The 143,774-nt window shown below is 44.3% G+C and overlaps 3 protein-coding genes and 2 long non-coding RNA genes across 7 annotated transcripts; 2 read left to right on the forward strand and 3 right to left on the reverse strand.

Annotated features, from left to right (window-relative positions):
- Positions 1-16,867: 16,867 nt before the first annotated feature.
- Positions 16,868-44,938, reverse strand: HSD17B3 (hydroxysteroid 17-beta dehydrogenase 3). Of its 3 annotated transcripts, none has more exons than XM_083403526.1 (12): positions 44,805-44,938; positions 40,039-40,264; positions 35,913-35,959; positions 30,097-30,172; positions 28,190-28,297; positions 26,998-27,065; positions 24,218-24,253; positions 23,262-23,296; positions 22,831-22,912; positions 19,879-19,944; positions 19,113-19,262; positions 16,868-17,970 (listed from the first exon to the last, which is right to left on the reverse strand). In XM_083403526.1, exons 2-12 carry the CDS (start codon positions 40,190-40,192, stop codon positions 17,860-17,862), a joined length of 933 nt encoding a protein of 310 aa, XP_083259652.1. In that variant the 5' UTR covers positions 40,193-40,264; positions 44,805-44,938; the 3' UTR covers positions 16,868-17,859. The 3 variants fall into 3 exon arrangements, with proteins under 3 accessions (XP_083259652.1, XP_083259654.1, XP_083259653.1); XM_083403528.1 differs by lacking the exon at positions 44,805-44,938 and adding an exon at positions 44,450-44,581; XM_083403527.1 differs by lacking the exon at positions 44,805-44,938 and adding an exon at positions 40,584-41,266.
- On the forward strand, positions 37,435-40,646 carry LOC310659798. The gene is made up of 2 exons (XR_014503016.1): positions 37,435-39,504; positions 39,614-40,646. It is a non-coding gene; the product is annotated as an uncharacterized lncRNA (long non-coding RNA).
- On the forward strand, positions 41,752-48,196 carry LOC310659762. Its single transcript, XR_014502976.1, has 3 exons — positions 41,752-42,011; positions 44,504-44,701; positions 48,057-48,196. It is a non-coding gene; the product is annotated as an uncharacterized lncRNA (long non-coding RNA).
- A 92-nt stretch (positions 48,197-48,288) lies between these two features.
- On the reverse strand, positions 48,289-84,878 carry SLC35D2 (solute carrier family 35 member D2). The gene is made up of 12 exons (XM_083403524.1): positions 84,602-84,878; positions 80,922-80,955; positions 78,078-78,164; positions 75,889-75,956; positions 63,638-63,709; positions 61,140-61,208; positions 58,650-58,752; positions 56,386-56,478; positions 55,356-55,423; positions 53,143-53,221; positions 50,875-50,957; positions 48,289-50,775 (listed from the first exon to the last, which is right to left on the reverse strand). The coding sequence occupies exons 1-12, from the start codon at positions 84,745-84,747 to the stop codon at positions 50,673-50,675; spliced, it is 1,005 nt and encodes a 334-aa protein (XP_083259650.1). The 5' UTR covers positions 84,748-84,878; the 3' UTR covers positions 48,289-50,672.
- A 5,024-nt stretch (positions 84,879-89,902) lies between these two features.
- ZNF367 (zinc finger protein 367) lies at positions 89,903-99,627 on the reverse strand. The gene is made up of 5 exons (XM_083403523.1): positions 98,548-99,627; positions 95,595-95,745; positions 93,568-93,687; positions 92,651-92,789; positions 89,903-92,301 (listed from the first exon to the last, which is right to left on the reverse strand). The coding sequence occupies exons 1-5, from the start codon at positions 98,911-98,913 to the stop codon at positions 92,064-92,066; spliced, it is 1,014 nt and encodes a 337-aa protein (XP_083259649.1). The 5' UTR covers positions 98,914-99,627; the 3' UTR covers positions 89,903-92,063.
- Between the last annotated feature and the right edge of the window lie 44,147 nt (positions 99,628-143,774).

The raw sequence follows: 143,774 nt of genomic DNA on the forward strand, positions 1-143,774 counted from the left end.
TTTGGGGAGGCTACTTGTGTCTCCTTGCTGCCCAGTGCTCCACCCCTGACAGCCCAGCATTGCCCTAGCTGGCCTAACCCAACTGGAGATCTGAGGTGGTCTGGACCTAAGTTGGTTGAACCTCATATCCACCCAAGTTAGCCTGATTTGGTTTGGGATTTGCCTGGATCCATGCCATTTTTTTGCTAAAATCATTACAGTTTTGAAAGGTTCAGCTGGCCATTGTAATTCAAAATGGCAGCCAGTGGTATCCAGACATAAACTAAAACCTGCTGCTCCATCTCAGAAATTGTTGTGCTAAATTGTGGACATTATCTTCAGAGTTTGGAACGGTGTGGTCTACCATATTGCTTCAAAATGGCATCTAACAGTATCCAAATATAGACCAAAATGTACTCCTTGAATTCAGGAACCATCACACCGAATTGGCATGACAATATAATCTGAGGCATCCAGGTCAGTGCAGTTTGGAGTGGTTTGGCCGGCCACCTTTCTTCACAATCATGTTGAATTGTTTTAAAATAAAACCAGAAACCACTCTTCAATTTCAGGAACTGTTGTGGCAAATTGGGCAATGATATCTTCCGTAGCATCCAAATCAGCCCAATATGGAACTGCCTTGCTAAACTGGTCAACAATATATTCAGAGACTTTCAAGTTGTTTGGTCCACCATCTTGCTTTAAAAGATGGTCCACCATCTTGCTTTAAAATGGCGTCCATCTGTTTTCAAACATAGGCCAAAACCTGCTGTTTGATCTTGGGAGCTATCACACCAATTTGGAATAGTGGTATCTTCAGTTGTATCCAAATTGGTGCAGTTTGGAACCAGCACACCAAATTAGGTGATGTTCACCATCCTGATTCAAAATGCCGTCCAATGGCTTGCACTCCAAAACCCACTCCTTGATCTCAGGAACCATCACACCAGATTGATGGACAATATCTTCAGGGGCATCCTGATTGGTGCAGCTTGGAACTGACTTTATTCCGACAACTTACCCCCTGCCCCACCCCCACCCTCTGCCTGCTGCTGTCATGTGCACAAATCTTTCAGATAATAGAGAGGTGAAGTACCATATTCCTTTGAAAATGAGCACCAGAGGATTTTATATTGGGGCAATTTTAGTCAGACTGATTTCATAGATGTGAACAGTGCAAAGTACATTGAAGTACAACAGCTTCCACACCGTCCCTATTCAATTGCATATCAGCCAAAGTGTGTTCTCCTTCAGGGAGAGCACGTGTTGCGGTGGGGTCTGCTGAGCCACCCCTCTGTTACCAGGCAGGGTCTCTAAAGATGGCCTGGGGCAGTGATTGGTTCACTGGGTTGCTGGGGCAAAAGTTATGTTGCAATTTTGGTGGGAGGGGTAAAATGTTTAAATACTCTGCACGCAGCCTGGAGCTTTCTCTTTGCTGCGTGCAACGGATCACCCACCCACCCGCCCTTGAGTAAGGGGTTGTTGCATTGACCTTGCTATGCCTGTCATGGGGTCGTCTGCCTTTGAGCAGGGGCCTGGTAGGAATTTTGTCCATCTGGCTGATTGGCTGGGCCATTTGGTTTTTGCCTACTGCGTAGCAAATCGTCACAACTTGTAAGGTTGCGGTTAGGCATTGGTTATAAATTGGTGGAGGAGGGGTTAGGATAGGCTGTGCCTGCCCCTCCATGGTTGCTGCGGAAAGGGAATTCTGTTAAAGGAATCCTGGGGCTTGCGATCTTTTCGTCCAATCCCTGGAATGGGACTAGGGCCGGCAAGCCTTTGGGGAGCATGCGGGTGAGAATTGAGGGTCTGTGTCTCAGCTCCAATTCCTCCCCGACTTGCTTTCCCCCGCACTGTCTTTCGGTGGTGCCCGGAAGTCAGTTCTGTCCCCAGGCGGGGGGACAGATAGTCTTAACCAATGCCTAAACAACCACTCACGGTTTTGTACGAAAACCTTAAACAAAAATTAAGTGTGCGTTGTGAGTTATTTGGGGGGTGGCTTGGGGACCTCGACATGCAATTCAGGTTGCACAACGAAAGTGGATTTGGTGCTTTTGCATCACAAACCTTCCTCCCCCCCGCACGCCCCCCCCCATAAAAAGAAGATTAAAATGTGATGGGCAACGCGGAGAGAAGTGTTGCATAATAATTGCCTGAGATGGTATCGTATAACTTTCCACATATGAAGGAGAATGAATGTTCAGTAAACAAGGAGACGCCTTGAAATCTCCCTGCCAGCTTAGTACAAACAAATCAGGATGAACGCTCAAGAAAACAGGTTCTCTGGAAGCGGCCTCAGTCCCGCTGGGTCCAGCGGGACCTACCCCTGCATGAACACCCACAAAACTGCAGCTGTAGTTAAAGCATGAGACGCTCTCCCCTTCCCTCCTCCCTCCAGCTTCAGAAGCATTTACAGGAATAGCAGAGCTTCCCAAAAGCTGCAGATTTCCAGGGCCGTCTTTGAAGTAGAACAGCAGGCATAGTTTGGGGACACTTTTGAGCAGGCACTAATTGCCTACAGCTGTGCTCTGCCTCCCCCTTGGGGGACCTCGGCCTGCAAGGAGGAGGAACCGCAGAATGGCGAACTGTGGCACATCTCGGGTGTGAAGAAGATGCTGTGGCCCTGACAATTTAACTCTGGGCTGCCTGACTCTGGATGACGGCAGATGTGAAGCCCTTGCCGTTAAAAGCACCTCTCCATTGCTACTGCACAGTTGCTAGCCTGGCTTTGTTCCTGGTGATATAACACAGCTGCAGGCATTAATTAACACCCCTCTTTTATTTTATTTCACTCTAAAGGAAGTCATTCAGACCTTGGTGATGGAAGACTTCTGAAGGCATTCTAAACCTATCGCTTGCAATCGCCGGCTCCCAAAATCCACGATATGATCTTTTCCAAATGGGCGGGCAGAGCCTCCTATTTAATTTCCAAGGAAGTGACAACAGCCTTGGCAAAGAAGGAGCCTTAATGACACATCCAGCACAAAGAAGCAGCGGAGAAGCCTTGGAGCCTCGGATTAACTGTTCACAGGGCAGCCCTTAAGCATCTTCATATGTTTATTATACTGGGGGTGGAGAAGAGATTGCTTTCTTCCTGAAAGCTCCCCGTGCTCATAAATCACATCAAAAAGAATACACGAACATGTACCTTCCATGCTAGTGCAGTGGCGTAGCGTGGGGGGTGCGGGGGGGGGGGGCCCGTCCGCACCGGGCGCAACATCTGGGGGGGTGCGCTCGCACTCGCAGCTCTCTGCCGCTACCTGGCTCACTCACTCTCTCTCACTGCAGTGCTGGCTGTGCGAATCCGATCCGAGCCGCCGGGTCACCGCCCACTGTGGAGGGGAGGGTGCCAGGCGTGCGGTGCGGTGCGGTGCAGAGAGAGAGCGAGGGACTATCTGGGGGAGGGACAGTGCAGTGGGGGGGGCGCAAATTACTTGCCTTGCCCCGGGTTAGGGGGCGCAAATTACTTGCCTTGCCCCGGGTGCTGACAACCCATGCTACGCCACTGTGCTAGTGTACCAGGACCAGCCCAATGTAGTCAGGTCTGTGCCAGAAAGGAAGGTGGCAAAAAAAGCAGGATTTGGGGAGCTACGATTTTAATTCAGTCTCCCCCTGTCCCTTGGAACAAGGTTGTCTCTAAGCTGTAGGATCAGCTGCCCATTTCACTGCCGCCCCTTTCTGCTCGCTCCATAAAAACAAATGGAATGAAAGCCCCTTCACTCCACTTGCTTGCGTGAAGGTGGAGGTGCCACGAGGGTAGGACTTCAGGGCAGAGCTCCAGGTCCTTGCACGATGAGCAGGACTGCTCCCAATTGCAGCCGTGCTGGTGTGGCACGTTTGGAAGTACAGTGGTACCTCAGGTTACAAACACCTCAGGTTACAGACTCCACTAACCCAGAAGTAGTACATCGGGTTAAGAACTTTACCTCAGGGTGAGAACAGAAATTGCACGGCAGCAGTGGGAGGCCCCATTAGCTAAAGTGGTACCAGGGACGTCTTACCCATAGAGTCTAGTGGAGCAGGGTGCCAGGGTGCCAAGTTCTGGAGGGTGCCAGGGAAGAGGCAGAGGCTGGATACAGTGCCTGCCGGCATCAGCTCGCTGTCCTCACCCACCTTTGCCATGCCACACCAAAGCAGCGCCGCGCCCGGAGCCTCTGCTTGCCGTGGCCACCACAGCACGAAGCGTCCAGCTGAGCCGGGAGCCGCCGCGTCCAGCCTCCACCTCTTCCCTGCCAGAGGAGCTGCCCTCCAGCCGCTGTCCGCCTCCTCCAGCTCCACCGGCAGCGCCGTACTCCCTAAAAAAGGTTGGCAACTCTGGGAAAGGGGGGAGGCCACCGGCGGGATCTTCGCACCACGGCGCCGGATTTGCTTAAGATGGCCCTGAGTGGTTGTTGTTGTTTAGTCGTTTAGTCATGTCTGACTCTTTGTGACCCCATGGACCAGAGCACGCCAGGCACTTCTGTCCTCCACTGCCTCCCGCAGTTTGGTCAAACTCATGCTGGTAGCTTCGAGAACACCGTCCAACCATCTCGTCCTCTGTTGTCCCCTTCTCCTTGTGCCCTCCATCTTTCCCAGCATCAGGGTCTTTTCCAGGGAGTCTTCTCTTCTCATGAGGTGGCCAAAGTCTTGGAGCCTCAGCTTCACAATCTGTCCTTCCTGGGTGGTACCTCAGGTTCAGAATGGTTTCAGGTTAAGAACGGACCTCCAGAACGAATTAAGTTCGTAAACAGAGGTACCACTGTACGCAAAGTGGTACACATCAGTCTTGTCTTCCACTGCCTCCCGCAGCTTGGTCAAACTCATGTTCGTAGCTTTGAGAACACTGTCCAACCATCTCGTCCTCTGTCGTCCCCTTCTCCTTGTGCCCTCCATCTTTCCCAGCACCAGGGTCTTTTCCAGGGAGTCTTCTCTTCTCATGAGGTGGCCAAAGTATTGGAGCCTCAGCTTCATGATCTGTCCTTCCTGGGTGGTACCTCAGGTTAAGAATGGTTTCAGGTTAAGAACGGACCTCCGGAACGAATTAAGTTCGTGAACAGAGGTACCACTGTACGCAAAGTGGTACACATTGCTGCCTAAAGCGGGGGGCTCATGGAAGAGCAGTAAGGCCAGAATCTGAAGCTACCTGACTGTACTTCTGCCTGGATCAGAGAAAAGAAACTCTTGAGCACACACGCACTACATAAGACGAGATGCTGGGGGTCCCATAAATTACACTCTGCCTCGGGCAGCAAACTAGCCTGAGCCACCTCAGCAACGCACAGCAGATGCCAATTTGTCTTTCTCTCCCGTTATAGAAAGCCAATCCCCTGACACGATCAGGGTGGCCTCCAGGCCTGATGATAATCACCTTGCTTCCCAGAATTGCTTCACTCCGTAAACGGTGCCGTCCACCCGCATCTGGGTTGCGAGCTAACTGTTTTGAGGCAACCACGGAGGATGTCAGTAAAATGTTGAATAATATTCTTTTAATGGGGAATAATCATGTCGACCTGGCAGCACTCACGCAGCATCTCCATATGGCAGGCACATGATCCGCATTCCACACTCTGCACCAGTCCTCTCTCCGTCGGGTTTCAAAACTGCTTCAGTCTGGGCGATGATTCGACAGCCAGCACGTGATTTGCGATAGCTTGCTGGAAGAATGACTGAGAGAGACAGAGAGGGAAACACAGGGAGATGAGAGCGGGACAGTATCATACACTGTTTGAGCCATGGGAATGCGCTGGACTCCTGGAGCTGTCACTGAAAATGGCCTCCCCACAGCAAGGGCTGTCCATCTCACTCGTAGTGCTGGCGAGTTCTTTCCATGGGTGGGATTCTGCTAATGAGTCCCATCAGTGGAAGCCCTGCACAATGACTTCTGCTTGCATGACAGGGTTTGTCTCATTGGCTCGGTGTGTGTGTGTATCAGAATCCATGTTGTGATTGCGGCATGTCATGCGAACTTTGCTGGTTGGGTAGGGTTATCCGACTTGTGGAGTGCATTTCCCCTATGACAACCAGTGGTACAGTTAGGTAATCACCCCCCTGGTTTACATGTCAGTGCCGGATTTACGTATAAGCTAAAAAAGCTATAGCTTAGGGCTATAGGACTCTCTTGGGGTCGCCCCAAAAAATTTAAAGGAAAAAAAACCTGGATGTACATTTCCAAAATACAGTGGTACCTCAGGTTTAGGTTAAATACGCTTCAGGTTACAGACTCCGCTAACCCGGAAATAGTACCTCGGGTTAAGAACTTTGCTTCAGGATGAGAACAGAAATCATGCTCCGGCGGCGCGGCAGCAGCAGGAGGCCCCATTAGCTAAAGTGGTGTTTCAGGTTAAGAACGGTTTCAGGTTAAGTACGGACCTCCTGAACAAATTAAGTACTTAACCTGAGGTACCACTGTATAAGATAAAAAAAACAAATAAATTAAAACCTACATACGGCAACAGTGTTTTGTGTTGTGCAGGCTCCTATGATGTAAGTAATGGGCCTCGCCTGCTCCCTAAAATATCACTGGTTTGCTCCTTTCTATATACAGGGTGCCTACATTCTGCATGGACTGGTCGCATGGCAACATGTGCCAATGGCTTTAGATACCTGTTAGATCCATAAATTACCATATAGCATATATTCAACACAAAAAACAGTGACAATTTGTTGTTGACGAAGGGCAGCTGGACATATAAAGGGCCCCATTACCTTCAGCAGCTTAGGGCCTCACCAAAGCTAAATCTGGCCCTGTCTATATTATTGCACTGACTTCAAAATGCAGTAAGCCAGCATTGCTGTATTTGGGTGCCTTCCTGAGCATTAAGCCAAGTGGGTCCTTGGCTTCGGCCTAAATGGTAACCACCTGAGGTTGCTCAAGCCCAGCTTTTCTTCCTTCTCATCTGAAGAATGACTGTAGATCCTACTTTGCATTTGGGTGGGTGTTGTGGTGTCGTTTTGGGGTGAATTAATAGAAGCAATCACTCACTTGCTTGGGTGGGTGGTGTTTTTGTGCACATGTATTCTGCAGCACATCATTGACACCACAAGAATGAATTAGCGGTGGATCAATACTGGACTGGCCACAAATCGTTCTGCTTTATTTCGTTGTTATGTTTTTGCCCCAGTGTTACTGCATTGTTGCTGTCGGAGGGGGCGAACTCTTGTACAACCAAACAGGACAAAGAAAACCCTGAAAAGTTATTGGTATTCAGCAGGAACCTTCAGCAGGAAGCTACAGGACTTGCATGGATTGAAAATGAAGGAGGATACTTCCCATGAAACCTCTGCAGGTGTCAATAGTATTGAAAGTGGGATTTCTGCCCTGATACCATCATGAGGGGTGATATGATAGCCATGTTCAAATATATGAAGGGATGTCACATGGAGGAGGGAGAAAGGTTGTTTTCTGCTGCTCCAGAGAAGCGGACACGGAGCAATGGAGCCAAACTACAAGAAAGAAGATTCCACCTAAACATTAGGAAGAACTTCCTGACAGTAAGAGCTGTTTGACAGTGGAATTTGCTGCCAAGGAGTGTGGTGGAGTCTCCTTCTTTGGAGGTCTTTAAGCAGAGGCTTGACAACCATATGTCAGGAGTGCTCTGATGGTGTTTCCTGCTTGGCAGGGGGTTGGACTCGATGGCCCTTGTGGTCTCTTCCAACTCTATGATTCTATGATTCTATGATTCTATGAGCACACATTCTCAGGAACGCACAATAAAAAGGACTTTTGGAGGGACAGCTTGGAAATAATATAGGAATCTGCTGCTCTAATTCTATCTACATTTAATCATATATGTCAGGATAAATATGAAGGAAAGAGTGTGTCAGAGTGTGTGTGTGTGTGTGTGTGTGTGTGTGTGTGTATGTGTGTGTGTGTGTGTGTGTGTTTGTGTGTGTGTGTGAGAGAGAGAGAGGGAGAGAGAGAGAATGAGTTGTAACCTTTCCCTCAAGGCCATCATGATAAAATGTAAAAATATTATCCCACCTTAAAAGTTAAGTCCTAACAAATTACAGTACGTAATGCGCATGCAATGGGAGGTTAATGGGAGGTTGCCTGTTTTTTAAAGCAACAACCACAGAGGAAGTCAGGTCCAAAGTAAGTAGTTGGATTATTTTTTAATAGGTCATAGGATGAAATGCAACTCCAGCGAGAATTATCCACAGCTCATTGCCATCCGATAGCTCTTTGGTATTTCCCCCTCCCCTTTTTTTAAACTGAAGGATCACAACATTGTCAACCAAAGCTTAGGCAACAAATCCATCGCTGATTGACTATTGTAATGTGAGAAGCAGGGGGGGGGGGACTTCATGGCTGTAATCCAACAGAGGAAGCGCAGAGCAATTGCAGGGTACCTTGCTAAAGAAAGCTGAAACCCCACCAAGCAACCGACAGGAGGGGAAGGGGGAGGCTATTGGACTAAAGTCCACCCCCTCCTCTAGTCCCTTTCCTGAACAGACTGGCAGCATATGAGCTTCTAAAAAAAAAAAAAAAAGATGCTAAATATGCACAGCATTGCTATTGGAACAGGCAGGAAAATTGTGCTGTTCGTGTGTCTTCCAGTCCAACAATGTGTGTGCAAGTCTGATTTCGCATGTATCTTGTCCCTAGCAGAGTGGGGCACATCCATGACTCCAGACCAGCATAAAACTAGGGTATTGTCATCCCTTTCATACATTATTTTTAATATGCATTCATGACTGTTTGTGTTCATGATGGTTGTTGTTATTTAGTCGTTTAGTTGTGTCTGACTCTTCGTGACCCCCTGGACCAGAGCATGCCAGGCACTTCTGTCTTCCACTGCCTCCTGCAGTTTGGTCAAACTCATGCTAGTAGCTTCGAGAACACTATCCAACCATCTCGTCCTCTGTTGTCCCCTTCTCCTTGTGCCCTCCATCTTTCCAACATCAGGGTCTTTTCCAGGGAGTCTTCTCTTCTCATGAGGTGGCCAAAGTATTGGAGCCTCAGCTTCAGGATCTGTCCTTCCAGTGAGTGCTCAGGGCTGATTTCCTTAAGAATGGATAGGTTTGTTCTTCTTGCAGTCCATGGGACTCTCAAGAGTCTCCTCCAGCACCATAATTCAAAAGCATCAATTCTTCGGCGATCAGCTTTCTTTATGGTCAAGCTCTCACTTCCATACATCACTACTGGGAAAACCATAGCTTTTACTATACGGACCTTTGTTGGCAGTTCATGATGGTATCAAGCCATTTATACACAATCACACTCTGAATACTGTTCGTGACTGCCGAAGTTTCAGAGTGGCATACGGCTTTGTTTCCATTTAGTAGGTACCTGCTGAAGACTTTTTTTTCGGCCACCAATGTTCTGTTGTGCGTGTGTTTTGTCCTGCATTTGTTGTGCCCCTTCAGACAACAATAGTGCCCCAGCGGAAGCCTGCACAATAAACTCCCAGGCTTAGCATTGCAGTGTGCTTCCTGCTTTGTGTGTGTGAGTGTCACACACACACACACACACAGAGAGAGAGAGAGAGAGAGAGAGAGAGAGAGAGAGAGAGAGTGTTTACAAGTACAACAATCCTACACCCAATTTCTTGCCTGAGCTCAATAGACTTCTGAGTATGCATGCATGCATAGAATTGCATTGTAATCATACTAGGCTCAGCATTCCTCTCCTCAGTTTCACCTGTCTGGACTCAGACCCTCCAAGTGTCCCTATTTTCCAGGGACAGTACCGGATTTACAGACGTCATCCCAGTTTCAGATATGATCCTGGAATGTCCCACTTTTCCTTAGGATGTCCCTATTTTCATCGGAGAAAGGTTGAAGGGTTTGGAGTTATGTGACCCCCTGAGCCAAGGAGATAAGTAACTTTACAACCTTTAGAAGGTATCTGAAGGCAGCCCTGTATAGGGAAGGTTTTTTAAAAAATGTTTAATGTTTTATGATGTTTTTATATATGCTGGAAGCTGCCCAGAGTGGCTGGGGAAACCCAGTCAGGTAGGGTTGAAGAAGAAGAAGAAGAAGAAGAAGAAGAAGAAGAAGAAGAAGAAGAAGAAGGGGGGAATAGGATGTCCCTATTTTCATTGGAGAAATGTTGGACGGTATGTGGACAGTCCCACTTTTGATGTAGTTTTGCACTCAAGCAAATTCCCACCACATGGAGAACGGACTCTCAGGGAGATCTAGCTTATCTTTCCCCCTGAACTGCTCCTTTTCTATATTTTGGAAACTGTTTTTGCATGCGGGTGGCTGGGGGAAGCTTTTGTTGTATAAGCCCTCACATGTTCATCGTCTCCTCTATAGCTGCAAGAACAAGGCCACAGAAGAAAGGGAGCGAGAGGCCGGTGGGTGGAAGTTGCCTGCTTGGAACTAGTAACATAAAACAACATTGCCCTCTAGTGGGTTCATGACAAGTTACTTGTCAGGCCATTCAAGAGAAATGGGATGCAGCAGCAGCAGCAGTCAACTAAATGTGTTTCGGATCAGGATGGTAGAGAGAGAGAGAGAATAGGTTATCTCTTTTATAGAACCAATGTTTATTTGTTAGGAAAAACAAGCATGCTTTCCATTAATGTTTCATCATGCTCTTCTGTACCACAAAGAGCATGTGTGTTTTGCTTAAGCCTGGAGACAGGTCTGCAGAACTGCTTACGTTGTGGAAAAATATTGTGTTTCTTTATCCCCGAGTGTCATTCCAGCATTCCTAGGTGTAACTTGAAACCTGCACAGCACCCAGAAGATTATTCATCTATTAAGGCTGCTATCTCTTCCTCCAATGGATGGGGAAGAAATTTAATTTTTGTTTGCATTTTTAAACCAAGATATGAATGGAAACACAATCGCCCTTTGAAATTCATACTAAACGATTGAGTTCCTACAAATGCAGAACCGGTATTATGTGGCACCTGTAATTCCACTGACTGAAGCAGTCAAAGAGGCATCTGTGGAGCAAGGTGATCTCATAGGTAAACTGGTCTCAAGGGCTTTATACGCAAATAGCAACACCTTGTAGTGTAGTATGCTCACTGGAAGGACAGATTGTGAAGCTGAGGCTCCAATACTTTGGCCACCTCGTGAGAAGAGAAGACTCACTGGAAAAGACCCTGATGTTGGGAAAGATGGAGGGCACAAAGAGAAGGGGACGACAGAGGACGAGATGGTTAGACAGTGTTCTCGAAGCTACAAACATGAATCTGACCAAACTGCGGGTGGCAGTGGAAGACAGGAGTGCCTGGCGTGCTCTGGTCCATGGGGTCACGAAGAGTCGGACACGACTGAACGACTAAACAACAACAACAACAGCAACACCTTGAACTTGGCCCAGTAGCAAACTGGCAACCAACGAAGATCTTTGAGCACAGGTCTTCTCAGTGTTATATGCTGACAAAGCCTCACTCCTGGCAGCAGTTGTGCTCCAGCATTTTCACACTAACTGCAGCTTATGGATCAAGCGTGACGGAAGCCCCACGTAGAGCGTATTGCAGTAATTTGGTCTTGAAGTAACCAGCGCATTAACTACTGCGGCAAGGAATGCATGCCGTCCAACATTTCTCTGATGAAAACAGAGACGTCCCCTCCAACATTTCTCCAATGAAAATAGCGGGTGGCGCTGTGGCTAAACCACAGAGCCTAGGATCTGCCGATCAGAAGGTCAGCGGTTTGAATCCCTGCAACAGGGTGAGCTCCTGTTGCAAATAGCGGGTGGCGCTGTGGCTAAACCACAGAGCCTAGGATTTGCCGATCAGAAGGTCAGCGGTTCAAATCCCCGCGACGGGACGAGCTCCCATTGCTCGGTCCCTGCTCCTGCCAACCTAGCAGTTCGAAAGCACGTCAAAATGCAAGTAGATAAATAGGTACCACTCTGGTGGGAAGGTAAACAGTGTTTCTGTGCAGTGCTCTGGTTTTGCCAGAAGCGGCTTAGTCATGCTGGCCATGTGACCTGGAAGCTGTCTGTGGACAAAACGCCGGCTCCCTTGGCCAGTAAAGCAAGATGAGCGCTGCAACCCCAGAGTCGTCCGTGACTGGACTTAACAGTCAGGGGTCCCTTTACCTTTAAGGAAAAGTGGGGCATTCTGGGATCAAATCAGAAACCAGGACAGTTTCTGTAAATCCAAGACTACCCCTGGAAAATAGGGACACTTGGAGGGTCTGGAATGGCTGTAGCTGTGAAACCAGGCACAGTTTGTAAAAGGCTCTTCTAGCTGCTGGTGTGTTTATTGCAATTTCAGTCTCTGGGCAATCCCTCAAATGTGTGGGAATGTTAAGGACCGTAGGAAAGGATATATTGAATAAGTATTATCCTTCCTTCACTCACGCTAGTGAAGTGATGTAGCAAAGCAAAAACTAGCTGGAAGCTAGTTTGCAGATTCGTTTGAATCTCTTATTTAAGATTATTTCCTGGTGTCCCCTTTAATCCTTCTTAAAAGAATAAAGACACAGAAGTCTTTCTGAGTAAAGTAACAAAAAGTTTACTCACTTTATTTCAGTTCACGATATGATCCCTGAGAGGCAGACTTTACTTGGTAGTTACACAAAGAAACTGAGTTTATCTCCTATGGAGACCGAACTCATGTGCTGCCGGCTAAGAGCCAGCAGACAGCAAAAATTACATTAAGAGAATACAAAATGGCTGCAGGAGAGCAGCATGGCAGCAAGAGATAGGACAAGACAACAGACAAGAAGACAAGAAGACAGACAAGAAGATAAGAAGACAACAGACAAGAAGACAAAACAGACTGATCAAGACTCAGAAAATAGCTGCATGACTGGGCTCTTTTATGGAGTCATCCACGGGCCACAATCAGCAGCACTGATTCCACATTTAACCACCACCACCCTGGTCTGGAAGCACCCTCAGATAATCTGTCTGGAATTTACTCCATTAAATGTTGGTTTAGGTTCTCGGTTGATGTTGCCTTGAGATTAATGCAGCCTGTCTGTGTGCTTGCTGCTGCTGCTCGTCTCATAATGCCTGTTCATGCAGGTCATTTGCGAATAAGTAGATCACTACAGAGGCAATATATATTTCTGGTGTAAACCATCCCAGGCAGATTGAGCTGTGTAAAGGCTGACATGAATTCACAGGGTTTGGGGAAAGGAAGAAGCCAAAATACTGTTCTTCAGGATCAGATTAGATGTGATTTTAATTGCATTTTTGTATCCTGAGCTTGTCATCAGCTACATATTTCTTCACAAATAGCATCAGCAGGGGACAATGTGTTCCAGGACAGAAGCAGGGTATAGGGAGAGTTGCTATTTGCCCATTTTTATTTTTTAAAACAATTTCTTGCCAGAAATACCATCTAACCTTAAGCATACAATGCATTGAGAAGGCAACCAGCTTTCGCAACCAGCGACTCGTTTCAAGGCAACAAAGTATTACTGTTTTTCAGATTCTCTAAATAGCCCAAAATGATAAGTTCACTATCAGCCCTTCTTGCATTTTTTGCGAAAACAACTGTGTTACTGTTGAAAGTATTTTTATGGAATGGGGGAAACAACAGACTAGCACTACAGAAATTTCTGTACCAGTCAATCTCATTAAACAGAAGTGACATTGTATCTGTGCCACACAGTTTTGACAAATTAAGCAGAAATAAGATTTCTGCCGCCACCCTCCCCTTATAGGAAAATTAATGCCATAGTGATTCCTATTCTCATTGCTCCTCTCCCTGATCAGAACTATGGTGAAGTTACATGGAACCCCTCTCACAAGGTTGTTGTGTGGATAAAATAAGAGGATGAATAACCCTGAGTAACTGGGAGGAAGTATGGCATATATATATTTTGAAGTGTAATCAAAATAGTGTAATATTCATGTGGTAAAGGTAAAGGTAAAGGTAAAGGTACCCCTGCCCGTACGGGCCAGTCTTGACAGACTCTAGGGTTGTGCGCCCATCTCACTCAAGAGGCCGGGGGCCAGCGCTGTCCGGAGACACTTTCGGGTCAGGTGGCCAGCGTGACATCGCTGCTCTGGCGAGCCAGAGCCGCACACAGAAACACCGTTTACCTTCCCGCTCGTAAGCGGTCCCTATTTATCTACTTTGCACCCGGGAGTGCTTTCGAACTGCTAGGTTGGCAGGCGCTGGGACCGAACAACGGGAGCGCACCCCGCCGCGGGGATTCGAACCGCCAACCTTTCGATCGGCAAGCCCTAGGCGCTGAGGCTTTAACCCACAGCGCCACCCGCGTCCCTTATTCATGTGGTTACTTTACCACAAAGTGGTCAGCAGTTGTTTGAATTATCGTGGCACTATAAACGTGGCTTTTGTTGTATGTTGTGTGTTTCGAAGAGCAAGATGCTGAATTCTTTACGGACTCTCAGCATGCGGAACTGGTCATGAGGAAAAATGGGCCAATGGCTGATTTTGCCATAAGAGAAATACCGGTAATTTCCTTGAAGGAAGAGCTGCTCCGTGGCTCAAGAATCTTTGCTTTCCGAAGCAGGAAATCCAAGAGTGCTCACCTCAGCAAGTGAAAAACATAGGAATTTATTTATTTATTCAATTTATATCCCCTCTTTCTTCCTAAAAGCTGGTTCTAACCCACTTCTCCATTTATCCTCAAAACAACTCTATAAAGTAGATTAGACAGAGAGACTGTGGCTGGCATAAGGGCACCGAGTTGGCTGCACAGCTGAGTGGAGATGTGAATCCTAGCCTCAGAGATCCTAGTCCAGCACTCTAACCGCTACCCCACACTGCGGTTTTAAAAATGGGGTTTTGTGTGTGTGTGTGCCCATCATACTCTGTGGTCCTCTGAAACTGAGTAGGCCATACTAAGGTAAATTCCAACCTGTTTTTACTTCCTTATTGACATTTGCGGCAAGCACTTCTCATGGGAAGGAGACAACTCCTGATATAAACGCAGTGTAATGTAGCGGTTATAATATTGAACAGAGAGTGGAAAAATCTGAATTCAAATCTTCACAAACTCGGTGAATTCACTGGGTGTACCCGCCTCCCAGCCTAAACTGCCTCACAGGATTATCATTAAGGATAAATGTGATCGGAGAACAATGTGCAAAACCCTGAGCTCCTTGGAGTAAAGGTGGAATAGGTAAAGGTAAAGGGACCCCTGACCATTGGGTCCAGTCGTGGCCGACTCTGGGGTTGCAGCGCTCATCTTGCTTTATTGGCCGAGGGAGCCGGCGTACAGCTTCCGAGTCATGTGGCCAGCATGACTAAGCCAGAGCAGCGCACGGAAACACTGTTTACCTTCCTGCTGGAGCGGTACCTATTTATCTACTTGCACATTGATGTGCTTTCAAACTGCTAGGTTGGCAGGAGCAGGGACCGAGCAATGGGAGCTCACTCCGTCACAGGGATTCAAACCGCTGACCTTCTGATTGGCAAGTCCTAGGCTCTGTGGTTTAACCCACAGTGCCACCCGCGTCCCAAAGGTGGAATACAAAGGTGATAAATAAAAGTATAACTTGCAGCAGAAGCCATCCATTTTCCAGCAATAGCTGACCTATCTTAGAATAGTTGTTGTATGAAACAGTAGATTAATAACCCCCGTGTCATTTTCAATAGTTCAGAGAGCTGTAATAGACAGATTCCTGGCTTTATCATTTCAACAAGGTCAAGCGATGGGAGGATTTAAGACAAGTGTGAGAAAATGTCTCTGTGTATTTCATTATCTTGTCATTGCTTTTGCAGTTGCATTTGGCACAGAAACCCAGCTGAATTTTTCCAAGTAGCTAGTTTTGAAAAAGGCATGTATCCTGAAAATATGTGCCGCCATTCCAGCTCCAAGGCCCAATCTACCCTAGATCGCCCCAGAAGTTCCTTCAGGCTATGCTGCGACACCACAATAAAGTATTTCAGGCAAATGGCACATCAAATTCTTTCTCTTGCGGGTGGTCTTTTGAGAACAGTAGGGCCCTGTCTGTCCTGCAAGAGTGTTTACAACACTGGAGATCAATGGTTCACTTAAGCAAAAAGATTTACTGCACTGTAAATTGCTTGTCTAGACAGATTTGCTGCTCTGATCTCTGTAAAAGTAAATCTTTGACTCTCGTAAGGCTGCAATCCTCAAGCCACTTACCCCTGAAAAGTCCTACTAACTAGGGTGGGATTACACCACAGCAAGTGACTGCAGACCTGAAGCTTTAGAGCTACAGGGCAGATGTAATCTGCTAGGCTGGGAGCACATTATACATGGTCATGGGTTAAAAGCAGTTTCCCATCCTCCTAATCTGCTTTTCTTTGTGACTGACAAAGTGCAAATATTCTGCACGAAGTCATGTCCCCTTGAGGCAAGCTCAGCGACTGGAAAGTCTCAAAACGTAGTACACCTGACTGAGCAGAACCAGTTGACCTTTTTCTTGCAATTTCCTAGGGAAATACTGGCACCCTGTTTCCTGTGAGAGCTCATTCAAGATGCCACCAACATCGTCTTATGAGTCTAAGGCAGGCATAGGCAAACTCCGGCCCTCCAGATGTTTGGGACTACAATTCCCATCATCCCTAGCTCACAGGACCAGTGGTCAGGAATGATGGGAATTGTAGTCCCAAACATCCCAAACATCTGGAGGGCTGGAATTTGCCCATGCCTGGTCTAAGGTCTTGAAAGCTACTGACATCATGCTCTCCTGGCTTGTCTTTTTTTGAAAGTAAAAAGCCCCTTACAGGAGTGTCAACTTGGTCCTGTGATTGTGGGTGCCCAGGGCTATGGGTGCCATCCAGCATGGCCCTGGCACCAAAATTTTGTGGGCACTCAGGCACTCAGGGCCCCATATGTCTCTAGAATATCACAACAGTTCAGGCAAAAGGATCCAACAGCGAGCTCATTACAAGTGATGGACTGAACCACACCCAAATAAATGTTGAGAAATTAACTATAAACTAGTCCACATTTCACTGACGTTTTAATGTTTGTTATGTGGGTTTAAAAATGGAGGCAATGCACATAAAACAGTAAAACCAAAAGCAAACGAAGTGTAATATTCTTTAGTTTATAAGACGCATTTATTAGTTTATCCTACTGGATATTAGCCATAACAGATGTATTAGTTAACAGTAGTTTGATAGTCTACGACTCGGCTCAAACTAGGCAAGATCACTACATTATAGATCAGCTAAGTTACCAGCCTGAAATGTTTAATTGGTTAGATTAATAAATACTTTTAACCAAGTAAGAAGGTGTTCCTGATTTTAAAATTTATATATCATTTTAATACAAATCTTGATAACTGTACATAGAAAATACCATTTTAAAAGAGGCAGTTTTTCTAAGATGGCGCCTACTATGAAACATGTGTCATATTAGCTTCAAGCAGAGAAATTGTGCAACCTGATTCAGGACATTTGCTTTTGTCCACATGCAACTTTAATCAATTAATTAAAATTTATTAAGTCATATGATCAAACAGCTAAGATTTGTTGACAATGGTCCCACAAAGCACTCATTTCTCCTGCTTGCTCCTCCTAATAACTAATAGAGTCCAAGCCTTCGCAGGGCTGGAGCTGACGGAAGTTTAGACCAAAACATCTGGAAGTCATTAGGCTGGTGAACCTGTTTTTCACCCATGCTGGTGGAAAGAGCTTCTGAACACGCTCTTTGAGCCCCCCCCCTCCACATCTCCTCAAAAACTCTCTTCATATTTTTACATTTTAATTCTTTCAGACGTAGTGAAATAAATCTTCAGAACAATACGGCACTGTTGTGATCAATTTTAAGATCAAATCAACATCAAAATCAATGTTGCAAAAATCAAGTTACATCTAAGCGTGTGCCATCTGTAAACTCTGGCTCCAAAGGGACTACAGTAGCAGAAATACTTAATATATGGCATTGAAACAGGACAAAAAAAGACAGTGGTTGAAGGGCTCTTCTTACTCATAATGAAAGCCTTTCAACGAATCAAGCTCACTCTTGGCATGTTCATACCAGACAATCCAGACTGGATCTGCAGCAACATAAGCTCCAAAGAAGGATTTCTCAGATACTCTTCCCATTCTTCTTCTCTTTTTCTGTAAATCTAACTAGCATAGTCTCTTGTAACCAGTCACTGTGGATGATCCATTCAGGAATGCACTTTATGATCCTTGCCTTTAGAAGGTATATATAAAAATGGGGAGACACATTAATATCTCATGCACATGGTTAGGTTTCATAAGAGTCAGGCTGATCATTTTTGCATGTGATTTTTACAGGATAGCACATTGTGGGTGAATGGTAAACGCTACTGCTCAGATCACGGCCTTCTCGGTGGTGGCGCCTGCCCTGTGGAACGCCCTCCCATCAGATGTCAAGGAGATAAACAACTGTCTGACTTTTAGAAGACATCTGAAGGCAACCCTGTTTGGGGAGGTTTTTAATGTTTGATGTTTTATCATGTTTTTTAATATTCTGTTGGGAGCTGGGTTTCTGGGGAAACCCAGCCAGATAGGCGGGGTATGTATAAACAAACAAACAAACATTATTATTATTATTATTATTATTATTATTATTATTATTATTATAGCGGATTAGCGCTATTAGCGGTTTAGCGGCTATTAGCGGCTATTAAAGGCTTAAGGGATTAGCGGATTAGCTGCTAAAAGGCTATTAGCAGCTTAGTGCCTTAGAAAAAGGGGGTGGGGAGCGAAAAAAACAACCCCCAGGAATCGCAAGACATTTTCGTCTTGCGAAGCAAGCCCATAGCAAATTCGTCCTGCGAAGCACCTCCAAAACGGAAAACCCTTTCGTCTAGCGGGTTTTCCGTCTTGCGAGGCATTCGTCTTGCGGGGCACCACTGTATTATTATTATTATATCTGCCTTTTTTAGGGTGGCAGTGAGAAAGGTGCAATGACAACGGGAGCTTCCAGGCCAGATGTCTATTAAGCATCCATGCAGAGACGCTTGCAGAAAAACTTGTGCTGAAGTTATAGGACATTGCCTACTTGTATTGCAATGCACCTTGTGTCTGCTTGCTCAGTCCACAAGCTGGCAAGGGGTTGGGATGTGGCAGATTGTCCACCATTTCACTCCCTAGCCCCCTTACCCATTTAGGATTCCACTCCTAATTTTCATTGGGGGATAAGTCCCCCTGGACACAGTGGAACTGACTTTGGAATAGGCATGGATAGGATTGGGCAAGAAATAATGTTATTGAAGAATAGTCTTCAAAAGCCACCAGTAGCCCCTAGATGTTGGTAATGGGGAACCCTGGCCATCTCCTTCATCTGATTAAAGTTTGCAGTTCAATTACCAAGAATTCATGAGATAAGGATCCACATGTCTCGTCCCCAAATGTGACGCACTCCAACGATTGTCGAGCAAAGTCTTCTGCTGACTTCATGAAGAGGTTGGTCTTGGCCCAGTTGGTCATTGAAGTAGAGACACCCAAAGGAGTCAAAGCCTAAACCAAGAAACAAACACAGCAGCAGCAGCAACCTTTTCACAATCTTGAATGCTTTGTACATTAAAGGTAAAGGTAAAGGTACCCCTGCCCGTACGGGCCAGTCTTGACAGACTCTAGGGTTGTGCGCCCATCTCACTCAAAGAGGCCAAGGGCCAGCGCTGTCCGAAGACACTTCCGGGTCACGTGGCCAGCGTGACATCGCTGCTCTGGCGAGCCAGAGCCACACACGGAAACACCGTTTACCTTCCCGCTAGTAAGCGGTCCCTATTTATCTAGGGTGCTTTCGGACTGCTAGGTTGGCAGGCGCTGGGACCGAACAGCGGGAGCGCACCCGCTGCAGGGATTCGAACCGCCGACCTTTCGATCGGCAAGCCCTTGGCACTGAGGCTTTAACCCACAGCGCCACCCGCGTCCCGCTTTGTACATTATAGGAGGCTTAAATGACAATTAGTGGGAAAAAACATCTCCTAGGATGGACTAAAGGAGAGAAATGAACATGTTTCACATAATTAAGAAGAAAGAATAGAAAATGGCAAAAACATCCAAGGTCTCCCAGTATCTCATCTATGCAGACGATTTAGATTTATTGTAAAAGCAGAGAGATATAAATTACCTGTATGATAATTCCCTTTCCTTTATATTCTGCTTGAAGAGCTTTGGAAAACATACATACAAAAGCCTAGACAGACAAAATTAAATACATGTTAGTGTTTTGCACTTTAATTGCCGAAACATCAAGAATCCCATCCCCACCCCCCAAACACTCTGATTTATCTTTCTTATCACTAGAGATAGAAGGATTTGTTAATTTTGGATATCTCAGTTTCTAATTTTTCCAATCTTAAATCCAGTTTGCTGGATCCATTTCTACAGCAAATTTGTGAATTTTCTTTTTTTTTTAAAAGTCCTCATGAAAATTCATCAGCATTTTAGTGTGACTTTCTCCTAATAAACACAAGTTTTGCAAGTCATGCTTCCTCATATAGCACGATTTTGTAGTTTTTAAATGAATATATTCCTTTATATGCACACTTTTACCTAATATGTGCATTTCTGTAAACATGAGTTAGATGGAGAGCTGCATTGCCAAATTCGGATCAATGCAAATTTCAAAGGCTACATGGTGTTTAATGCTATGATTTGGGGTGATTTGTGATATGGAGGAAGAATATAAGCTGCAAAGGAATTTCTGGGTAGCCTGGCCAAACTAGGGCTGTTAAAAGAGCCACTGTGGGTCATGACCACAGACTGGAGTATCTACTCTGAAGGAGGCAAAGGGCTTCTGGGAAGAAGAAAGGGGAAGAAACAAACCAGAAGCTTTCTTATTAGGAATTTTAGGTCCAGAAATACCAAAAGAGCAGAAAAAACTGTTTATGTACTCTACGACAGCTGCGCGGATGTTGCTAGCCCAAAGATGGAAGAGAATAATGGTTGGCAAAGATGATGGGCTATGCCAAAATGGCAAAAATGACCGGAAAGATCAGAGATGAAGAAGATAATAAATTTAATAAAGAATGGGGGAAATTTATAAGTTACTTAAAAGAACACTGTAAACATTGGCCGGATTCTAAAAAACACACCTGCAATGTAACAAGACCTATGGTGAGAACTGAGTTTTAAGGAAGTATGGAGAACATTATAAGATGCAGTTGGAAAAGAATAACCAGGGAAACTTTGGAGGCGTGGAGGGGAGTTGAAATATACTCAGAGTCGCAAAGTGATTTCATGCTCTTTATTCAGCTCATAGTGGTGAGGAGGAATGAATGAAGTCCCCTCAAAGTATCTGCTTTATATACATTATTTACACAATGGGCTGCACATGATTGGCTAATTCCGGAATTCTACTGTAAGCCAATCAGGTTGTGGATTCACTTCTATCTGGGGCATGATTGGGTGGTTCCTGCCAACCAATCATACTGCTGCATTGTTCTAGGACCAATCGGACTGCTGCATTCTGAATCCTATTGTTCTAGGACCAATCAGACTGCTGCACTTTGGATCCTATTGTTCTAGGACCAATCAGACTGCTGCAGTTTGGATCCTATTCAACTCAGTACATAACAAGAGTCGAGGAATTTGGAGAATAATACATGTACACGATTATGACTTATTTGTGATGCTAACTGTTAAAACTAAAAATGAATAAAAATATTTTTTTGAAGAAAGGGGAAGAAAGGGTGAAATCCATCTTGGCGAGGGAAAAGGACAGGCTGCCTGCGATACTTTGGGCCAGGCTGTAAGATCTGGAACCCCTCCATGCAGACTGAGGGTGTAAATAGGCGAATAAACCTTATTTCTTAAAGTGCAAGAGTCTTCACTGTGTCTTCTATTCTCCAAAGGGACACAGATCCTCTGTTGATGCCGGTGATCCCATGTGCTCTGGACACTGCTTGGCAGTGGGCTTTTGTAATAATACGCTTTGTTTCCTCTGTAGGTTGACGAGCAGGCAGAAGAGAATCTTTTCTCCTTGTGGCACCCAGACTGTGGAACTCACTTTTCCCTCAGAGATCTAGCAGATCCCCTACCTGACGGTGTTTAGACACTTAGCAAAACAGTTTTATTACAGCATGCCCACAGTATATGAGCAGTGTTTGGGTGTTTATTCCTATCTTAGCTTCTTCTAATGTGCTGCTTGTACGGTCTCTACATCCTGTTGCTCTGAGCTGCCTCAGGTGACCCATTAATGGGATGGAAAGGCAGACAGGTAACCCCCCCCCCATATTTGCTCTGCTCTGGTCAGACCTCACCTGGAGTACTGTGTCCAGTTCTGGGCACCACAGTTCAAGAAGGACACTGACAAACTGGAACGTGTCCAGAGGAGGGCAACCAAAATGGTCAAAGGCCTGGAAACGATGCCTTATGAGGAACGGCTAAGGGAGCTGGGCATGTTTAGCCTGGAGAAGAGGAGGTTAAGCGGTGATATGATAGCCATGTTCAAATATATAAAAGGATGTCACTTAGAGGAGGGGGAAAGGTTGTTTTCTGCTGCTCCAGAGAAACGGACACGGAGCAATGGATCCAAACTACAAGAAAGAAGATTCCACCTAAACATTAGGAAGAACTTCCTGACAGTAAGAGCTGTTCGACAGTGGAATTTGCTGCCAAGGAGTGTGGTGGAGTCTCCTTCTTTGGAGGTCTTTAGGCAGAGGCTTGACAACCATATGTCAGGAGTGCTCTGATGGTGTTTCCTGCTTGGCAGGGGGTTGGACTTGATGGCCCTTGTGGTCTCTTCCAACTCTATGATTCTATGATATTTACATAAATATACGTGTGTTAGAGTGTGGAGAATTCGGTTTGAGGTGTGTCTCCTCCCTTTCACAGAACTGCACTTCTCAGGGGACATTCCAAGGCCCATGTGAAGATGCTGAAAATCACGCCAGGGACCTTCTGCCTGAAATTCATAGGCTTTACCCATGAGTTGCTACCTTGGCTTTGCTTCCAGTAGATCCTACTTCCACTGGAGATCAGGGCAGCAGGCTGCTGCTGCTGCAATTTCAATTTCCTTCTGGTCCCATAAATCCTAGAACGACGCAGAAAATGTCTAAAACAAGCACAGGATTCTTACCTTAGAGGCAGAATAGACTGCATATAATGGACAGACAAAGGTGCCTACGGCAGAAGAGACGTTCAGAATCAGTCCCTTTTGTCTGAAAAACAACATTGCAATGTAAACACTCGTTTTGTAACCTAATGTTAAACATACCAAGGGTTTCCAATAAAAAGGTAAAGGTAAAGGACCACTGAACAGTTAAGTCCAGTCAAAGGCGACAATGGGGTTGCGGTGCTCATCTCGCTTTCAGGCCGAGGTAGCCAATGTTTGTCCACAGTGATCATGATGTTCTCCAGGGAGGCATGCCCCTGGTTGCACCAAGTAACACAACTGGATTCTGGAAGTTAAACCAAAGTTAATTCCAGTTCGAAAGCTTCTTCTTGTTTTTTTCTGTTTGTTTGTTTTTGTTTGTTTTTTAAAATCTTGAACATAAGAAAGAGGTTTACCTTGATACCATCTGTTTCAAAATCATCCGTGTCATCTAAAAATATATATATACATGAATAACAACAACAACAACAACAACAACAACAACAACAACAACTTATTTATACCCCACCCATCTGGCTGGGTTTCCCCAACCACTCTGGGTTGCTTGCAACAAAATATAATAATTTATACGAGCCAGAGCATTAACACAGAGTAGACCATCTGGAATGTGCTATATACCAAACTCCACAGCTCAACATTTCATGCAAATCCACCTAATTCGCACTTCCTAAAACAATACTTTAGCCAAAACACAGCTATCCTTTGGAATCCAGCCTTCTCTGAATTTTGTGATCCAGTTCCCCAGCCAAAAAACTGCGTACAAAAATGAATATATTTGGGGACAGGTTGTAATTTGTAAGCAATTTTCCCAATATATATATATTTTTAATGTTATATTTGCTAATCTGTGCCTTTTTATTAACATTTCCCGTGTTAAACACATTTTTAGCAAATTTTTGGGTTGGAGAACTGCATGGCAAAATTTGGAGAAGTGCCATTTTCAAAGCATAGCTGCCTTTCGGTTCATGTATGATTTTGGGAAGTGGAAATCAGGTAGGTTCACATTAAACTGTGAATTGAACGGAATGTTCCTTCATCTTCTTGGCTCAGACAAGGCTTTCTAAGAATGGCAAGCATTCCGTTCAAATGTTGCACTTTTGTTCTGGCAAGCACACAACCTGCAACATGTCTCCATAAAGTGTGAAGCAGCCCACAGCAACCACAATTCAGTTTGGTCCTCAAAAACTCCTCCAGGATTTTCTCAGTGAATAAGAAACATAGCTATCACCAGCTATCCACATTGTGTGAGGAAAACATCTTTGACCACAGCCGAGATGTCTGTGAAATCTCCCACCCCCCCCCCAAAATATCTTTATTTTCCACACATGCATAGCTATTGTGTGGTACATACCTTGGTGACAGAGAAGATGTTGCAGTTGATGAGGTCCTATAGGGAATAAAAAGTAGATTACATGAGAGGCTGACTGATCTGGCGGAGAGAAAGAGTTCCAGAAAGTTCAATTGCACATACAGTGGTACCTCAGGTTACATACGCTTCAGGTTACATACTCCACTAACCCAGAAATAGTGCTTCAGGTTAAGAACTTTGCTTCAGGTTGAGAACAGAAATCAGGCTCCGGCGGCACAGCAGCAGCAGGAGGCCCCATTAGCTAAAGTGGTGCTTCAGGTTAAGAACAGTTTCAGGTTAAGTACAGACCTCCGGAACGAATTAAGTACTTAACCTGAGGTACCACTGTAATGTCTAAAATGGGAATGGAACGTGTTTGGTGCTGCAAGCATTGTTGAATTTCATCTCCCGTATTCTCCTACCGTTGGCCATCTGGCTGGAGCAGGACAGGGGTTGAAGTTCAACAACATCTGGTGGGCCACAGGAAAGAAAGGAAACATTTAAGGGTGAATCAAGGTTGTCTGTGGCCAAACATGCCTTTTAATATAATGTGGAAGAAAAAGAATGAATTTGTTTGCATGGGGCCACCCCACCAACAGGGATGAGGTGTCCTGCCTCAAATCACAGGCTTTGGGAGACCATTAAATGGGCCACAAAGTGTCAGATATAGCTTATTTATTAAAAAAAACCCACTACTCTCTCTGTGCATGAGGGGGGGTGTATTTTCTACCTTGGATATCAAGATGTTGTGGACCATTTTTCCATCTGCAGAACCATCTTTTGAGCTATGTAGTATCAAGAACGGGATGATTGTTGCACAGTGAAACATCGGCTGCCCAGAGTGGCTGGGGAAACCCAGCCAGATGGGCAAGGTGTAAATAATAAATTGTTATTGTTGTTGTTGTTGTTAGATGCACAGTGAAGATGCACTTGATTTATTCCCCAGTGATTAGGGTCAGCGGCGGAGCAAGCCAATTGTGGTGTAGTGGTGAAGAGCGGTGGACTCGTAATCTGGGTAACCGGGTTCGCGTCTTCGCTCCTCCACATGCAGCTGCTGGGTGACCTTGGGCCAGTCACACTTCTCTGAAGTCTCTCAGCCCCACTCACCTCACAGAGTGTTTGTTGTGGGGGAGGAAGGGAAAGGAGATTGTTAGCTGCTTTGAGACTCCTTAGGGTAGTGATAAAGTGGGATATCAAATCCAAACTCTTTAAATTGGGTGCCTGGGACGGCACGCATGCCCTGCGCCCTGGGCAGGGGCAGCCACCTGTGGGGTGGGGTGAGCCGGGGCAGGACGTTCCGTGGGGCCTCCAGAGTCTGCCTGCCTCCTCCCACTCAGCCGCCCTACAGCTGAGGGGGAGGCGGTGAGTGGACCGTTTGGGCAGTACGGAGCCTGAAGGCGCCCAAGCCACCGCGTCACTCCCAAGAGAGGTGCGTGGCTCAGGCGCGCTGCAGGCCCCGCAGTGAGTGCCACCCGTCATTTTGGCACCCCCCTCAGTGGTGACACCCGGGATGGCCAGCCCCTACCGCACCCCCTTCGTCCGCCCCTGTTTAGGGTGGCCATGTGTCCTACTTTGAGCGTTGAACCAGTACACATCTGGTTTAAAGCGAAGGAATAATCAGGTCGCACAGGCACGGCTGAAAGAGGAGGCAGCTGAACTCTCCGTGTCTTACTACATGGCCACCGTATCCCCCCCTAGCTAAAGGTACTGTAATCTATGCAGAAAAGATATAAATCTGGCTAGTAAATATAAGGCAGGGCACTGTCTGCTAGATCAAAGCAGCTATTCACTGGGACCAGTGAGATTTATAATATAGCCCTATTCATGTTTGTTCAGAAGCAGGTCCCATAGTTTTCGCTGAGACTTACTCCCCGTAGGTGTACATAGGATGGCAGCCTCAATTTTGCTTTCTCTTCTATGTTCAGGCCATCATAAAGTTGGGCATTATAGATTAATTCTGCTGCATTTCCCCATTCCCTTCCCTTTTGCTTGCAGGTTTTTTTCCTGTGGATTCTGCGGAGACTTTATCATTTCTGCACTATGGTCTTCAGGGAAATAAAGGAAGGTTTAAGGACTTTGGCTAAAAATAGTTGGTCCAATAACTCTGTGGAAATGTCTTATTCTAGGGGGAGTCCATGTGGTGCCCTTCACATGTTGCTGGACCACAATTCCCATCATCCCTGTTCACCGGCCATTCAGGCTGGGGTTGATGGAAATTTGCATCTAAGAACATCTGGAGGAACTTGCAATACCGGCTACACTTGCTCTGTTCAGATCAAATGTAACTTGCTTGAAATTAATTCAATGAACAATAAATGTTGTTGTTTAGTCGTTTAGTCGTGTCCGACTCTTTGTGACCCCATGGATCAGAGCACGCCAGGCACTCCTGTCTTCCAGCACCAGAATTCAAAAGCATCAATTCTTCGGTGATCAGCCTTCTTTATGGTCCAGCTCTCACTTCCATACATCACTACCCTTGCCTACCATCACTACCCTCATGGATCACTGCCTTGCCGTGGCGAAGGGGCTTGAATAACTCAGAGTAACTATGAGGTATGCCATGCAGGGCCACCCAAGGTGGACAGGTCATAGTGGAGAGTTTTGACCAAACATGATCCACCTGGAGCAGGAACCGGCAAGCCACTCCAGTATCCCTGTCAAGAAAACTCCATGGACAAAGACAATAATAAATAAATAAACTAATTTCTCCATTCCATGTGAAAGGAAAGTGTGGGCCTTCTGAGCAGTTGCTTTCAAGAGCACAAACATAGAACAATCCTTACCCCGTCATTCTCTGGTCCATTAAGAAAACGGGTTGGAGAGGGGCGAGGAAGCATTCCAACGTTGTTAACTATTAAACAGAAACATAGTGAGTCACACAACTAGTTGGCACAACTACAGTTGCTGCCGGTTTAGCTGGTTTAGCCTGATGCCTTCCAGATATTTTGGACTAAAGGACCCCTGGACAGTTAAGTATAGGCAAAGGCGACTATGGGGTTGTAGCGCTCATCTTGCTTTTCAGGCTGAGGGAGCTGGTGTTTGTCCACAGACAGCTTTCTGGGTCATGTGGCCAGCAGGCCTAAACTGCTTCTGGTGCAATGGGACACCGTGATGGAAGCCAGAGCGCATGGAAGCGTTGTTGACCTTCCCGCCGCAGCGGTACCTATTTAGCCACTCGCGTTGCTGTGCTTTTGAACTGCTAAGTTGGCAAAAGCTGGGACGGAGCAATGGGAGCTCACCCCACCATGCGGATTTGAACCACTGACCTTCCAATCAGTAAGCCCAAGAGGCTCAGTGATGGTGCTGTGTTTTGGACTACATCTACCTGGGACTGATAGGAGTTGTAGTCCAAAACATCTGGAAGGCACCATGAGTAAAAGTTACCTTAAACTGAGCTACTGGGAAGGCATAGCATCCGTTGAACTCATTCAGAAGATAATAGGCCTTTTAAACATAATACAAAATTGACCCCAGATCAGCCACTTGTAGGTCTGAGGACGACCAGTTTGACACTATATAATTTCAATAACTATGAGAGAAGAGTTTGTTTTATTTATTTGTTGCCTTTATCCCACCTTCCTCCCCTTCCAAAGGAGTTCAAGGTGTTCCTGGTGTTCCTCCCTTTCCATTTTATCCTCACAATAACCCTGAGAGGAAGGTTAGGCTGAGAGGCAGTGAATCACCCAAGGTCACCCAGTGAGCTTCAAGATGGCTGAGTGGGGATTAGGAACCCTGGTCTCCCAGGTCCTCGTCCGACAATCTAACCCAGGCATAGGCAAACTCTGTCTCTCCAGATGTTTGGGACTACAATTCCCATCATCCCTGACCACTGGTCCTGTTAGCTAAGGATGATGGGAATTGTAGTCTCAAACATTTGGAGGGCCGGAGTTTGCCTATGCCTGATCTAACCACTACACCACACTGCCTCACTGCAACCCAAAAGGAACTCTTGAAAAGTGCTATTGGAAACTTTACCCAAAATTCCAATTTCTAATCCTTGAAGACCATCTTCAATGTCATTGTACACGTTCCTTTTGGTAAAGTCAGCTTGTATAATTTTCACTTTTCTCCCTGTGGACTGCTCTGTATTTGGAGGGGAGAAAGAGAGTCATTTTTGTGCTCTTTAAGAATTTCCTTGGCTACTGCTAAGACAGCGATGCATTTAGGCAATATGCTAAGTCAATGTCCCCTTCTCCCAAGACCTCTTGAATATTGTTTGGGTTCTCAGCAGAACACGTAACTTATTTTGTTCTATAAAGCGAAACACATACATAAGTCATGTTTTAACAACTCTTTTCCTTAAGCACAGGCAGAACCACCAAAACTAGTGCTGTATTGTGACAATCACAGGCCAAGATACTGACAAGGGATTCTTTAACGGGTGATTTTTAAGGGGGAAATTAGTAGACTGTAGCAAAACTGTATTATGGAAATCACAAGACTTAGGCCATAGCCTTGACAGCCTCCATGGCCCTGGTCAAAACTACCCCTTATCTCCATCATCATAAACAAACAAACAAATCAAGTGCAGGATGGAGTAGAAATATTACTGACTGTGTTTTTCTGTGAAACACTTTAATGAAACTTGTGGACCACCACAAGGTCACAGTTTGAGAACCTGAGCGCTGGATCCTGCCTTACACCAAAGCAATGGCTCCAACTATTGCACCAGTACAAGAGCTCTTAAATTTAATTCTACACTTTACGCAGACAACACTGGTGTAGAATATCTATTCCATTCACCTAGTAAGCTAAAGTAAAAGGTAAAGGACCCATGCACGGTTAAGTCCAGTCAAGGGCGACTATGGGGTTGTGGCACTCATCTCGCTTTCAGGCCACAGACAGCTTTCCAGGTCATGTGGCCAGCATGAATAAACCGCCTCTGGCGCAATGGAACACTGTGACAGAAACCAGAGGACACAGAAATGCCATTTGGCTTCCCGCCGGAGCGGTACCTATTTATCTACTTGCACTGGTATGCTTTCGAACTGCTGGGTTGGCAGGAGCTGGGACAGGGCAACAGGAACTCACTCTGTCATGGGGACTCAAACTGCCAACCTTGTGATCAACAAGTCCAAGTGGCCCTAGTAACGTCTGATGGGATGGGGTATGTCTCTAAACATGCAGTGGACCACACTGGCATGTCATTGGACTCCAACAACTGTGAAACTGTGTCCTTCCAGATGTTGATGGATTCCAGGTTCTATCAACCCTGGTCAGCATGGGTAACTGTCAGGGATTATGAGAGCTGTAGTCCAGTATCAAATCTGGAGGGCCGCACTCCTACATTAGTTTTCACAAGTGGTGAGTAAACCACAACTTCAAATGATCTGTCAAGTCTGGATCTACTTTTATTTGCCAGCAAAATGGGTTGTGGGGTTGGGCTGTTAGATACAGCATACACTTTCCTGGCAAAAGAGAATGTGGGATGCCCCACACTCCATGCAGGAAAGGTTTTTTTCTAGTCAGGCTATCGCCTAATTAAATAATGCCTAGTTGATTAATAAAATGAATTTTACAGGGCACTTCTAAGCCTGTTTATACAGCAAAATGTCACACTGAATTCAAAGGCACGTCCTCCTGCACACTTAGCAAGTCTGCTTCGGATTACAGTGGTACCTCGGGTTGCATACGCTTCAGGTTACAGACTCCGCTAACCCAGAAATAGTACCTCAGGTTAAGAACTTTGCTTCAGGATGAGAACAGAAATCCTGCAGCAGCAGTGGGAGGCCCCATTAGCTAAAGTGGTGCTTCAGGTTAAGAACAGTTTCAGGTTAAGAACAGACCTCCGGAATGAATTAAGTTCTTAACCCGAGGTACCACTGTACAACCTAAGGCATAAAGAAACCAAGTGATAACTTTTTCACACATTAGATACTTACCAATTTCAGAGGCTACCTTCTGCATTTTTGCTAGTGTTCTGCTAATCAAAACAATATTTAATCCACGTCTGGCGAGCTATGAAAGCAAGTCGTAAATATATTAGTATTTCAGGAATGATTGGGCTGCTCTGATATGGCAGAAGCTACTCAGATGCTTGTTGCATTTGTCCTAATATCTGCAACTGCGGAGGATACACAAGTGCAGCTGCAAGGAAGCAATTGCTTTCCAGCTGTGCAATGCAGGTCAGAGTGAACTGGGAAATTCTGACTCCTAGTGGCAAAAGTATTGAAATGCTAATAAAGGGTGAGATTATGAGCCCCATTCGAGGTGCTCGTTCACTGTCTCTATTTCCTGGTGGGATTCAATCACGTGAATTTGTACTGGCAAATTCAGGTTGAACAATTTTTTTTTTTTTTTGCAAGTAAATTTTTATTAATATTGCTCATTTATACATAAGAACAAATACAAAATTTATACCATAACTTGCGCGTATCACATCAAATCAACAAATCAAAAATACAACACAAAATTCTTTTAGGCTCCGCCGAGCCGTAGACTTCCTTCCACACTTTTGGTAAGTATCAGATAAATTTGTATTCACGTATTTTATCGTTTTAATCCTGTATCATTTACTGTTAGAGTTAATTCAGCCCCGCCAGTGTCGTCTGAAAATTAGTTCCAAGATAAGTCAAATATTTATTCCATTTGTCATGAAATTTCTGTTCGTCTTGATCCCTTAATCTTCCTGTTATTCTAGCGAGCTCGGCATAATTTATCAACTTAACCTGCCAATCACTTATACTGGGTATAACTTCTGTTTTCCAGTTTTGCGCTAAGAAGATTCTTGTGGCTGTAGTGGTTGAACAATTATAGTGGACTGGGAAGTTTCATGTAACCAAAAGGTGAAACTTTTTGCAATAAGGGAAATGATGGGGACCTGAACAGGAAGACGCAGAACGCTTGCTCTGATGCAATGGCTTCTAATCTTCCCACAAACAAATCAGGTGAATGCTTTAAATAGCCAACATCATCTAATCTTCCTGCAAACAGATCAGGATAAATGCACAATAATCAGGTCATAGGGAAGTTCCCTAACTCTCTTCTTTACATTCTCTAACCTTCCCCCTCCCCCGGGGTATAAGAACTGGGAACCAAATAAGACAAGACTGGGGTGGGTGTGAGAAGTACAAGATATCACTCTTAAAATATTTGAAATAGTGTCACATAAAGGTAAAGGTAAAGGGACCCCTGACTATTAGGTCCAGTCGTGGCCGACTCTGGGGTTGCAGCGCTCATCTCGCTTTACTGGCCGAGGGAGCCGGCGTACAGCTTCCAGGTCATGTGGCCAGCATGATTAAGCCGATTCTGGCGAACCAGAGCAGCGCACGGAAATGCTGTTTACCTTCCCGCCAGAGCAACACCTGTTTATCTACTTGCACTTTGACGTGCTTTCGAACTGCTAGGTTGGCAGGAGCTGGGACCGAGCAACGGGAGCTCACCCCGTCGCGGGTATTTGAACCGCCGACCTTCTGATCGGCAAGTCCTAGGCTCTGTGGTTTAACAGGGCAAAGACTTCTTCTCTGCTGCCCTAGAGAGCAGGACTAGATCAAATAAGTTTAAATTACAGGAGGGTGGGTTTTAGTTGAACATTAGGAGTCAATGAATGCAGGTCAATTATGGGACCATTTGTTTATTTGGAAATAATACCACAGGGGCAGTGTTCAGTAAAAACACACACACATTCAAATTCAAAACAACAACTCATAAGCAACTGAATATACCATTTTAAAACAACAACAATAAAAACAACCCATCTCAATTATAGCAGTCAGGAATCATTCAGCTGGTATCAGGCCAAAGGAAGTTTGAGTAAATAAGTTGCATTTTTAACAGCTGGCAGAAGCTCACCACAGTTGGTGCCCAATGTGTCTGGGTGGAGAGACAAGCTCTCCTTCCCTGGAAGTCTTCAAGCAGAGGCTGGACAGCATCTCTTGGGGATGCTTTGGTTCCAACACTTCTTGCATCAGACAGCAGGATAGATTAAGTGGTCCACAAGGCCTCCACCCCAAACTCTATGATTCTCTGATGTGTCCACACAGGGGCGAAGGAAGGAGAACCGGCACCCGGGGTGGGGGCGGGGCAAAGTGCCCACCGGTGCATGTGCACGTGCCATACGTATAGCGCATGCACATGTGCTGCTACTACCACACAGGGTCCCCGGACGTTTCACCGTCTATTAATCCCTGTGCCACCACTTTATTTCTCGCTGCCGCCACCCAGGCCCTACCTGGTACAATACTGAGTCCAGTCAGGGTTAAATTGGAACATAAACTTCTGTTTATTTATTGCAGTTTAACAAGTGTGTGGTTTCATAAACGGTATCAGTCAATTACATTCATGGGGTGCCTATCCAGACCTATAACTTCCGCTCCCTTCTCTCACTCACTAAACCACCTCTCAGATATTAACTTGTCTTCCTAGCTCCTAACTGTTCCTGACTCAGCTTATTTCACTACACTAACTCAACCTACCCTCAGATTCTATCCCAATTCACTCCCACTCCAACCAACCACCCAACTCCCAACGAACTCCCCTTTCGCCCCTCCCAGAGCTGGTTTTATAGTCCCTCTGACTCCACCCCCGGGTTCTGATTGGGTAACCTGTTTAACTATTTCACCTCCAGCACTCCCATATGTTAACGTCACACCACGCAGGCATGCACGTTGCTATGTATCGTGCATGCACGCACACAGTACGCACGGTGGTGGGATCCTCTGCGCACGGCAGCAACGGCAGCAGAGGGATCCTACCACCATCCATATGGGGCAGGCATGCACGGTATGGCGCATGTGTGCAGCCACACATGCGCGGTACGTACAGCACACGTACATGCGCCACTGGGCAGTTTGCCGACGGCACCGCTTGAGCACTGTATGGACAGCAGCGGAGGTCGCAGCCGCGAGCGGAGGATCCTTCGCACGCGGCTGCGGCAGTGCGATGGTGGCGGCTTGTGCTGCCGCGCCCGGGGGCGGTGGGACGAGCCCCTTGCAGGGTACCTTCTTGCCACCCCCCCTCAGAGATGGCACCTAGGGTGGACCGCCCTCCCACCCCCTTCCTCCGCCACTGTGTCCACATCAGTCTGACCCTTATGTTTCCCTCCCCTTATGGTTTTGATCTATGGGCTACTATTAAAACGAGGCTGCATTTTAAATTATGTTTTAACCTGTATTTTAAATTGGTTTATTTTTTAATCTTTATTTTTAATTAGAATTTTACTGGTGTTAGCTGCCCTGAGCACAGCTCTGGCCAGGGAGGGTAGGGTAGAAATAAAATTATTTATTATTATTATTATTATTATTATTATTATTATTATTATTATTATTAATAGAAGCTTCTCTCTTCCTGCCTCTTCAATACATCAGTGTTATGCAGAATGCAATCCCCCTGCGCCAAAGACTTTTGATTCCATGTTGTAGGATCTTTGGGACAACATTCCCCCACTTTCCTTTGGGAGGCTGCAAAGAATGACTTTCTGTAGCAGAGAATCCCTGACCTGGCTGGAGCACTAAGCTGTTCATCCCATGGAATTCCACCATCATGTTGCTGTGCTCCTAATGTCCCTACGTCGAGGGAGCTTCCCACATAGCCACATGCACTCTCCTGTCCCTTGGTTAAATAGAGTTTTACAGTACTGTAAGGGTTGCTGTAAGGGACGCGGGTGGCGCTGTGGGTAAAACCTCAGCGCCTAGAACTTGCCAATCGCATGGTCGGCAGTTCGAATCCCCGCAGCGGGTGTGCTCCCGTTGTTCGGTCCCAGCGCCTGCCAACCTAGCAGTTCGAAAGCACCTTCGGGTGCAAGTAGATAAATAGGGACCGCTTACTAGCGGGAAGGTAAACGGCGTTTCCGTGTGCGGCTCTGGCTCACCAGATGCAGCTTGTCACGCTGGCCACGTGACCCGGAAGTGTCTGCGGACAGCGCTGGCTCCCGGCCTATAGAGTGAGATGAGCGCACAACCCTTGAGTCTGGCAAGACTGGCCCGTACGGGCAGGGGTACCTTTACCTTTAAGGGTTGCTGTGAGAAACTAAGGTCCCCTGGCCAGAACCCCTCTGACATGATTTTATATCAACTCGCAGACACAGATAAGTATGTGACCTGGCGTGTAGCACTCTTTGCAATTACCACTAGGAAAATTAGCCAAGATCGCCACCAGCTGTAAAGGAGATGAATTTATTTGACCCTATCTACATCAAGCTACCGTATTTTTCGCCCCATAGGACGCTCCGCCCCATAGGACGCACCTAGTTTTTTGGGGGGGAAATAAAGGAAAAAATTTTTATTTCCCCCCCAGGCGCGGGGGCTGGCTCGGGGGAAGCCTGAGCTTCCCAAGACCCCAGCCCCCAGAACAGGCTGCCGCCCCAAGTCTTGCGGGCCCGGCGGGACCTCCTGCAGGGCGTGCGAGGCTTAAGGACATCTGCCTGAAGCAGGGGGCGGGCTCCGCAGCTCACCCCCTGCTTCAGGCTGCAGGCTGCCGCCCCAAGCCTCGCGCGCCTGGCGGGACCTTCTGCCGGGCGTGCGAGGCTTAAGGACATCTGCCTGAAGCAGGGGGCGGGCTCCGCAGCTCACCCCCTGCTTCAGGCTGCCGCCCCAAGCCTCGCGCGCCTGGCGGGACCTTCTGCCGGGCGCGCGAGGCTTAAGGACATCTGCCTGAAGCAGGGGGCGGGCTCCACAGCTCACCCCCTGCTTCAGGCTGCAGCCCCAAGCCTCGCGCGCCTGGCGGGACCTTCTGCCGGGCGTGCGAGGCTTGTGGACATCTGCCTGAAGCAGGGGGCGGGCTCCGCAGCTCACCCCCTGCTTCAGGCTGCAGGCTGCCGCCCCAAGCCTCGCGCGCCTGGCGGGACCTTCTGCCGGGCGCGCGAGGCTTAAGGACATCTGCCTGAAGCAGGGGGCGGGCTACGCAGCTCACCCCCTGCTTCAGGCTGCAGGCTGCCGCCCCAAGCCTCGCGCGCCTGGCGGGACCTTCTGCCGGGCGCGCGAGGCTTAAGGACATCTGCCTGAAGCAGGGGGCGGGCTCCGCAGCTCACCCCCTGCTTCAGGCTGCAGGCTGCCGCCCCAAGCCTTGCGCGCCTGGCGGGACCTTCTGCCGGGCGTGCGAGGCTTGCGGACATCTGCCTGAAGCAGGGGGCGGGCTCCGCAGCTCACCCTCTGCTTCGGGCTGCAGGCTGCCGCCCCAAGCCTCGCGCGCCTGGCGGGACCTCCCGCCGGGCATGCGAGGCTTGCAGATGTCTTCCTGAAGCCTGGAGAGCGAAAGGGGTCGGTGCGCACCGACGCCTCTCGCTCTCCAGGCTTCAGCGAAAGCCTGCATTCGCCCCATAGGACGCACACACATTTCCCCTTCATTTTTGGAGGGGAAAAAGTGCGTCCTATAGGGCGAAAAATACGGTATATCCTATCTTTAGCACCAAACTCTGAATATAATTGCACATTGTACTAATTAATATTATTTTTCAATATATTAGTGGCCATGTGACGATTTTAGCCTATAAATTTTATTGTTTAATGTCTTAACCTGTATATTAAGGTACTTTTATAGCTCTGTTTAAAGTAGGTAATGTCTTGATCATATAAATGTTTTAAGTTTTTTGTATTAATCCAGCATATTTTAATTGTTGAATGATTCTTGTGTACATTGCGGCAGCCTTTGGCTATGTGCAATAAAACTGACTGACTGACTGTGAGAAACATGTATGCAAAGCCCTATGAATAGTCCAAAACACAACATAAATGCAAAGAGATTCTGTACATATTTATCATACCTCAAAGGAATAGGCTTTTCCAATCCCGTCGCCAGATCCTGTGATCACTAAATGATGAGACAATAAAGACGGTATGTGATCTTTAGTTGGCTTGTTCTTTCTTGCATTTCAAACACTGCGGTTCCGCATGATTATTATTTTTTTGCATCCCAGTCTCATTGATGGAGAAATGCAGAGATAGCACCCCTTGAGATATTGCTGGGCAATAGCTCCCATCATCTCTGACCATCGGTTTGGATGTTGGTGGGTTTCAATTATATAAAACTGTACCCCCCCTAAACAACCTATATGCAGGGATCTGTTTGCTTTTTAAGCAGGGTGGAATCTACACATATAAAAACTGCTGTGAAAATGCTTTAAAAAAAAAAACGTTTTGAAAAATATATTGAATTTGCCATAGCTCACCATCACCATCTAGTGTCACATTTGTATAATGCACTTTACAACACACTTATTTGCAGCCGTATAGCTGAGTCCCATATGGAACTCAGGGGAACTGAGTTCCCTTACCTTTTGAAAATTAAACAATTGTTATTTTTGGTCTGGTGGGACTGTAACGGTTATACAGTGGTACCTCGGGTTAAGTACTTAATTTGTTCCGGAGGTCTGTTCTTAACCTGAAACTGTACTTAACCCGAAGCACCACTTTAGCTAATGAGGCCTCCTGCTGCTACGGTGCTGCCAGAGCACATTTCTGTTCTCATCCTGAAGCAAAGTTCTTAACCCGAGGTAATATTTCTGGGTTAGCGGAGTCTGTAACCTGAAGCATATGTAACCCGAGGTACCACTGTACATACACTCAGTGCCTGAGCCAAAAATCCCCTATATCTGTAATCAATAAAGTTGTGGCCATTTCTAATCCAGATTACTGTTTGAGTATGTGTGTGTGGCAGCACTGTGACTGGGCCCACAACAAACAAACAAACAAACAAACATTTTGGTGAGTTCCTCCCTTTTTTTTCCAGAAGAAAAGCTCTGCATATGTATGTGTACAAGCTACTCAACTCCTCACATGAACAGAAGACATACTTCTAGATATTGGTTCTACTGGAAAGGGTTTAGGGCAGCACTATATATTTTGGAGGTCACTATATATTTGGCGGTCCCAAGTCGCAAGGTGGTTAGATTGGTCTCAACTAGGGCCAGGGCCTTTTCAGCACTGGCCCCGACGTGGTGGAACGCTCTGTCACAAGAGACTAGGGCCCTGTGGGACTTGACATCTTTTCGCAGGGCCTGCAAGACAGAGCTGTTCTGCCTGGCCTTTGGTTTGGACTCAGTCTGACCCTTATGTTTCCCTCCCCTTATGGTTTTGGTCTATGGGCTACTTTTAAAATGAGGCTGCATTTTAAATTGCATGTTAACCTGTATTTTAAATTGGTCCCCCCCCCCCCATTATGTTTTTACTGTAATTTTACTGATGTTAGCCACCCTGAGCCCGGCTCTGGCTGGGGAGGGCGGGGTATAAATAAAAATTATTATTGTTGTTGTTGTTGTTGTTGTTGTTGTTATTGAAATGGTAAGTAGTATGACTAGAAAACTTGTGAGTTTGGAACTAAATTGGGAAACAGACTTTAATTATGATAAGAATTGAGAACAGAATGTGGACCAATAGACCAATCAAACTAATTTCTGCAAGGGTGAGAGACTCATTCTCAAAATAAACCGCACATGGTAGGGCAGTCTCTTTCATGTTTTACCTCCAGACTAGTGCTCCAGATTGCTAGCAGGGATGTGGGTCCTCTCAAACTGACTTCCATTTATGGGGGGGGGGGCATGTCTACTAGTTAAAGTCTTTAGTCTAAACTAGTAGGCATGTCCAAAGTCCATTTTGGGGGGCCTAATCCGGCCCGCCGGTCAATTTAATGGCCCCCATGGCAGTATCCTAAAAAAAAGCTCAACAACTTTGGTCGGCCCTCACGCATGTTCACTTCATCAAATCTGGCCCTCTTTGAAAAAAGTTTGGGCACCCCTGGAAGTTTTTGAAGAAATCTCTAAAATTATTAAGGAACCTATTCAATTCACCCCACAACTGGTACTCCTTTCTTTATTTGAGGAAGGTAATCGTGACATAAAAGCAAAATAAAAAAACAAAAATACTACTCCTCTTATTTGCAGCAGCAGGTCTCTCAACTGTACAAAAATGGAAAACTTTGTCTAACCTCTGTGTTTCTTCTTGGTTGAAAAATGTCTGGAATATTGCTCTTCTGCAAAATATTCCATGGCATGTGAGAGCTTTGTTGGACGTTTGGAATGTGTGATTCTCATTTTTTCAAAACCCCTGGGGACAAAATTATTTATCTGGTGTTTGTTGGCACCCTTGACAAAAGCTGTGCAACATGTCCATGGCCTCTTTTCTTTTTGTTATATTGTTATATTTTGTGTTTTACTTTTGGGGACTCTTTACTTTTTGTTTCTTTGAAAAATCTCTGAAAATTATTGTTTTTTAACTACTTTTACTCAGAGTAGATGTATTGAAATTAACGAACACGACTAAGTTAGGTCCATCCATTTCTTTGGAGCTGCTCTGCTTAAAGGTTTACAAAGCATCCATTATCTTAGCATCCAGGCCCATGGGTTTGTTTTTATTTTAAATTATCAGTTTGTAGTCACATCACTGAGCAGGAGATCTGTCTATTCACTCATAAAAAATGATAATGGCCAGAGAACCTAGGCAAACCAGTCATTTCCATAGGCAAAAGGAATTCTCATTGCAGTCCTGCATGTGTCTGTTCCAAAACAAGCTCCACTGAGTTTACTGGACCTTACTTCCAGATAAATTTGTGTAGGACTGCAGCCTGAATTTCTTTGTATTTCAAAAAGATTGAAGTTGCATATTAATGCTTCTCAATTACATAACTGCATTAAAAAAACATTTCAAGGGTGCATGTGTCAATATTATAATATGGCTTTTGTGTGTGTGTTGAATATATGCTATATGGAAATTTATGGACCTAATAGGTATCTAAAAAGCCTTTTGCACATAACAAAATATGTATTTTATCAAAGTAATTATTGAACTAAAATACAATTAAGAAATACAGTGATACCTCTGGATGCGAACGGGATCCGTTCCGGAGCCCTGTTCACATCCTGAAGCGAACGCAATCCACGTCTGCACGTGTGTAGGTCGCGATTCGCCTCTTCTGCGCATGCATGTGACGTCATTTTGAGCGTCTGCGCATGTGTGAGTGACAAAACCCAGAAGTAACGCGTTCCGTTACTTCTGGGTCGCCGCGGAGCGCAACCCGAAAGCGCTCAACCCGGAGCTACTTCAACCCAACGTATGACTGTATAGTAATAGTGAAAGAATCATTAAGTTATTCTTAAAATGATTGGTGGCCTATACAACACAAAACACTGTTGCTGTATGTAGGTTTCATTTTATTTGTTTTTTATCTTATATTTTGGAAATGCACATCCAGGTTTTTTTCCTTAACTTTTTGGGGGGGTCCCCAAGAGACTGGGTCCCTAAGCTATAGCTTGTTTAGCTTATACAGTGGTACCTCGGGTTACAAACACCTCGGGTTGCAAACACTTCGGGTTACAGACTCCGCTAACCCAGATGTAGTACCTCGGGGTAAAAACTTTACTTGTTTTTAACTGTTTTTATTTTGTATTTTCTTCTTCTGTTTACTCTTTTTTTCCTTCTAATTTTTGTAATACATTGAAAACTTTAATAAATATCTTTTTTTAAAAAAAAGAGAACAGAACTCACATGCCAGTAGCGCGGCAGCAGCGGGAGGCCCCATTAGCTAAAGTGGTACCTCAAGTTAAGAACGGTTTCAGGTTAAGAACGGACCTCCGGAACGAATTAAGTTCGTAACCAGAGGTACCACTGTACATAAATCTGGCACTGCCCATGAACCTTCGAAGATTGAGAGCTAGTGTCGTGGTTAGAGGACTGGATTAGGTCCATCTAGATTCTAGCTCAATACTTCCCGCTCTGACGAGCATCAGCTCTCCAGGATTGCAGACAAGAGTCTTTCCTAGCCCCGTTTGGAGATGCCACAAGCTGGGACCTTTTGTGTTGCAAAGCTGGCATCCACAGAGTTTCTCCCCTGCTCCCATCCCAACACATCCGTTCACATTTCCCCAGAAATAAAAATATGAGGAAAAATTGCTTTACCTGCCCATTCTCCCATGGACCGAAAAAAAGACTCAGGCACAGTACTCCATACAAGCGGAGAGAAATATTTCAAAAACCGAACGCATTTCACCAGGAAAACGAGACAAGTGAGACCCCCGAGGCAAGCAAGGGACCGCTGCAGGAATTCATCCATGATGAACCGATGCTGTGGGCTCAGACAAGATACTGCCAGTGTCTCTCTTCTGGTGCACTGCTACTTTTCGCTCTGGTAAAAGGAAGAAGAAGCCTGTCTAATCATAAACGTGTGAGTCATGTGATATTTTTTTTACCCATAGAGATCATAGAATAACTTTCTTGGCCCAGATATGTAAACTACCCAAACAAAAACATGAGAGCTAAAATGTTTTGTTTCTTTGCATGGAGAGATGTTCCTTCTCAGGGCACACTGTGGTCAGGGTCAGGCCAGCTGGTTTGCAGGATGATGTTGCCTTTTGCTCTCTGCTGTCTGTCGCCGAGATAAAAGATGTTCTGGAACATAAACCCCCTATGGACACAATATGCTTACTCCTAGTTAAGATACTCACATACAGGTACCGAAATCGCAGTCGTCTGTTATTCCAGACCTGGAATAAATCTCATTTCCAGCATCTGGGCTTTTTTCTCTGGGTGCCAGTGGCGCTCTCCTAGTTTTGTGGTTGGTCCATGTGACAGGACCACTTAACCAGCTCTTGAATGAACAGCGCAATTTTGTACACTCTTAGTTGGCTCTGCCCTTGAATCCAGTCTGGAAGCCGAAACTAGTAAACAATGTAGCAGCCAGACTTCTCACAGGAGCAGGTCTTTGGCAATATGTTATTCTCCTGTTGAGAGAGCTACAGTGGCAACGAATCTGCTATCAGGCCAGGGGCCTGTGTTAATTCACAACGACTTAAATAATTTGCATCCAAGGTTATTTAAGAACCATCTCATTCCTTACATTCTGTCTCAGACACTGAAGTCTTCTGATGGGGGACTGTTTGTGGTCTCACATGCCCCTGAAGTCTGGCTGGCCTTTACTTCACTTCACTTCACTTCACTTCACTTCACTGCCTGGTGGAGGGGCTGAACCCCTAGTATGGCAGGCTGTGTCTTGTGGTACTCCTTGCTAATAGAAGTTCAGCAAGAGTCATACCTTTCTCTTTTTACATGTCTTCTTAAAACTATATTTATTAGGCAGGCTTTCTGAATCTCTGTTTCTTTGCCAACCCTCTCTCCCTGATGTCTTTGATTTTTATTTTGTAATAGGGTGCTTTTAGCCTTATAGGAAAGTGCAGTGCATAAAATTTTAAAATAAATACTCAAATGTAAATCTCACTGATTTCAGTGGGGCTAATTCTCAGCCATTTTGCTGCCGTTTAACTGTGTGATGGTCTGTTTTGCCTTTAGGCAAAAAAGTACGGGTGGTGCTGTGGTCTAAACCACTGAGTCTCTTGGGCTTACTGATCGGAAGGTCGGTGGTTTGAAAGCATGTCAGTGCAAGTAGATAAATGGGTACCACTCCGGCGGGAAGGTAAACGGTGCTTCCGTGCACTCTAGCTTCCATTATGGTGTCCCACTGCACCAGAAGTGGTTTAGTCATGCTGGCCACATGACCCGGAAAGCTGTCTGTGGACAAACACTGGTTCCCTTGGTCTGAAAGCAAGATGAGTGCCGCAGCTCACAGTTGCCTTTGACTGGTACTTTAGCTTTAGCTTTGCCTTTGCCTTTAGGACAAAGGACTCATTACATGAAGGCACAAGGATTCACCATTAACCCTGGTGGCTGAGACCATCCAGGATCCAGAATGACCATCACAAGCCAGTTATTATGCAACCCCCTGAGGCTCCCATATGGACCTCCTGCCGGCATTAGAAACAGCAGAACAGCAACCAGTTCCTTGAGAAAGAAAAGCTATAGCATCAAAGAGTGGCTGGAGGCACAAGGCACTTTCTTTGACCATTGCTGACTGCTGGAAAAACCAGTGTGGTGTAGTGGTTAAGAGCGGTAGACTCCTAATCTGGGGAACCGGTTTTGCGTCTCTGCTCCTCCACCTGCAGCTGCTGGGTGACCTTGCGCCAGTCACACTTCTCTGAAGTCTCTCAGCCCCACTCACCTCACAGAGTGTTTGTTGTGGGGGAGGAAGGGAAAGGAGAATGTTAGCCTCTTTGAGACTTCTTAAAGGGAGTGAAAGGCGGGATATCAAATCCAAACTCTTCTTCTTCTGCTGCTTTATCTCAAGGTACCTTGAAAGCATGTGCATAATGTGGGCTGAATCATGCATGTTTTTAGTGCTTACTACCACCAATCACCTGCTTGAGGGTGTGTGTGGGAAACGGCAACTGAATCTAACACTCTATGCTAGAGCTTTCCAAACTGTGTGTTGTGACACACAAGTGTGTTGGCCGCAGGGTGTAGGTGTGTTGCATGAATGCTCCCCGGGGTTGGAAAGGGGTTAGTTTAACCTCTGGTTTGTCAGTAAAACTGAATTATTGTGTTGCGAAATGATGCATGTCTGCAAAGGGTGTCGCCAACATGAAAAGTTTAGAAAGCTCTGCTCTACGACCTACTCCCATACCCTGATCAACAGTGCTAGGCATTGTCAGTTGCAGCCCAAGCTCCCAAATCGAGCGTTCCACCTGGGGAATCTCTCTCTCTCTCTTTTTTTATAAGATATTTATTAAAGTTTTCAATATATTACAAAAATTAGAAAAAAGAAGAAAAAGAAAAAGAAAATACAAAATAGGAACAATTAAAAACAAATCCATCTTTCCATGTCTTATATTTCATTTACTTGTTTCCCTGACCTCCCCACACCTCCCTTTCTTGCATTCCAGTTCAATTGGTTAATTCAGCAAATCCTTTCCCTCTTATCTTTTATCTTAATATATTATAACTTTGAGTTATCACCTGTTAACAATCCATTTCTACATATTCCTTAACATTTCTACTAAAAAAATCCCACTTAGCTTCAATCCAGCATCATTCTAGCATTCATTAATTTTACAATGTTTTTGTAGATAGTCTTTAAATTTCTTCCAATCTTCTTCCACTGACTCTTCTCCCTGGTCTCGGATTCTGGGGAATCTCAAGTGCAAAGCTCCATTTCCCCCTCTTACTAGGTCAGGGTAAATAGATTTGGGGGGGTAAGTCACTTTTGATGAGACTGGCACAGGGTTAAGAGTCAAGCTTCCTCTCACTGCATTGCAGCCACAACCGAATTCCATCCTTTTCTTTGGGTGCTCAAGAGGTTCAGTGAGGCTGTTATCTCAGGTGGGAGTCTGGAAAGGTGTTGATTAAAAATGAGACTGCTCATGGTAGACTTAGGATCATAGAACAGAGTTGGACCACAAGGGTAATTTAGTCCAAATCCTGAACCTGCCTGAAGACTCATAAAAACACAAGGGAAAGGGGACAAGGAGGGGAGAGGCCAGGGCAGGGATCAAACTCAGGTGCAGTGGTACCTCGGGTTACATACGCTTCAGGTTACATACGCTTCAGATTACACACTCCGCTAATCCAGAAATAGTGCTTCGGGTTAAGAACTTTGCTTCAGGATAAGAACAGAAATCGGGCTCCAGCGGCGCGGCAGCAGCAGGAGGCCCCATTAGCTAAAGTGGTGCTTCAGGTTAAGAACAGTTTCAGGTTAAGAATGGAACGAATTAAGTACTTAGCCTGAGGTACCACTGTACCAGCTTTTAAACAGTTATTCTTATAATGAACAGTTGGAATTAGGGGGTACCTAATTTCTTCTGCTGAGGCAGACAAATGATATCTTATTATTGTCAACATATGCATTCTTATGTATACAGTGGTACCTCGGGTTACATACGCTTCAGGTTACATACACTTCAGGTTACAGACTCCGCTAACCCAGAAATAGTGCTTCAGGTTAAGAACTTTGCTTCAGGATGAGAACAGAAATTGCACAGCGGCAGCAGAAGGCCCCATTAGCTAAAGTGGTGCTTCTGGTTAAGAACAGTTTCAGGTTAAGAACGGACCTCCAGAATGAATTAAGTACTTAACCTGAGGTACCACTGTACTTTACCCTATTATGGCTGGAGAACCGTATTGCAAAATTCAGAGAGGATCACATTTCAAAGGACAGCTGTGTTTGGGTTCTCATATTGCTTCCGCAAAAATGCAGATTTGCATAGCTGTCAACGTTTCCCTTTTCTAAAGGGAAATTCCCTTGTTCTGAATAGGATTCCTCGCAAGAAAAGGGAAAAGTTGACAGCTATGGATTTGGTTGGTTTGGCTTTAAATGTGAACTGAATCGAATTTACCCCCCAATGCTACTTGATCTGCTCAGTAAAATCCAGCACCAATTTTTCACTCACCCAGGGTTGTGCTTCCACTGGGAAATCAAGGCACAATGGAGTCTGCAGATGTGGTTCATTCACACATATAGGACCTGTGATTCTATGATATACACCTGAGTTTATGGAGAGTTCTGCCCACTTCCTGCTTCTTCCTGTGTTGTAAAAAGGCACCCTCTCTTCCCGTGGTGACATTGTGGCCTCTGTTACCCTGGCAGCTTCTCCCTCTGTGTCTGCCAGAACGTTTGACCTGGTTGAGGACTTCCATCGAGGGGCTGGCTATCAGCGCCATCGTTTCGACCCACCGTCACCAGGATGGCCTCATGAGGAGGTTAGCTGGCGTTGCTCTCAGCGAAATCCAGGAATCTGTGAGTTTGCTCAAATTCTGACCCTCCCCGAATGCAGAAGACATTAGGGGGAGTCTGACTGGCCTGCCAAATTAATAACAAGACGAAATGTAGCTTGACTTACATGCCACTTACTCAGCAATGGGCCACAGTACACAGTGCACTTGCTAGCAGCTCAGAGGAAGCTACCTGTGAACAAACTCTCACCCGTCACATTCCCTCACCCTTCCTCTCTTCAGTTGGAGGCAAAAGGTGCCAGGGAAACCTGTCACACCCATATCTGATAAGCAGCAGCCTATCATGTAAGAGGAGGGGAACATTTAATCACATTGAAGTTTAACTTTTATAGGCTAAGGTTCAAAGGGTGCTGCATTTTTATGCATCTATCAGGAACGTGGAAACGAGAGGAATTTATTTGTTTTTTTTCTGTATTGTTGTTTTTGTGTTTTTGTATTTTTCTTTTGTCTTTTCCTTTTATGCAAAAACCTTAATAAAAAATATTATTAAAAAAAAAAAAAAGAATTTGAAAGTGCCCTTCTCAAACAAAACTGCCCCTAATTTGAAACGAAGGGAGAGGTCTTTTAAAGGGTGCAAAATGCATCTGGGTCTTTGGCCTGCCTAACTAGATTCTAGTAGTAGGCTTTATCCACAAGAACTGTTTCAAGCTCATGCTCAGCAACACCCCAAGAATTCTGGGAAATGTAGTCTGTTAGGGGTTCCTGGAATGGTAATTCCATGGGGGGGGGTAAACTACAGTTCCCAGGATTCTTCGGGGGGGGGGGTTACTTTAAATGTGCTTGAGAGATATGTTCACAGCCATAGACTGCATTTGAAATACCACATGTTGCTAATACTTTCAGAAAATAAACCCTCCCATCCACAGGGAGAAAGGGTAGTATAAAAGACCTTTGACCTGTGAATGTTGGGCTCAGGTGATGAAACTGTGTCTGGGTACCACTTTAGATTGGAGGTATGAAGAGTCCTATATGTTGGTGCTGACCTTTAAAGCCCTAAAAGGCTTTTTTTAAAAAAAATAAAAAAAATGTGTCCACAAGCCCAGAAAGGTTGGTGGTATCTGCCTTAAGTGAATTCAACTTTCCTTTTTACATTATAATCCTGCATTTAATATATTCTTCTTCTTTTTAGATGCCAGGCTTTTAGAAGCTGGTGGGTTAAGTAATTTTAATGATGTTGTTACTTATGGAATTTAGGAAAATTATTTTAATGTTTCTGTTTATTGTATACAGTACGATGTTTTTATATTACCCTAGATTTGTAAACCACCCTGTGACCATTTTTGGTGAGATATAGATTCCCCAATAAATAAAGATGCCATAGCTCTTTAGAAATTGTATGAATTTTGAATTATTCATCTCAGCAGTTGATTGGTCACATGGAATTTTAGGTCAGATATACAAAATATTAACAGAATTGCTATAAAGCAAGATGGCAAGCAGATTTGACTATTCAAATACTGACAGAGATACGGTATTTGATTTGGAAACTCTTAAAGGAACGTTCTGTACGGATTTGATAGGATGGTACCTGACTCCTGCCAGGTTGAGTAAAATATTTTTGAGGGCCAGTGACCCATGATGGAGATGTGGAACTTCTGATGTAAACATGTTTCACGTCATGTGGGCATACTGAGCAATCAGATTTTGGGAATTTGTGCCGACCGAAATAACAAGCATCCTGGGCTATCATTTTCCAAAAGATCCTGTTGTACCATATTTTTCGCTCTATAAGATGCACCAGATGACAAGACGCACCTAGTTTTTGGAGGAGGAAAACAAGAAAGAAAAAAATTCTGAATCTCAGAAGCCAGAACAGCAAGAGGGATCGCTGCGCAGTGAAAGCAGCAATCCCTCTTGCTGTTCTGGCTTCTGGGATAGCTGCGCAGCCTGCATTCGCTCCATAAGACACACACACATTTCCCCTTACTTTTTAGGAGGGAAAAAGTGAGTCTTATAGTGCAAAAAATACGGTAATTATAATTGGACAGAGTAAGGATATTAAAGCAGAAGAGGATTGGGAAATGACTTTCAGCTATTAATAGCAGCCAAAACAGTTATCTGTCAGAGACAGAAAACTCCCATATCATTATCTCTAGGTGCCTCAGGAGCTAAAGTTTGGGAAGGTGCTTACATGATGAAATTTGCTAACTTCTAGGAAAGGGCAGACAAGGCAATTGGAAAGGGGAGACAAAAAGACAGCGAATTCATTGCAAAAAGGATTTTATTTATTTTTAATTAAGTACAAGATGAAAGAATTCCCATTTTTTTATTTTGAGACATATAAAAGGTCGTAGTACAATGTGGTAAAATATAGGCAACTTCGTTCTTATAAGAGTGGTCTATAAATTTTAAGGACAAACCTAGACAGCATCTTAAAAAGTAGAGACATCACCTTGCCAACAAAGGTCCGTATAGTTAAAGCTATGGTTTTCCCAGTAGTGATGTATGGAAGTGAGAGCTGGACCATAAAGAAGGCTGATCGCCGAAGAATTGATGCTTTTGAATTATGGTGCTGGAGGAGACTCTTGAGAGTCCCATAGACTGCAAGAAGAACAAACCAATCCATGACGGGAATTGGAAAGTAATATATACAGAATGCCACAGGCGCCTCAGCCCTAACTTTAAGGATCACATAATGAGGCTGGGAGAAAACAAACAGGTCTCCACACTGATGGTTTAGAACAGGCATAGGCAAACTCAGCCCTCCAGATGTTTTGAGACTACAATTCCCATCATCCCTGACCACTGGTCCTGCTAGCTAGGGATGATGGGAGTTGTAGTCCCAAAACATCTGGAGGACTGAGTTTGCCTATGCCTGTTTTAGAACCTGGCCTGGATAGAAAAATCTAAAGCACGAGCTGGGTCAAAGTGAAGCTGTAGCTTTGCCCAAGTGGATTTTTCTGAACCACGGAAGAAACGTGGTCTGGGTGTTTGTTTCCTATTCTTGATGCAAGAAACAGTTGAGAGAGTTGGGCATGTTTAGCCTGGAAAAGAGGAGATGGAGAGGAGATATGGTAGTATTTAAAGGGCTCTCACGTGGAAGATGGGGCAAGCTTGCTTTCTTTTGTTCCAGAGGCTAGGACCCAAACCAATGCCTTCAAGTTACAAGGAAGGAGATTCCAACTAAATATCAGGAAGAACTTTCTGGCAGGAAGAGCTGTTTGACAGTGGAACAAACTTCATTGAGAGGTGGTGGACTCTCCTTCCATGAAGGTTTTTAAGCAGAGGTTGGATGGCCAGCTGTCATGGGTGCCTAGTTTATAAAGATTCTATGATAGTTCAGTATTGACTATTTTGACTGGCAGCAGTTTCTTCAGGGTCTCCCAGCCCTCTTACATTCATTTTTTCTTCTTTTTTAGCTGAGTGAAACATCCTTCATACAGACTACATACTCTGCCACAAAGCTGCAGATCCCATTTTATGTATTGTAGCATGTGTGAAATGTGGAATTGGTTACATGAATGATATATAATTGATACAGTAAATTGAATTTTAAAAAGTAATTCTTAGATTTTTCTTTTCATATTCATATATAGAATAACGTAAATATTATTCCTTTTCATTATTATTATTATTATTATTGAAAAGCCATAGAGGGAATTGACGGTTTAATTACAGATATGAGCAAGTTATAAACAGAACAGATACTATTTTCATGACTTACAAGACGGTATCCTATTTAGGGATATTTCCAGTTCAAGATTTATGTCTGACTATCATCAATCACCACATAATTATCTCCTTTGGCAACCTGCCGACAAAATACATTCAATCCGCCGTGTTCCTCTCCCTGAATTTCTGGATATTTCCATTTCTCTAGAACAGGCATACGCAAACTCGGCCCTCCAGATGTTTGGGGAGTACAACTCCCATCATCCCTGACCACTGGTCCTGTTAGCTAGGGATGATGGGAGCTGTAGTCCCAAAACATCTAGAGGGCCGAGTTTACCCATGCCTGCTCTAGAACATATGTGCCACAATATTCATGTACTTCATCAGAAGTACTTACAGCATCTCCTTTCAATGCATTTGCACCGTGCAGACTGGCTAGCAAAAGATACCCAAAACCTGATTGTCTCAGATATATTAATGAAAGCCATTCTAGTCCCTCTTGCTTCCTTAAACTGCAATCTATTCAAAGCTCCCAATTTAGGGTTTTCATGGGTGGGGAAAGGCAGTTGAATGAAATAGTAAGAACATTTCTCCAAAATTTCTCCAAATGGTAAAGGAATATTAGAATCTCCTCCCTACTTGTGTCATTTGCTGGCGGTGTTCTGGTCAGAATCCTGAGGGTCAGACAGAGACCTGGAGGGGCCACATTTGATTCCACTTGGCCTGAGGATCCCAGCTCCTGCCAGGGAGATTTAAGCAAAAGCCAAGTGACTTGAACTGAGGTATTAAGCAGCCAATTCAGGTTCTGCAAACGGCAAGCAGCCAACCTCTGTACCTGTGTTATTATTTTATGCCACTAGCTATGAACGTTCTGTACCTCTGTCTCCCATCTAAAATGTTGCTGTTCTAAAGGTTAAAAGTGTCTGAGAAAGGAATTTTAAGGAGCTTTGCCCTGCACTGTAGCTTGCCTAATACTTCAACCTCCATTGGCTTTCTCCCAATTAAGCCAGTTAGCCCAATTAAGCTGGAACAGCCCGACCATGGCAGCATAGCAAGAGATGACGGAGGCAGGTTTGGATCTGGCTGAAGACAACTGTCCCACTGGGAGAATTAAACAAACAGAACCAGCAGAGTAAGAAGGAAAGCCCTTAATAAAAACACACTGGCTTGGACCCAAAGCTTGTGTTGTGCCATTCTAGAGGGTTCCTTGACCTTCGTGGGCTGCCAGAGAGGGAAAACCCAATTCCATGAGCAAAACTCCATTCAGAGAAGTTAGGGTCCATGCCAGTGAACACCCACCTGCTGTTCATTCTTAAGGCACAGAACGTATTTGGTATCGGATGTGCCCATGCCCATCATGGCATATTTGGCATCCAGTGAGATCATTCAGTGCAATCAATCCCCAGACCGCCCAATGTATCTGGAGGTTGCAGATCACACTGGAGACCGATGCTTCCACAAAACTGGTGGGGCACATTGACAAGATCACATTAATCTCTGCAATCGAATGGCTGGTTTCTGGATAGCACTGGAGTTGCCTTTGCAAATGACATATTTATTGCCCTTTCATCTCCAGCATCCTAGAGCAGGGGTCAGCAAACTTTTTCAACAGGGGGCCGGTCCACTGTCCCTCAGACCTTGTGGGGGGCCAGACTAAATTTTGAAAAAAATAATGAACAAATTCCTATGCCCCACAAATAACCCAGAGATGCATTTTAAATAAAAGGACACATTCTACTCGTGTAAAAACACACTGATTCCCAGACCGTACGCGGGCTGGATTTAGAAGGCGATTAGGCCGGATCTTGCCCCCGGCCTTCGTTTGCCTACCCATGTCTAAGTCTATCCTCCAATCAGTACAATGCAGCCCAGATCTCTAAAGCTCTGAACTGAGGCAGCTAGATGTGGGCATGGCAGATGTGTGCCGTTGAGTTCCTAACCGAAGTCCACACATGTGTGGCTGTTAGCACAACAATATTTTGCAGTCTGTATCTTCTGCTCAATCCTTTTCAAAAATTTAAGCAAGGAGTCTACCCACAGCTACAGGCAGTCTGGGAGAAAAGGCGATTCAACATCCTTGACATGGAGGAAGGAACCCTGGATTTGACCCAGTGCAAAGATTTCCAGTGGAAGGAGCAAATTCCCAAACCCTGCTACCCATCCATCTATTGTAAATAGTCTTACTACATAAATAACGATCAAACATGCCTGCGGCTGGCTGTTTTCCAAGATCATGCCTTGTCTCACAAGGATGCCCTGAACCACAATGCGAAATGAGGTAGAACGTCCACTCCTCAGCCGCTTCTGCGTTGAACTTCCATAGGAGCCTACATCCTCCCAGATTCTCTTGCCTTTTGTTTCTGCTAGCTCTTGGCATCTGGCAATGCTTTTTCTTCATCTGTGGAGACCTTAGGACTGTCCTTTCCCCGTATGGTTAGAAACGAGTATCTCAGTCCTCCTGCCATGCTGAAGGGGGAAAGCAGAGAACACACACACACACGGTCAGAAAGTCATGTCTCCTGTCCGCCATGTGAACTGGACATGCAATTCAAAACCACCACTCACCAGATATTGAGCCCTATGAAGTTCAGCACGGAAAAGATATAGTCTCCACCAATTAGCATTCCAATGTAAGCGATGGACACATTCTGAAAAAAATAAAGAGGCGTGCTTTAACTTATTAACCAATGAAGGCGGTGAAGGTCCTGTGTGAGTGTCTGAAGGCAGCTGGAGGATGGATGGCAGCTAACGGATTGAGGTTGAATCCTGACAAGACAGAAGTACTGTTCTTGGGGGACAGGGGGCTGGCTAGTGTGGAGGACTCCCCGATCCTGAATTGGGTAACTGTGCCCCTGAAGGACCAGGGAGGCGCACATTAATTCTGAGTCCAGGGCAGCTGTTTACCAGCTCCATCTGGTATGCAAGCTGAGACCCTACCTGCCCGCAGACTGTCTCACAGAGTGGTGCTTGCTCTAGTTATCTCCCGCTTGGACTACTGCAATGCGCTCTACATGGGGCTACCTTTGAAGGTGACTTGGAACCTGCAATTAATCCAGAACGCGGCAGCTAGACTGGTGACTGGGAGTGGCCGCCAAGACCATATAACACCAGTCCTGAAAGATCTTCATTGGCTCCCATTACATTTCCAAGCACAATTCAAACTGTTGGTGCTGACCTTTAAAGCCCTAAACAGCCTTGGTCCAGTATACCTGAAGGAGCATCTCCACCCCCATTGTTCAGCCTGGACACTGAGGTCCAGCACCGAGGGCCTTCTGGTGGTTCCCTTGGTGTGAGAAGTGAGGTTACAGGAAACCAGGCACAGGGCCTTCTCGGTAGTGGCACCTGCCCTGTGGAACGCCCTCCCACCGGATGTCAAGGCAATAAACAACTATTTTACTTTTAAAAGACAACTGTTTTAGGGAAGTTTTTAATGTCTGACGTTGTATTGTTTTTCATATTCAGTTGGAAGCCGCCCAGAGTGGCTGGGGAAACCCAGCCAGATGGGCGGGTATAAATAAATTATTATTATTATAATTATTATATTCTCCTAGTATCACTGTGCTGTAAGGCATACTTGTTCTCAAGAATTACAAGCAGTTAAGAAAATATTCTGATCTAATGTTGATGAATTGAAACTAACATGTACTTTTGGGTTGTCAGTAATGGCCACTACAGTGGTACCTCAGGTTACATATGCTTCAGGTTACAGACGCCGCTAACCCAGGAATAGTGCTTCAGGTTAAGAACTTTGCTTCAGGATGAGAACAGAAATTGTGCTCCGGCGGCACGGCAGCAGCAGGATGCCCCATTAGCTAAAGTGGTGCTTCAGCTTAAGAACAGTTAAGAACAGACCTCCGGAACGAATTAAGTACTTAACCTGAGGTGCTACTGTATGTCTCAATAAAACTTCAAAATAATAATATGTGGGATCCATGGCAGCAGAAGAAAAAGATTCCCCCGTGCTGTTCTGTTTTTTAATGCACACAGCAATTGCCCTTCATTTGAAACATTGTGTTGCTCTCCTGGGGAAACAAGAGATATTTCTTCAGTGAGTAACATCTCATCAGGCTATGAACTGCAGATAAGAATTATTTGGCCTTCATGATGGCCCTGTCCACATCTTCAGAATCCTTGGAATGTCCACAGTATTTATAAGCCCCCAGTTCTCATGATAAAGGTTTTTTTTTTTAAGGGCAATTAATGAAGACGTCTTTGTTCACCTCTCAGGGTCTGCTTTTCTTCCCCAAAATAAATAAACCTTTATCATATTTCTAAATTTTGATTTTCAAAAATAACAATACCAAAAATAGAAGAGAGACGAAGAAAGCAAAAATGGTATGAACTGCCGCAGTACAATGTCAATAGAGCATAGTACAGATAAGCACAGACATATTAAGAGTCCTAATATGGTTTCCCCTTAAGAAATCATGTCTGGAGAAATCCTAAGCATTAATTCCACCCCCCTTCCAATTTATTCCAAGTATAAGATTACTCAGACCAGACCCAGCCTTCATACATCTTGTACTGTCTCCTATTGTATAGAAACAGGACCTCTTAGGTGTTTGGTCCAAGATGCCTGTTTGCCTATCATGATAATATAGGCTCAGGAACGATTTGTCTCTGCCATTTTACGAGCTAACCGAAATAAAATTCACCCGCCCACAAAAAGAATCCTCTGTGGCGTATCTCGTCGAATCCATTTCTCTTTAGCAAATGCACCGTCCTTCGGACAAATTAAGTTTCCCTATCGGAAGATGAAAATGAAATCTGAATGGATTCCATAGCTAGTTCTGATGCTGTCATTCATCAACAGGTCCTGTTGGTTTCGCTTACCTTTATAGCACCAACCACTGTGGTTGTGAGGGCAGAATTATAATGGCTGCAGAGGACTGTAGAATACATCAGAAGGAACCTAAAGTAAAAAAAAAAAAAAAAGGATCTTGATCCTATGCACCTTTTCCCAGAAGCAAGCATGCACAGGATTGCAAACTTATGATACCATCATTTCACTGCTCCTCTTAAACAGGGCTATATATATTTTTAACTCCTCCAGCGTGATCTAAAAGAAGTTGAGCTGGGAGACTTATGTATAAGATGATTAAATAAAAACCTGTGCTTGTGTGAACTTCACCACCCATGTTTGACTATACAATTTTCACATCGTTCCATGTGGGCCAGAGTGGATAAAAATAAATGATTTAAAAAATAATAATTTTTAAAAATCTGACTTCTTTTATTTAAATCCAATTTTTTAAAAATTAAAATCCGATATATATATATATATATATATATATATATGATTTTCAAAATAAAATGCTTTTGGAGGAAAAATCTTACTAAAGATAGTTTTCTATTTAAGTTACATTATGGTCCAAAGGCTATTCATCAGGAAATAAGGGTTTGTTTTAAGCTTATCATGTGCGCCAAAACTCAGTCTAAGTTTTCTTTTTTAAAAAACTGTTTAACTACATCAGTTAACAAACATGGATACATAATGCTATAATGTTTTCGTTTTAGTTAAATAAATTGTTTGAATTGTTCTTATTTTCCTCCTTCCAATAAAGTACAGCAGAAAAGTTGTACAGATATAAACAGTTAATTTACTAAACCTCACAGTAATTTCATAATTATCTGTCTACATATTTCTAATAGTATAACCAAATCAGTAATTTTTGGTATAACTGTAAAAACTACATACTCTGAAAATTTGTTATGCCAAAAATGAAACCCTCATCTGGTTGTAAATATTAAGATTATACCAGCAAGAATGAGTCTTTCTGTAAAAAAAATGATGTATATCAAGCCTTAGTGACTAGTGATTTAAATTGTGATCTAAATTGTGATTTAAATCAATTTGATTTAAAACAAATCCACCCTGATGTGGGCTATCCAAAACTGCCACACGACTTGCTGTCAGGGACTGGACTGAAGGGGACGAGATTGAGGAGGAATGGTGGAGATGCCCACTCCCCTTCTCCGGAAGCTTCCAGAGAATTGGAAGGCAGTACAGTCACACTTTGGTTCTGGAACACCTTGCGATTCGAACGTTTTGGCTCCTGAACGACTCAAACCCGGAAGTGAGTGTTCCAGTTTGCAAAGGTTTTCTGGAAACCGAATGTCCGACGCGGCTTCCGATTGAGTGCAAGAAGCTCCTGCAGCCAATCGGAAGTCACGCCTTGGTTTTCAAACTTTTTCGGAAGTCGAACGGGCTTCCGGAACGGATTCCGTTCGAGAACCAAGGTACGACTGTATTGAATTAGAGCGGCGGTTCGAGGAAGGTCACAGCTCAGAGACATGCGAACAGAAGAGTTGGGAGGTGTTGGGAGAAGAGGAAGGGGAGACAGATTCAGAGCAGCTTGCTGACACGTTATAACTGGAGAGTATTTCTGACCCCTCTTCTCCCACAACCCGGCACCCATTGAGAGTACAAGAGCAAAGGACTCAAGAGACAATTAGCCCTTGTCGGCCACCCTAAGGGAAAGTGCTGTTGCTAGGAAAGGACGGGGAAGGAGCTCAGTTGGAGCAATGCCATTAATGGGAGACAGACTGCATTCTTTTGTCTCGTTGTGATGATTGAATAAGCTCATTAGTCAGAACTCTTCATTCTATCCCCTCCACTGGGGGAGGGATAGAATTCCCAGAAGCCTGACGCTTGCTCAGTCAGAGACAAATGAAATGAGGGCCACTGCATAATATAATCACAGAGTTGAGTTGGAAGGGACCCAAGATCATCTAGTCCCATGCAGGAATCACAGCTAAAGGATCCCTGATAGATAACCACCCAACCTCCAACGAAGAGTCCACCGCCTTCACAACCTTCCTTGTGCTTCAGAAAACATCGTTCTGAATTTCCTGGAGCATTGCCCTAAAGATGGGGAATTAAAACCCTATTTGAACCAATGGGGTTTCCGATCTTCCTAGGTTTTTGCGGTAGTTATTAGCTGTTATCCCAACCTACTGACTATATAAAGGTCAATAGCAGATTTGCCGGATGAAAAAACGAAAAACAAAACCCAGCCAGCGATTACTTGTCAAAGACACCTTACCCCAGTACACAGGAAAGAAGAAATTGAAAGATAAATAAAACATTTGTCCACTCCTTAAAGTTGGTGGCCTATAAAAATAAAGAAGGACATGTTTTAGGTATGTTTTATTGAAAATAGATATTCTAATAACCCAGTTAAATAAACAGAAAGATGACAACGTTGATATATCTGATGCTTGAGAATTGCACCAAGATGTCTGCTCTAAATATAACCGCCAGCATTCTTTGAATACCACTTGCAATCAAGATGGATCTAAAGACCTATTCCTTAAGACCCCCCCAAAAGGTTAGATACGTGCTGTTTTCATGTCAGTTTCAAACCCAGACATGCATTTAGAATGTGCAGAGAAGATAAAACAAAGGAAATTTAAGTTGTGCCCCATGTTTACTTGCGATCTCTCTAATTTCTCAAACCTGTTGCACCAAGTTTGCACAATGAGGACTTGTTTACTGTTGGCCGCTCTGCAGTTGGGGAACTTCCTCCTCTTGTAAATTTGAATCAATTCTTTCCATTTACATTTGGCTTTAATGGCCATTTTCAGGAAGACTTTGATTCTGCAAGATTCAAAGGATTAACCCCTTCCCCTTCTCCTTCTCCTTCTCCTTCTTCTTCTTTCAAGAAGTGTTGCTACCCAACCCCTGAAACCATCTGCATAAAATATTCCCCTAGTTAAAACACACTTGTTCTCGATTGGGCAGAAAGACTGCTAATTTACATTTTTTTTGTTGCCAATTGTTATTTGCAATCATGCTTCTAATTTCCAGTGGTTATAGTCCCTCTTCATTGTCAGAATTATGCCTGCCTTGATGAATTTTAGGGAACCGTTCCATAATGCTGACCCTGGGCTTTGTTGACCATCTGCGCATGGTCCCTGGAAACCCTCTTTCCCTGGATTTTATACTCAAAACATTCCTAAGTTATCTTCTTTCCATGAGCTGAAGAGAAACTCCTACCATTCTGAGAACAGAAATGCGGATCCAAGTCAATGGATATATTACAATGACTTAAGTGGTTTGCAAGCACAGCTTACCTGTTGGAAGTCTCCACTGAAGAAGCTTATGAGAACTGTAGGAATTACCATAAAACAGGCATTATAAAAAATGACTCCATATTTTCCCAGCTCCTGTATAAAACAGAAACACCTGTTTGACAAGCTAGTTAAAGATCACAATAGCCACGGGGGGATTTTGTATTTAAAGATCTAATGGCACTCTAGTAAGAAAGCAATTCATCCATTTAATATATGCTTGCAATTTCTGTAATATATGCTTCTGTAAGAAGAGGTTTCTTACTAAATAAACAACTCAGCGAAGTCCCACCTAAGAAATGCTTGTGTAGGCCTGGTTAAAACTGACCAAAATTGGAGTAGACACTCACTCAAACATCTTACCATCTTTTGTTTATTTATCTACCACTTTATTGTAAAAGACCTCAAAGTGGTTTACAAAGACTCATACAAACACACACATACACACACAACTTATTGGTAAAAACAATTAAAACAACGATTTAAAACATTCAAAAAAATTAAACCCTGCAAATAAACTAAAAAATGCATCATCATTCCAGGCATTTAGGCAAGTTTGTCTAAACAAAATGTTTTTGCAGGCGTCAAAATGCTGCTTGCCTAATATTAATAGGCAAAGTTTAGTTGGTGACACACTAAAAGATTGATTTTTGACAAACACTGAACAGGGATTATGTGGCACCTATCATAGGAAAAGGGACGTGGGTGGCGCTGTGGTCTAAACCACAGAGCCTAGGGCTTGCCAATCAGAAGGTCAGTGGTTCGAATCCTCACAACGGAGTGAGCTCCCGTTGCTCGGTCCCTGCTCCTGCCCACCTAGCAGTTCGAAAGCACGTCAAAGTGCAAGTAGATAAATAGGTACCGCTACAGCAGGAAGGTAAACGGCATTTCCATGCCCTGCTCTGGTTCACTAGAAGCGGCTTAGTCATGCTGGCCACATGACCTAGAAGCTGTCTGCGGACAAACGCCAGCTCCCTCGGGCAGTAAAGCGAGATGAGCACCGCAACCCCAGAGTCATCCGCGACTGGACCTAACGGACAGGGGTCCCTTTACCTTTATCATAGGAAAGGTTCTGCAGATAGAAGCAGTCAAGTGGGAATATATGGAGTAAAACATTATGTCAGGTAAACTGGTCCCAAGTTGCTAAGTGCTCTGTATACTAATAGTAACGTTTTGAATCTGGCCTGGTAGCAAATAATCAAAACAGTGCAGGTCTCTGAGCCCAAGTGTGATATAGCGAGAAGGTCTCATTCCTGCCAACAATTGTGCTTTGTCTAGATGGTGCTCTGTCTATCATACATGATGTGAACTTCCTTTCCATCCTCCCTCCCCCAAAACAAGCTGAACCCAGCAAAGGTGGTGACAGCAAATGGCTAAGATAGCAAACACAGAAGTAGATTTCCTAGGAAGCAGAAGATCAATATTTGAGAAGTAGGCGGGAGGATGGAAGAGAAATATGTTCCAAGCAGGTGGGGAAGGAACTCTCAAACTGCCAGTAAAAGCCCATTTACATGCTACTATGCTCTGCTCATTTTTTCTCATGAAGAAACATGGCCTGAATTTTACTATCTAGTGGTTATGTGCCTGTCCTAACCATCTCCAAACTGCAACACACCAGGGCCTTTAAAAACCTTCCCAAAGTGAGTTCAGCAAGGATTTGAGGAATAACATTCTAAAACCATTGCATGGCTGCCATATACTGTGCATTTTTTTTAATCCAAAAAGATCTTGTAAGAGTTATGTGAAGATCTCTTGAATTAGTCTAATGAAGGATACAGGGAGTGTAAAGGCAAGAGAAGCTAATGAGATAACTGAATTTTGCTGATAGTTGAATCATGGGCTGGTCATCCTAGCAGCAACTCCTTGGGCCCAATGCAGCCCAGCTTTCCCAAGACGTTAGCCCAGATTTACAAAGCTCCCCGTGTCTATGTTTGCATAAAGATCAGTTTCCTTCTTGATCTAGCAGCTAACCAATCTTAGATTTCCTTTTCTGAGATGTTTCTGGCTTCTTAGAAAGATGACACATCTTTTTAGAATCATGACCTCAGTGTGAAGGCCAAAGCTGGAAAACCATTAACTAAATACCTAAATATTTAACTCCTGTACTGTCAACCTCTTAGCAGGGACAGTATGTACAAAATTGAAGTTGACTTTCACAATCTTACTCAAGTCCTAATTAAGGCTGTCCTTGAACATATTCAGAAATTCTTAGAACAAAGATGACCATTCCTTGGTTTTCCGCAGAAATGATATCCCCACATAGTTACCTTGGGGTCAATTTTTTGTTTTGTGTAAACACCGTTTGCTGCTGTGAAGACATCGTTCAGCAACACAGAGGCATAGCCTTCCATGCTGAAAGCTAGATCTGATCTGGAAGAGAGAATATAGAGATGAAGGCATTTAAAAGGCATCCTTTGAACAGTGATGTGCCTGTCCCAAACCACTTCCATATTATAAAACCTGATTATAACGGCACGTTCAGAAGTCTGTAGCAGTAAAGGTAACAGCAAATGAAACGAAACAGCTGGACTGTTCCAGATAGCATTTCACTCAGAAATTGCTCCGATTCATTCTTGGCAACTTCTCTAATGGTGACTTAGCTGTTCTATGCAACCAAGAGCCAAAATCAAACTAATTCTCAAAAGAGATGGGCAGGAAATAGCCAAGAGTGGACTTTTAACAAGTGCTACAGCTAAATATCCCCTGTTCATTTCAACAGAGCTTGTGCGGTGCAAACCTCCCAAACAAGTTGGTAGCAGTTTATTGGTGGGTCATGACTAGGGTTTGAATCTTCCCTTAGGTCTGAGACCATTTCCCCACCTATGTAACTATCACAGACTCATAGAATTGTTGTGTTGGAAGGGACCACAACTATCATCTAGTCCAGGGTTTCCCAAACTTTGGTCTCCAGCTGGACTACAATTCCCATCACCCCTGACTACTGGTCCTGCTAACTAGGGATGATGGGGGTTGTAGTTCAAAAGCAACTGGCGACCCAAGTTTTGAAAACCCTGATCTAGTTCAACTCCCTGCGATGCAGAAATCTTTTGCTCAATGTGGTACCCTCCTTTTTTGTGGTGATACAGGAAAACCATTTGCCTACTGTAAAAAGGTAAAGGTAAAGGTACCCCTGACCGTTAGGTCCAGTCACAGACGACTCTGGGGTTGCGCACTCATCTCGCTCTACAGGCCGAGGGAGCCAGCGTTTGTCCGCAGACAGCTTCTGGGTCATGTGGCCAGCATGACTAAGCCGTTTCTGGTGAACCAGAGCAGGACATGGAAACTCCATTTACCTTCCCGCTGTAGCGGTACCTATTTATCTACTTGCACTTTGACGTGCTTTTGAACTGCTAGGTGGGCAGGAGCAGGGACCGAGCAACGGGAGCTCACCCCGTCGCGGGGATTCGAACCGCCGACCTTCTGATTGGCAATCCCTAGGCTCTGTGGTTTAACCCACAGCGCCACCCGCATCACCTACTGTGTATTGAGCCAATTCCCAGCAGAAGTACAAGGTTAGTACAGTGGTACATTGGGATGCGATCGCAATCCTTTCCGGAGCCCCGTTCGCACCCTGAATAAAACGTAAGACGCAATGGCGCGTCTGCGCATGCGCGGGTCGTGTTTTGCCGCTTCTGCGCATGACGTTGTTTTGAGCGTCTGCGCATGCGGAAGCAGCGATACCTGGAAGTATCGCGCTCCGTTACTTCTGGGTTGCCGCAGAGCGCAACCTGAAAGTGCTCAACCTGAAGCACATTCATCCCGAGGCATGAATGTAAATGAGAGTGAAGTGAAGAAATGACTTTGCTTAGGAGAGCAAGCACTTTTATGTTTAGCAGAAACACGAAATGCAGTACTGACTCAGCTGAAGCTAGTTTTTAAGTGCTTTTCATGTTTCATAGCCCCAGATCCAAAGAACAGTGCAAATAACTCCAAGCGCTCAAGGAAGCCTTGGACTTGTGTTTTTCCAACAACAGCCCATCTTTTGGAACTGAAGAGAGATTTAGTTGTAGTTTTTATATGGTATGGAAAAGGCAGTGCACTGTCAAAGGAGAGGAAATCAACAGGCCAGTGCTGAGAGCATCTGAGGCGTGTACAGATCAGCGCATTGCTCCGCTGTTTCCAGCACCAATCAGAAGGGAAACAGAGGCGGTTTTAGGGCGGCACAACTGGTGCGGCCGCACTGGGCTCCGTGCTGTGTAGAGCAACACAACAGTGCTGCACAACTGAGCATGAGAGTTGGAGGTGTGTCAAATTTTAGGGCTGCTGAAATTTGAGAGCCCAATGTCCACCACTGAGGGCAACAGGGTGGGGAAAGAACCAGCTGGGAAGGGGGACTACAAGCCACATGGACCTCAGCCAAAGGGTCGCATGTGGCTCGTACATTATGTGATGTAAAGGACTGTGGAATAAAAGCATTTTGCGCCAGCCCTCTCCTGCACTAATTCTTCTGACAGTTAGAATCATAGAATCATAGAGTTGGAAGAGACCACAAGGGCCATCGAGTCCAACCCCCTGCCAAGCAGGAAACACCATCAGAGCACTCCTGACATATGGTTGTCAAGCCTCTGCTTAAAGACCTCCAAAGAAGGAGACTCCACCACACTCCTTGGCAGCAAATTCCACTGTCGAACAGCTCTTACTGTCAGGAAGTTCTTCCTAATGTTTAGGTGGAATCTTCCTGACGAAATGGTTTCATTCTTGTGGTACACTCAAGAAACAACGATCCAACACAGAAGGAAAGGACTTTAAAACCTTACCCTGCTGCTATGAAAGCTCCAAGGATGATTGCGAACACACTAATTACAATGCTCAGTGAATAGCGCTTCCTGTAAAGAGAAACCACATGGTTGATCCCATTCAGTTTATAATTAGGATGAACACTAATCAAACTAAACACTTATCTGAACCAGTATTATGCATCTCAGAAAGTGGTTTGTGATACAGCAGAATGAAACAAAAGAATTAGGTTTATTTCTTTTAATCATACAGCACCTGCAGGCTGACAAGATTCCATTTTTTCCCCATTCTAAAGTATTTTGAAGCTTCCTTTAAAAAGCGTTGTAGATCCCAGATTCAATCCCTGGGATCTTCAGGAAGAGCTGGGAAATATTACCACCTGAAACCCTGGATAACACAGCAAAAAATGTTGAGGTAGATAGAGTAATGGTCTGGCTCAGTGAAAGGCCTATGCTCCCATTCTGTCTTACAAATAGCTCAGTCAAAGCAAGGGATCATTTGTGATGCCTTTCCAGGGATTTGTTTCTGATGCACAAGCTCCAATGGCTTAGTGGAGTTCCCAGGGGATAGCTCAAAGAAGAGGGAAACTCCAGCCATGGAAAGGGGTAATGAAGCATCTCACACAAACAAAAGCAAATGCATCTCCAGACAGAGTCATCTGTATCTTATGAGAGCCAGTGTGGTGTAGTGGTTAAGAGCAGTGGACATGTAATCTGGTGAACCGGGTTCGCGTCCCCGTTCCTCCACCTGTAGCTGCTGGGTGACCTTGGGCCAGTCACACTTCTCTGAAGTCTCTCAGCCTCACTCACCTCACAGAGTGTTTGTTGTGGGGGAGGAAGAGAAAGGAGATTGTTAGCCGCTTTGAGACTCCTTCGGGTAGTGATAAAGTGGGATATCAAATCTAAACTCTCTTCACTCTCTTCATCTTACAATGCATATCTGAGACAGGTCTACTCACAATTTTGTCCCGTGGTACATAGTCCCAGACAAGTGTATACAAGACTGTTTACTTAATGACTCAGTGACGAGACAGTTACAGTAAGACATGGGTAGGCAAACTAAGGGCAGGGGGCCGGATCTGGCCCAATCGCCTTCTAAATCCGGCCCGTGGACGGTCCAGGAACCAGCGAGTTTTTACATGAGTCGAATGTGTCCTTTTATTTAAAATGCATCTCTGGGTTATTTGTGAGGCCTGCCTGGTGTTTTTACATGAGTCAAATGTGTGCTTTTATTTAAAATGCATCTCTGGGTTATTTGTGGGGCATAGGAATTCGTTCATTTTCCCCCTTCAAAATATAGTCTGGCCCCCCACAAGGTCTGAGGGACAGTGGACCGGCCCCCTGCTGAAAAAGTTTGCTGACCCCTGCAGTAAGACAAGAGTATATGTAAAATCCTGAAAAGACTATGCAAATTGCTATTTGGTTTTACTATGAACTTCTTGCAATGCATTGGGCTTCTTGCAAAAGCTCAGTGCTAACTTTGAGTTGGGATTACATCCTCCCTCTCCACTATGAAAGCATTTGGGAACACCCATAATAAATCCCAATAATCTACATTCCAAACTTGTACATGATTCATCTGATTTCGGCAAGAATGCAAAGCGTTGCAGCTCTAACATCATGCTTGTGGCAGTGCCTGATGATCTGCAGAAAAGGAAAATCCTTTTCCTTTCATGTGTGAGTGAAATAAATTCGATTTGGGACATTAACAGGAGAAAACCCCTTTATGACCCACTCCTTAAGGAGCCTGACTCAAAGGCATATTGCAATCTTTACTGTATTGTGACACAGCCTGGCTGAGATGGTGTGATCTTATAATGTTCACAAATATTCCAAATGCTCTGGAAGCAAGGAATCTTTTGATCCAAATTCTGTGAGGTGGAGAACAGCTGTCAGTTTTGTTGGGATCATCTCTCCCCGGCCCTAGGAACAGGAAAAGCACGATAGACCGGCTACTGACTGGAAAGGAAAGATGAAGGAAGGGTGTCATGTTGGCAATGAACTGAGAACAGGAACCCGAAGAAGGTTCGAGAAGATGGAATACAAGGAGGTCAAGGTAAGGAAAGGAAATGAAACGAAGAAAGCAGTGTGCTAAAAAAATCTGGAAAACAATATGTGATTGGGGCATGGATAAATCAGGAGCCAATGAGAAGGAGGGAAGTCTGAGAGGACAAGGTTATGAGGTCCAGATGCACACAGTACCTTTGAGAGTTTTGTAGAAGATGTGGCTTCTGCAGTCATTCTACTTTTGGGCCGAGAAACCAGCGGGGTATTATGGGGTGGAGGGCTGAACTTCACATACTGAGTCAAACTAACAAGCCAGTTCTTTTGCTGCAAGTTTCTAGTGCTCGTAGATTAACTGGGGTCTGTTTTGTACCCAGTGCATAGTGTTCCGAGAAGCCCGAATATTATCGTCAAAATTCAATTAGCCAACAGGAACTACTCATCCATGCATTCTGGCCAGATAGCCTATCTGATAGATGGCAGTGGTATTTAAAAAATGGGAGGCAAATACTCACCCAAGAACAATCACTTCCAGCAGTAATGTGAGAGGAATGGTAAACTTCCTAAGGACTGTAAACATTGGCAAACTGGATTGTTTAAAATAGAAAGAGAGGGGGAAAATATCCATGTCATGTCAGTTTCAAGGTTTTTTTATTACAATTAATGCTTCTTTCTCTCTGCTAATGATATCATCCTGCATTAAGAAACGTGCCTGAACAAATTCTCAGCCTCTGTCACGGCCAAATGCCAGTCTGACACCACAGGCCGAATACACAACAGAATAGTTGGAAGTGACAATTCAAAAAATAAAGCAAAACTTGGACTCTGCACAAGACAATATTCAATGAAGAAAAAGTCAGAGTATCAACCAATGAGGGCTTTAAGATCAGCTGGGGAGGCTCATAACATGCAGCAGAATAATTCTTAGTGGCTGTACCCCACTTACAGAATTCCCTCCCAGTACAGATCTCTCATTGTCCCTCACACTCTATGGATGTTAGGCGTTGAGTTAAAGTGAATTTATTTATTTTCATTGGCTTTTGGAGCACCACAAGGATGACTTTGTTGCAATGTTTTATTGTGCCGCCGCCTGCTTTGGACTGCGGCAATTGTATTTCATGCCAACTAATTCATTTTAATATTGTGCTGTTTATTGCATCCATTGTTAGCCACTCTGGGCTCTGCTCAGAGAAAGAGCAAATTATAAGCAAGAAATAAGAAGCAATGAGTCAATTAAGGTTTTGTGCAAACCATTTAAGAAGAGGTTTTTTTAAAAAAATATTCATTTATGCTTCTTGTTAAATAAATAAATGACATAATGTCTCCCACCAATCACTAGCTGTAGGCCAAGGCGTCAGGGCAGTCACTGCCAAAGGTATTGGGGCTGAATCAGCCTTGGTTGTCCTAGTGGATGGTTTTTATTGAGAGAGGGCGTGCCACTCATATCTTTCAGCCACTTTTGAGACCACTGACTATGGTAACCTCCTGGGCTGAGTGCTCAGGATGGGTGCTGGAGACACTGTATTTCAGTGATTTCATTCCTCCTTGCACTGAACAGTCCGGAGAGCAGCAGATTCCACAAGGCGCCATTTTGTCCCTGAGGACAAACATCAACATTGGGTAGGGTCTCCCCGAACCCAACTCCAGAAGTGGCAGAAAACACACACACTCTATTTTCTCACACAAAAAGCTGAGAATAAGTCCCAGATACCTGCACCTCCCCTCCTCAGAAGGAGGGTGGGGAATCCCCAGCGTAGAATCATATTACATCGCCAACCAAGTACACCACATAATCCGGCATATTCTAGAAGACGAGGAGGAACAATGGGTCCATTTGGAGAGAGACGCCATCGAAAACATCCCCCACAACAGCATACCCATTTCTCCAAAACAACCTAAAGAAAATCCCCATGACTCTGAACAGGTTCACACAGGGAAAAGTAGGCAACTATCTCCATCCCCCTGGCCTATCACCCACTATTCCAACCCGCAGCACAAAACTTCTTGATAAAACCTGGAAAGCCAAAGGCCTACACTGTCTAAAAGACTTCTACAAATACAACAACCCCATACCAAGACAACATTGGATATGGTCATTAGGAGTTTTGGAGCATGATGGCATCAGTACACCGGTGATAAAGGTAAAGGTAAAGGTACCCCTGCCCGTACGGGCCAGTCATGTCCGACTCTAGGGTTGTGCGCCCATCTCACTTAAGAGGCCGGGGGCCAGCGCTGTCCGGAGACACTTCCGGGTCACGTGGCCAGCGTGACATCGCTGCTCTGGCGAGCCAGAGCCGCACACGGAAATGCCGTTTACCTTCCCGCTAGCAAGCGGTCCCTATTTATCTACTTGCACCCAGGGGTGCTTTCGAACAGCTTGGTTGGCAGGCGCTGGGACTGAACAGCGGGAGCGCACCCCGCCGCGGGGATTTGAACTGCCGACCTTTCAATCGGTAAGCCCTAGGCGCTGAGGCTTTAACCCACAGTGCCACCCTAAGCTTTATTTCTCATCTGATTCAGGAGTGGCTGCCCAAGACCTGGGCCAGTGCCCAAATGTAGTTGTGAGCAGGCCGAGCTTCAATAAATGGAGTCAGAACCCTGGAAAGATGGAGGCTCTGTGGGCAGTAGCTCCTATAAACACAGTTCAGGCGGCTGACAGGATGTGACATCTCTGCTAAAGCATCTGCACCAGTCGCCCACGTGTAATGATGGGGGCTAGTCTCAATTTTTTACGTGCTTTATTTCTGGAGATCATGGAGCTAGCATGAATCAAATATAAAACACTAGCTTTTATCTGAAAGGTACAGGAAGGTACAGCAAACATCATGGTTGTTAATGCTTACGGAAAACATCAGCACACTAAACTTGAAGTCACCAGAAAGTTAATCATCACCCTCCTGTACGTAGGAACCAGGCTTCACACACACAATGAAATCGTCCTTCAAGGGTAAAATTATGATTCGGGAAGCATACGGTCTTCCTGAGATTAAGGTTCTGCTTCAAATATATCTCAGCAAACAGGAATATACAATGGTTCAAATGGCTAAAGTATTGTGATATTCGCTCAGCCAGGAAGTCCCCTCCCCTCTCCACAGATTACAGTAGAACCCAGTGCTTTTTTCCTGGGGGTACGCATACCCCTAAATGCAGCCATACCTCATGTTACGTTTGCTTCAGGTTGAGCGTTTTCAGGTTGCGTCCCGCGGCGACCCGGAAGTACCGGAAAGGATTACTTCCGGGTTTCGCTGCTCGTGTATGAGCAGATGCTCAAAATGATGTCATGCGCATGCGCAGAAGCGGCGAATTGCGACCCGCAGGCGCGGGTTGCATTCTGCTCATGTTGTGAACAGGCCTCTGGAACAGATCCTGTTCGCAACCAGAGGTACCACTGTATTTTGTGAATCTAAGTTTGGCCTCATTGAGGGGCAGTATTTCAATATGAGTAGGAAAATGAGAGTACAGTGGCACTTCGGGTTAACTACTTAATTAGTTCCGGAGGTCCGTTCTTAACCTGAAGCACCACTTTAGCTAATGGGGCTTCCTGCTGCCGCTGTGCAATTTCTGTTCTCATCCTGAAGCAAAGTTCTTAACCCAAGGTACTATTTCTGGGTTAGCGGAGTCTGTAACCTGAAGCGTATGTGTCAGGGGTTCAGGAGCAGAGGCACAGGAGAGGGAGGAAATGGAGAGCGAAGGGGAGGAGTCCGAAGGAAATGTCAGCGATGACAGCGGTCCGAGTTCTCTGAGTCTTTCCAGTGAATCAGAGGATTCACAAAAAGGGGCTCCCATGGTCAGGGCAAGGGAAGTACCCAGGGGGGCACTTCAGGGAGAAGGGGCCAGAGGGGACTCAGAGAGCAGCAGTTGGAAATCCGGACCAGCGTCCACACCAGAGTGCAGTAGGGGGGAGGAGTCCCAGGCATCGGGATCAGGCGGCGCGCTACCAGCAGGAGAACATGAGGCAGGATTGACCACGCCTCCGTCAGGGAGCGAGGAAACGGTTAAGAGGAAGGTTAAATGCGCGCGCGCGCCAAGTTCAAATGTACAGGAAGGCGGCACAGTTGGCAGCCCGGGTACGGAGCCAAGTCCTAAAGCCCGCCGAAGAGACCTGGAGGAGTCAGGGGGGTCAACGTCTGCGTCGGAGGAGTCCAGGAGGGAGGAGACCCCGGGGGGCAGTAGGACCCAGAGGAGAAAGGAGAGAAGGAAGAGGTGGAGTAAGATTAGAGTCTTAAACTGGTGTACAGGGGGCGGAGATTCAGATGGAGCTTCGCCGGTCTAGATCCTAGACGTAGAGCTGGGGCGCTGAGGCTTGGAAATGGAAACTATACTTCAATAAAGACTTTGATACATTACTACCGGCTAGCGTTGGTCCTCTGTGAGCTGGGACCAGGAGCCAGCTCTGACAGTAAGCTCCATCTCCCCAAAAGTTTTGGCACCAAGAACCTCGCAACGTGAGTCGACGCAGCGAGGGCAGAGGAGTGGTGCTTCGAGAGCTCACACAAATCAGGCAAGATGAGTGCAGAACAGCAACTGACAGAACTGCGAAATGCAGTGACTCAACTCAGCGCGGAGGTACTGGCTTCCAAGAAAAGAGAAGAGGAAATGGATGCCGCCTGCAGAGATCTCCGAACCAGGTTGGAAGTGCTCACTACACTGGGGCAAACGGGACCCAAGTCAGAGGGCATTGGACTGGGGAGAAGGGGAGGCAGTCTGGTATCTCATTTCGACGGGAGTTTACAGCAGTACCCTAACTTCAGAGCCGACCTGCTGTTTGCGCTGGATCTGCTAGAAAAAGACTTTAGAGATGAGCGAGAGAAAGTGGGGTTTATCTTGTCCCATTTGCATGGGGAGGCCAAAACGTGGCTGAGGAATTTATGGAGAGATAATGATCCGGCGCTCCAAGATGCGAAGGCTTTCATTAAAGTGATGGATTCGTGTTTTTTATCAAAGATAGACATCGATATTGCCAGAAGAGACATACACGGGCTTAAACAAGGCAGAGCCAGTGTGAGGCAGTACCATGCACGCTTTTTTGGATTAGTCCATGCACTGGGATGGGAGAAAGATTCTGCTCCAGTGAGAGACCTTTTTTGGGAAGGCTTGAATGGAAATGTGAAAGATGAGATTGCAAGGGGGGAGAGGCCAAAGAACACTCAGCAAGTGGTCCAGAGGGCGCTGGAGATTGGGGTGCGTCTGGAAGAACGTCCTTGGAACAGAGAAGAAGGACGTTGGGGACGGGCGCCAGCCAGAGCACCTCCCTTCTCTCCCAAAGATGCAGCGCGTGCGCAATCCACACCCTCGCAGGGAGGGGGAGAAGAACCGATGGAGATTGGAGGTGCCAGGGCTCAGTCAGCTACCAGAGCCCTAACACCGGGAGCAGTCAAAACGAAGCCTCCTAGAGGGAACAGGAAGTGCTACATCTGCGAGAGTGCTCAGCACATGGCGAAAGAGTGTCCCCAGAGGCTCCACAAGCACACTGCAGCCTCGGCAACAGTCACAGACGCAACTCAGCAGAGAACACCACAACAGGGAAACGACAGAGTCTGGCTGGAGGAAGAGGCACTGGGGTCCAGCCAGACAAGTCAATGAAGCAATCCCCAGCAATTTTGCAGCCCACAGACCCCCTCCCACCCAAACCAGTGGTGCAGCTTACAGCGTCACTCCAACTGCCCAATGGACGCACTCTGGAAGTGCCAATCACCATTGACTCTGGCAGCAACGCAGACTTTATAGGACTGGATTTCATTCAGCAGCACAATATAGCACTACTGCCAGCCACGCTGCCTCTGAAGGTTGTCACGGTGGATGGCAGAGACTTGTTGGGGGGGCAGGTGGTGCAACAAATGCCTCCAATGGTGATGCGAATTGGAAATCACCGAGAAGTCATCAGCTTCAATGTCACCCACCTGTCGGACACGCCTGTAGTCTTGGGCATGAGTTGGCTGCACAGGCACAGCCCAGCATTGGCGTGGTACCAGCGCCAACTGACCTTCGGCTCATCCTATTGCGCGGAACATTGCATCCTACCTAGCCCAGAAGAGGGAGAGGATGACCCGCAGCTACAATTAGGCACGCTGCAAGCAGTGCCACGCAAGTATGCAGCGTTTTTGGAGGTTTTCTGCGAGAAAGAAGCAGACAAGCTGCCTCCCCACAGGCCCTATGACTGCAAGATTGACCTCCTGCCAGGGGCGACGCTGCCAACCGGGAAACTGTATTCAATGTCTGAAGACGAGCTGCAGGAGCTCAGGGAGTTCATAGACCTCAACTTGAAGCGCGGTTTCATCCGGGAGTCGAAGGCAGTGGGGGGCAGTCCTGTATTCTTTGTGAAGAAGAAGGACACGCCCCAAAAGAGGCTTGTAGTGGATTTCAGGCTCTTAAATTCCAAGACCAAGCCCACGGCCTTTCCCATGCCCAAAATAGATGACCTGCTCGCAACGGTGAGGAAAGGACGCATTTTCACAAAGTTGGATCTGCGAGGGGCGTACAACCTGATTCGCATACGGGAGGGCGACGAGTGGAAGACTGCCATGTTCACGCCCCTGGGCACCTATGAATACAGAGTTATGCCCTTTGGTTTACAAAATGGCTCTCACTGTTTTCAAGCCTTCATGCATCACGTCCTGGCGGGTCTCCTCTACAAGAAATGCGTCTGCTTCTTGGACGACATCCTGATATTCTCAGAATCAGAGGAGACCCACGAGGGAGACGTCAAGGAAGTTCTGCAGAGACTGCAGGAGCATCGGCTGTACGCCAAGCTGGAGAAGTGCCAGTTCGACAGGAAGGAGGTGGATTTCCTGGGCTACAAGTTGTCGGACAAGGGGCTCGCCATGGACAGCGCCAAGGTTCGCGCAGTGTTGGACTGGAAGAGCCCGCACAATCGGAAGGAGGTCCAGCGGTTTGTGGGTTTCGCCAACTTTTACCGCAAGTTCATCAAGGGGTTCGCGATGCAGACGGCGGCCATTACCGACACGCTCAGCTCCAAGAAGAAGAAGTTCATCTGGACGGAGCAAGCGGAGCAGTCCTTTCAGAACCTTAAGCGTCTCTTCTCGTCCGAAGAGCAGCTACTGCATGTGAATCCCAGCAGACCGATGAGAGTTGAAACGGACGCCTCAGACAGAGCCGTGGGCGCAGTACTGTTGCAGCAGGACCCGCATGGGGACTGGAGACCGTGTGCCTTCTACTCTAGAAAGCTCAGCAAGTCAGAGCAGAACTACACCATCTGGGACAGGGAGTTGCTGGCCATTCATGCAGCATTCAAGGCGTGGCGGCACTTCCTCATCGGCGCCAAACACACAGTGCAGGTTCGCACGGACCATAAGAACCTGGAGTACTGGCGTACGGCAAGGTTCCTGAACCAGCGGCACATCCGATGGGCGGAGTTCTTTGCGGATTTCGACTTCCGGATAGAGTACATCCCAGGCGACAACAACATCATGGCAGATGCACTGTCCAGAAAGCCGCAATACCTCGAAGAGGCGGCACCAGCAGCGGCCAAGCACATGTTCGCACCGAAAGCGTGGGCGTGCGCTTCAGCAACCGTGGACCTGGATGCTGTCCGTCGAGCGCTGCAGGAGGACCCCTTTGCACAAGCCAAGATGGAGGAGGTGCACAAGGGCACGGTGAAGGACGACGAGTTCCAGATACGCGACGGATTGCTCATCCGCAGAGGGGCCCTCTACGTACCGGGAGACGACCTCCGCGCGAAAGTACTGCAGCAGTTGCACGACGCACCCACCGCCGGGCACTTTGGCAAAGAGAAGACGGCAGCATTAGTAGCCAGAGATTTTTGGTGGCCCAAGATGCGGGGGGAAGTCGCGGATTACGTCTCGAGGTGCGACACCTGCCAAAGGGCCAAGTCAGTGCACAAACCACCGGCGGGACTGCTCGAACCGCTGCAGACACCGAGTGAACCGTGGGAGAGGGTGGCCCTGGACTTTGTCACGGATTTACCCAGCTCGAGGGGCAAGACGGCAGTGCTAGTGGTGGTGGACATGTTCACCAAAATGGCCCACTTCATTCCGTGCGCGAAGGTGGCCACGGCGGAACAGACCGCCAAACTGTTCATAGACCACGTCTTCAGGGTGCAAGGTCTGCCACGGTCTATCTTGTCCGACAGGGGGCGACAGTTCATCTCGAACTTCTGGCAGAAGCTGATGGGTTTCCTGAACGTCAAGATCAACCTAGCGTCGGCGAGACACCCGCAGACCAACGGACAAGCGGAGCGCGTCAACGCCATCATGCAGCAGTACCTGAGATGCTATGCAAATCAGCAGCCGGCAACATGGGTAGACTACCTACCGCTCGCTGAGTTCGCCTACAACAACACGAAGCACGTGTCCACGGGGGTGACACCGTTCTTCGCCAACAACGGGAGGCATCCCAGAACCTTCCCGGGATTAGAGAGACTGGGGGAGGGGGAGCCACAGGCAGCAGAAGTCTTAGCGTCAGAATTGCAGGAAGTTCATGAACAGCTTCGGAGGCAGTTAGAACTAGCAAAGCACGCATACAAACTGCAGGCTGACAAGCACAGAAGGGTTGGGGAGGACATACAGGTGGGAGACTGGGTGTGGTTAGCGGCCCAAGCAGTGCCGACCAGATCATTAGCAAAGAAGAAACTCGGACATAAGCAGCTAGGACCTTACCAAGTTGAGGCGCAGATCAATCCAGTGGCCTTCCGGTTGACACTTCTGGAGGGATCCAGAATGCACCCAGTGTTCCATAGGTCAGTGCTCACGCCCTACAAAGCACCTCACCGATTTCAGGCGCAGGGCACGGCACCAGACCCGTATAGGGAGACGCCCCCAAGGAGGGGGTCGCCAAGAGGGGAGCCCATCAACCAGGTCACAGAGATTTTAGACTCGAGATGGGGGGAAGAGGGAGTAGAATATTTTCTCGCCAGCGAAGGTACCCCGGCCAGCGCCAACCGTTGGGTGCCGGATTATGCCCTGGACGAGCCTCTTCTCAAGGAAGAGTTTCATGCCTTGTTCCCACACAGGCCCATGCCAGCCGAGTATTTCGACGACTGGCTTTTCACACCCACGCTTTCAGCCAGCACATTCCAGGGGTTCACCTCGGACGAAGAACCGGCACTAGACGCACGTTCCCCGGAGGGATCGCCCTCGGGGTTTGCCTCAGACCGCTCTTTTTGGTGGGACGATCGACCAGAGGAGCGGTGGAGCAGGAAGTGGCTGGGGGGTCCTTGGCAGGCAACGGACCCAGAGGTGACCGAGGGAGAGATGGACATGGACGTGCTGGGGGAGGACGTTGGGTTCGAGCACGGCGGCACAGAGATGGAAGCAGAGGAAATCGAGGTCGGCGAGAGCACGGAGGACGAGCCGGACTTATCCGGCTGGATGCACGCCACGGGGGACGAACTGTATCCGCCATTCACCCCCACAACGACGGAGCACCCAGCACCCACACCTGAGGGAGGGGAGGGGGGAAGGGGGGGCTTCGAGGGGGGGATGGATGTCAGGGGTTCAGGAGCAGAGGCACAGGAGAGGGAGGAAATGGAGAGCGAAGGGGAGGAGTCCGAAGGAAATGTCAGCGATGACAGCGGTCCGAGTTCTCTGAGTCTTTCCAGTGAATCAGAGGATTCACAAAAAGGGGCTCCCATGGTCAGGGCAAGGGAAGTACCCAGGGGGGCACTTCAGGGAGAAGGGGCCAGAGGGGACTCAGAGAGCAGCAGTTGGAAATCCGGACCAGCGTCCACACCAGAGTGCAGTAGGGGGGAGGAGTCCCAGGCATCGGGATCAGGCGGCGCGCTACCAGCAGGAGAACATGAGGCAGGATTGACCACGCCTCCGTCAGGGAGCGAGGAAACGGTTAAGAGGAAGGTTAAACGCGCGCGCGCGTGCCAAGTTCAAATGTACAGGAAGGCGGCACAGTTGGCAGCCCGGGTAGGGAGCCAAGTCCTAAAGCCCGCCGAAGAGAGCGGGAGGAGTCAGGGGGGTCAACGTCTGCGTCGGAGGAGTCCAGGAGGGAGGAGACCCCGGGGGGCAGTAGGACCCAGAGGAGAAAGGAGAGAAGGAAGAGGTGGAGTAAGATTAGAGACTTAAACTGGTGTACAGGGGGCGGGGATTCAGATGGAGCTTCGCCGGTCTAGATCCTAGACGTAGAGCTGGGGCGCTGAGGCTTGGAAATGGAAACTATACTTCAATAAAGACTTTGATACATTACTACCGGCTAGCGTTGGTCCTCTGTGAGCTGGGACCAGGAGCCAGCTCTGACAGTATGTAACCTGAAGTGTATGTAACCCAAGGTACCACTGTACCCCTAAACATTTTTTTTAGAAAAAAAAGCACTGGTGGAACCTAAACAATAATTAAACCCCAAGTTTTCAATGGTCAGGTAGCTCACAGCTCCAACAGGATCCCTGTAGCTGATTATCTAGATTCTCTTACTGGAGGTCATATTTTGGTCTCTTACTCCCCCTTCCCTCCCTCCTTCGTCTTCCTCCCTCTTTGCTCTATGATCTCAAGAATTATCCCTGCACTTCACTAGACCGCAAATCAGAGAATGGGTGTGAGATTCTGCTGCCTTGCTGGCATAGTATGCGGAAGGGGAGAGCTCAACTCACACGGAAAGCATTAGATCTCTATAGACTTGCACTCAGCTTGCTTCAAGACCTCGCCCATTTCTTTTAGCATGGGCCTGTGGCACATCGATACACCCACTCTCCAGGCTGAGGTAACTAAGGACTCTCTTTGCACTTTACAATTAAGCTGTGTGTGTGTGTGTTGTGCGATTTGCTGCCTGGGTGTTTGCTACCTAGCACCCTGAAGGAGCATCTATGTGCTCAGTCTCTTTTATTTTCATGCACTAAACCTATCTTCCTCTACATCCTGGTGCGTAAACTTCTTTACTGGGCATAAGGTTCAAGGGAGGGGCACAATGACTCCAAATAAAAGATTCAGTTCCCCTCAGAGCTGTACTTTTGGTAGGGTTCCTCTTTTTCCAGGACCCACCCTCTTTTTCAGGGGTAAAATTTGAGACAAATTGCATTTATTTGCTTTGAATGGCCGTCATAGCGTCCTCTTTATTTTTGCTCTTCAAAATATGGCAACCCTAACTTCACATACTGTATTTTTTGCTCTATAAGTCTCACTTTTTCCCTCCTAAAAAGTAAGGGGAAATGTGTGTGCGTCTTATGGAGCGAATGCAGGCTGCGCAGCTATCCCAGAAGCCAGAACAGCAAGAGGGATTGCTGCTTTCACTGCAGCGATCCCTCTTGCTGTTCTGGCTTCTGAGATTCAGAATATTTTTTTCTTGTTTTCCTCCTCCAAAAACCAGGTGCGTCTTGTGGTCTGGTGCGTCTTATAGAGCGAAAAATACGGTAGATGGTGGACATACACCTGGTTACACATATGCCACAAGGCCAGGTTCTAGGCTCTTGCATTGATAAACAAAGCCTTTATATCCCAGCTCAGTCACTGAGTTCATCTGCTAGTTCCCCATGTTTCAGAAGCCCAACGGGCTTCAACTAGAATACAGGTCTTTAACGTTGCTACTCGCATGCAGAGAATACTCTCCCTACCCTCTCTCTGCAGGCCTCCCTGCTGTTAACTTTCAGACGTCTCTTGAAGATTTTTCAATGCTATTCACAGAATCATACAGCTGGATGGAATCTTTCGGACCCTTGACCCTGAGATTAAGACTCTTATGCTCTACCGATATACTGATAGGCATATTCAGTGGTTTAGATTTTTTCTTTTCTTTGCCAGTCGTTCTTCTTCTTATTTTTATTGCTTTATATAGCTTACGTTTTACAGTGGTACCTCGGGTTACATACGCTTCAGGTTACAGACTCTGCTAACCCAGAAATAGTGCGTCGGGTTAAGAACTTTGCTTCAGGATGAGAACAGAAATTGGGCTCCGGCGGCGCGGCAGCAGCAGGAGGCCCCATTAGTTAAAGTGGTGCTTCAGGTTAAGAAGAGTTTCAGGTTAAGTACAGACCTCCGGAACGAATTAAGTACTTAACCCGAGGTACCACTGTATTGCATTTGTATACAGTGATGCCTCGCAAGACGAAAAGAATCCGTTCTGCGAGTCTCTTCGTCTTGCTGTTTTTTTCGTCTTGCGAAGCAAGCCCATTAGCGGATTAGCGCTATTAGCGCTATTAGCGGTTTAGCAGCTATTAGCGGCTATTAAGGGATTAGCGGCTATTAAAGGATTAGCGGATTAGCTGCTAAAAGGCTATTAGCAGCTTAGTGGATCAGCTGATAAGCGGCTTAGATCAGCTGTTAAGCGACTTAGCATCAGCTGATAAGCGTCTTAGCGGATCAGCTGTTAAGCGGCCTAGGGGCTGGGGGAAAAGGGGGGAGGGAAAAAACCCCCGCAGGAACTCGCAAGGCATTTTCGTCTTGCAAAGCAAGCCCATAGCAAATTCGTTTTGCGAAGCACCTCCAAAACGGAAAACCCTTTCGTCTAGCGGGTTTTCCGTCTTGCGAGGCATTCGTCTTGCGGGGCACCACTGTATATTGTTGAACAGCACCTTGATATTTTGAGTGGAAGGTACATAAATATTTTTTAAAATAAATAAATAATAAATGAAATAAAATAAATCAACAGAAAGTATGTACTAATCCTTTCTAACTGCCTCACGCAGCACATAAGAGCAATTTTGCCCAGTGTGTGTTGTCCAAAACAATCTGTGGACGTGGCAATATGGCTCTCATTCAATCAACATGTAGCTACAGCACGGCTTTCATAGTCACTTACAGGGGCTAAATAAAAACCAAACTGCCCGGCAACAACCCAACTTGTGCTGTACCTTAACTTGCTTGTACTTGATAATCCACTTATGTGATTCCCGACGTAAATCAGAGGAAGTGGAAACAGCTGCAACAAAATGAGGGTACCATTTAGAATGAAACCAGTTTTTTCTCGAAACTGTGGAAGAAATCTATTCAAGTTAGTTCATACACTCCAGCACAGAGAGAAAAAAAGTAAATACACCAAGCGGCAAACTTTGTAAATGATTGCCACTTTTGAACTTTGGCAATGTTTTATGCAACATTCCAGGCCCTGCTTTTTTCAATAAAAGAAGTTTGATCTCACAAAAATTAAGATTACCAGGAACCATGAAAATAAAATAAAGTAAAAAATCAACACGTCGTTTTTACACCAACCACAATTTTGACCCTGCTAAGCCTAACAAAAGGATGCGGGCGGTGTTGTGGTCTAAACTACAGAGTGTAGGGCTTGCTGATCAGAAGGTCATTGTTTCGAATCCCTGTAATGGGGTGAGCTCCCGTTGCTCAGTCCCTGCTCCTGACAACCTAGCAATTCAAAAGCATGTCAAAGTGCAAGTAGATAAATAGGTACCACTCTGGCGGGAAGGTAAACGGCGTTTCCGTGCGCTGCTCTGGTTTGCCAGAAGCAGCTTAGTCCTGCTGGACACATGACCCGGAAGTTGTATGCCGGCTCCCTCGGCCAATAAAGCAAGATGAGCACCGCAACTCCAGAGTCGGTCACGACTGGACCTAATGGTCAGGGGTCCCTTTACTTTAACCATTAAGCCTAACAAAGGGACGTGGTGCTGTGGTCTAAACTACAGAGCCTAGGGTTTGCCGATCAGAAGGTCGGTGGTTCGAATCCCCGTGACGGGGTGAGCTCCCGTTGCTCGGTCCCTGCTCTTGCCAACCCAGCAGTTCGAAAGCACGTCAAAGTGCAAGTAGATAAATAGGTACTGCTCTGGCGGGAAGGTAAACGGCATTTCCGTGCACTGCTTTGGTTCGCCAGAAGCGGCTCAGTCATGCTGGCCACATGACCCGGAAGCTGTCTGCGGACAAACGCCGGCTCCCTCGGCCCATAGAGTGAGATGAGCGCTGCAACCCCAGAGTTGTCTGCTACTGGACCTAACAGTCAGGGGTCCCTTTACCTTTAAGCCTAACAAGAGGGCAGCGGAAGGCAACCATTTCACATTATAAAGCAGGGGTGGACTCCAAATCCTATCATCCCACATTGACTAGGGCTGATGGGAGTTGGAGTCAAGCACCCTCTGGAAGGCCAAAGGTTCCACACCCCTGCTGTAAAGACGCAATAAACACGGGCCAAGTTGAAAGATTAAAAATCTCATGGAGCACTTTGTGTTTAATGGGGCTCATTTCCGGATGACTGTAGAGCCTATGTTTGCTCTAACGTTTCCAGCCCAACATCTGGGCTGAAAAAATATGGATCTGCACAACACACAGTTCGCCAGGTAGGGACCAATTCAGAGGCAGCATTGAGCACAAAGTCCACTCTTTAACTGAATGAATAGGAGCGCGAGAGAGGAGTAGCTGGCTGTTACTCTCTGCTCTTGCACGCGAGTGCTGCTGTTTTGGCTAGATAAGAACTGGTACAGGGAGAAGCAAGGATGCTATTCATATACAGTCGTGCTTTGGAAGTCAAACAGAATCCGTCCCAGAAGTCTGTTCGACCTAAAACAATTAAAATATAATAAAATTTATTATTTATACCCCAGCCATATGGCTGGGTTTCCCCAGCCACTCTGGGCGGCTCCCAACAGAATATTAAAAGCGCAATAAAATGCCAAACATAAAAAACTTCCCTAAGCAGCCCTGTGGAACACCCTCCCATCAGATGTCAAGGCAATAAACAACTATTTTACTTTTAAAAGACAACTGAAGGCAGCCCTGTTTACGGAGGTTTTTAATGTCTGATGCTGTATTGTTTTTAATATTCAGTTGGAGGCCGCCCAGAGTGGCTGGTGAAACCCAGCCAGATGGGCGGGGTATGAATAATAAACTATATTATTATTATTATTATTATTATTATGCCTGCAGTAAACCATGGTTTAGCATTACATACTTTGTTGGAGAGAAAAACTCAGTACTCCCTTTGGCGGCTAGACAAGCATGGGGCAAAAAAGCTCTAAAGCACTGATTATATTATGCAACATATAATATAGCATCAGATTAGGATTTTCGCTTTCTAAAATTATGCACTTTGTCTTACCTTCATAGGGATACTCTTATCAAAATCGGGGAAGTGAATGATTCTATTCAGTTTTGACACATATAAGATCAGAATAGTGGTTACCATCTAAAAAACAAAATAATAACAATCATGTACACAACAGCAAAATACTATTTCAAATATACGGGGGGGGGGGTGAATCACAAAACAGTTTGTTAGTCTGCAGAAAAGCTGCATTGCTGCACAGCACGAGTGGGTTCTCCTTTCAGTGACTCTAACAGGCATTCCATGTTTGCAGACTTCATCAACAGAGGCAGATCCTTGTTAGGATATTTCCGTTCCACCTTAAAAGGGAGCAGGCTTTGAGTCACAGAGTCTGCGTATTTCCTGTTTTCACAGGATGTTTATGTTGTATCTTTGCTTTCATTTCTCTCTCTCTCTGCCGGAACTCTGAAGCAGGCAGTCATGTTTTTCTTTGTTCTGATCAATGCAGAAATAAACTTGTAAATAATGCTCTCCTGACTGCATCTTCCGCTGTGCGTTATCTGCTGATAGAGCGTGCATGGCTCTGGAATGTGGGAAGTTATTTCTGGAGCTCATGTCACTAATTGCTGATACTGCGTGTCTACGGGAGATCGATGGACGTCCGGAGACGACGTGGAGTCATGATGGACTTTGTCTCCCCGGCAGTATCCCAACAATCCTAACCTGGGATAGACAGCAACCATTTTAGGCGTGTCCGATATGTGTGTGACTGCGCACATTTGCACTGCGCCAAACCCGGAAGTGACCGCAAAATGTCACAAAAACATTGCTAAAAGGTGCAGAATGGGGCAGAGCTGGAAGGGGGAGGAACGGAGGGAAAGGATTTGTTGATAATAAATCAAAATTTGAAATAGAATATTGAATAGCAAGTATAAAACTTTGTCCAAAATGTATAAATTGCTGCTTGAATGGCATTTGAAAGATGAAGAGGTAAAGTCGGTTATGATACATTGGGCCAAAGATTGTGGGTATAATATACGGTTAAAAGATTGGGGGAAACTATGGAAAGAAGGATTAAAATCTACTGCATGCAATGCTTTGAAAGAAAATGTGATGAAAATGATGTATAGGTGGTATATTACCCCTCTGAAATTAGCTAAAATGTATAAAACAAGTAATAAATGTTGGAAATGTAAAGAAAAGGAAGGAGATTTCTATCACATGTGGTGGGAATGTAAAAAAGTGAAAAACTTATGGGAAATGATATATAATGGGATGAAAAAGATGTTGAAATATTCATTTATTAAGAAACAAGAAGCATTTTTACCTGGCATTGTAGGAGATGATATTAATAGACAAGATGTTAAATTGTTTTTATATGCAATGACAGCAGCAAGAATATTATTGGCACAAAAATGGAAGCAAGAAGAATTACCGACAAAAGAAGAATGGCAGCTGAAATTGATGGACTATGCAGAATTTGATAAACTAACAGGAAGGATTCGAAACCTGCGGGACCAGAGATTCTTAGAAGACTGGAGTAAATATACGAACTATTTGAAAAGTAACTGTAATGAACAGACTACACTAGTAGGACAGCAAGAAGTTTTGTAAGGAGGACTATTTGAAATATTGCAAGAAAGACTATGAGAAGAATTATTAGTTAATAATAATTAAGAGTAATAGAGAAATTAAGAAATGCAGAATAAGTGATAAAGAATGAAAAATCATCAGAGGTGTTGATGGAAGTCTAAAACATTATATAAGATAAGAAGTTATGTTATATGATTGTTGGAAATGATATGTTAAAAAACCCAATAAAAATGTATTTTTAAAAAAAGGAAGGGGGAGGAACGAGGCAGTGTGACCTTAAGTGGGCCCACACATGGGGGTCCAGAACATAACCACCGTGCAAATTGGTCACAGTCTGCACTGCACATCCAGAATGGCAGTGCCACTGGGAAGCTTTGAATGTCCCCTCTGCCACATTACTGTCACATTTCACATGTTGATAAGGTGCATGTCTGTAGCACGAAACCTTCAAGAGTAGAGAACACCCCTGCGACAGACATGCACCTTCTCAACACACGAAATGTGACATGTGACTCAAGATCCTGATCAGGTGATGAAGCCAGAGATGGTGGTGCAATATAGGGGAAGCTACAGGGGCCCTGTCTGGGCTCTCCCATCTCACATGATGGGACATAGGAAGCTACCATGTCCTGAGTGAGACCATTGGTCAACGTAGCTCAGTATTGACACTGACTAGCATTATGGTGCTGGAGGAGACTCTTGAGAGTCCCATGGACTGCAAGAAGATCAAACCTCTCCATTCTTAAGGAAATCAGCCCTGAGTGCTCACTGGAAGGACAGATTCTGAAGCTGAGGCTCCAATACTTTGGCCACCTCATGAGAAGAGAAGACTCCCTGGAAAAGACCCTGGTGTTGGGAAAGATGGAGGGCACAAGGAGAAGGGGACGACAGAGGACGAGATGGTTGGACAGTGTTCTCGAAGCTACCAGCACGAGTTTGACCAAACTGCGGGAGGCAGTGGAAGGCAGGGGGGCCTGGCGTGCTCTGGTCCATGGGGTCACAAAGAGTCGGACACAACTAAACGACTAAACAACAAGAACAAAGCAGTACCACTCCAGGGTTTTGGATGAGTCTCTCTCCCAGCTATACCTGGAGATGCCAGAGACTCCTGTGTGCAAGCAAGGCTCTACCACTGAGCTTCAGCCCTTTCCCACCCAAAGTTACAGAATTGCGTGAATAGGCCTCAAACCTTAATCGGAGGTCATTCAACACTGATATCCCAAGCCACTGACATCAACAAAACCCACATTTTGGAACTAGCCTTAAGCTACCTGTCATTTAGAACCTTTTAATCTTTGAACATACCTGTCCTACTCCAAGGAACACTGGAGATGGGAATCTAGAAAGAAAAGAAAACTGTATCAGATGCAATTTAAAAACAAAACAAGATTTAGACAACGCTTTTTTATTTCAGAAAGAAACAAAGCTCTTGAAGATGTTGATAAAACGAAAGAAAATAGCTCTTCAAGTTAGGTTCTGCTATTGCTTGATGGAAAATAAAATTGGCTTATCCCCTTTCAAAGAAGGTTAGTGCAAATTAAGGGTGGGCAGTTAGCTTTTCAATACAATATTTTCATGACAGTTGAAAGACAAGACAAGCAAATGTCGCCAGTACAGATTACTTGGCAATTTTTCTGTGCAATTCTCACCAACAGCATATGAACCTATTTCTCTAATCTGGCAGGACTTTATTTTTCCTTTGGCAAAGAAAGATGAAAAAGCTTCCTGGTTCTGAAGCTACAGACTAAAACTTTCATTGTTTTCACAAGCTGCTTGGAATCGTACTTTTGTGATCGCATTGAACATTTCCTGCTACAAAGATGTGGTCTTCTCATAGAACTTTATAGTTCCCAGCAAGCCTTGGGGAGAAACCACAACTGTAAAACTATTTATCATTACTTAGAAATAATTTTTAAAAAATGTTACATGGTGGGATGCAAAGATGCCCTTCTACAAGCAGAAAGTCTCTTCCATTCTCAAAAGGCTATTTCTAACTCAAGTGAAGAGTTTTGCACATGGAAGGTGAGCCCAAAGCCAGGAGTTACCGTATTTTTTGCTCTATAAGACTCACTTTTTCCCTCCTAAAAAGTAAAGGGAAATGTGTGTGCGTCTTATGGAGCGAATGCAGGCTGCGCAGCTATCCCAGAAGCCAGAACAGCAAGAGGGATCACTGCTTTCGCTGCGCAGCAATCCCTCTTGCTGTTCTGGCTTCTGGGATTCAGAATATTTTTTTTCTTGTTTTCCTCCTCCAAAAACTAGGTGCGTCTTATGGTCTGGTGCGTCTTATAGAGCAAAAAATACGGTATTTTGCTTGTACAGGCTTAAGACTGTGATCCAGTGGAGTTGACATGTTACAGAAGGAGTAGGGAACCTTTGGTCCTCCACATGATGTTGAACTGCAACTCCCATCTTCCCTGACCCTTGACCATGCTTGCTGGAGCTGATGGGAGTTTAATCATGAATCTGGCGATCTTTCATATCCAGCTCCCATATCCCAACTGAGGAGGCCTTTTCCTCTCCCAGTAGCCACCACAGGGCTTTCTGAGGACCATCTGGCCCTATGGGGAAAGCTGCCCCCCATCTAGCTCTTGCTGTTCTGTGTGAGATGGACTCTTTCCCCCCGTCAACTGCAACCACAGGACTATTCAACAGCCATCTTGCCCTATGGGAAGTTCTAGTTTTCAAAGAGCCACCTCTCCACACAGCTCAAGATGGAGGATCTATGGTTGAGTGGCTCCTATGGGACGCGGGTGGCACTGTGGGTTAAACCACAGAGCCTAGGACTTGTCGATCAGAAGGTCGGCGGTTCGAATCCCCAGGATGGGGTGAGCTCCTGTTGCTCGGTCCCTGCTCCTGCTTCGCCAGAAGCGGCTTAGTCATGCCAGCTCCCTTGGCCAATAAAGCGAGATGAGCGCCGCAACCCCAGAGTCAGCCAGGACTGAACCTAATGTTCAGGGGTCCCTTTACCTTTACCTTATGTCAGGGAGATAGGCCTGTTGCTGGTTCTAGATAGGGCTGCACTCTCTTTGTAGGAGAGCTCCACATTCTGGGGGTGCTACTTGATCCGTCTTTTGTCGCCTCGGGTGCAGGTCCCCCCTGAGGCTAGGAATGCCCATTATCAGTTCCGGCTGATGCAACAGCTGTAGTTGTTCCTGGACCAAGGCCAGACACTGCTGGTTAAAGATCTCTGCTGGCAGTCAATATGCTCTCAGGCCAAATTTAAGAGGTAACTATTCACATATAAAGCCCAGCCTACTTGAAGGACCACCTTTATCCATACATTAGGGTTGTCATGTTTCACAAAAAACCAGGACACCCCAAAGTTGCTGAGCATTTTTAAGAACCCCCCCCCCCAAAAAAAGTGGTTTTCCTATTGACTTGTCTAAGATCGAGGACAAAGCGCCACCTTTCAGAAATTCTCCTCGGATGTCAATTCCACCTTTGAAATCCCAGTAAAGTCCGGGAAAATCAGAATGTACGGCAGCCCTAATACATGTCTGCCTGTCCTTTGTGATCTGCTGGAGAAGCACTGGTAACTGACCTGTGTGAAATCTGAGTCTGACAGCTAAAAGAAATGGGAGTTTGTAATGTAGTACAGCCTGTATTGAGGAATTCACATATTAAAGGAGGTGTCTTCTGTGCTTAGTTTTAGATACCATTTTAAAACATCTTTATTTGCACAAGTTTACTTGCCATGTGGGACGCAGGTGGCGCTGTGGGTAAAAGCCTCAGCGCCTAGGGCTTGCCGATCGTCAGGTCGGCGGTTCGAATCCCCGCGACGGGGTGAGCTCCCGTTGCTCGGTCCCAGCGCCTGCCAACCTAGCAGTTCGATAGCACTCCCGGGTGCAAGTAGATAAATAGGGACCGCTTACTAGCGGGAAGGTAAACGGCGTTTCCGTGTGTGGCTCTGGCTCGCCAGAGCAGCTTCATCACGCTGGCCACGTGACCCGGAAGTGTCTCCGGACAGCGCTGGCCCCGGCCTCTTAAGTGAGATGGGCGCACAACCCTAGAGTCGGACACGACTGGCCCGTACGGGCAGGGGTACCTTTACCTTTACCTTTTACCTTGCCATGTGGCCTGCGTACACTGCTTTGAGAAGCTTTTTTTTTTTTTTTGCATTTGATTTAAGGGTTTAGAAATGTATGGATAAATAAAGTAAAAAAGAGAAATTCCTGAAGAATGCATTCTTGAACCATGAAAGCTCTTAGTTTTGACTGTATGCGTATGATTCATGAAGCACATTCCTGCATTTCCACTCTCCCAAGCTGGCTAACCACCAGAAAAAGCAACAGCTGAGCAAGAACTTTGGACTGAGAAGCTCTGGAGCTCAGTTCAACCTTTGCCACCAAGGCCAAAGCTGTCCAAATTTCGAAGGATATTTATTGAATTCTATATCTCACTTTTTCCTCTGAGGGAACACATTGTTCTCTGCCTCCTCATTAATCCCTACAATAACCCTGTGTGGCTGAGATAGAGGGACTGGCCCAAGGTCACCCCAGAGCTTCATGGCCCAGAAGGGATTTGAACCCAGGTCTCTTCCAGCGCCTAGCCCAACACTCTAACCACTACACCACACTGTCTCCCCAAAGAGACCTGAACAGGAAACCTGATGTTCTCACATTGAGCTTCCCTGTCACCAAACACCTTGCAAAATGCAAGTGTGAGTTCAAGAAGAGATGGGGGGGGGGGGTGGCATTATTTGCAGAGGGGGTGAAAGAGAAGCACCGATGAAGGAGGTTGGTGGCCCAGCCAGAAAACTACGGGTGGGTGGGTTGCCGTCGAGTTAGCAGGATCGGTGCCCAGAGGCGGCGGGGCGGACGCTGCAAGGAAGTCTTGGGTAGAAAAGTAGCTTTTGAATGGGGCAGGGGCAGGAACCGGATCTCACAACCACGATCGGTGAGGGGGAAGTTGGGGGTTTGTCCCCCCCACCTCCTCCGACGGTGCGCGGGATCGCCAGCCGTCCAGGTGCTCGTCCTCTTCCTCACCTGTAAGCCGTCAGCACCGCCTTGTTGACCAGGACGATGCAGAAGGAGCAGATCCCGTAGAAGAGGGCGGAAAGCAGCCGGAGGAGAGGGGAAGGGGCGGCGGCAGAAGCGGCCGGCTCCGGCTTCTCCTCTTGGCTGCCTTTCATCTCTTGGCGAGACCCGGGCGCCCGGCCATTCCGCGCGGCATCCCAGCCGCCGCCGGAGGAAGCCGAGCCAAACAGGAAGGAGATCGCGCTCCGCCAGCCAGCCAGCCAGCCCGTCCGTCCCCACCCACTCGGCGGCGGCGGCAGCGGCGGCAACGCGCCCTCTTGCGCTCCCGCGGAAACTTCTCGCCAGCGCTGAGTTTGGGGCGCCCTCTGGTGCCGCTTTCGCCTCTCCAGGCAGCGCAGAGCGCAGGCCGCTCGGGATGGGCGCGCTGGCATTGAACGCGCGACCCCAAGACCCGGGCAAGAGTTCAGGGGACTGTGATAGGAATTTTGTTTTTTGTTTTTGTTTTAATAATATTTTATTAAGTTTTTTACACAAAAAACAAGACAAAAAACAACGGAAAAAACAGAAAAATACAAAATTACAAAAGCACAAAACAGCAAAAAGCATCGGGGAATAAAAATAAAAATAAAAAGAAGTAATAAAAACAGTTCCATCTTCATATTTCTTGCATTTACTTATTTCCCCGACTTCCTCACACCTCCCTTCACTGTATTCCAAATCATATATTTAATCAGCAATCCCTTCCCTCTATCTTAATTGATCTTTGTCTTAACTTTAGTATCTTAATATATCTTAATCTCCTTGGTATCTTGAAATATTGAACCTTTTAATTTTACAACTTTTTACTAATAACCTTTTACATTCAATCTGATGTCATTCTAACATTCATTGATCTTATAGTATTTCTGTAGATAATCGTTAAATTTCTTCCAATCTTCTTCCACCGTCTCTTTTGAGGTCTTGTTGTTGTTGTTTAGTCCTTTAGTTGTGTCGGACTCTTCGTGACCCCACACAAGAGTTGTCTAAATCTTGTTTTGTTTTTAAATTACATCTGATACAGTTTTCTTTTCTTTCTAGATTCCCATCTCCAGTGTTCCTTGGAGTAGGACAGGTATGTTCAAAGATTAAAAGGTTCTAAATGACAGGTAGTTTAAGGCTAGTTCCAAAATGTGGGTTTTGCTATTCATGCAATTCTGTAACTTTGGGTGGGAAAGGGCTGAAGCTCAGTGGTAGAGCCTTGCACACAGGAGTCTCTGGCATCTCCAGGTATAGCTGGGAGAAACTCTCATCCCAAACCCGGGAGTGGTACTGCTTTGTTCTTGTTGTTGAGTCATTTAGTCGTGTCCGACTCTTCGTGACCCCATGGACCAGAGCACGCCAGGCCCTCCTGCCTTCCACTGCCTCCCGCAGTTTGGTCAAACTCATGCTGGTAGCTTCGAGAACACTGTCCAACCATCTCGTCCTCTGTCGTCCCCTTCTCCTTGTGCCCTCCATCTTTCCCAACTTCAGGGTCTTTTCCAGGGAGTCTTCTCTTCGCATGAGGTGGCCAAAGTATTGGAGCCTCCGCTTCAGGATCTGTCCTTCCAGTGAGCACTCAGGGCTGATTTCCTTCAGAATGGATAGGTTGATCTTCTGGCAGTCCATGGGACTCTCAAGAGTCTCCTCCAGCACCATAATTCAAAAGCATCAATTCTTCAGCGATCAGCCTTCTTTATGGTCCAGCTCTCACTTCCATACATCACTACTGGGAAAACAGTAGCTTTTACTATACGGACCTTTGTTGGCAAGGTGATGTCTCTGCCAGATTAAGCTAAACAAGCTATAGCTTAGGGCCCCACTCTCTCTCTCTCTTTCAATTTTTTTTATTGGTTTTCACAAAATTATAAACAAACACATAAAACAAACATAAATCATAACCTTTTTAAAAAGTACACTTATTAACATGGTTAAGTGACTTCCTCGCTTCCCCTTGGTTGAATTTCAGTGCATATCCTTTTAACGGCTTTCCAAATCACAGCTCTTATAAAATTTAACTTGAATATTAACATCCTTAGATCTTTTCATTTTGAAATTAATCATATAAATTCATCACTTAACTTATATAAAATCTAAGCCGATTAAGTATCTGCAAGCTGTTTCCAATTAATTTAACTTGACATATTTAACTCTCTTGGCCCCCCCCCCCAAGAAATTTAAAGGGGGAAAGAACACCTGGATGTGCATTTCCAAAATATAAGATAAAAAACAAATAAAACTTACATACAGCAACAGTGTTTTGTGTTGACTAGGCTCCTATGATGTAAGTAATGGGCCTCGCCTGCTCGCTAAAATATTTGCTCATTTCTATATATAGTGTCTCGACATTCTACTATTAATAGTTATTAGTAGTTTGCATCGTATATTTACACTTATTATTATTTCATGTTATAGCGAGTTTCTAGGGAAGCTTTTAAAATTTAATAGGTTATTGTATTTTAATATTCCATTGGAAGCCGCCCGGAGTGGCTGGAGAAACCCAGCCAGATAGGCGGGGTATAAATATTATTATTATATCATGGGTAGGCAAACTAAGGCCTGGGGGCCGGATCTGGCCCAATCGCCTTCTAAATCTGGCCCACGGACAGTCTGGGAATCAGCGTGTTTTTACATGAGTCAAATGTGTCCTTTTATTTAAAATGCATCTCTGGGTTATTTGTGGGGCATATGAATTTATTTATTTTTCTTTTCAAAATATAGTCCGGCCCCCCACAAGGTCTGAGGGACAGTGGACCGGCCCCCTGCTGAAAAAGTTTGCTGACCCCTGGACTAGATTACGAGTCTTTGTAAATTGTGTTTCTAAAGGAACTTTTGTTGTTGCCAAATGCCAATGTGTTTATAATCCATTATTACTATTATTATTGCATTTGGGTGCCTTTGTTGTTAAGAACTCAGGTTGCTTTCTTACCTGTTGCAATTGGTTTTCTGAGAGATCTTCTATTCCTAATCCATTATGAAGCACAGCAACACCCGTTATTAAAGGTTCATTCCTGGAGACCCCATCAGCAAGGGGTCAGCAAGTGGGGTCTTGTCATCTGGGGAGCCCAGGACCTCCATACACGCTGCCCAGGTTTGCACCCAAGGAAAGTCATTTTGGTGCTATTAACGCTATTAAGTCATTTTGGTGCTATTAACGCAGTGGTTTGACTTCACCCTCAGAGGCGAACTCCATTGTCTCGAGACTGATGGATGCCAATAGTCCTGGAGATCAAATGCTTTTGCACACTGCCATGAGAACGGCAAATTGAAGTGACAAACATAGAATCATAGAGTTGGAAGAGACCACAAGGGCCATCGAGTCCAACCCCCTGCCAAGCAGGAAACACCATCAGAGCACTCCTGACATATGGTTGTCAAGCCTCTGCTTAAAGACCTCCAAAGAAGGAGACTCCACCACACTCCTTGGCAGCAAATTCCACTGTCAAACAGCTCTTACTGTCAGGAAGTTCTTCCTAATGTTTAGGTGGAATCTTCTTTCTTGTAGTTTGGATCCGTTGCTCCGTGTCCGCTTCTCTGGAGCAGCAGAAAACAACCTCTCTCCCTCCTCTATGTGACATCCTTTTATATATTTGAACATGGCTATCATATCACCCCTTAACCTCCTCTTCTCCAGGCTAAACATGCCCAGCTCCCTTAGCCGTTCCTCATTAGGCATCGTTTCCAGGCCTTTGACCATTTTGATTGCCCTCCTCTGGACACGTTCCAGTTTGTCAGTGTCCTTCTTGAACTGTGGTGCCCAGAACTGGACACAGTACTCCAGGTGAGGTCTGACCAGAGCAGAATACAGTGGCACTATTACTTCCCTTGATCTAGATGCTATACTCCTATTGATGCAGCCCAGAATTGCATTGGCTTTTTTAGCTGCCGCGTCACACTGTTGGCTCATGTCATTACTCAGCCATAACAGCCTTTGTATGACCTACACGTATTTCCCCTTCAGCAAATCCTAGAACCCATTTCTCATTCTATTTCACAACCGATCCATATTTAACATTCTCAGCCCTTCACAGCAGCAGGATTGATATTCACATTCTATCTTGAGAGATCAGGATCTCGACATCTTATTTTGAATGTATACTTATGAACCTATAATAGCATGTTAAAAACATTCTCCTAACCATACACTAATACACTCAACTCTGCATATACAGGAATTCAAACTGTATGACAGCAAGTTTGCCCTCTTCTATAAAAGCTGAAGTTTTATCAGTTTGCTGGTCTGGAGCATTCAGGTGTGTTTTAACACAATGCCAAGGAGGAAAGACGACATGGCTCTTAGAGAAGCAAGTGCTTTTCATGAAACTGGGCCACCTCCAACCAATTTTACGTCCATCATTCTACCGTGGGAAAGAAAGGCTATTCAAAAATGGAAAACATTCAAGACAGTTCCCAATCTTCTCCCTGTGAGGGAGGGGGGCATGTTTAGGGAAGCTTTTAATGTTTGATGCATTACTGTATTTTAATATTTTGTTGGAAGCTGCCTAGAGTAGCTGGGGAAGCCCAGCCAGATGGGCGGGGTATAAATTATTTATCTATTTATATTATTCGAAGCTGGCACAAGTGACTCAACATCAACACAGCTGGCACTGAATTGCTAAAGAAGTTTGGATGAATATTCTAAGAGCTCAAGAATGATAACTACAAACTGATCAAATATATAGAACAATGACAAGTGGTACACTTGCTGATGATCAATTAAGCAAGGGCATTTGATTAGCAACCCATTTGCTACTTAGCCTCTTAATTCCTACGGAAGCAGTCAGGGTGTACTTCGATTTTCACACATGATTTCTCCACCTTGACTTTATTTCTCTTAAATAAATCATGACATGATGTAATATGTGTTGTTGTTCATCTGAGGTTGTATGTATCCCATTTTAAGACCTGCTAAGGAACAAATGATTGCTTTTATGTCCTGATACTGATATGCAAAACCACAGAATTCAAAGAGCACTTTCTTTTTCCCACGGCTGTATTTGTAGCTCCTTCTCCTCACTCACAGTTTAATAAAAATATTTTCCAGTGCTAGAATAAGCCAGCCCTTAAGAAAGCATATGAACAAAAACAGGCTTATTAGTCAAGGTTTCAAATGCACACAAGGTGCTTTGCATTTCCTGTTAAATAACTGTTAAATAAATTAGAGAGAGAACTACCAACCAGTTCTTCAGTGTACAAGAGTCAGAGACACAGAACTATTGTGCATGCACCAGAACTTCTGAATGTAGCATACGATCTCAAGGATACAATGCAAAGCAACAGTATCATCATAAACAGTTTTAAAACTCAGGCAACTTTTTATTCAAAGCTTATTAGAATTACAGCATTTTAATTCATGCCAAAAGTACAGCTTAATCATATGAAGCAGAGAATTCTTGAACCACCATTTCAAAAAGCCAATCTTTTTCACAAATGTAACTTATTCTGGAGTTTTCCCAAAGATGTATTTTATACATAATTGGTAAAGCAGCTCAACTAGCCTAGAGCTAGTCAGTATGCAGGGTTTTCTTTTTAAAAAATAATTAAATGCATATTTTCAATATGCATTCTGTGTAAATATAGATTGAAAAAAGGGGATGTGTTTGTGTGTGCCAACAATGAACTAGGTCTTGCTCGCAATACCAGATGTTGCAGTTGTACGTTTACCTTTAAGTTATCAGTTGGATTCCACGAAGTGCAAAATGTTTTTCCCCTTTCGGGGAAAGCATCAAAGTTGGCATTTGAGGGTCCTTAGCCTTTTTCCCCAAGGACTTCATGTCAATTGTTATGTGCTCGAAAAATCCAGGTTGAAGTGCTTTGCTTTAAAGAATCAGAGGTGGCAAACAAACATAAGAAATTAACAAGCCCAAAAGTGACAGTGTAATTTAAATCCATCTACCGCACTACCTCCCCCCTTTCTAGCTGTTTGCCAGCATTAATACATAATTCTTAAGGATATACAAAAAATGACTTTGACACTATATAAGTATAACCCTGGAAATGTATCTTTATCTTGCGAATGACAAGACATCTGTAATTAAACTTTATATTGGGAAATAACATTCTTTGCTCATTTGTTGTGGCCAGAACGACAAGTCCAACAAATGTTTAAATAATAGGTGGTTGTTAGGACAAGTATCATAGTTTATATTTTTTTATGCCAATAGCCTTAATTTTTTTCTAAAAACAGGAGCATAAAATTATCTTAGTCTATTATGCACCTCTACTCAATTTGATCACAAATCGCTATAAAAGGCACATGCCTGGCATATGATAACTTAAAACTATTAAGGCTATACCTTTTTTTCCGTTGAGTGCTCAAGAGCACTAAGTGCTATCCCTATATCTTAATTTGGGGGGAAAGGGAAAAAAATACTAATCCATATATCTCACACTTGCAACTACTTCCGGAAGCCTAATTTACTAATTGTATAGCAAATATTTTTATCAATAATTGTACTAGCTAGTGAACACAAAACTTGGTATGCAACATTTCAAATGGAAGCAATAAGGTGGCGTTATGCAAGAAATATCTATCTGCAATTAAAATCTTCTGAAGCAGTATTAGTGTTTGCTGTCTTTTACTAAAATGCTACCCTGTAAATATCCCCATTACCAAAAACAAATCCCATTGCTCTAGGGTCTAAATCTGAAAGAAATCCTCAATTGATGGAATGTTACCATGATGCCTAGAATTTGCAAGATGTATCAGTTATAGGTGAGTCCAACAATGTGCAAATGTTCCCAATATTCTGTTGCGAACAAGAAGTGCTACTCAACCAAAAGACTGCCAAGACCTCAGCCTACTAAAAGGAAAGTCAGTCTCCATGTCAGTAGTCACAGCGAAGAATCTGAACGACATACTACCCAGTTATTCTATGCTGCTACAAGGTTACAATAGCGATTTCTAGCATTCTTGCGAGCAATGCTAGGTAAAATATTGATGTTTGAAAAACCATGGTTGCATCACTGTTTACATCCAATTTTTTAAACAAATTGTTTCAACTATTTTCTTTGAACGTACGTACCATTATTCTAATCTAATAAGTTCAGAAAGTGCTTCCTGTGAAAACTTTATCAAAGAATGACAGGAATTCTGACTTTACACACTTTTACATAGAGGCAAGCCCCACTGATTGCAGTGACTTACTTCCACATAATTGTGATTAAGAGCAAAGCCCTAACTTTGCAAATCTAGCTTTCCATAACATGAGCATTTCCCACTCTGCATTATACAGTCTCCTATTTACAAAATACTTTAAAAAGCTTTACATCTGACTTTCTCATACAAAAAAAAAGTGCAATTCTCTTACCCCATTTCCTGGGGCAACAACATTCTTCATAAATTCTACAGAATAGCAGCCTATAGAAGCAAATAAGGTGCTTAGCTTATGCCCAGGAGCTAACTGGTTTTAAGTACCAAATGCAGTACTTTTTATCAGCAGGTCCAGTTCGCCTATTACTGTCGTAATGGTGCCCCAGCCAAGTTGGCAAGCTCAATTAGTGCCAGTGCTCCATGCAAGCGTTCGCGCTGTTCTTGGAGGCGGCTACAGGAAACTGAATGGGCAATATTTTTTTCCTCCTCCTCCTCATCTTCAGACTGAAGATATTCCATGGGATCCTGCTGCTCCTGGTCAGGCTTATGAGTAGTTTTGCTCTTCAACGTAGGAGTGCGCTGTTCTCTCATCTCCCAGTACCTGTCAGTAAAGATGAATGTTAGCATTATAAATAGCAACTGAAAACACTGTAGGCTGATAGTCCCTTGGATTTCGTTTAATTAAGCTAAGGAAAGGATTGGTTCATTCAAACCAAAGACGACTGTGAAGTAAGAAGGAATAAGAAGCCTTTAAAAAATAAGACTTGCTGAAATGCCATACTTAAAATACATCCAACGTGACATGACAAAATGTTCTCAATTCTCAATGCTTTTAAACTTATTTCATTTACAAATTGCTATTAAACATTGCAAAGTATTTTACTAAGAAGAAGAAGAAGAAGAATGTACTCTATATAAAACACCTTCGCATTTTATATGAAATAACTTACTTTGCCAGCCATTCAGCAACAGCTTTGTTCTCTGCAGTTTGCTTTTTATTCAGTCTGTCTGTTGGTTCTTCTCTCCTCAGCTTTGCATATGGATGTTTGGGACAATGACGGTTTGCATGCGTGAATCTGCTTACGCATCCTTATTAAAAAGACAAGACAGACATACCAATAATTTAAACAAAGACATTCTACTATCTTTCCATGTTTAAAACACAAACACTGCTTGGCCCAGAAAACATAACATTAAAAACATACACCAAGTGGAGTTTTTCTGTAGTTAGTGTTACAAAGTAGACACTAGTGCTTGGCAACCAAAATTCTGGCTTACGTGTTCCAATCAGTGTATAAAACTCTCAGGTTCTGGGCCCCTTTAGCTTTCCAAATTTCTGTTGCATGCCCCTCCCCACTTATTCCAAACATATATTGCCCTATGGCCACACATGCTGACTGGCCATGAAATGCCTTCCCCCCTTCAAGCTACATAATCCCCATAGGTTCTTCCTTCTAAGGAAGCAAGGGCCTACACAAAATACTCCCCTCCTCCGTATTCGAGCACACAGCTTCAGCTTTCACCATTTTCAGCGATCCCAAACCCCCCACGCCCAGTCCTAGTGCTTCACTACATGATGCATTCTTTCAAAAATGCTTTCTTTTCACACATTCCAGGCAAAGTAAAGCACTCAGTAGCACCAGTTTTAGCTGAGGAATTAAATATTAGTTGAATACCCCCCTCCCATAGATTTCAATGGCTTTTTAAAGCACTTTATTTTACTGTTAATACTGTTATTTTTTCAAACTAGTAGTACACATAATCTTCCTTCCCTCTCGTATAACACATATTAGAAGCAGGCACTTCTTATTCCCAATTGTATTCACAGCAGTTTATTTGAACAAAAGTTAATTCTGTCTTGGCTCACCATTTTCGGCGCACACAAAAGGTTTTTCCCCTGTATGGAGACGTTGGTGCGTTTTAAGTTGCCCGCTCTGAACAAAAGCTTTCCCACACTCTGGGTAGTCACACAAATAAGGCCTTTCACCTGGGGGAAAAACAATCATGGGGTTGAAAAGGGTATTTGTAGAAATAAAAGCACTGAAAACTCATTCTGAAAAGTGTGTTACTTTTGTTAGTATTGTAAAGCCGTCAAATTTTAAAATGTTTTTAGTTACGTTGAAATACAATTAAGGGACAACAACCAAGATGTACATAAAATTCAGAATGGACCAAGTGCTGATGCTCTAGCTGGAATGCTACTTGACTACACACCTTTAATTAATCTCTCCGATATACATTCTCTGCTTCCAAGTTACTGCAAAAGGTACATCCTATCACGGATGTAGGCAGGATTTTTGTTTGGGGGGAGGGGCAGAACCTCAGTTTGCTATTTTTATTGCTGGGGAGCAGCTGCCCTTCTTTGCCCCCCACCCCCCAGGCTGGCTATGCCCATGCACCCTATATTTCCTCATTCAAACAATTCAACAGAATGGGCATTATTCAAAGTTAAGATTCTTTGAAGTCCCATTGGTTTAAAGTTCTCGCATTGAAAGGAAAATCCTATAGCCCATGGGTAGGCAAACTAAGGCCTGGGGGCTGGATCTGGCCCAATCGCCTTCTAAATCTGGCCCATGGACGGTCTGGGAATCAGCGTGTTTTTACATGAGTAGAATGTGCCCTTTTAATTAACACGAATCTCTGGGTTATTTGTGGGGCATAGGAATTCGTTCATCCCCCCCTTCAAAATATAGTCCGGCCCCCCACAAGGTCTGAGGGACAGTGGACCAGCCCGCTGCATAAAAAGTTTGCTGATCCCTGCTATAGCCCTTTGGAGGGTGCCAGAGATGACACAGCAGGGAGTTCTGCTGTTGGATTTCCCTTCCGCATCAACCCTGAAATCTGAAGTGTGTTAGTCCAACATATGTCAGAACTTTGGTGCTGTAGGCCCGATATGGGGCTTGTTTGGGGGGATGCCAGGGGAGAAACGAGAAACTGCAGAATGCAAAATCATTCCTCCTTCACTTCTGCTCTCCTGGGTTGAACCTAGCAAGCCTTTGTATTGGGCACCTGAACTGCCTTAGGTTCACTCCCAAATCTTAGCTGGCTAGTGGCCATAATTCCAAAGCAAGTGTCAAAAGCTTCAGAGTGTCTTGTTGTCGCCTTCTGCCTGGATCAACTTGAAGAAGCAGAATCCTTGTGACCAACTTAGGAGTTTAAGGAAAGAGAAAAAACAGAAGATGCAAACCAACCACCTACTTCCCACCCCAAAATGACAGGTAATCCATCTTGTGTTTGTTCACTTGGAAGCAAGACCCAGGCCTGGTATAAATGTAATTAAAAGACTATCACAGTATTTCATACTGTGGTGAAGCTACACTGTTTATTAAGAAACAGGTTTACAGAAGAGCAACAAGGAAATACGGAACACATGCAGTTGCAGTTCAGGGGAATTATTTGAGCCTCCCCACAAATTACCGTAAATGCATCTCTCACAAAAAGTTATAAGCAAGGAAGAAACCAAAGAAGCCTCTATTGCATGATTAAATGTGTGAAATACTTGCTCTCATTTCTTTAAGTGTCAGCGATCATAGAGCTGGAAAGGGACCACAAGGGTTATTTAGTCCAACCCCTCACAGTGCAGGAATCATTTGCCCATTGTGGGGCTCGAACCCACAACCCTGAGATTAAGAGTCTCATCCACTCCCAACTGATCTATCCCAGTTGACACCCTTGGAATGAATACTTCCAAGACTACTTCACCTGGATTTCAGATTGTAGCTGCAATGCCATTGTTGTACTATAACAAACAGACGGTATCATGTTATGAAATTCCACCCTATCACAAATTCCAATTAGTTCATAACAAACACTTTAGCCTGTTTTCCTCCAAGACCCATGCTTTGACAGAATATCCATGCTTGATTTCCCCCCTTGTTGACTTGTTCCACTTACCAGTGTGAGTTCTTTTGTGGGCCTGTAAAGACTTTTCTCGTGGGAATACTCTGTTGCAAACACTACAACGAATCCTGCTTGAAGAGTGCTCTCCCTCGCTTATTAGATCTCGGACGGTTTCTGCTCTTGGTCGACCTCTTCTAGTCCCATCCTGGTAAATAAGCAGGCCATTATCAAATGCTTCTCAAGAACTACTATATAAAAGGTGGTGGGGCATTAGACCTCGGCTCATAGGCCAGTGGAGCTGTTGAAGGGATTTCCTGGAACAAAACTACGGTATTCATCAGTCACAACCTGCTACAGCCCAAAACACTGGCATTTTTGTCAGCATCTGTTTGCTGAATGTGCGATCAATACATACATTATATCTAATTATATCATATTGTGCTTGGTATCTTACTGGGCACTTTGCACAATGCCAGTCTGACATTGCACTGCATACCGTCCAACATTTCTCCAATGAAAATAGGGCCATCTTATTCTATAATAATGCTGATAATTTTATTATTTATACCATGACCATCTGACAGGGTTGGCTCAGCCACTCTGGTTTTTATTTATGTTGGAAGCCACCCAAATAAAACATTAAACATTTAAAAACTTCCCTATACAGCGCTGCCTTTAGATTTCTTCTAAAGGTTGTATTACTTATCCCCTTAGTTAAATGCTAGGCTACAACTGAAATAAACAGATTGAATTGTATCTCCTTAGTTTGGGGGTCACATATCTCCATACCCTCCAACACAAGGGCACTTGGAGGGACTGGCATTGTGAAGATGCTCGTGCCTAGGTCAGTGTGTGACTCCCTTATCCCTGCCTTTCTGTGAGTCTCAAAAGAAAAAGAGCAAAGAAAGATGTTAAATTGCAACAGTGTTTGCAGCCACTGTCTGGGGGTATGTGTGTGCCACTTATTCAGGAAACGTGTTCTCTATCAGGAAACGTGTGGTGAAATTTTACACATTACTTGGGAAGACAGGCGAACTAATTCCAGCGTACTGGAAGAAGCAAAGATCATCAGCGTTGAAGCAATGAGTCTTCAACATCAACTTTGATGGACTGGTCATGTTGTGCAAATGCCTTATCTTCTAAAGCAACTACAGTACTCTATTCTGAACTTAAAAATAGAAAGCGTAATGCTGGTGGTCAACAAAAGAGGTTTAAAGTCTCAAGACAAATCTAAAAAAAATGTAGCATAAACACCAACAACTGGGAAACACTGGCCTGTGAGCACTCCAATTGGAGAACAGTCTTGACCAAAGGTGTCATGGCCTTTGAAGACACTTGAGGACGTGCTAAGAGGAAGGCAAGCTTGGCAAACCCTCACAGTGATCAACTCCCGCCTGGAAACCAATGTCCCCACTGTGTGGATCCAGAATTGGCCTCCACAATCACTTACGGACTCATTGTTAAGACTGTGGTAATGGAAGAATGCAGCAGCTAGACTGGTGACTGGGGCGGCCGCCAAGACCACATAACACCGGTCTTGAAAGACCTACATTGGCTCCCAGTACGTTTCCAAGCACAATTCAAAGTGTTGGTGTTGACCTTTAAAGCCCTAAATGGCCTTGGCCCAGCATACCTGAAGGAGCGTCTCCACCCTCATCGTTCTGCCCCGACGCTGAGGTCCAGCGCCAAGGGCCTTCTAGCGGTTCCCTCGCTGTGAGAAGCAAAGCTACAGGGAACCAGGCAGAGGGGCTTCTCGGTAGTGGCACCTGCCCTGTGGAATGCCCTCCCACCAGATGTCAAAGAGAAAAACAACTACCAGACTTTTAGAAGACATCTGAAGGGAAGGTTTTTAATGTGTGGCATTTTAATATTTTTGATGTTTGTTGGAGGCCACCCAGAGTGGCTGGGGAAGCCCAGCCAGATGGGCAGGGTACAAACAATAAATTATTATTATTATTATTTGGATCGCCAAAGGAGAAAGAAGTGAGCATCAGGTTGGGACCTGGGAGGTCCGGGTTCAAACCCCAATTCAGGTGGGTTAAAAATGTAAAAATAAACAAACGCGTATGCCAAATATTCAAGAAGCAGAAGATTGCCGTTTATTTAGGAGTTGTATCGACTGGACATAAGGAGGCGAAGAAGAATGGCAGATGAAGATGATGGATTTTTCAGAGCTAGCCGACCTAATCGGAAGAGTCCACAACCAGACGGAGGAGTATCATTTGGATCAAATTTAATGAATACTTAGTTAAACAGGTTAAGTTAAACTAACTGAAAACAGCTTGCAGAGATTTAATTGGCTTAAGATTTTATTTAAGTGTTGAATTAATAGGTTTAATTCCATAATGTGAAGATCTAAGGATGTTAATGTTTAAGTTAAATTATTTTAAGAACTATGATTTGGAAAACCGTTAAAAGGACATGCAATGAAATTCAACCAAGGGGGAAGCGAGGAAGTCACTTAACAATATTAATAAGTGTAATTTTTAATAAGCTTATGATTTATGTTTGCTTATAATGTTGTGAAAATCAATTTTAAAAATTTGAGAGAGAAAAAGGGGGACATAAGGAGGCGAGGTTGCTACCGTCGTTGTTGTTATTTAAAGGGCGCAGAGCGCGCGCGCCCCCTTGAGCACCGCAGGTGCGAGCTGGTCCTGCGCGCCCAGCCGCGAATTTCGAGCGCGCGCGCTACCACGCGGGAAAAAACGGAGGCGCGCGCGCGGGAGGGGGGAAACCTCTCCATACACACACCAAAAAAACACCACAAGCCCGCTTTTGGCGCGCGGAGGTGTCGTCACCCAGAGCGTGAATCACTCGCGGAAGTGACTTAACTGCACACACACACACCAAATAAAGAGCACCCGAGGGGGCGGGGCCGGCCGGACGTTGGCCAGAACCCTTTAAAAAAAAAAAAAAGGATTCGGGATCCCTTTCCCCTCAACTGCCGCGCGCCTTTTCCTGCCCCGCCCCCTCCCGGGGCTCTTAACCCCTTCGGAGCCGCACTCACCCTCAAGTGCCCGCCGCCCCCGATGCCGCTGTCCGGGCTGCCCGCCTCCTCGTCCTCTCCGCCCGAGCGCCCCGCGCCTCCACGGACGCCGCCGCCGCCGCCCCCTGCTCCTCCTCCTCCATCGCGGAGAGGCTGCGGCGGGGGGCTGAGGGTGACGTTGTGCGCGTTCTCCCCCCAGCGCCACGGGTAGACCATGAAGTCGCTGAAGCCCGGGCTGGTGGGGATGGGCGGCGGCGGCGGGGCGCGGCCGTCGGCTCCGCGGGGCGGCTTGACGGGGGTGGTCTTGATGACCGAGACCAGGACGCGCTTCGGGGAGTCGCCCGGGCACACCAGGACGGGCGCGGGGAGGCCCGGCCGCTCCGACATCCTGCGCCGGGAGTCGCCCTCTCGCACGGTGCGCTCCGCCGCCGCCGCCGCCCTCGGCTCTTCTTCGGTGCCCTCAGGGGACGCCTCAGGGGCGCATGGCCGGCAAGCAGGCAGAGCTTTTCCCCTCAGGGACGCCGCCAATCCCCGAGCAGCCGCGGCCTCTTCCCACACGCGGCTTGTCACCCAGCAGCGGCCGCAACCCTGACCGCCGCCGCCGCCACCGAATCCAAGACTTTCCCGCGTTACATTTCGCGCCTGGGCGGAACCAATCACCAAGTCGGGCGCGGACGTCAGGAGAGTGGCGGGCGGCCGCAGCCAATGGCGCGCGGGGAAAGCGCCCAGCTCCCTCGCTTCAAAGGCGGGCGGCTGGGAAAAGGTGGGACTTAGCCGTAGCGGAGATCAGCCATTGGCTGGCGCGTGGCCGTCTCCGGCCAACAGAATTCGAAAATCTCCCAGGGTGGGTGGGCCGCCGGCATCCCACCAAGGCCCGCCCCCGGCTGTCCTCATGTGAAGAATTGTGCTTGGTACTGATTGGCTGTGGGCTGGAAAGAGGCGGGTTCCGTCGCTGGCGGTTAAATGCGCAGTAAACAGGCTTTGGGCGCGTTTGGCGCGTTATTTAGTCCCAGGCGTCTGGCCAATCACAACTGCCGACGCAGCTCTCTAGGCGCGCTAAGCAAGAGGCCACCTGAGCGCTTATCACGTGACAATCTCTATTTAAATGTAATTAATGAATCAGAATAGGAAAATATGCAGTTGGACGGAAACGCACTTACGTTATTAGCTAAAACTGTGATAAACAAGAAAAGACGTTGTGCCAGTCTAATATATTGGGCTTTAAAGCCCTTGTTCTCAATAGAATGGAATTCCCAAAACCTAGAAGAAAATTGTTAAGTTGTGGGTGAACATATCCGACGACACATCGATTCTTCAATCAGCTCTTGTTTATTCACAGGCCAGAACTGAACTGAACTGAACTGAAGGGTTCAGCCAGCCTGCTTATATAGAGCTCCACTAGAACGCAACTGTAACACTTTCTGTAACTATCCAATGACTGAATGTCACTTTCAATCCCTTATTTGCATAAGTGGACCTGAGTGAAAACTATCTACTGGCCGAGGGTGAGAACTTAACAAAAATGGTGTGCCAAAGTACATTCATCGCAGAGGCGAGATAACAGCCCAGCTGAATCAAACCAAAGGCCCATCTAAGGCAGCCAGGGATTTGCTAGCATGCTCAGCCACGATTCTGTCAGCTCTTTGTTATACGCTTCTGGGACAATGCACTCTCATAGTCATGTACTGTATAATAAAGTTGAATTTAGGATTTATGTAGCACATTTGCAAAGGTTTTTTTTTTCATTAAATGAATACAGTCATAGTTTTTTTTTTCATCTGGAACTCACCAGAACTCAGTTCCGGCACCTCTCAACTGGGCTCCATTGCCATTATAAGAGAACAAGCACCTCTCTTTCTAGAAAAACAGCAGTGAATACAGTATTGTCCGGATATTTACTGCATTTCCTTTCTGTGGATAAGCCAAGCAGAAATTCATTAAAGATGTATCTTTGTTTAAAATCATCACATTTATATTCTACATTTCTTCCAAGGAACTCAAGGTGACAGGCATGTTTCTCCCACACCCCATTTTATACGCTGAACAGTCCTGTGAGGTAGGTTAGACAATCATCATTTGCCATGGCTGTGCTCAGCTTTTAGTAATAATAATAATAATAATAATTTTTTATTTATACCCCGCCCTCCCCAGCCAAGGCCGGGCTCAGAGCGGCTGTTATGTACTGAAATTCTCACCCTGGGCCAGCAGGGGGATACTGTAGATAGTTATGCAACTAAGGGACCAAAAGTGGCGTTCGGTGATTGGATAGTTTTAGAAAATTGTTACAGTTATATTGTACTGGAGCTCTATATAAGCAGGCTGGCTGAACCCTTCAGTTCAGTTCTGTCCTGGCCTGTGAATAAACAAGAGCTGTTTGAAGAATCGCTGTGTCGTCTGATATGTTCACCCACAACTTAACAAGTACGCTTGTGAATCCCAGTGGCTGGAAAGCACAGGAGAAGAGAGTGCTATTGTGTTCAGATCTTACTAGTGGGTTTCCCATAGGCACCTGGTTGGACAAGATACTGGACCGCTAACATGATCTAGCAGACTTTTGCATTCTTAGATTGTGACTGGTCCAAGGTGGGCTTCATGACTGGGAATTTGAAACCCCGTCTCCCAAATCCTAGTCTGACACTGCTACCCCCCCCCCCAATCATTCACATACATATGTTCCTATGTATGTAAGGAAGTTGTTTTGAAAGCTGCAACTTTTAAATTTCTGTCAGGATCTCTCTCTCTCTCTCTCTCTCACACACACACACACACATATACATATACACATACATATACATATATATATACAGTGGTACCTCGGATTAAGTACTTAATTCATTCCAGAGGTCCATTCTTAACCTGAAACTGTTCTTAACCTGAAGCACCACTTTAGCTACTGGGACCTCCCGCTGCCGCTGCACGATTTCTGTTCTCACCCTGAAGCAAAAGTCTTAACCCAAGGTAATTTTTCTGGTTAGTGGAGCCTGTAACCTGAAGCGTATGTAATCTGAAGTGTATGGTACCCGAGGTACCAGTGTATCTGTCTTGGGGTAGTGAGGAAGCCTTGTGCTTTTTACAGATGCCAACTGGAGTTCATTAGCCTGGTAGGTAGCAAGTGATTTGGAAAGCTACATCTATTTGCTCTCTTTACTTCTAGCTATCCTAGGAACATAAATCTAGAGTGGAGGTGCAGAATATACTCCAGGCAAATAAATGTACATATGCAGCCTCGTCCCCGTCCCCCGCTGCTGATTTCAGATTTCAGAGGTTCCAGGTGCTTACCCAGAGTTCATGCTTCTTTTTGAGGCACAGCAGAGACTGGTGACTTTATTTTTTTTTAAAAAAAATATTTATTAAAGTTTTCAATGTATTACAAAAATTAGAAAAAAGAAGAAAAAAAAGGAGTAAAAAAAAAATCCCACTTAACTTCAATCCAGCATCATTCTAACATTCATTAATTTTACAGTGTTTCTGTAAGTAGTCTTTAAATTTCTTCCAATCTTCTTCCACCGTCTCTTCTCCCTGGTCTCGGATTCTGCCGGTCATTTCCGCCAATTCCATATAGTCCATCACCTTCATCTGCCATTCTTCCAGAGTGGGTAATTCTTGTGTCTTCCAATACTTCGCGATAAGTATTCTTGCTGCCGTTGTAGCATGCATAAAGATAATTCTATCCTTCTTTAACACCAATTGGCCAACCATGCCCAGGAGGAATGCCTCTGGTTTCTTCAGAAAGGTATATTTAAATACCTTTTTCATTTCATTATAAATCATCTCCCAGAAAGCCTTAATCCTTGGGCACGTCCACCAAAGGTGAAAAAAAGTACCTTCAGTTTCTTTACATTTCCAGCAATTATTATCGGGCAACAGAGACTGGTGACTTTATGATGGTTTATTTGCATGTACAGGCAATGCCGATTTAGGCGCGTCTGAATGATGTGCCACCACGTACACATGCACAGCACTAAGCCCAGTAGCCCCAAGATGTTATAAAGAGGTTATGAAAAGGGGTGGAATGGGCTTACGCATGCTCTACCAATGTGCATGGAAATCCAGAACCCCTGTGCAAAACGAGTATTGCCTGCATATACAATCTGAACTTACAGTGGAGGGGTTCGCAGCATTAACACCCAAATAAATCTTCTCCCATAGCCACAGCTCTCTCTCTCTGCCTTTCTAGCCAGCAGCTTTTGCATTCAATTTCTAGCTGATATAACTCAACTTTCAACTCTGACCTTTTGCATTTCTAACTAACAGACAGCTAAGTGGGGGAGACCCCCCATTTGTCTTCTTGCACAGAGCCACTCCCTTTGTTCCCTTAACAGTAACAAACTATCTTTAGCAGGGTATTGCCTGGCTGGCCTGGCTACTGCAGCAATTGAATCCATGCTGGATCCAGGAATTGGAAGAGGGGCTCAGGCATCCCCCCCCAAACCTCTAACAATTACTGGCCTATGATTTATTGCTACATCTGGCAGCACTTAATTGGACAGGCACGATTCATACTGTTACAGATCTGGGATACCAGAGTTTGAGTGTGCAAGGGCACCCAGAACTGTTAGAATTAGTGAATGTTAGAAATCAGTAAAGGTGTAGAATTTAGCTGATTTTTGGAGTAGGAAGCAACAGTGCCAGACACTAGATTCAAAATACAGGCCAAACCAGTTCTCCTGTTCAGGAGATTGCTGTTAGTGATGACATTAAGAAAACAAGAAGAACTAAGTAGTGGGCCGTTATAGAACCACCTAGCTGCTGTCCTTCCACCTCAGCTGTGTGTTACTTATAGCACAGTTGGAAGAGGTTGCAGGAGACGTGATGTCACAAAGGAAAAATGTGCCCTTTTTGGAAAACAGGTCTCGAGAAGGGGAGCGAAGAAACTGAAGGGGAGGTGTTGCGCTTTGCAAGGTGTTCTGGGAACAAGGAGGAGGAAGTAGAAATAATTTCATGCCCTGCTGGCTGGAGGAGGAGGTTCCGCTGAGAGACTGGAGGCCATGACTGCCTTTTGCTTTGGACCCAAGCTCACCGAAGCTATGAGAGGAGCAATGAGGGACACTCTTGGGAATGCAATATTCTGTGTCCCATCCATTGAAGGCTTTAGGTGTAAATATCTTTAAAATAAACCGTATTTCTTAAAGGCACTAGTCTATGCTGCAGCGTTCAAAACTCCCATTGTTCTAGGCGTGTTTTGAGACAAGGAATTTCATTAGCAGTTTCTGAGCTCTGGGCACAGTACTGCACCTATGATCTCAGATTAAAACTGCAGAGTGGAATGAAGGGAGGACATTTTTCTGCCTCCCCACTCCAAGCCCCTCTCTGAAGACTGGAGAAGAGACCCTCTTAAGTATATTAGGGGGACAGGCAGGGGAAGCATGGCTTTGTTTTTGCAGTCTTCATATGAGGACTAGTCTATGTGAAAAATGAATATAAGATTTTAGCTGCAGTTTACTCATTTTCAGCTTTGTATTCTTGTAAAGAAAGTGTGCCTAGACATTCCATTGTTTCGCCCATAAGCTAGGTTTAAGGTGCCATTTAGCTCCTAGCTTTCATATCTCAGTTTCTAACATTGCTATGCTGTGCCTCGATTTCCCAACACAAGCCTGTTGCAGAGACTGGGGGTGGCATGCAGCCTTAGTAACAATACATTACCTCACACATGCTGTCATCCTCCACACCTCTAGGGAAGGATTTTCCCCTCTCCCTGACTGAAAAGAAATTGTACTCCTTTCAACCCAAGTTACAAAACATGCTCTGCATCAAATAAATAGTATGGAGTGTGTTAGTTAAGTTCATATTTCTTATAAATGCACTCTAGCCTACTTATTTGCACAGCGTGGCATCCAATGAGGGCTTTGTATTAGCAGAAGCACTTCCGCTATCACAACACTTTTACCAGTCCTCCTTTTCCCTTTGCTGTCCTCTGTGTCATATGTACCAAATATTTAGGAATAGGTTTCAGGGAGCACGAGCAGATGCGCTGGTAGGTGGGGACAGCAACAATCAGGTGCAGAAGTGGCAGCGCTTCTAATGCAAAGCCACTGTTGGATACAAGCCCTATATTTGCTTATACATGTTGGGCATGAGAACTAGAGTAAGGAAAAGGCATCATAGAAAAGATGGGTTCTGAAATGCGACTGGACGGAAGTTAGAAACATAGTGTTGCACAGGTGTTCTGGGAAGCAGTTCAACTATATGGAGCAAGAAGGAGGAGAGACAGATTTTTTTACCCTAGATTGTAGGATTAATCTACACTGGTGAATTATAACATTAAAATGTGACACCAGAGTGCTGTAGAGCAGCGATCTGTGCCCAATGGGAAATTGCACTGGAAGCTATATTTTTAAATAGCGTTTTTTTAATAGCGTTTTCCAGATCAGTGTAGATCCGGCCGTTCTCTCCCTTCCATACATTATAACAGAGACCTTACTTACCATTAGCTGAAACTGAACCTAGGAACTCACATTTTTATTTCACTTTAACCACATAGCCAATGCCAATGTCAAGTATTGGTATATACCAAGTTTTACAGCAAACTAGAGTCTACGAAATACTAACTAGACCTCAGGGACCAAGCCTTGGAGGAATCCCTAGTCTGCTGCAGCAAAACAATTTCAGCAAAAATCTGACTTTTGGCAATTCATGCAAAAATGATGCCAAACGCTTGCAAATGCTCCCCTGAAAGGTTTGGCGTTCGAAACAGAAGGCTTTTTATCACAGGACAAGAAATCAGCCCTCAACAACTTAACCGCCAGAAAAAGATTTTTTTGAAAAAATCCCTAAGCCCCGGGGTCACAATTTCAGCCAAAATCTGACTTTTGGCAATTCATGCAAAAATGATGCCAAACGCTTGCAAATGCTCCCCTGAAAGCTTTGGCGGTCGAAACAGAAGGCTTTTTATCACAGAACAAGAAATCAGCCCTCAACAACTTAACCGGGGGGAAAAGATTTTTTTGAAAAAATCCCTAAGCCCGGGGTCACAATTTCAGCCAAAATCTGACTTTTGGCAATTCATGCAAAAATGATGCCAAACGCTTGCAAATGCTCCCTTGAAAGGTTTGGCGGTCGAAACAGAAGGCTTTTTATCACAGGACAAGAAATCAGCCCTCAACAACTTAACCGCCAGAAAAAGATTTTTTTGAAAAAATCCCTAAGCCCCGGGGTCACAATTTCAGCCAAAATCTGACTTTCTCCAATTCACTCAAAAATGATGCCAAACGCTAGCAAATGCTCCCCTGAAAGGTTTGGCGGTCGAAACAGAAGGCTTTTTATCACAGAACAAGAAATCAGCCCTCAACAACTTAACCGGCGGAAAAAGATTTTTTTGAAAAAATCCCTAAGCCCCGGGGTCACAATTTCAGCCAAAATCTGACTTTCTCCAATTCACTCAAAAATGATGCCAAACGCTTGCAAATGCTCCCCTGAGAGCTTTGGCGGTCGAAACAGAAGGCTTTTTATCACAGGACAAGAAATCAGCCCTCAACAACTTAACCGGCAGAAAAAGATTTTTTTGAAAACATCCCTAAGCCCCGGGGTCACAATTTCAGCAAAAATCTGATTTTTGGCAATGCATGCAGAAATGATGCCAAACGCTTGGAAATGCTCCCCTGAAAGGTTTGGCGGTCGAAACAGAAGGCTTTTTATCACAGGACAAGAAATCAGCCCTCAACAACTTAACCGGCAGAAAAAGATTTTTTTGAAAAAATCCCTAAGCCCCGGGGTCATAATTTCAGCAAAAATCTGACATTTGGCAATTCATGCAAAAATGATACCAAACGCTTGCAAATGCTCCCCTGAAAGGTTTGGCGGTTTAAACAGAAGGCTTTTTATCACAGGACAAGAAATCAGCCCTCAACAACTTAACCGCCGGAAAAAGATTTTTTTGAAAAAATCCCTAAGCCCCGGCGTCACAATTTCAGCCAAAATCTGACTTTTGGCAATTCATGCAAAAATGATGCCAAAGGCTTGCAAATGCTCCCCTGAAAGCTTTGGCGGTCGAAACAGAAGGCTTTTTATCACAGAACAAGAAATCAGCCCTCAACAACTTAACCGGGGGGAAAAGATTTTTTTGAAAAAATCCGTAAGCCCCGGGGTCACAATTTCAGCCAAAATCTGACTTTCTCCAATTCACGCAAAAATGATGCCAAACGCTTGCAAATGCTCCCCTGAAAGGTTTGGCGGTCGAAACAGAAGGCTTTTTATCACAGGACAAGAAATCAGCCCTCAACAACTTAACCGGTGGAAAAAGATTTTTTTGAAAAAATCCCTAAGCCCCGGGGTCACAATTTCAGCAAAAATCTGACTTTCTCCAATTCACTCAAAAATGATGCCAAAAGCTTCCAAATGCTCCCCTGAAAGGTTTGGCGGTCGAAACAGAAGGCTTTTTATCACAGGACAAGAAATCAGCCCTCAACAACTTAACCACCAGAAAAAGATTTTTTTGAAAAAATCCCTAAGCCCCGGGGTCACAATTTCAGCAAAAATCTGACTTTTGGCAATTCATGCAAAAATGATGCCAAACGCTTGCAAATGCTCCCTTGAAAGGTTTGGCGGTCGAAACAGAAGGCTTTTTATCACAGGACAAGAAATCAGCCCTCAACAACTTAACCGGCAGAAAAAGATTTTTTTGAAAAAATCCCTAAGCCCCGGGGTCACAATTTCAGCAAAAATCTGACTTTTGGCAATTCACGCAAAAATGATGCCAAACGCTTGCAAATGCTCCCCTGAAAGGTTTTGCTGTCGAAACAGAAGGCTTTTTATCACAGGACAAGAAAACAGCCCTCAACAACTTAACATCCGGAAAAAGATTTTTTTGAAAAAATCCCGGTCACAATTTCAGCAACAATCTGACGTTCTGCGATTCACTCAGAAATGGTGCCAAACTGTTGCAAACGATCGACTGAAAGCTTTTTCGGTGGAAATAGATGGGTTTTTATCATGGGAAACAAAATTAGCCCTCGATGTCTGAACACCTTATTTTGAAAAAATCCCTAAGCCGCGCGGTCACAATTTCAGCAAAAATCTGACGTTCTGCAGTTCACTCAGAAATGGTGCCAAACTGTTGCAAACGATCCCCTGAAAGCTTTTTCGGTAAAAACAGATGGGTTTTTATCATGGGAAACAAAATCAGCCCTCGATGTCTGAACACCTTTTTTTGAAAAAATCCCTAAGCCGCGCGGTCACAATTTCAGCAAAAATCTGACGTTCTGCAATTCACTCAGAAATGGTGCCAAAGTGTTGCAAACGATCCCCTGAAAGCTTTTTCGGTGGAATCAGATGGGTTTTTATTATGGGAAACAGAATTAGCCCTCGATGTCTGAACACCATTTTTTGAAAAAAACCCTAAGCTGCGCGGTCACAATTTCAGCAAAAATCTGACGTTCTGCAATTCACTCACAAAAGGTGCCAAAGTGTTGCAAACGATCGACTGAAAGCTTTTTCGGTGGAAACAGATGGGTTTTTATCATGGGAAACAGAATTAGCCCTCGATGTCTGAACACCTTTTTTTGAAAAAATCCCTCAGCCGCGCGGTCACAATTTCAGCAAAAATCTGACGTTCTGCAATTCACTCAGAAATGGTGCCAAACTGTTGCAAACGATCCCCGGAAAGCTTTTTCAGTGAAAACAGATGGGTTTTTATCATGGGAAATAGAATTAGCCCTCGACGTCTGAACAACATTTTTTGAAAAAATCCCTAAGCCGCGTGGTCACAATTTCAGCAAAATTCTGACGTTCTGCAATTCACTCAGAAGTTGTGCCAAACTGTTGCAAACGATCGACTGAAAGCTTTTTCGGTGGAAACAGATGGGTTTTTATCAAGGGAAACAAAATTAGCCCTCGATGCCTGAACACCTTTTTTTGAAAAAATCCCTAAGCTGCGCGGTCACAATTTCAGCAAAAATCTGACGTTCTGCAATTCACTCAGAAATGGTGCCAAAGTGTTGCAAACGATCCCCTGAAAGCTTTTTCGGTGGAAACAGATGGGTTTTTATCATGGGAAACAGAATTAGCCCTCGATGTCTGAACAATTTTTTTTTGAAAAAATCCCTAAGCCGCGCGGTCACAATTTCAGCAAAAATCTGACGTTCTGCAATTCACTCAGAAATGCTGCCATAGTGTTGCAAACGATCCCCTGAAAGCTTTTTCGGTGGAAACAGATGGGTTTTTATCATGGGAAACAGAATTAGCCCTCGATGTCTGAACAACTTTTTTTTAGAAAATCCCTAAGCCGCGCGGTCACAATTTCAGCAAAATTCTGACGTTCTGCAATTCACTCACAAAAGGTGCCAAAGTGTTGCAAACGATCCCCTAAAAGCTTTTTCGGTGGAAACAGATGGGTTTTTATCATGGGAAACAGAATTAGCCCTCGATGTCTGAACACCTTTTTTTGAAAAAATCCCTAAGCTGCGCGGTCACAATTTCAGCAAAAATCTGACGTTCTGCAATTCACTCACAAATGGTGCCAAACTGTTGCAAACGATCGACTGAAAGCTTTTTCGGTGGAAACAGATGGGTTTTTATCATGGGAAACAGAATTAGCCCTCGACGTCTGAACAACATTTTTTGAAAAAATCCCTAAGCCGCGCGGTCACAATTTCAGCAAAAATCTGACGTTCTGCAATTCACTCAGAAATGGTGCCAAACTGTTGCAGACGATCGACTGAAAGCTTTTTCGGTGGAAACAGATGGGTTTTTATCATGGGAAACAGAATTAGCCCTCGATGTCTGAACAACTTTTTTTTAGAAAATCCCTAAGCCGCGCGGTCACAATTTCAGCAAAATTCTGACGTTCTGCAATTCACTAAGAAATGGTGCCAAACTGTTGCAAACTTTCGACTGAAAGCTTTTTCGGTGGAAACAGATGGGTTTTTATGATGCGAAACAAAATTAACCCTCGATGTCTGAACACCTTTTTTTGAAAAAATGCCTAAGCCGCGCGGTCACAATTTCAGCAAAATTCTGACGTTCTGCAATTCACTCACAAAAGGTGCCAAAGTGTTGCAAACGATCCCCTAAAAGCTTTTTTGGTGGAAACAGATGGGTTTTTATCATGGGAAACAGAATTAGCCCTCGATGTCTCAACACCTTTTTTTGAAAAAATCCCTAAGCCGCGCGGTCACAATTTTAGCAAAAATCTGACGTTCTGCAATTCACTCAGAAATGGTGCCAAACTGTTGCAAACTTTCGACTGAAAGCTTTTTCGGTGGAAACAGATGGGTTTTTATGATGCGAAACAAAATTAGCCCTCGATGTCTCAACACCTTTTTTTGAAAAAATCCCTAAGCCGCGCGGTCACAATTTTAGCAAAAATCTGACGTTCTGCAATTCACTCAGAAATGGTGCCAAACTGTTGCAAACGATCAACTGAAAGCTTTTTCGGTGGAAACAGATGGGTTTTTATCATGGGAAACAGAATTAGCCCTCGATGTCTGAACAACTTTTTTTTAGAAAATCCCTAAGCCGCGCGGTCACAATTTCAGCAAAAATCTGACGTTCTGCAATTCACTCAGAAATGCTGCCAAAGTGTTGCAAACGATCCCCTGAAAGCTTTTTCGGTGGAAACAGATGGGTTTTTATCATGGGAAACAGAATTAGCCCTCGATGTCTGAACAACTTTTTTTTAGAAAATCCGTAAGCCGCGCGGTCACAATTTCAGCAAAATTCTGACGTTCTGCAATTCACTAAGAAATGGTGCCAAACTGTTGCAAACGATCGACTGAAAGCTTTTTCGGTGGAAACAGATGGGTTTTTATCATGGGAAACAAAATTAGCCCTCGATGTCTGAACACCATTTTTTGAAAAAAACCCTAAGCTGCGCGGTCACAATTTCAGCAAAAATCTGACGTTCTGCAATTCACTCACAAAAGGTGCCAAAGTGTTGCAAACGATCGACTGAAAGCTTTTTCGGTGGAAACAGATGGGTTTTTATCATGGGAAACAGAATTAGCCCTCGATGTCTGAACACCTTTTTTTGAAAAAATCCCTCAGCCGCGCGGTCACAATTTCAGCAAAAATCTGACGTTCTGCAATTCACTCAGAAATGGTGCCAAACTGTTGCAAACGATCCCCGGAAAGCTTTTTCAGTGAAAACAGATGGGTTTTTATCATGGGAAATAGAATTAGCCCTCGACGTCTGAACAACATTTTTTGAAAAAATCCCTAAGCCGCGTGGTCACAATTTCAGCAAAATTCTGACGTTCTGCAATTCACTCAGAAGTTGTGCCAAACTGTTGCAAACGATCGACTGAAAGCTTTTTCGGTGGAAACAGATGGGTTTTTATCAAGGGAAACAAAATTAGCCCTCGATGCCTGAACACCTTTTTTTGAAAAAATCCCTAAGCTGCGCGGTCACAATTTCAGCAAAAATCTGACGTTCTGCAATTCACTCAGAAATGCTGCCAAAGTGTTGCAAACGATCCCCTGAAAGCTTTTTCGGTGGAAACAGATGGGTTTTTATCATGGGAAACAGAATTAGCCCTCGATGTCTGAACAACTTTTTTTTAGAAAATCCGTAAGCCGCGCGGTCACAATTTCAGCAAAATTCTGACGTTCTGCAATTCACTAAGAAATGGTGCCAAACTGTTGCAAACGATCGACTGAAAGCTTTTTCGGTGGAAACAGATGGGTTTTTATCATGGGAAACAAAATTAGCCCTCGATGTCTGAACACCATTTTTTGAAAAAAACCCTAAGCTGCGCGGTCACAATTTCAGCAAAAATCTGACGTTCTGCAATTCACTCACAAAAGGTGCCAAAGTGTTGCAAACGATCGACTGAAAGCTTTTTCGGTGGAAACAGATGGGTTTTTATCATGGGAAACAGAATTAGCCCTCGATGTCTGAACACCTTTTTTTGAAAAAATCCCTCAGCCGCGCGGTCACAATTTCAGCAAAAATCTGACGTTCTGCAATTCACTCAGAAATGGTGCCAAACTGTTGCAAACGATCCCCGGAAAGCTTTTTCAGTGAAAACAGATGGGTTTTTATCATGGGAAATAGAATTAGCCCTCGACGTCTGAACAACATTTTTTGAAAAAATCCCTAAGCCGCGTGGTCACAATTTCAGCAAAATTCTGACGTTCTGCAATTCACTCAGAAGTTGTGCCAAACTGTTGCAAACGATCGACTGAAAGCTTTTTCGGTGGAAACAGATGGGTTTTTATCAAGGGAAACAAAATTAGCCCTCGATGCCTGAACACCTTTTTTTGAAAAAATCCCTAAGCTGCGCGGTCACAATTTCAGCAAAAATCTGACGTTCTGCAATTCACTCAGAAATGGTGCCAAAGTGTTGCAAACGATCCCCTGAAAGCTTTTTCGGTGGAAACAGATGGGTTTTTATCATGGGAAACAGAATTAGCCCTCGATGTCTGAACAATTTTTTTTTGAAAAAATCCCTAAGCCGCGCGGTCACAATTTCAGCAAAAATCTGACGTTCTGCAATTCACTCAGAAATGCTGCCATAGTGTTGCAAACGATCCCCTGAAAGCTTTTTCGGTGGAAACAGATGGGTTTTTATCATGGGAAACAGAATTAGCCCTCGATGTCTGAACAACTTTTTTTTAGAAAATCCCTAAGCCGCGCGGTCACAATTTCAGCAAAATTCTGACGTTCTGCAATTCACTCACAAAAGGTGCCAAAGTGTTGCAAACGATCCCCTAAAAGCTTTTTCGGTGGAAACAGATGGGTTTTTATCATGGGAAACAGAATTAGCCCTCGATGTCTGAACACCTTTTTTTGAAAAAATCCCTAAGCTGCGCGGTCACAATTTCAGCAAAAATCTGACGTTCTGCAATTCACTCACAAATGGTGCCAAACTGTTGCAAACGATCGACTGAAAGCTTTTTCGGTGGAAACAGATGGGTTTTTATCATGGGAAACAGAATTAGCCCTCGACGTCTGAACAACATTTTTTGAAAAAATCCCTAAGCCGCGCGGTCACAATTTCAGCAAAAATCTGACGTTCTGCAATTCACTCAGAAATGGTGCCAAACTGTTGCAGACGATCGACTGAAAGCTTTTTCGGGGGAAACAGATGGGTTTTTATCATGGGAAACAGAATTAGCCCTCGATGTCTGAACAACTTTTTTTTAGAAAATCCCTAAGCCGCGCGGTCACAATTTCAGCAAAATTCTGACGTTCTGCAATTCACTAAGAAATGGTGCCAAACTGTTGCAAACTTTCGACTGAAAGCTTTTTCGGTGGAAACAGATGGGTTTTTATGATGCGAAACAAAATTAACCCTCGATGTCTGAACACCTTTTTTTGAAAAAATGCCTAAGCCGCGCGGTCACAATTTCAGCAAAATTCTGACGTTCTGCAATTCACTCACAAAAGGTGCCAAAGTGTTGCAAACGATCCCCTAAAAGCTTTTTTGGTGGAAACAGATGGGTTTTTATCATGGGAAACAGAATTAGCCCTCGATGTCTCAACACCTTTTTTTGAAAAAATCCCTAAGCCGCGCGGTCACAATTTTAGCAAAAATCTGACGTTCTGCAATTCACTCAGAAATGGTGCCAAACTGTTGCAAACTTTCGACTGAAAGCTTTTTCGGTGGAAACAGATGGGTTTTTATGATGCGAAACAAAATTAGCCCTCGATGTCTCAACACCTTTTTTTGAAAAAATCCCTAAGCCGCGCGGTCACAATTTTAGCAAAAATCTGACGTTCTGCAATTCACTCAGAAATGGTGCCAAACTGTTGCAAACGATCAACTGAAAGCTTTTTCGGTGGAAACAGATGGGTTTTTATCATGGGAAACAGAATTAGCCCTCGATGTCTGAACAACTTTTTTTTAGAAAATCCCTAAGCCGCGCGGTCACAATTTCAGCAAAAATCTGACGTTCTGCAATTCACTCAGAAATGCTGCCAAAGTGTTGCAAACGATCCCCTGAAAGCTTTTTCGGTGGAAACAGATGGGTTTTTATCATGGGAAACAGAATTAGCCCTCGATGTCTGAACAACTTTTTTTTAGAAAATCCGTAAGCCGCGCGGTCACAATTTCAGCAAAATTCTGACGTTCTGCAATTCACTAAGAAATGGTGCCAAACTGTTGCAAACGATCGACTGAAAGCTTTTTCGGTGGAAACAGATGGGTTTTTATCATGGGAAACAAAATTAGCCCTCGATGTCTGAACACCTTTTTTTGAAAAAATCCCTAAACCGCGCGGTCACAATTTCAGCAAAATTCTGACGTTCTGCAATTCACTCACAAAAGGTGCCAAAGTGTTGCCAACGATCCCCTAAAAGCTTTTTCGGTGGAAACAGATGGGTTTTTATCATGGGAAACAGAATTAGCCCTCGATGTCTGAACACCTTTTTTTGAAAAAATCCCTAAGCTGCGCGGTCACAATTTCAGCAAAAATCTGACGTTCTGCAATTCACTCACAAATGGTGCCAAACTGTTGCAAACGATCGACTGAAAGCTTTTTCGGTGGAAACAGATGGGTTTTTATCATGGGAAACAGAATTAGCCCTCGACGTCTGAACAACATTTTTTGAAAAAATCCCTAAGCCGCGCGGTCACAATTTCAGCAAAAATCTGACGTTCTGCAATTCACTCAGAAATGGTGCCAAACTGTTGCAGACGATCGACTGAAAGCTTTTTCGGTGGAAACAGATGGGTTTTTATCATGGGAAACAGAATTAGCCCTCGATGTCTGAACAACTTTTTTTTAGAAAATCCCTAAGCCGCGCGGTCACAATTTCAGCAAAATTCTGACGTTCTGCAATTCACTAAGAAATGGTGCCAAACTGTTGCAAACTTTCGACTGAAAGCTTTTTCGGTGGAAACAGATGGGTTTTTATGATGCGAAACAAAATTAACCCTCGATGTCTGAACACCTTTTTTTGAAAAAAATGCCTAAGCCGCGCGGTCACAATTTCAGCAAAATTCTGACGTTCTGCAATTCACTCACAAAAGGTGCCAAAGTGTTGCAAACGATCCCCTAAAAGCTTTTTTGGTGGAAACAGATGGGTTTTTATCATGGGAAACAGAATTAGCCCTCGATGTCTCAACACCTTTTTTTGAAAAAATCCCTAAGCCGCGCGGTCACAATTTTAGCAAAAATCTGACGTTCTGCAATTCACTCAGAAATGGTGCCAAACTGTTGCAAACGATCAACTGAAAGCTTTTTCGGTGGATACAGATGGGTTTTTATCATGGGAAACAGAATTAGCCCTCGATGTCTGAACAACTTTTTTTTAGAAAATCCCTAAGCCGCGGGGTCACAATTTCAGCAAAATTCTGACGTTCTGCAATTCACTAAGAAATGGTGCCAAACTGTTGCAAACGATCGACTGAAAGCTTTTTCGGTGGAAACAGATGGGTTTTTATCATGGGAAACAGAATTAGCCCTCGACGTCTGAACAACATTTTTTGAAAAAATCCCTAAGCCGCGTGGTCACAATTTCAGCAAAATTCTGACGTTCTGCAATTCACTCAGAAATGGTGCCAAACTGTTGCAAACGATCGACTGAAAGCTTTTTCGGTGGAAACAGATGGGTTTTTATCATGGGAAACAGAATTAGCCCTCGATGTCTCAACACCTTTTTTTGAAAAAATCCCTAAGCCGCGCGGTCACAATTTCAGCAAAAATCTGACGTTCTGCAATTCACTCAGAAATGGTGCCAAACTGTTGCAAACGATCGACTGAAAGCTTTTTCGGTGGAAACAGATGGGTTTTTATCATGGGAAACAGAATTAGCCCTCGGCGTCTGAGCAACTTTTTTTGAAAAAATCCCTAAGCCGCGCTGTCACAATTTCAGCAAAAATCTGACGTTCTGCATTTCACTCAGAAATGGTGCCAAACTGTTGCAAACGATCAACTGAAAGCTTTTTCGGTGGAAACAGATGGGTTTTTATCATGGGAAACAGAATTAGCCCTCGACGTCTGAACAACATTTTTTGAAAAAATCCCTAAGCCGCGTGGTCACAATTTCAGCAAAATTCTGACGTTCTGCAATTCACTCAGAAATGGTGCCAAACTGTTGCAAACGATCGACTGAAAGCTTTTTCGGTGGAAACAGATGGGTTTTTATCATGGGAAACAAAATTAGCCCTCGACGTCTGAACAACATTTTTTGAAAAAATCCCTAAGCTGCGCGGTCACAATTTCAGCAAAAATCTGACGTTCTGCAATTCACTCAGAAATGGTGCCAAAGTGTTGCAAACGATCCCCTGAAAGCTTTTTCGGTGGAAACAGATGGGTTTTTATCATGGGAAACAGAATTAGCCCTCGATGTCTGAACACCTTTTTTTGAAAAAATCCCTAAGCTGCGCGGTCACAATTTCAGCAAAAATCTGACGTTCTGCAATTCACTCAGAAATGGTGCCAAAGTGTTGCAAACGATCCCCTGAAAGCTTTTTCAGTGGAAACAGATGGGTTTTTATCATGGGAAACAGAATTAGCCCTCGATGTCTGAACAACTTTTTTTTAGAAAATCCCTAAGCCGCGCGGTCACAATTTCAGCAAAATTCTGACGTTCTGCAATTCACTAAGAAATGGTGCCAAACTGTTGCAAACGATCGACTGAAAGCTTTTTCGGTGGAAACAGATGGGTTTTTATCATGGGAAACAAAATTAGCCCTCGATGTCTGAACACCTTTTTTTGAAAAAATCCCTAAACCGCGCGGTCACAATTTCAGCAAAATTCTGACGTTCTGCAATTCACTAAGAAATGGTGCCAAACTGTTGCAAACGATCGACTGAAAGCTTTTTCGGTGGAAACAGATGGGTTTTTATCATGGGAAACAAAATTAGCCCTCGATGTCTGAACACCTTTTTTTGAAAAAATCCCTAAACCGCGCGGTCACAATTTCAGCAAAATTCTGACGTTCTGCAATTCACTCACAAAAGGTGCCAAAGTGTTGCCAACGATCCCCTAAAAGCTTTTTCGGTGGAAACAGATGGGTTTTTATCATGGGAAACAGAATTAGCCCTCGATGTCTGAACACCTTTTTTTGAAAAAATCCCTAAGCTGCGCGGTCACAATTTCAGCAAAAATCTGACGTTCTGCAATTCACTCACAAATGGTGCCAAACTGTTGCAAACGATCGACTGAAAGCTTTTTCGGTGGAAACAGATGGGTTTTTATCATGGGAAACAGAATTAGCCCTCGACGTCTGAACAACATTTTTTGAAAAAATCCCTAAGCCGCGCGGTCACAATTTCAGCAAAAATCTGACGTTCTGCAATTCACTCAGAAATGGTGCCAAACTGTTGCAGACGATCGACTGAAAGCTTTTTCGGTGGAAACAGATGGGTTTTTATCATGGGAAACAGAATTAGCCCTCGATGTCTGAACAACTTTTTTTTAGAAAATCCCTAAGCCGCGCGGTCACAATTTCAGCAAAATTCTGACGTTCTGCAATTCACTAAGAAATGGTGCCAAACTGTTGCAAACTTTCGACTGAAAGCTTTTTCGGTGGAAACAGATGGGTTTTTATGATGCGAAACAAAATTAACCCTCGATGTCTGAACACCTTTTTTTGAAAAAATGCCTAAGCCGCGCGGTCACAATTTCAGCAAAATTCTGACGTTCTGCAATTCACTAAGAAATGGTGCCAAACTGTTGCAAACGATCGACTGAAAGCTTTTTCGGTGGAAACAGATGGGTTTTTATCATGGGAAACAAAATTAGCCCTCGATGTCTGAACACCTTTTTTTGAAAAAATCCCTAAGCTGCGCGGTCACAATTTCAGCAAAAATCTGACGTTCTGCAATTCACTCAGAAATGGTGCCAAAGTGTTGCAAACGATCGACTGAAAGCTTTTTCGGTGGAAACAGATGGGTTTTTATCATGGGAAACAGAATTAGCCCTCGATGTCTGAACAATTTTTTTTTGAAAAAATCCCTAAGCCGCGCGGTCACAATTTCAGCAAAAATCTGACGTTCTGCAATTCACTCAGAAATGCTGCCAAAGTGTTGCAAACGATCCCCTGAAAGCTTTTTCGGTGGAAACAGATGGGTTTTTATCATGGGAAACAGAATTAGCCCTCGATGTCTGAACAACTTTTTTTTAGAAAATCCGTAAGCCGCGCGGTCACAATTTCAGCAAAATTCTGACGTTCTGCAATTCACTAAGAAATGGTGCCAAACTGTTGCAAACGATCGACTGAAAGCTTTTTCGGTGGAAACAGATGGGTTTTTATCATGGGAAACAGAATTAGCCCTCGACGTCTGAACAACATTTTTTGAAAAAATCCCTAAGCCGCGCGGTCACAATTTTAGCAAAAATCTGACGTTCTGCAATTCACTCAGAAATGGTGCCAAACTGTTGCAAACTTTCGACTGAAAGCTTTTTCGGTGGAAACAGATGGGTTTTTATGATGCGAAACAAAATTAGCCCTCGATGTCTCAACACCTTTTTTTGAAAAAATCCCTAAGCCGCGCGGTCACAATTTTAGCAAAAATCTGACGTTCTGCAATTCACTCAGAAATGGTGCCAAACTGTTGCAAACGATCAACTGAAAGCTTTTTCGGTGGAAACAGATGGGTTTTTATCATGGGAAACAGAATTAGCCCTCGATGTCTGAACAACTTTTTTTTAGAAAATCCCTAAGCCGCGCGGTCACAATTTCAGCAAAAATCTGACGTTCTGCAATTCACTCAGAAATGCTGCCAAAGTGTTGCAAACGATCCCCTGAAAGCTTTTTCGGTGGAAACAGATGGGTTTTTATCATGGGAAACAGAATTAGCCCTCGATGTCTGAACAACTTTTTTTTAGAAAATCCGTAAGCCGCGCGGTCACAATTTCAGCAAAATTCTGACGTTCTGCAATTCACTAAGAAATGGTGCCAAACTGTTGCAAACGATCGACTGAAAGCTTTTTCGGTGGAAACAGATGGGTTTTTATCATGGGAAACAAAATTAGCCCTCGATGTCTGAACACCTTTTTTTGAAAAAATCCCTAAACCGCGCGGTCACAATTTCAGCAAAATTCTGACGTTCTGCAATTCACTCACAAAAGGTGCCAAAGTGTTGCCAACGATCCCCTAAAAGCTTTTTCGGTGGAAACAGATGGGTTTTTATCATGGGAAACAGAATTAGCCCTCGATGTCTGAACACCTTTTTTTGAAAAAATCCCTAAGCTGCGCGGTCACAATTTCAGCAAAAATCTGACGTTCTGCAATTCACTCACAAATGGTGCCAAACTGTTGCAAACGATCGACTGAAAGCTTTTTCGGTGGAAACAGATGGGTTTTTATCATGGGAAACAGAATTAGCCCTCGACGTCTGAACAACATTTTTTGAAAAAATCCCTAAGCCGCGCGGTCACAATTTCAGCAAAAATCTGACGTTCTGCAATTCACTCAGAAATGGTGCCAAACTGTTGCAGACGATCGACTGAAAGCTTTTTCGGTGGAAACAGATGGGTTTTTATCATGGGAAACAGAATTAGCCCTCGATGTCTGAACAACTTTTTTTTAGAAAATCCCTAAGCCGCGCGGTCACAATTTCAGCAAAATTCTGACGTTCTGCAATTCACTAAGAAATGGTGCCAAACTGTTGCAAACTTTCGACTGAAAGCTTTTTCGGTGGAAACAGATGGGTTTTTATGATGCGAAACAAAATTAACCCTCGATGTCTGAACACCTTTTTTTGAAAAAAATGCCTAAGCCGCGCGGTCACAATTTCAGCAAAATTCTGACGTTCTGCAATTCACTCACAAAAGGTGCCAAAGTGTTGCAAACGATCCCCTAAAAGCTTTTTTGGTGGAAACAGATGGGTTTTTATCATGGGAAACAGAATTAGCCCTCGATGTCTCAACACCTTTTTTTGAAAAAATCCCTAAGCCGCGCGGTCACAATTTTAGCAAAAATCTGACGTTCTGCAATTCACTCAGAAATGGTGCCAAACTGTTGCAAACGATCAACTGAAAGCTTTTTCGGTGGATACAGATGGGTTTTTATCATGGGAAACAGAATTAGCCCTCGATGTCTGAACAACTTTTTTTTAGAAAATCCCTAAGCCGCGGGGTCACAATTTCAGCAAAATTCTGACGTTCTGCAATTCACTAAGAAATGGTGCCAAACTGTTGCAAACGATCGACTGAAAGCTTTTTCGGTGGAAACAGATGGGTTTTTATCATGGGAAACAGAATTAGCCCTCGACGTCTGAACAACATTTTTTGAAAAAATCCCTAAGCCGCGTGGTCACAATTTCAGCAAAATTCTGACGTTCTGCAATTCACTCAGAAATGGTGCCAAACTGTTGCAAACGATCGACTGAAAGCTTTTTCGGTGGAAACAGATGGGTTTTTATCATGGGAAACAGAATTAGCCCTCGATGTCTCAACACCTTTTTTTGAAAAAATCCCTAAGCCGCGCGGTCACAATTTCAGCAAAAATCTGACGTTCTGCAATTCACTCAGAAATGGTGCCAAACTGTTGCAAACGATCGACTGAAAGCTTTTTCGGTGGAAACAGATGGGTTTTTATCATGGGAAACAGAATTAGCCCTCGGCGTCTGAGCAACTTTTTTTGAAAAAATCCCTAAGCCGCGCTGTCACAATTTCAGCAAAAATCTGACGTTCTGCATTTCACTCAGAAATGGTGCCAAACTGTTGCAAACGATCAACTGAAAGCTTTTTCGGTGGAAACAGATGGGTTTTTATCATGGGAAACAGAATTAGCCCTCGACGTCTGAACAACATTTTTTGAAAAAATCCCTAAGCCGCGTGGTCACAATTTCAGCAAAATTCTGACGTTCTGCAATTCACTCAGAAATGGTGCCAAACTGTTGCAAACGATCGACTGAAAGCTTTTTCGGTGGAAACAGATGGGTTTTTATCATGGGAAACAAAATTAGCCCTCGACGTCTGAACAACATTTTTTGAAAAAATCCCTAAGCTGCGCGGTCACAATTTCAGCAAAAATCTGACGTTCTGCAATTCACTCAGAAATGGTGCCAAAGTGTTGCAAACGATCCCCTGAAAGCTTTTTCGGTGGAAACAGATGGGTTTTTATCATGGGAAACAGAATTAGCCCTCGATGTCTGAACACCTTTTTTTGAAAAAATCCCTAAGCTGCGCGGTCACAATTTCAGCAAAAATCTGACGTTCTGCAATTCACTCAGAAATGGTGCCAAAGTGTTGCAAACGATCCCCTGAAAGCTTTTTCAGTGGAAACAGATGGGTTTTTATCATGGGAAACAGAATTAGCCCTCGATGTCTGAACAACTTTTTTTTAGAAAATCCCTAAGCCGCGCGGTCACAATTTCAGCAAAATTCTGACGTTCTGCAATTCACTAAGAAATGGTGCCAAACTGTTGCAAACGATCGACTGAAAGCTTTTTCGGTGGAAACAGATGGGTTTTTATCATGGGAAACAAAATTAGCCCTCGATGTCTGAACACCTTTTTTTGAAAAAATCCCTAAACCGCGCGGTCACAATTTCAGCAAAATTCTGACGTTCTGCAATTCACTAAGAAATGGTGCCAAACTGTTGCAAACGATCGACTGAAAGCTTTTTCGGTGGAAACAGATGGGTTTTTATCATGGGAAACAAAATTAGCCCTCGATGTCTGAACACCTTTTTTTGAAAAAATCCCTAAACCGCGCGGTCACAATTTCAGCAAAATTCTGACGTTCTGCAATTCACTCACAAAAGGTGCCAAAGTGTTGCCAACGATCCCCTAAAAGCTTTTTCGGTGGAAACAGATGGGTTTTTATCATGGGAAACAGAATTAGCCCTCGATGTCTGAACACCTTTTTTTGAAAAAATCCCTAAGCTGCGCGGTCACAATTTCAGCAAAAATCTGACGTTCTGCAATTCACTCACAAATGGTGCCAAACTGTTGCAAACGATCGACTGAAAGCTTTTTCGGTGGAAACAGATGGGTTTTTATCATGGGAAACAGAATTAGCCCTCGACGTCTGAACAACATTTTTTGAAAAAATCCCTAAGCCGCGCGGTCACAATTTCAGCAAAAATCTGACGTTCTGCAATTCACTCAGAAATGGTGCCAAACTGTTGCAGACGATCGACTGAAAGCTTTTTCGGTGGAAACAGATGGGTTTTTATCATGGGAAACAGAATTAGCCCTCGATGTCTGAACAACTTTTTTTTAGAAAATCCCTAAGCCGCGCGGTCACAATTTCAGCAAAATTCTGACGTTCTGCAATTCACTAAGAAATGGTGCCAAACTGTTGCAAACTTTCGACTGAAAGCTTTTTCGGTGGAAACAGATGGGTTTTTATCATGGGAAACAGAATTAGCCCTCGACGTCTGAACAACATTTTTTGAAAAAATCCCTAAGCCGCGCGGTCACAATTTCAGCAAAAATCTGACGTTCTGCAATTCACTCAGAAATGGTGCCAAACTGTTGCAGACGATCGACTGAAAGCTTTTTCGGTGGAAACAGATGGGTTTTTATCATGGGAAACAGAATTAGCCCTCGATGTCTGAACAACTTTTTTTTAGAAAATCCCTAAGCCGCGCGGTCACAATTTCAGCAAAATTCTGACGTTCTGCAATTCACTAAGAAATGGTGCCAAACTGTTGCAAACTTTCGACTGAAAGCTTTTTCGGTGGAAACAGATGGGTTTTTATGATGCGAAACAAAATTAACCCTCGATGTCTGAACACCTTTTTTTGAAAAAATGCCTAAGCCGCGCGGTCACAATTTCAGCAAAATTCTGACGTTCTGCAATTCACTCAGAAATGGTGCCAAACTGTTGCAAACGATCGACTGAAAGCTTTTTCGGTGGAAACAGATGGGTTTTTATCATGGGAAACAAAATTAGCCCTCGATGTCTGAACACCTTTTTTTGAAAAAATCCCTAAACCGCGCGGTCACAATTTCAGCAAAATTCTGACGTTCTGCAATTCACTCACAAAAGGTGCCAAAGTGTTGCAAACGATCCCCTAAAAGCTTTTTCGGTGGAAACAGATGGGTTTTTATCATGGGAAACAGAATTAGCCCTCGATGTCTGAACACCTTTTTTTGAAAAAATCCCTAAGCTGCGCGGTCACAATTTCAGCAAAAATCTGACGTTCTGCAATTCACTCAGAAATGGTGCCAAACTGTTGCAGACGATCGACTGAAAGCTTTTTCGGTGGAAACAGATGGGTTTTTATCATGGGAAACAGAATTAGCCCTCGATGTCTGAACAACTTTTTTTTAGAAAATCCCTAAGCCGCGCGGTCACAATTTCAGCAAAATTCTGACGTTCTGCAATTCACTAAGAAATGGTGCCAAACTGTTGCAAACGATCGACTGAAAGCTTTTTCGGTGGAAACAGATGGGTTTTTATCATGGGAAACAAAATTAGCCCTCGATGTCTGAACACCTTTTTTTGAAAAAATCCCTAAACCGCGCGGTCACAATTTCAGCAAAATTCTGACGTTCTGCAATTCACTCACAAAAGGTGCCAAAGTGTTGCCAACGATCCCCTAAAAGCTTTTTCGGTGGAAACAGATGGGTTTTTATCATGGGAAACAGAATTAGCCCTCGATGTCTGAACACCTTTTTTTGAAAAAATCCCTAAGCTGCGCGGTCACAATTTCAGCAAAAATCTGACGTTCTGCAATTCACTCACAAATGGTGCCAAACTGTTGCAAACGATCGACTGAAAGCTTTTTCGGTGGAAACAGATGGGTTTTTATCATGGGAAACAGAATTAGCCCTCGACGTCTGAACAACATTTTTTGAAAAAATCCCTAAGCCGCGCGGTCACAATTTCAGCAAAAATCTGACGTTCTGCAATTCACTCAGAAATGGTGCCAAACTGTTGCAGACGATCGACTGAAAGCTTTTTCGGTGGAAACAGATGGGTTTTTATCATGGGAAACAGAATTAGCCCTCGATGTCTGAACAACTTTTTTTTAGAAAATCCCTAAGCCGCGCGGTCACAATTTCAGCAAAATTCTGACGTTCTGCAATTCACTAAGAAATGGTGCCAAACTGTTGCAAACTTTCGACTGAAAGCTTTTTCGGTGGAAACAGATGGGTTTTTATGATGCGAAACAAAATTAACCCTCGATGTCTGAACACCTTTTTTTGAAAAAATGCCTAAGCCGCGCGGTCACAATTTCAGCAAAATTCTGACGTTCTGCAATTCACTCACAAAAGGTGCCAAAGTGTTGCAAACGATCCCCTAAAAGCTTTTTTGGTGGAAACAGATGGGTTTTTATCATGGGAAACAGAATTAGCCCTCGATGTCTCAACACCTTTTTTTGAAAAAATCCCTAAGCCGCGCGGTCACAATTTTAGCAAAAATCTGACGTTCTGCAATTCACTCAGAAATGGTGCCAAACTGTTGCAAACGATCAACTGAAAGCTTTTTCGGTGGAAACAGATGGGTTTTTATCATGGGAAACAGAATTAGCCCTCGATGTCTGAACAACTTTTTTTTAGAAAATCCCTAAGCCGCGCGGTCACAATTTCAGCAAAATTCTGACGTTCTGCAATTCACTAAGAAATGGTGCCAAACTGTTGCAAACGATCGACTGAAAGCTTTTTCGGTGGAAACAGATGGGTTTTTATCATGGGAAACAGAATTAGCCCTCGACGTCTGAACAACATTTTTTGAAAAAATCCCTAAGCCGCGTGGTCACAATTTCAGCAAAATTCTGACGATCTGCAATTCACTCAGAAATGGTGCCAAACTGTTGCAAACGATCGACTGAAAGCTTTTTCGGTGGAAACAGATGGGTTTTTATCATGGGAAACAGAATTAGCCCTCGATGTCTCAACACCTTTTTTTGAAAAAATCCCTAAGCCGCGCGGTCACAATTTCAGCAAAAATCTGACGTTCTGCAATTCACTCAGAAATGGTGCCAAACTGTTGCAAACGATCGACTGAAAGCTTTTTCGGTGGAAACAGATGGGTTTTTATCATGGGAAACAGAATTAGCCCTCGACGTCTGAACAACTTTTTTTGAAAAAATCCCTAAGCCGCGCTGTCACAATTTCAGCAAAAATCTGACGTTCTGCATTTCACTCAGAAATGGTGCCAAACTGTTGCAAACGATCAACTGAAAGCTTTTTCGGTGGAAACAGATGGGTTTTTATCATGGGAAACAGAATTAGCCCTCGACGTCTGAACAACATTTTTTTGAAAAAATCCCTAAGCCGCGCGGTCACAATTTCAGCAAAATTCTGACGTTCTGCAATTCACTAAGAAATGGTGCCAAACTGTTGCAAACGATCGACTGAAAGCTTTTTCGGTGGAAACAGATGGGTTTTTATCATGGGAAACAAAATTAGCCCTCGATGTCTGAACACCTTTTTTTGAAAAAATCCCTAAACCGCGCGGTCACAATTTCAGCAAAATTCTGACGTTCTGCAATTCACTCACAAAAGGTGCCAAAGTGTTGCCAACGATCCCCTAAAAGCTTTTTCGGTGGAAACAGATGGGTTTTTATCATGGGAAACAGAATTAGCCCTCGATGTCTGAACACCTTTTTTTGAAAAAATCCCTAAGCTGCGCGGTCACAATTTCAGCAAAAATCTGACGTTCTGCAATTCACTCACAAATGGTGCCAAACTGTTGCAAACGATCGACTGAAAGCTTTTTCGGTGGAAACAGATGGGTTTTTATCATGGGAAACAGAATTAGCCCTCGACGTCTGAACAACATTTTTTGAAAAAATCCCTAAGCCGCGCGGTCACAATTTCAGCAAAAATCTGACGTTCTGCAATTCACTCAGAAATGGTGCCAAACTGTTGCAGACGATCGACTGAAAGCTTTTTCGGTGGAAACAGATGGGTTTTTATCATGGGAAACAGAATTAGCCCTCGATGTCTGAACAACTTTTTTTTAGAAAATCCCTAAGCCGCGCGGTCACAATTTCAGCAAAATTCTGACGTTCTGCAATTCACTAAGAAATGGTGCCAAACTGTTGCAAACTTTCGACTGAAAGCTTTTTCGGTGGAAACAGATGGGTTTTTATGATGCGAAACAAAATTAACCCTCGATGTCTGAACACCTTTTTTTGAAAAAATGCCTAAGCCGCGCGGTCACAATTTCAGCAAAATTCTGACGTTCTGCAATTCACTCACAAAAGGTGCCAAAGTGTTGCAAACGATCCCCTAAAAGCTTTTTTGGTGGAAACAGATGGGTTTTTATCATGGGAAACAGAATTAGCCCTCGATGTCTCAACACCTTTTTTTGAAAAAATCCCTAAGCCGCGCGGTCACAATTTTAGCAAAAATCTGACGTTCTGCAATTCACTCAGAAATGGTGCCAAACTGTTGCAAACGATCAACTGAAAGCTTTTTCGGTGGAAACAGATGGGTTTTTATCATGGGAAACAGAATTAGCCCTCGATGTCTGAACAACTTTTTTTTAGAAAATCCCTAAGCCGCGCGGTCACAATTTCAGCAAAATTCTGACGTTCTGCAATTCACTAAGAAATGGTGCCAAACTGTTGCAAACGATCGACTGAAAGCTTTTTCGGTGGAAACAGATGGGTTTTTATCATGGGAAACAGAATTAGCCCTCGACGTCTGAACAACATTTTTTGAAAAAATCCCTAAGCCGCGTGGTCACAATTTCAGCAAAATTCTGACGATCTGCAATTCACTCAGAAATGGTGCCAAACTGTTGCAAACGATCGACTGAAAGCTTTTTCGGTGGAAACAGATGGGTTTTTATCATGGGAAACAGAATTAGCCCTCGATGTCTCAACACCTTTTTTTGAAAAAATCCCTAAGCCGCGCGGTCACAATTTCAGCAAAATTCTGACGTTCTGCAATTCACTCACAAAAGGTGCCAAAGTGTTGCAAACGATCCCCTAAAAGCTTTTTCGGTGGAAGCAGATGGGTTTTTATCATGGGAAACAGAATTAGCCCTCGATGTCTGAACACCTTTTTTTGAAAAAATCCCTAAGCTGCGCGGTCACAATTTCAGCAAAAATCTGACGTTCTGCAATTCACTCACAAATGGTGCCAAACTGTTGCAAACGATCGACTGAAAGCTTTTTCGGTGGAAACAGATGGGTTTTTATCATGGGAAACAGAATTAGCCCTCGACGTCTGAACAACTTTTTTTGAAAAAATCCCTAAGCCGCGCTGTCACAATTTCAGCAAAATTCTGACGTTCTGCAATTCACTCAGAAATGGTGCCAAACTGTTGCAAACGATCGACTGAAAGCTTTTTCGGTGGAAACAGATGGGATTTTATCATGGGAAACAAAATTAGCCCTCGATGTTTGAACACCTTTTTTTGAAAAAATCCCTAAGCCGCGCGGTCACAATTTCAGCAAAATTCTGACGTTCTGCAATTCACTCACAAAAGGTGCCAAAGTGTTGCAAACGATCCCCTGAAAGCTTTTTCAGTGAAAACAGATGGGTTTTTATCATTGGAAATAGAATTAGCCCACAACGTCTGAACACCTTTTTTTGAAAAAATCCCTAAGCCGCGCGGTCACAATTTCAGCAAAAATCTGACGTTCTGCAATTCACTCAGAAATGGTGCCAAACTGTTGCAAACGATCGACTGAAAGCTTTTTCGGTGGAAACAGATGGGTTTTTATCATGGGAAACAGAATTAACCCTCGATGTCTGAACACCTTTTTTTGAAAAAATGCCTAAGCCGCGCGGTCACAATTTCAGCAAAATTCTGACGTTCTGCAATTCACTCACAAAAGGTGCCAAAGTGTTGCAAACGATCCCCTAAAAGCTTTTTTGGTGGAAACAGATGGGTTTTTATCATAGGAAACAGAATTAGCCCTCGATGTCTCAACACCCTTTTTTGAAAAAATCCCTAAGCCGCGCGGTCACAATTTCAGCAAAAATCTGACGTTCTGCAATTCACTCAGAAATGGTGCCAAACTGTTGCAAACGATCCCCTGAAAGCTTTTTCGGTGAAAACAGATGGGTTTTTATCATGGGAAACAAAATGAGCCCTCGATGTTTGAACACCTTTTTTTGAAAAAATCCCTAAGCCACGCGGTCACAATTTCAGCAAAAATCTGACGTTCTGCAATTCACTCAGAAATGGTGCCAAACTGTTGCAAACGATCGACTGAAAGCTTTTTCGGTGGAAACAGATGGGTTTTTATCATGGGAAACAAAATTAGCCCTCGATGTTTGAACACCTTTTTTTGAAAAAATCCCTAAGCCGCGCGGTCACAATTTCAGCAAAAATCTGACGTTCTGCAATTCACTCAGAAATGGTGCCAAACTGTTGCAAACGATCCCCTGAAAGCTTTTTCGGTGAAAACAGATGGGTTTTTATCATGGGAAACAGAATTAGCCCTCGATGTCTGAACACCATTTTTTGAAAAAATCCCTAAGCCGCGCGGTCACAATTTCAGCAAAAATATGACGTTCTGCAATTCACTCAGAAATGGTGCCAAACTGTTGCAAACGATCGACTGAAAGCTTTTTCGGTGGAAACAGATGGGTTTTTATCATGGGAAACAGAATTAGCCCTCGACGTCTGAACAACTTTTTTTGAAAAAATCCCTAAGCCGCGCTGTCACAATTTCAGCAAAATTCTGACGTTCTGCAATTCACTCAGAAATGGTGCCAAACTGTTGCAAACGATCGACTGAAAGCTTTTTCGGTGGAAACTGATGGGTTTTTATCATGGGAAACAAAATTAGCCCTCGATGTTTGAACACCTTTTTTTGAAAAAATCCCTAAGCCGCGCGGTCACAATTTCAGCAAAATTCTGACGTTCTGCAATTCACTCACAAAAGGTGCCAAAGTGTTGCAAACGATCCCCTGAAAGCTTTTTCAGTGAAAACAGATGGGTTTTTATCATTGGAAATAGAATTAGCCCACAACGTCTGAACAACATTTTTTGAAAAAATCCCTAAGCCGCGCGGTCACAATTTCAGCAAAAATCTGACGTTCTGCAATTCACTCAGAAATGGTGCCAAACTGTTGCAAACGATCGACTGAAAGCTTTTTCGGTGGAAACAGATGGGTTTTTATCATGGGAAACAGAATTAACCCTCGATGTCTGAACACCTTTTTTTGAAAAAATGCCTAAGCCGCGCGGTCACAATTTCAGCAAAATTCTGACGTTCTGCAATTCACTCACAAAAGGTGCCAAAGTGTTGCAAACGATCCCCTAAAAGCTTTTTTGGTGGAAACAGATGGGTTTTTATCATGGGAAACAGAATTAGCCCTCGATGTCTCAACACCTTTTTTTGAAAAAATCCCTAAGCCGCGCGGTCACAATTTCAGCAAAAATCTGACGTTCTGCAATTCACTCAGAAATGGTGCCAAACTGTTGCAAACGATCCCCTGAAAGCTTTTTCGGTGAAAACAGATGGGTTTTTATCATGGGAAACAGAATTAGCCCTCGATGTCTGAACACCATTTTTTGAAAAAAACCCTAAGCCGCGCGGTCACAATTTCAGCAAAAATCTGACGTTCTGCAATTCACTCAGAAATGGTGCCAAACTGTTGCAAACGATCGACTGAAAGCTTTTTCGGTGGAAACAGATGGGTTTTTATCATGGGAAACAGAATTAGCCCTCGATGTCTGAACAACTTTTTTTTAGAAAATCCCTAAGCCGCGCGGTCACAATTTCAGCAAAATTCTGACGTTCTGCAATTCACTAAGAAATGGTGCCAAACTGTTGCAAACGATAGACTGAAAGCTTTTTCGGTGGAAACAGATGGGTTTTTATCATGGGAAACAAAATTAGCCCTCGATGTTTGAACACCTTTTTTTGAAAAAATCCCTAAGCCGCGCGGTCACAATTTCAGCAAAATTCTGACGTTCTGCAATTCACTCACAAAAGGTGCCAAAGTGTTGCAAACGATCCCCTAAAAGCTTTTTTGGTGGAAACAGATGGGTTTTTATCATGGGAAACAGAATTAGCCCTCGATGTCTCAACACCTTTTTTTGAAAAAATCCCTAAGCCGCGCGGTCACAATTTCAGCAAAAATCTGACGTTCTGCAATTCACTCAGAAATGGTGCCAAACTGTTGCAAACGATCCCCTGAAAGCTTTTTCGGTGAAAACAGATGGGTTTTTATCATGGGAAACAGAATTAGCCCTCGATGTCTGAACACCATTTTTTGAAAAAAACCCTAAGCCGCGCGGTCACAATTTCAGGAAAAATCTGACGTTCTGCAATTCACTCAGAAATGGTGCCAAACTGTTGCAAACGATCGACTGAAAGCTTTTTCGGTGGAAACAGATGGGTTTTTATCATGGGAAACAGAATTAGCCCTCGATGTCTGAACAACTTTTTTTTAGAAAATCCCTAAGCCGCGCGGTCACAATTTCAGCAAAATTCTGACGTTCTGCAATTCACTAAGAAATGGTGCCAAACTGTTGCAAACGATCGACTGAAAGCTTTTTCGGTGGAAACAGATGGGTTTTTATCATGGGAAACAAAATTAGCCCTCGATGTTTGAACACCTTTTTTTGAAAAAATCCCTAAGCCGCGCGGTCACAATTTCAGCAAAAATCTGACGTTCTGCAATTCACTCAGAAATGGTGCCAAAGTGTTGCAAACGATCCCCTGAAAGCTTTTTCAGTGAAAACAGATGGGTTTTTATCATTGGAAATAGAATTAGCCCACAACGTCTGAACAACATTTTTTGAAAAAATCCCTAAGCCGCGCGGTCACAATTTCAGCAAAAATCTGACGTTCTGCAATTCACTCAGAAATGGTGCCAAACTGTTGCAAACGATCGACTGAAAGCTTTTTCGGTGGAAACAGATGGGTTTTTATCATGGGAAACAGAATTAGCCCTCGATGTCTGAACAACTTTTTTTTAGAAAATCCCTAAGCCGCGCGGTCACAATTTCAGCAAAATTCTGACGTTCTGCAATTCACTAAGAAATGGTGCCAAACTGTTGCAAACGATCGACTGAAAGCTTTTTCGGTGGAAACAGATGGGTTTTTATCATGCGAAACAAAATTAACCCTCGATGTCTGAACACCTTTTCTTGAAAAAATGCCTAAGCCGCGCGGTCACAATTTCAGCAAAATTCTGACGTTCTGCAATTCACTCACAAAAGGTGCCAAAGTGTTGCTAACGATCCCCTAAAAGCTTTTTCGGTGGAAACAGATGGGTTTTTATCATGGGAAACAGAATTAGCCCTCGATGTCTCAACACCTTTTTTTGAAAAAATCCCTAAGCCGCGCGGTCACAATTTCAGCAAAAATCTGACGTTCTGCAATTCACTCAGAAATGGTGCCAAACTGTTGCAAACGATCCCCTGAAAGCTTTTTTGGTGAAAACAGATGGGTTTTTATCATGGGGAACAGAATTAGCCCTCGATGTTTGAACACCATTTTTTGAAAAAATCCCTAAGGCGCGCGGTCACAATTTCAGCAAAAATCTGACGTTCTGAAATTCACTCAGAAATGGAGCCAAACTGTTGCAAACGATCCCCTGAAAGCTTTTTCGGTGAAAACAGATGGGTTTTTATCATGGGAAACAGAATTAGCCCTCGATGTCTGAACACCATTTTTTAAAAAAAACCGTAAGCCGCGCGGTCACAATTTCAGCAAAAATCTGACGTTCTGCAATTCACTCAGAAATGGTGCCAAACTGTTGCAAATGATCGACTGAAAGCTTTTTCGGTGGAAACAGATGGGTTTTTATCATGGGAAACAGAATTGGCCCTCGATGTCTGAACAACTTTTTTTGAAAAAATCCCTAAGCCGCGCGGTCAAAATTTCTAGCAAAAATCTGACGTTCTGCAATTCACTCAGAAATATTGCCAAACTGTTGCAAACGATCCCCTAAAAGCTTTTTTGGTGGAAACAGATGGGTTTTTATCATGGGAAACAGAATTAGCCCTCGATGTCTCAACACCTTTTTTTGAAAAAATCCCTAAGCCGCGCGGTCACAATTTCAGCAAAAATCTGACGTTCTGCAATTCACTCAGAAATGGTGCCAAACTGTTGCAAACGATCCCCTGAAAGCTTTTTCGGTGAAAACAGATGGGTTTTTATCATGGGAAACAGAATTAGCCCTCGATGTCTGAACACCATTTTTTGAAAAAAACCCTAAGCCGCGCGGTCACAATTTCAGCAAAAATCTGACGTTCTGCAATTCACTCAGAAATGGTGCCAAACTGTTGCAAACGATCGACTGAAAGCTTTTTCGGTGGAAACAGATGGGTTTTTATCATGGGAAACAGAATTAGCCCTCGACGTCTGAACAACTTTTTTTGAAAAAATCCCTAAGCCGCGCGGTCACAATTTCAGCAAAATTCTGACGTTCTGCAATTCACTCAGAAATGGTGCCAAACTGTTGCAAACGATCGACTGAAAGCTTTTTCGGTGGAAACAGATGGGTTTTTATCATGGGAAACAGAATTAGCCCTCGACGTCTGAACACCTTTTTTTGAAAAAATCCCTAAGCCGCGCGGTCACAATTTCAGCAAAATTCTGACGTTCTGCAATTCACTCACAAAACGTGCCAAAGTGTTGCAAACGATCCCCTGAAAGCTTTTTCAGTGAAAACAGATGGGTTTTTATCATTGGAAATAGAATTAGCCCACAACGTCTGAACAACATTTTTTGAAAAAATCCCTAAGCCGCGCGGTCACAATTTCAGCAAAAATCTGACGTTCTGCAATTCACTCAGAAATGGTGCCAAACTGTTGCAAACGATCGACTGAAAGCTTTTTCGGTGGAAACAGATGGGTTTTTATCATGGGAAACAGAATTGGCCCTCGATGTCTGAACAACTTTTTTTGAAAAAATACCTAAGCCGCGCTGTCACAATTTCAGCAAAATTCTGACGTTCTGCAATTCACTCACAAAAGGTGCTAAAGTGTTGCAAACGATCCCCTGAAAGCTTTTTCAGTGAAAACAGATGGGTTTTTATCATTGGAAATAGAATTAGCCCACAACGTCTGAACAACATTTTTTGAAAAAATCCCTAAGCCGCGCGGTCACAATTTCAGCAAAAATCTGACGTTCTGCAATTCACTCAGAAATGGTGCCAAACTGTTGCAAACGATCGACTGAAAGCTTTTTCGGTGGAAACAGATGGGTTTTTATCATGGGAAACAGAATTGGCCCTCGATGTCTGAACAACTTTTTTTGAAAAAATCCCTAAGCCGCGCGGTCACAATTTCAGCAAAAATCTGACATTCTGCAATTCACTCAGAAATGGTGCCAAACTGTTGCAAACGATCCCCTGAAAGCTTTTTCGGTGGAAACAGATGGGTTTTTATCATGGGAAACACAATTAGCCCTCGATGTCTGAACAACTTTTTTTGAAAAAATCCCTAAGCCGCGCGGTCACAATTTCTAGCAAAAATCTGACGTTCTGCAATTCACTCAGAAATGGTGCCAAACTGTTGCAAACGATCCCCTGAAAGCTTTTTCGGTGAAAACAGATGGGTTTTTATCATTGGAAATAGAATTAGCCCACAACGTCTGAACAACATTTTTTGAAAAAATCCCTAAGCCGCGCGGTCACAATTTCAGCAAAAATCTGACGTTCTGCAATTCACTCACAAATGGTGCCAAACTGTTGCAAACGATCGACTGAAAGCTTTTTCGGTGGAAACAGATGGGTTTTTATCATGGGAAACAGAATTGGCCCTCGATGTCTGAACAACTTTTTTTGAAAAAATCCCTAAGCCGCGCGGTCACAATTTCAGCAAAAATCTGACATTCTGCAATTCACTCAGAAATGGTGCCAAACTGTTGCAAACGATCCCCTGAAAGCTTTTTCGGTGGAAACAGATGGGTTTTTATCATGGGAAACACAATTAGCCCTCGATGTCTGAACAACTTTTTTTGAAAAAATCCCTAAGCCGCGCGGTCACAATTTCTAGCAAAAATCTGACGTTCTGCAATTCACTCAGAAATGGTGCCAAACTGTTGCAAACGATCCCCTGAAAGCTTTTTCGGTGAAAACAGATGGGTTTTTATCATGGGAAACAGAATTAGCCCTCGATGTCTGAACACCATTTTTTGAAAAAAACCGTAAGCCGCGCGGTCACAATTTCAGCAAAAATCTGACGTTCTGCAATTCACTCAGAAATGGTGCCAAACTGTTGCAAACGATCGACTGAAAGCTTTTTCGGTGGAAACAGATGGGTTTTTATCATGGGAAACAGAATTAGCCCTCGATGTCTGAACAACTTTTTTTTAGAAAATCCCTAAGCCGCGCGGTCACAATTTCAGCAAAATTCTGACGTTCTGCAATTCACTCAGAAATGGTGCCAAACTGTTGCAAACGATCGACTGAAAGCTTTTTCGGTGGAAACAGATGGGTTTTTATCATGGGAAACAAAATTAGCCCTCGATGTTTGAACACCTTTTTTTGAAAAAATCCCTAAGCCGCGCGGTCACAATTTCAGCAAAAATCTGACGTTCTGCAATTCACTCAGAAATGGTGCCAAAGTGTTGCAAACGATCCCCTGAAAGCTTTTTCAGTGAAAACAGATGGGTTTTTATCATTGGAAATAGAATTAGCCCACAACGTCTGAACAACATTTTTTGAAAAAATCCCTAAGCCGCGCGGTCACAATTTCAGCAAAAATCTGACGTTCTGCAATTCACTCAGAAATGGTGCCAAACTGTTGCAAACGATCGACTGAAAGCTTTTTCGGTGGAAACAGATGGGTTTTTATCATGCGAAACAGAATTAGCCCTCGACGTCTGAAAAACTTTTATTGAAAAAATCCCTAAGCCACGCGGTCACAATTTCAGCAAAAATCTGACGTTCTGCAATTCACTCAGAAATGGTGCCAAACTGTTGCAAACGATCGACTGAAAGCTTTTTCGGTGGAAACAGATGGGTTTTTATCATGGGAAACAGAATTAGCCCTCGACGTCTGAGCAACTTTTTTTGAAAAAATCCCTAAGCCGCGCGGTCACAATTTCAGCAAAAATCTGACGTTCTGCAATTCACTCAGAAATGGTGCCAAACTGTTGCAAACGATCGACTGAAAGCTTTTTCGGTGGAAACAGATGGGTTTTTATCATGGGAAACAGAATTAGCCCTCGACGTCTGAACACCTTTTTTTGAAAAAATCCCTAAGCCGCGCGGTCACAATTTCAGCAAAAATCTGACGTTCTGCAATTCACTCAGAAATGGTGCCAAACTGTTGCAAACCATCCCCTGAAAGCTTTTTCGGTGGAAACAGATGGGTTTTTATCATGGGAACAGAATTAGCCCTCGACGTCTGAACAATTTTTTTTTAAAAAATCCCTAAGCCGCGCGGTCACAATTTCAGCAAAACTCTGACGTTCTGCAATTCACTCAGAAATGGTGCCAAACTGTTGCAAACGATCGACTGAAAGCTTTTTCGGTGGAAACAGATGGGTTTTTATCATGGGAAACAGAATTAGCCCTCGACGTCTGAACAACTTTTTTTGAAAAAATCCCTAAGCCGCGCGGTCACAATTTCAGCAAAAATCTGACGTTCTGCAATTCACTCAGAAATGGTGCCAAACTGTTGCAAACCATCCCCTGAAAGCTTTTTCGGTGGAAACAGATGGGTTTTTATCATGGGAACAGAATTAGCCCTCGACGTCTGAACAATTTTTTTTTAAAAAATCCCTAAGCCGCGCGGTCACAATTTCAGCAAAACTCTGACGTTCTGCAATTCACTCAGAAATGGTGCCAAACTGTTGCAAACGATCGACTGAAAGCTTTTTCGGTGGAAACAGATGGGTTTTTATCATGGGAAACAGAATTAGCCCTCGACGTCTGAACAACTTTTTTTGAAAAAATCCCTAAGCCGCGCGGTCACAATTTCAGCAAAAATCTGACGTTCTGCAATTCACTCAGAAATGGTGCCAAACTGTTGCAAACGATCGACTGAAAGCTTTTTCGGTGGAAACAGATGGGTTTTTATCATGGGAAACAGAATTGGCCCTCGATGTCTGAACAACTTTTTTTGAAAAAATCCCTAAGCCGCGCTGTCACAATTTCAGCAAAATTCTGACGTTCTGCAATTCACTCACAAAAGGTGCTAAAGTGTTGCAAACGATCCCCTGAAAGCTTTTTCAGTGAAAACAGATGGGTTTTTATCATTGGAAATAGAATTAGCCCACAACGTCTGAACAACATTTTTTGAAAAAATCCCTAAGCCGCGCGGTCACAATTTCAGCAAAAATCTGACGTTCTGCAATTCACTCAGAAATGGTGCCAAACTGTTGCAAACGATCGACTGAAAGCTTTTTCGGTGGAAACAGATGGGTTTTTATCATGGGAAACAGAATTGGCCCTCGATGTCTGAACAACTTTTTTTGAAAAAATCCCTAAGCCGCGTGGTCACAATTTCAGCAAAAATCTGACATTCTGCAATTCACTCAGAAATGGTGCCAAACTGTTGCAAACGATCCCCTGAAAGCTTTTTCGGTGGAAACAGATGGGTTTTTATCATGGGAAACACAATTAGCCCTCGATGTCTGAACAACTTTTTTTGAAAAAATCCCTAAGCCGCGCGGTCACAATTTCTAGCAAAAATCTGACGTTCTGCAATTCACTCAGAAATGGTGCCAAACTGTTGCAAACGATCCCCTGAAAGCTTTTTCGGTGAAAACAGATGGGTTTTTATCATGGGAAACAGAATTAGCCCTCGATGTCTGAACACCTTTTTTTGAAAAAATCCCTAAGCCGCGCGGTCACAATTTTAGCAAAAATCTGACGTTCTGCAATTCACTCAGAAATGGTGCCAAACTGTTGCAAACGATCAACTGAAAGCTTTTTCGGTGGAAACAGATGGGTTTTTATCATGGGAAACAGAATTAGCCCTCGACGTCTGAACAACTTTTTTTGAAAAAATCCCTAAGCCGCGCGGTCACAATTTCAGCAAAAATCTGACGTTCTGCAATTCACTCAGAAATGGTGCCAAACTGTTGCAAACGATCGACTGAAAGCTTTTTCGGTGGAAACAGATGGGTTTTTATCATGGGAAACAGAATTGGCCCTCGATGTCTGAACAACTTTTTTTGAAAAAATCCCTAAGCCGCGCTGTCACAATTTCAGCAAAATTCTGACGTTCTGCAATTCACTCACAAAAGGTGCTAAAGTGTTGCAAACGATCCCCTGAAAGCTTTTTCGGTGGAAACAGATGGGTTTTTATCATGGGAAACAGAATTAGCCCTCGATGTCTCAACACCTTTTTTTGAAAAAATCCCTAAGCCGCGCGGTCACAATTTCAGCAAAAATCTGACGTTCTGCAATTCACTCAGAAATGGTGCCAAACTGTTGCAAACGATCGACTGAAAGCTTTTTCGGTGGAAACAGATGGGTTTTTATCATGGGAAACAGAATTAGCCCTCGACGTCTGAACAACTTTTTTTGAAAAAATCCCTAAGCCGCGCTGTCACAATTTCAGCAAAAATCTGACGTTCTGCATTTCACTCAGAAATGGTGCCAAACTGTTGCAAACGATCAACTGAAAGCTTTTTCGGTGGAAACAGATGGGTTTTTATCATGGGAAACAGAATTAGCCCTCGACGTCTGAACAACATTTTTTTGAAAAAATCCCTAAGCCGCGTGGTCACAATTTCAGCAAAATTCTGACGTTCTGCAGTTCACTCAGAAATGGTGCCAAACTGTTGCAAACGATCGACTGAAAGCTTTTTCGGTGGAAACAGATGGGTTTTTATCATGGGAAACAAAATTAGCCCTCGATGTCTGAACACCTTTTTTTGAAAAAATCCCTAAACCGCGCGGTCACAATTTCAGCAAAATTCTGACGTTCTGCAATTCACTCACAAAAGGTGCCAAAGTGTTGCAAACGATCCCCTAAAAGCTTTTTCGGTGGAAACAGATGGGTTTTTATCATGGGAAACAGAATTAGCCCTCGATGTCTGAACACCTTTTTTTGAAAAAATCCCTAAGCTGCGCGGTCACAATTTCAGCAAAAATCTGACGTTCTGCAATTCACTCACAAATGGTGCCAAACTGTTGCAAACGATCGACTGAAAGCTTTTTCGGTGGAAACAGATGGGTTTTTATCATGGGAAACAGAATTAGCCCTCGACGTCTGAACAACTTTTTTTGAAAAAATCCCTAAGCCGCGCTGTCACAATTTCAGCAAAATTCTGACGTTCTGCAATTCACTCAGAAATGGTGCCAAACTGTTGCAAACGATCGACTGAAAGCTTTTTCGGTGGAAACAGATGGGATTTTATCATGGGAAACAAAATTAGCCCTCGATGTTTGAACACCTTTTTTTGAAAAAATCCCTAAGCCGCGCGGTCACAATTTCAGCAAAATTCTGACGTTCTGCAATTCACTCACAAAAGGTGCCAAAGTGTTGCAAACGATCCCCTGAAAGCTTTTTCAGTGAAAACAGATGGGTTTTTATCATTGGAAATAGAATTAGCCCACAACGTCTGAACACCTTTTTTTGAAAAAATCCCTAAGCCGCGCGGTCACAATTTCAGCAAAAATCTGACGTTCTGCAATTCACTCAGAAATGGTGCCAAACTGTTGCAAACGATCGACTGAAAGCTTTTTCGGTGGAAACAGATGGGTTTTTATCATGGGAAACAGAATTAACCCTCGATGTCTGAACACCTTTTTTTGAAAAAATGCCTAAGCCGCGCGGTCACAATTTCAGCAAAATTCTGACGTTCTGCAATTCACTCACAAAAGGTGCCAAAGTGTTGCAAACGATCCCCTAAAAGCTTTTTTGGTGGAAACAGATGGGTTTTTATCATAGGAAACAGAATTAGCCCTCGATGTCTCAACACCTTTTTTTGAAAAAATCCCTAAGCCGCGCGGTCACAATTTCAGCAAAAATCTGACGTTCTGCAATTCACTCAGAAATGGTGCCAAACTGTTGCAAACGATCCCCTGAAAGCTTTTTCGGTGAAAACAGATGGGTTTTTATCATGGGAAACAAAATGAGCCCTCGATGTTTGAACACCTTTTTTTGAAAAAATCCCTAAGCCACGCGGTCACAATTTCAGCAAAAATCTGACGTTCTGCAATTCACTCAGAAATGGTGCCAAACTGTTGCAAACGATCGACTGAAAGCTTTTTCGGTGGAAACAGATGGGTTTTTATCATGGGAAACAAAATTAGCCCTCGATGTTTGAACACCTTTTTTTGAAAAAATCCCTAAGCCGCGCGGTCACAATTTCAGCAAAAATCTGACGTTCTGCAATTCACTCAGAAATGGTGCCAAACTGTTGCAAACGATCCCCTGAAAGCTTTTTCGGTGAAAACAGATGGGTTTTTATCATGGGAAACAGAATTAGCCCTCGATGTCTGAACACCATTTTTTGAAAAAAACCCTAAGCCGCGCGGTCACAATTTCAGCAAAAATATGACGTTCTGCAATTCACTCAGAAATGGTGCCAAACTGTTGCAAACGATCGACTGAAAGCTTTTTCGGTGGAAACAGATGGGTTTTTATCATGGGAAACAGAATTAGCCCTCGACGTCTGAACAACTTTTTTTGAAAAAATCCCTAAGCCGCGCTGTCACAATTTCAGCAAAATTCTGACGTTCTGCAATTCACTCAGAAATGGTGCCAAACTGTTGCAAACGATCGACTGAAAGCTTTTTCGGTGGAAACTGATGGGTTTTTATCATGGGAAACAAAATTAGCCCTCGATGTTTGAACACCTTTTTTTGAAAAAATCCCTAAGCCGCGCGGTCACAATTTCAGCAAAATTCTGACGTTCTGCAATTCACTCACAAAAGGTGCCAAAGTGTTGCAAACGATCCCCTGAAAGCTTTTTCAGTGAAAACAGATGGGTTTTTATCATTGGAAATAGAATTAGCCCACAACGTCTGAACAACATTTTTTGAAAAAATCCCTAAGCCGCGCGGTCACAATTTCAGCAAAAATCTGACGTTCTGCAATTCACTCAGAAATGGTGCCAAACTGTTGCAAACGATCGACTGAAAGCTTTTTCGGTGGAAACAGATGGGTTTTTATCATGGGAAACAGAATTAACCCTCGATGTCTGAACACCTTTTTTTGAAAAAATGCCTAAGCCGCGCGGTCACAATTTCAGCAAAATTCTGACGTTCTGCAATTCACTCACAAAAGGTGCCAAAGTGTTGCAAACGATCCCCTAAAAGCTTTTTTGGTGGAAACAGATGGGTTTTTATCATGGGAAACAGAATTAGCCCTCGATGTCTCAACACCTTTTTTTGAAAAAATCCCTAAGTCGCGCGGTCACAATTTCAGCAAAAATCTGACGTTCTGCAATTCACTCAGAAATGGTGCCAAACTGTTGCAAACGATCCCCTGAAAGCTTTTTCGGTGAAAACAGATGGGTTTTTATCATGGGAAACAGAATTAGCCCTCGATGTCTGAACACCATTTTTTGAAAAAAACCCTAAGCCGCGCGGTCACAATTTCAGCAAAAATCTGACGTTCTGCAATTCACTCAGAAATGGTGCCAAACTGTTGCAAACGATCGACTGAAAGCTTTTTCGGTGGAAACAGATGGGTTTTTATCATGGGAAACAGAATTAGCCCTCGATGTCTGAACAACTTTTTTTTAGAAAATCCCTAAGCCGCGCGGTCACAATTTCAGCAAAATTCTGACGTTCTGCAATTCACTAAGAAATGGTGCCAAACTGTTGCAAACGATCGACTGAAAGCTTTTTCGGTGGAAACAGATGGGTTTTTATCATGGGAAACAAAATTAGCCCTCGATGTTTGAACACCTTTTTTTGAAAAAATCCCTAAGCCGCGCGGTCACAATTTCAGCAAAAATCTGACGTTCTGCAATTCACTCAGAAATGGTGCCAAAGTGTTGCAAACGATCACCTGAAAGCTTTTTCAGTGAAAACAGATGGGTTTTTATCATTGGAAATAGAATTAGCCCACAACGTCTGAACAACATTTTTTGAAAAAATCCCTAAGCCGCGCGGTCACAATTTCAGCAAAAATCTGACGTTCTGCAATTCACTCAGAAATGGTGCCAAACTGTTGCAAACGATCGACTGAAAGCTTTTTCGGTGGAAACAGATGGGTTTTTATCATGGGAAACAGAATTAGCCCTCGATGTCTGAACAACTTTTTTTTAGAAAATCCCTAAGCCGCGCGGTCACAATTTCAGCAAAATTCTGACGTTCTGCAATTCACTAAGAAATGGTGCCAAACTGTTGCAAACGATCGACTGAAAGCTTTTTCGGTGGAAACAGATGGGTTTTTATCATGCGAAACAAAATTAACCCTCGATGTCTGAACACCTTTTCTTGAAAAAATGCCTAAGCCGCGCGGTCACAATTTCAGCAAAATTCTGACGTTCTGCAATTCACTCACAAAAGGTGCCAAAGTGTTGCTAACGATCCCCTAAAAGCTTTTTCGGTGGAAACAGATGGGTTTTTATCATGGGAAACAGAATTAGCCCTCGATGTCTCAACACCTTTTTTTGAAAAAATCCCTAAGCCGCGCGGTCACAATTTCAGCAAAAATCTGACGTTCTGCAATTCACTCAGAAATGGTGCCAAACTGTTGCAAACGATCCCCTGAAAGCTTTTTTGGTGAAAACAGATGGGTTTTTATCATGGGGAACAGAATTAGCCCTCGATGTTTGAACACCATTTTTTGAAAAAATCCCTAAGGCGCGCGGTCACAATTTCAGCAAAAATCTGACGTTCTGAAATTCACTCAGAAATGGAGCCAAACTGTTGCAAACGATCCCCTGAAAGCTTTTTCGGTGAAAACAGATGGGTTTTTATCATGGGAAACAGAATTAGCCCTCGATGTCTGAACACCATTTTTTAAAAAAAACCGTAAGCCGCGCGGTCACAATTTCAGCAAAAATCTGACGTTCTGCAATTCACTCAGAAATGGTGCCAAACTGTTGCAAATGATCGACTGAAAGCTTTTTCGGTGGAAACAGATGGGTTTTTATCATGGGAAACAGAATTGGCCCTCGATGTCTGAACAACTTTTTTTGAAAAAATCCCTAAGCCGCGCGGTCAAAATTTCTAGCAAAAATCTGACGTTCTGCAATTCACTCAGAAATATTGCCAAACTGTTGCAAACGATCCCCTAAAAGCTTTTTTGGTGGAAACAGATGGGTTTTTATCATGGGAAACAGAATTAGCCCTCGATGTCTCAACACCTTTTTTTGAAAAAATCCCTAAGCCGCGCGGTCACAATTTCAGCAAAAATCTGACGTTCTGCAATTCACTCAGAAATGGTGCCAAACTGTTGCAAACGATCCCCTGAAAGCTTTTTCGGTGAAAACAGATGGGTTTTTATCATGGGAAACAGAATTAGCCCTCGATGTCTGAACACCATTTTTTGAAAAAAACCCTAAGCCGCGCGGTCACAATTTCAGCAAAAATCTGACGTTCTGCAATTCACTCAGAAATGGTGCCAAACTGTTGCAAACGATCGACTGAAAGCTTTTTCGGTGGAAACAGATGGGTTTTTATCATGGGAAACAGAATTAGCCCTCGACGTCTGAACAACTTTTTTTGAAAAAATCCCTAAGCCGCGCGGTCACAATTTCAGCAAAATTCTGACGTTCTGCAATTCACTCAGAAATGGTGCCAAACTGTTGCAAACGATCGACTGAAAGCTTTTTCGGTGGAAACAGATGGGTTTTTATCATGGGAAACAGAATTAGCCCTCGACGTCTGAACACCTTTTTTTGAAAAAATCCCTAAGCCGCGCGGTCACAATTTCAGCAAAATTCTGACGTTCTGCAATTCACTCACAAAACGTGCCAAAGTGTTGCAAACGATCCCCTGAAAGCTTTTTCAGTGAAAACAGATGGGTTTTTATCATTGGAAATAGAATTAGCCCACAACGTCTGAACAACATTTTTTGAAAAAATCCCTAAGCCGCGCGGTCACAATTTCAGCAAAAATCTGACGTTCTGCAATTCACTCAGAAATGGTGCCAAACTGTTGCAAACGATCGACTGAAAGCTTTTTCGGTGGAAACAGATGGGTTTTTATCATGGGAAACAGAATTGGCCCTCGATGTCTGAACAACTTTTTTTGAAAAAATCCCTAAGCCGCGCTGTCACAATTTCAGCAAAATTCTGACGTTCTGCAATTCACTCACAAAAGGTGCTAAAGTGTTGCAAACGATCCCCTGAAAGCTTTTTCAGTGAAAACAGATGGGTTTTTATCATTGGAAATAGAATTAGCCCACAACGTCTGAACAACATTTTTTGAAAAAATCCCTAAGCCGCGCGGTCACAATTTCAGCAAAAATCTGACGTTCTGCAATTCACTCAGAAATGGTGCCAAACTGTTGCAAACGATCGACTGAAAGCTTTTTCGGTGGAAACAGATGGGTTTTTATCATGGGAAACAGAATTGGCCCTCGATGTCTGAACAACTTTTTTTGAAAAAATCCCTAAGCCGCGCGGTCACAATTTCAGCAAAAATCTGACATTCTGCAATTCACTCAGAAATGGTGCCAAACTGTTGCAAACGATCCCCTGAAAGCTTTTTCGGTGGAAACAGATGGGTTTTTATCATGGGAAACACAATTAGCCCTCGATGTCTGAACAACTTTTTTTGAAAAAATCCCTAAGCCGCGCGGTCACAATTTCTAGCAAAAATCTGACGTTCTGCAATTCACTCAGAAATGGTGCCAAACTGTTGCAAACGATCCCCTGAAAGCTTTTTCGGTGAAAACAGATGGGTTTTTATCATGGGAAACAGAATTAGCCCTCGATGTCTGAACACCATTTTTTGAAAAAAACCGTAAGCCGCGCGGTCACAATTTCAGCAAAAATCTGACGTTCTGCAATTCACTCAGAAATGGTGCCAAACTGTTGCAAACGATCGACTGAAAGCTTTTTCGGTGGAAACAGATGGGTTTTTATCATGGGAAACAGAATTAGCCCTCGATGTCTGAACAACTTTTTTTTAGAAAATCCCTAAGCCGCGCGGTCACAATTTCAGCAAAATTCTGACGTTCTGCAATTCACTCAGAAATGGTGCCAAACTGTTGCAAACGATCGACTGAAAGCTTTTTCGGTGGAAACAGATGGGTTTTTATCATGGGAAACAAAATTAGCCCTCGATGTTTGAACACCTTTTTTTGAAAAAATCCCTAAGCCGCGCGGTCACAATTTCAGCAAAAATCTGACGTTCTGCAATTCACTCAGAAATGGTGCCAAAGTGTTGCAAACGATCCCCTGAAAGCTTTTTCAGTGAAAACAGATGGGTTTTTATCATTGGAAATAGAATTAGCCCACAACGTCTGAACAACATTTTTTGAAAAAATCCCTAAGCCGCGCGGTCACAATTTCAGCAAAAATCTGACGTTCTGCAATTCACTCAGAAATGGTGCCAAACTGTTGCAAACGATCGACTGAAAGCTTTTTCGGTGGAAACAGATGGGTTTTTATCATGGGAAACAGAATTGGCCCTCGATGTCTGAACAACTTTTTTTGAAAAAATCC

The sequence above is a fragment of the Podarcis tiliguerta genome, assembly GCF_965153285.1.
Source record: "Podarcis tiliguerta genome assembly, chromosome: 11".
NCBI lineage: Eukaryota > Metazoa > Chordata > Lepidosauria > Squamata > Lacertidae > Podarcis > Podarcis tiliguerta.

Bases quoted from the DNA above. Each gene is read 5' to 3' on its own strand.
- ZNF367 (XM_083403523.1), bottom strand. From the start codon at position 98,913: ATGTCGGAGCGGCCGGGCCTCCCCGCGCCCGTCCTGGTGTGCCCGGGC. The intron at 95,746-98,547 runs GTGAGTGCGGCT...CTTATTTACCAG, and splicing joins GGGGCGGCGGGCACTTGAGG to GATGGGACTAGAAGAGGTCG. The intron at 93,688-95,594 runs GTAAGTGGAACA...TTTTTCCCCCAG, and splicing joins CCACAAAAGAACTCACACTG to GTGAAAGGCCTTATTTGTGT.
- SLC35D2 (XM_083403524.1), bottom strand. From the start codon at position 84,747: ATGAAAGGCAGCCAAGAGGAGAAGCCGGAGCCGGCCGCTTCTGCCGCC. The intron at 63,710-75,888 runs GTACAGCACAAG...TAAACAATCCAG, and splicing joins TCAAGTACAAGCAAGTTAAG to TTTGCCAATGTTTACAGTCC. The intron at 50,776-50,874 runs GTGAGTGGTGGT...TTCCCCCTTCAG, and splicing joins TTCATAGGGCTCAATATCTG to CATGGCAGGAGGACTGAGAT.
- HSD17B3 (XM_083403526.1), bottom strand. From the start codon at position 40,192: ATGGATGAATTCCTGCAGCGGTCCCTTGCTTGCCTCGGGGGTCTCACT. The intron at 35,960-40,038 runs GTAAAGCAATTT...CTCATCATTTAG, and splicing joins GTCCATGGGAGAATGGGCAG to TGATCACAGGATCTGGCGAC. The intron at 28,298-30,096 runs GTAAGTATCTAA...CTCCAAATACAG, and splicing joins GAAGGTAGCCTCTGAAATTG to AGCAGTCCACAGGGAGAAAA.